Raw genomic sequence first — 116,721 nt, forward strand, 5'->3', positions numbered from 1 at the left:
CTAGAATCCCATGCTTGCAAATTGCAATTTTAAATAATGAAATCACCAATGAACCGGTCATCCTATACCTATCACCACATTCAATATTATTATTCCAATTGCAATGCCTCTGATTATGTCATTATTGATAGACCAAACTTTTAATTAATATATAGTTGTTCTAGACTACAATAAGTTGATTTTAATAAACTATATTAGAATGTAATCACTTATGGATTAAGTATTTAAGTCTTAGTCAAGAGTCAAAATCCTTATAAATATTTATTAATGTCCCATATGTCTGCTACTCCATGAGAAAGCCAAAGGCGTTGACAAATCCAAAGCTTCATGTATTTGTAACGATACAACCAGTAATCTTAATTAGGCAGCAGCCACCGCAGTTATGTACAGAGCTTTTGGTCAAAGTTTTGGCACAAGCAACGACAGTCAAAAAAGTCCTTTGGTTTTGGATGATGAACAAGTAAAGAGAAGAGAAGCTTCTATATATTGGTGGATAAAAATCAACTACTTCGCCTAATTTGTTCTTCTCTCATTATTTTACTCTTGAGTAGTAATTATTTGATATGTTAATTGTTTTATTATTTTTTTTGTTTTTTTACAAGTAGTTGGGATGACACTAAAAATGAAAAATTTGAGAGGTAGGTTCAAGAATTGTTTCATTTCAAATAAAATAAGTGTTTACTCTAAGAACATACTGTGACGCCCCACGTCACTATGGCTGCTTTCTGGAATGACGACTGGCCCTGCAAACCAAGACAAGTATTTCCAGCGTGCTTTGTCCTCCCAGGAGGTCACCCATCCCTAGATTACTCCAGGCCAAGCACGCTTAACCATGGATGCTTTCTGGAATGACGACTGGCCCTACAAACCAAGACAAGTATTTCCAGCGTGCTTTGTCCTCTCAGGAGGTCACCCATCCCTAGATTACTCCAGGCCAAGCACGCTTAACCATGAATATGGAGTTCTCAAGTGATGGACTACCGAAAAGAAGATGCACCTTCCTGATATAGGTAGTACCAATCAATCTATTTAAGCCATCTTCAACTATGTAGTCCCATACCTACACAGTCTTAGAATCATTACACTCGACCTTCCCCAGGCGGTGTGGGATTGCACAGCTTACCCGGTATTTCCCCTTACAGATCACGGGATTCTGATTGTCATAATCACCCCCCCTTACGGGCCCGACGTCCCTGTCGGCCACACTTCTGGCTGGGTCAAGGCTCTGATACCATTATGTGACGCCCTACGTCACTATGGTTGCTTTCTGGAATGACGACTGGCCCTACAAACCAAGACAAGTATTTCCAGCGTGCTTTGTCCTCACTCACACACTTCTTGGGAAAACTTCCCAGGAGGTCACCCATCCCTAGATTACTCCAGGCCAAGCACGCTTAACCATGGAGTTCTCAAGTGATGGGCTACCGAAAAGAAGATGCACCTTCCTGATATAGGTAGTACCCATCAATCTATTTAAGCCCTCTTCAACTGTGTAGTCTCATACCTACACAGTCTTAGAATCATTACACTCGACCTTCCCCAGGCGGTGTGGGATTGTACAGCTTACCCGGTCTTTCCCCTTACAGATCACGGGATTCTGACTGTCACACATACTTAGTTAATTTATAATTCGTTTTTAGTATCATTTACGACTAACATAATTAGAAATATCCATGCAAATAAAAAACCTAACTCATTTTGGTATCTAAAACTACTGAGAGAGAATTTAAAAACACATCTAACAGTTTGAGTATTTGAGCACAATTTAATACTACTAAAAGAGCAAAAGTTTTTGAGTTTATACTTTTTTGGACTTTGTGTTTTGTCTCATTACCTATTTGTACTATGTGTTTTGACAAATTATTTTTTGGACTATGTGTTCTGTAAAATTGTTCAAATAGAACCTTAAACCCGATTTTGGTTAAAATTTTCTCAACTGAAATCACAAATAATCCACCAAACTAACAATTCAAACAAAAATAAAATCATTATGCTTAACAATTGTGTTGTTATATTCAATTTTATCTTTAACAAAATTGAGTTTAGGAGTCTATTTGAACTATTTTACAAAATATAAGATCCAAAAATAAATTTTTTAAAATACAGGGTCCAAACAGATAATAAAAAAATATGGTCTAAAAATGTATAAACCAAATTTTTTTTCCTGAATGACTGATAAACAACCTAAAAAATTGAGAAAGTTCATAAATCTTTAAAGATATGTACTAATTACTAAAGGAGGACCCTTTTGTTTGTTTTTTTTTTAATATTTTTAAGAATGGCACTAATCACATAGAAATCTCTTTGGTTGGTGGAGGTATTGTTTAAGCTTAATGCAACATTAGGTAATGTTAACTTTAATAAGACATTTTAATATGTATCAAATGTTACTAAACAAATCATTACTCTTTTAGTTATTATGTAGGCAGGGTGAAGACAAAGACAATGGAAGTTAGAACGGTGCCCACTAATTTTTGTTATTTGTGATTTTATACTATGTAGCATATAATTCACATGTGAAATAGTTAATAAAAAAATAAAGTATAAAAAGGGCAAGAATATTTAAAATTGATAACACTTTTTGCACCAATAACGAAATAATAGATCAACTCCAAATCTTTTGTAAAAAAAAAAAGATTCGCTTGGAATTATTCTTACTCTTTGTACTTTCCACTTTCTCACATAATTTTTTTAATCTGGGAAAAGTGAAAAAGAAAAACACTTAATAAAGCAACTGAATAATATTCAAGATTTGTTTTCTTTTCAAATAATAAAATGAAGACCGCGTTTTGATTTGTCTTACAATTTATTTATTTTTTACCAAAAAGTAAGGCCTCAAATACTTTTAGTTTAAATGTTATTTTTCTCCGCAGAAAATTAGCTTGCTTGCATTGGGAATGTGCATCTTTATTTTATTTTTTTATTTAATGCACCCAAAATAGAAAACAATATGTATATATATAGATGACAATTATTTTATAGGGACTTCATTTTAAGCTTTATCGGTGGGGTTCTCAGTATTTTTCGACCCGTAAACAGTTTTCAGCGCGATTTTTTTTATGACCGTGTATATTAAAGCTATTTAGAGCATCGACGCGATTTTTAGAAAATTCTGAATAGTTTACAGTACCGAAAACTAGGTTCAAATATGTTATTTTCCATGCACTTAAAAAAAATTAGTCACACGTGCAACAATATGTTTGAACTTAGTTTTCGGTACTGTAAACTATTCAGAATTTTCTAAAAATCACGTCGATGCTCTAAATAGCTCTAATATACTCGGTCATAAAAAAAAATCGCGCCGAAAACTGTTCACGGGTCGAGAACACTGAGAGCCCCACCGGTAAGGCTTAAAGTGAAGCCCCTATAGAAAAATTCTCATATATATATATTATTTTATGAAGCCTTTCAAAAAAAAAAAAAAAAAAAGCTCGATGTAAGGCCATCTTCAATTTAATATGTAAATTTGTGTCAAATTTAGCACAAACGATAAGTTAATGTTATATTTTGTTCATTATTTATAATTGTGCTACAATACCCAAAAAAAAAAAATTAACAAAAAAAATTCATTTAATATTTATTTAAAACATACAAAAATTTATTATTTTTTAGTATTCAAGATACGTATTCTAAAAAAATTTATTAAAAAAAATGATATATATTTAGTTATTAAATATCAACTACTAAATTATAATTAGTAGTAATATGATTAATAAAAAAGTAATATTTATTGATATATCAAACTTAATCAATACTATATTTTATACTAAATTTAACAACTTTTAGCATTCATCAAATTCTTCATATTTTTTTAAACATCTTATACTTTTTATAAAATGGGGTAAATATAAAAATCCACAAACTTTTCCCACTCTATCGTAGATAATCTAATAAGGCAGCAATTGTTTCAAGGAAAAGATTGGGTTGGTTGCTGCTGTGATGTAATCAATGAAAAAGACCATAACAAAAATGACTCATCTATATCTTTAATAATTTTTTTTTATTTTGAGAGAAATTAAAAAATGACTCATCTCTTTGTTTGTTGAACCAAATCTCTTACTCACTACGTGGCAATTACTTGCCGCTCATGTATATTTTTACGTATTAATTTAGGGACAATTGTCACTTTCTGCTCAGTTGAGAGTTTTTCCATTTCTTTTTCTTCCTATCCAAACACATATGGGACAAATTACAACGACAGCAACTGCACTATTAAACGGCGACGGCGATTAATACGGTCGGTGTTATAGGTTGCCTATCAAATAATTATTAATAACATTAATAATAGTAGTAGTATTTATTATATTGTAAAGCTACAATATATATACTCCAATTTTAGATTTCATTCTAATATTTATTGATCATCAAATGTGGAATGTGTCAACATCTGATGTAATAATTTGCTCAATTCAACTTAAATACAATTATACACGAAATTATTATTTATAGTATAAAAAAAACATAATTCTTTATACATTAAATTAATTTGAAAAAAATAGATGTCAATTAAGAATGTCAATTATTCTTCATAAACGAAACTCCACGGGGCCACACCTATTAGACGTGAATTCCCCGTCTAATTAGAAAATGGGTGGGAATGGTAATGATTTTTCGTCTCCAAATATTACTCTATCAAGTTTTATTTTAATTTTTTGTGATTTTTTATTTTTAATTTATTAGGGATAATATTTGTTATTTTAGATTATAAATATTGTATATTATTTTTTGGATTTTAAGTATAAATATTTTCTGAGTTCTTACCAGGTAATTTGGTCAATGAGATTTTTTTTGGTAGTGAGTTTGAAAATAGTAGCATTTAAGATATTTTAGTTAATTTTTAATCAAAATTTAAAGTATTTAATTAATTATTTCTGATAAATTTATATCATTGTCTATTAATTTCAAATAAATAAATATATAATATTATATATAAAAAAATAACATAAATATATTAAATGAAAAATTAAACCAAAATATTGTTTATAATTTTTAAATATATATTATTTAATAATATTTTTAAATATAAATAATAATTTTTTTAATAAAAATTAAAATTATGTATTATATATTAATATAAGTATTAAATATTTAGTTTTGTATTAAATATTATTATAATAATAATATTTTATAACATTTAAATTTATATTAATATAATTATTAAATATCTAATTTTGTATTATATATTATTATAATAATAATATTTTGTAACATTTGAATTTAAATTTATATTAATATAATTAATCAATATATTTTTTTAATTAATTTTAAAAGTGTATTCTATTAAATATTTAAGATATTTCATTAAAATTAATAAATTGTTAAAACTAATATTTTTTATTATTTACAAATTTTTAATATAAAGGAGATATATTTATGTTAATCTTTTTAGTTTATTTTAGATTATAAATATTTATTTATATATTTAAAATAAATAAATAAAACGGATTCACCACCCCGAACAAATATTTGCCGCCCGCTCCAATAAAAAATTAAGCCGTAATGAAATGAGACGGAAATAGAAATGGAATGAGAGGGACAGAATGGAACCAATTTACAACTATCTTATCTTGTTGCTATACTTAAGAACCTCTTATATACTTTAAAGAGACAAATTTTGGCTTTTTCTATGAGGAAGTTTTTGGCAAATACTCAATAAACATGATTACGTTCTCACTTGAGTGATATTTTTACAGGGAAATAGTGTTATATTATTTATAATATAATTTTTAGATTAAATAAGGTGACACACAATTTATAATATATTATATATGAAAGTTATATTTTGGATAGTGTGTATTTTCAAGTATGTAACACAGAGTTACAAAATTAGTTATAAATTTGTAATTTCTAAAAATTACTCAATAATGTGAAGATTATTTGTTACATATTTTGAGTTTGAATTTTAGAAAGTCACAAGTGATATGACTGTTGGAGATACGATTTTAACTCTCATAATGTGTATAGAGGTTACAAAATCATGTGTGAAGAGTATTGAGCCGTTTTGGAAATGCAAGGAGATCCGAAGCTAGCAGTCGCAGCCAAGAACATCCCAGGCCGCGGCCTGGGACGCTGACAGCCAACTCTAACTTCAAATTTTCCAATTGAACAGTTTTTATACCTCTAGTCACTCCCAAAACTCTTTTTTTTTTTTCCATAAATCTAATTAAACATTGGTAACCATCATAGAGGTTGGTGGAATTTGAAATTCAAATGGTGTCTCAAAACTCTATAAATAGGAGTTTATTGTTCATTTGTAAGACACACTATGTCTATCTACTAGAACACTTGACTAGAAATTCACCTAGAGACTTGTTTGTTCCAGATAGCTATTTCCAATTTGTGAGAGTTTCCTTAGTGCTTGAGATAGGAAAAATAAGCTTTTGGATAAATGTTGTAAATTTTGTTTAAGTTGTATATTCACTTTGATTGTGTGAGTGAGAAAGTTTTATCTCTTATTTTTTGTTATTTCTTCTTGTGTTATTTTGTTATCTTTCTTCTATTTCTTCTTTATATGTAGTTGTATCTTTTTGTTATTGAGTTGTATAACTTCTTCTACATTTTTTGTTCTATTAATTATAGTTTATTTGTAACTTTTGTCGACGTTGTTATTTCTTTTATTCTCTTCACTTTCTTATTTCTATATTTACTTGTATTTTTACAACAGAGTTATAAATTTATTTAATCATCATCTTGTCATTTATATTATTTTATTTAGAATTAGTAATAATTTTTTTTATTTTCATTGAAAGTATATATTTATCTCTAACTAATAGTGGTTGAATTTCAATTTTGTGATGCAATCAAATACTTGGAGCTTGACTATGTTAATATTTATGTTCAAAATTCATATGAGAAACACGTAAAAAAATCAAATAATAAAAGTAAAACAAATATATAAAATTAAAAGTTAGTCGTTGATCAGTAGCAATTGATTTTTTTTTTAAAAAAACTCTCCGAAGATTTGGATGGGTTGTAAACTTGTAGTATTAAAAAGGAAAAAAAGAAAAGTTTGTTTGATTTTTCAGATTTTTTATTTTAAAGTCTGGTTAGATAAATTTTATATAAATACTAGTCAAATAAAAAAAATCAGATAATAAGTTTGAGACATTCGTGTATTCTTTTCCTATTTACACTACGGAAGGCCATGGGCTACCATTTCTATAAATTTTTAAAAAGAATTTAATGAGTCAAGATAAGTTGCAATTCACTGGAAAGCATGTTTGTCATTGTTTATTATTTTTTGTTTTTAAAATTATGTTTTCAGAAATTAGAATAGAAAATAATTTTTATAGTTTTCGAAAAATAACATATATTTTATTAATGTTTTCTAAAAATAATTTTTTAGTTTTATTTAAAAAAAATCTTAAATAAAAAAATAATAAATATATTTACCAAGAAAAAACTCTTTTAAACATTTATAATAAATAATGAGATAAAGTAATGTGAAATAAAAAGTTATGAAAAATAAGGAGAGCAAAATTGAGGAGAGAAATTTTGACGAAGAAAAATTTAGAAAAGAGAAATTGATGCAAGAAAAAAAATGAGAGAGAAAATGACAAGATAGAAAAAATGAGGATATATGAAGTGATGACAGAGCAAATAATGAGAGAAAAAGTGATGAGAAATAAAATAAGGAGATCAAAAGTGATGAGAGAGAAAGTGATATTAGAGAAAAAAATGATGAAAGATAAATTAATAAGAGAGAAAGTGATATGAGATAATAATAATTAAAAATGTTATGTAAGAAAAAAATTGACAATTTTTTTTGTTTGAAAACAACTAAAAACAACATTTTGTTGTTCTCAAAATTTTATGTTTTTTATAACTTTGTTTTTAAAAATTATTTTCTGAAAACAATATCAAATACCCCTACATGTTTTCAGAAAACAGTTTTTAGGTTTTAAAAACAAAAAACGGTTTTTTAGTTAAGGAGTCAAACACCCTCTAAGTGATTCAATTGTTAGAGAATATCAAATTTATCCAATGGAAATAAGAAAAACTATTACAACTCTAGGCAAAATAATACAAATGATAAGGTTATTGATTAAATAAGATTACAACTCAATAACAAAAAATACAAGTAAATATAGAAACACGTAGATGCAGATAATAATAGAAAATATTACTCTAGACAATAGATACAAATAAACTAGAAGTAATAGAAGATATTACAACTCTAAAACAAAATATACAAGTAAATATGTAAATAGAAAATAAAGAGAATAAACAATATAAGAACAAGAACAACAGGAAAGCATTCTATTACTTACACAACCAAAGTGAAAAATATTGAGAATCACCAACTTAAACAAGGTTTACAATTACAACCTTTGTCCAAAAGCTTATTTGCCTCTATCTCAAGCACTAAGAGATTCTCACAATATTGGAAATAAGTATCACATTTTGGTGTATTTATAGCCAAGTGCTCTAGTGAATAGAAATAATGTTGTCTTATAAGTGAGCAATATGCTCATATTTATAGAGTTTTGAGACACCCTTTGAATTTCAAATTCCACTAACCATCATGGTTGTTACTAATGTGTTAATTTGATGTTTATGGAATTAAAAATGAGTTTTGGGAGTTACATGAGGTGTTAGAACCGTTCAATATGGAAAAAAGAAGATGAAGTTGGTTGTCGGTGTCCCTGGCCGCGGCCACTGGCCTCGGTCCCCCAGGCTGCGGCCAAGGATAATTAGTGGCCGCGACCACAACCCTAATTTCACAAAACTCAACTTTTGCATTTCCGAACGGTTCTATCATCTTCTCACATGACTTTGTAACCTCCAAACACATTATGAGAGTTGAAATCTTATCTCCAACAACCATATATATCACTTATGACTTTATAAAATCTAAGCTCAAATGTGTGACATACAATCTACACATTATTGTGTAATATTTGAGAGTTACAAATTTGTAACTGACTTTGTAACTCCTAAATATGTCACATTTGGATATACAGACATGTCCAATTTTATAACTCTCAATAATAAGTTACAAAGTGTGACAAATCACATTATTTAATCTAAAATTATATTATTTAAAATAATATAACATCAATTGCTAGCATAAATTTTTCATTTAAAAAAATAAAATAATATATACAGTATCCTAATTAGAATTATAATATGAATATGTATAAATGAAATAAGTATCTATGTTAAAATCTTTATTACCAAATATATGAATCTTATCAATAATAATAATTTTTTATAGCAACCTAGCAAATAGTTCACCACGCACACAGTCACAAAACCCTGAAAATCCTATGAATTTTTTTTAGTCAACTTAATTACAATTATTATTATTATTAATACCTTCACGCAAAGTAAAACCATAGAAATAATAGTGTATTTATATGAGATTTTAAATTTGGTTATGACACGCTAATTCTTAGACAGAAAAAGAAACAAAATAAGAAGAATTTATTTTCATTTTAGTTGATAATAATTAAATAAATAAATTAAAAAAATAATAAAGAAAATGTAAGCATACTTGCAATATTAGATAGCTGACCCAATTATTTTTTGTGTTGACAGTAAATTAAGCATAATTTATAATAGATCAATATTACATAAAAATTGACACCAAAATTCAATAAATAAAAAACAAGAAAGGATGTAATTGGCAATAAAGTAGCGTGTTAGAAGAATTGAGTTAACTGTGTTAATATCACATATATTAAAGCAGTAATAAAAAAAGATTAAAGTAGTATCCATATATACTATAATTAACATAATTCAGTGAACAAAAGTCCTCAGTGTACCAATAAAAGACAAAAAAATTGGGATATAATTGAAAATCCACAAAAAGGTTAGACAATTTTTTTCCCAAAGGCATATAACGTCTTAGAATATAGTAAGGATGTATGCATTTAATATTAAAAGATCAAAGATCTTATATTCAATTTATTTTAAACCTTATTAAATTAAGTATAAAATATATTTCTTGTAGAGCAACTATGAGTAAATAAAATCTTCACTATGAAATGAAATTTTTGCATCTTTATACAAAATTATTGTAATTGTCATATTTACACGAAGTTATTGTATTTAACACAGTTGGTGTTCAAAATCCAAAAGTTAGATTTTACACTATAATTAGGTTAGATCGACAGTTGATAAATACAAAGTTGTCATTTACATCATTTACACCATCCACGCAACCATTAAAAAAAAGGGAAAATTTTATATATACGGCATTTCACTAAAAGAATTCGAAAAATACGGTAATACATACTTCTTACAATATTACGGTAAAAGTGAAGCCCACAATTCACGGAAGACCCAATCCAATACGGAAGACCCAACATTTCCCACCATTATATACCGAAGACCCAACCCAACCATCACAACTCGGCCAAAGTTTTTGTAACATGCTGTACTCAACATTTCCATGGATTTCAGCTTACAAAACCGAGAAAACAGGGAAAAAATGAGAAATTTTCTTCTGCAATCTACTGCAAATTTTTTGAATCGATGGGTCTACAAAACAAATTACACGATATCTGTTTTGTGGTAAGTTTCCTTGAATCGATGGGTCTTCTATTTTGTTATTGGAACATAATTTATAGCTTTCGGAAATCATTAAGATAATTATAGCAAAAACATATATTTTAACACATATCTCCACAGAATCATAAACAAAATTTACCATAGAAACATTTGAAAATCCTGAAAACCTTTTATAAAAAAAAGAAACTGTTACAATATTATAAAGATGTTTCTTAGATTGTCTCATCTTTAAGTTATTTGCTCTTCCTTGTGCAGAATTTGGTCATTTAAAAACCAATAAAGGGACGAGTTTATATGCTAAATTCTCATTTTGTTGGGGGATGTGTTATTGAATAGCTTGTGCTGGATTGGGTAGTTTTTAACCCATAAGGTAGTTTATATCCTATTTTGTTTTATAATGAAAATATAAAATTTCTACATATCAATCTAATTTTTCTTTTTATTCATCTGCAGCCATGAATCCAATAACATCTTTGGTATATTATGATGGTCATTGGAATGAAAATAATGTGTATGAGGATTTCAAAATGCTGGGAGTGTTAATACCATTAGATTGCTCATTTACAACACTAATGAATATCTTGTCTACAGAGTTGTCTACCATTCTGTCAACAGAAAATGCAACAATTGAGTACCAGATTGCAGAAACATTGCCTCCATTGAAGATCAAAAGTGATAGCTCTATACAATTCTACTTGGAGTGCAAAAGAAATGACAAAACACTCACAAAATACCCTTTGATAGTTTCTGTAACAGAGAACAACCAAACAATTACCTGTGGAGCACTTCAAAAGATGAGTTCTACTGTTGCTTCAAGTAGTAATAATATAGAGAATGATATTTCGGACACATCGACATTCTCTATAGATGAACCTCAAGGACTACCAAATTTTATTCAGTTGGCAGATCAAATTACAGATTTGATTTTGGAGAAGGAACGACATGAATCAATTCCTGAACATATTGGAACAGAAACTACAATTATAACTCATGCAATTTCTGATGGAATAAGAGAAAAACAGGTATACAAAAACAAAGAGGTTCTTACAACAACAATTGGTCTCTATGCCATAAAAAACAATTTTCAGTTCAAGGTCCACAAATCTTGCAAAAAAGAATATCAGTTGAAGTGCCTTGATTCAGAATGTACGTGGTCATTTCGTGCTGCAAGATATGGAAAGACAGATATGTTCCAACTTAGGAAGTTCAATCGTGCCCACACATGTTCCTTGGACATTATTCTTGGAGATCACCGACAGGCTTCAAGTAGTATGGTTGGGAATGTTGTGAAGACCAAGTTCACAGATCCAAAAACAAATTATAGACCTAAAGATATAGCTAAAGACATGTTGGACAGATATGGAGTTTCCATGAGTTACCAAAAAGCATGGCGATCTAAGGAAAAAGCAGTTAATTATGTACATGGTTCAAGTCAAGATTCCTACCGAGACATTCCACGATATCTGCACATTTTGAAGCACAAAAATCCAGGTACTGTAACAGATTTGCAAATTGATAGTCTAAACAGATTTAAATATCTTTATATGGCTATGGGACAATCAATTCTAGGTTGGAAACATTGCATTCCAGTAATTGTTGTTGATGGAACATTCCTAAAAGCTGCATTTGGCGGTACACTTCTCACAGCTTCAACACAAGATGCAAATAGACACATCTTCCCATTGGCTTTTGCTATAACAGATTCGGAAAACAATGATTCATGGGAGTGGTTCTTCAGAAAAATAAAAGAATGTTATGGAGAAAGAGAAGAGTTGTGTATAGTTTCAGATAGACACGAAAGCATAGAGAATGCTATAAAAAATGTCTTTCCAAATGTAACTCATGGAGTGTGCTCCTACCATCTTTTCTGCAACATAAAGACCAAGTTTAAAACAGACGCAGAGGCAACCAGTATTGCATTTCATGCTGCTGCAAAAGCTTATAACATGGAAGATTTTGAAAAATACATGAAGGACTTGGACAGTTTACATGAAGGAATCCGTCCTTTTCTGGCCAATGAGGTTAAATATGAAAAGTGGGCAAGAATCCACTCCAAAAGTCGTAGATATGCAGCTATGACTTCAAACATAGCTGAATCCATTAATGCAGCACTAAAAGAAATGAGAGAGCTTCCAGTAACAACATTACTCGAGTGCCTTAGAAACCTGATTCAAAAATGGAGCTACAACAACAAAAAAGAAGCAGAAGCAACATTTACAGAATTGCCAAAGAAACAAGAGGAATACTTAAGAAAGAACTTTGTCAAGTCATTAAGAATGACTGTAAGTACAACTATTTCCTTTATTTATAAATACCTCTGTATTAATATACTTCCTTGTTCATTATTATAATTTCATTGCAGGTAGAACCAGCTAGCACACTCATTTACAGTGTACACAATGGTTTAACAACAAACATTGTTGACATTGCAAATAAATCTTGCTCTTGTAACAAGTTTGATTTGGATGAATTACCTTGTGAACATGCCATGGCAGTCATTAGAAAGATGAACCTTCAGTATAAAAAATATTGCTCATATTATTTCACAAAACAAGCCATGTTGAACACCTATAATGCATCAATACATCCATTGGGAGATCCAAAAACATGGAGAGTTCCGCCTGATGTTGAGGAAATAGAAGTACTACCTCCAAAGGGAAACAGAAAAAGTGGAAGGCCAAGGAAAAAAAGGTTTGTCTCAGCAAGAGAAGGGTCTTATCAGCTTAAATGTGGAAGGTGTGGAGAGCTTGGGCACAACCGAAAAACCTGCACAAACCAGCCTCTATTGAGAACAAAAAAACAAAAAAGCACTCAAAGCTTATAGATTAAAAATACTTTTTATTTGAATTTTGAAACTTTGTATGTTTCAGTACGGTGATTGGAACATTACTTATCACTATTACTTGTGATAAAGAATTATGAAATTTTATTGAATATATGGAATATTATAAAAACTTAGGAAAAAATTTGCATCAATATATCAGAATTAATGTTCAGGGCGTTATCTGTAAATTTTTGTTACATATTTGATACAGATATATCTGAAATGAATATTAATGTAACATTTTGTTACATAATTGTTACAGATATGTTACTAGTTTCTCACAGACACTTCCAACATCAAATAAATGTGAAATAAGTTCTTTTATCAGCTTATGTTACAGTTTTGAAACAAAAATATTTGATTTTCATTTGTAAATTTCCAGTCCATTTAAAAGGATTAACTTCAAAAGTTTGAAACGATTTGATACATATTTGAAACTGAAGTTATCGTGACTATTAATAGACGTTAAGTAATGCTACGCAATTTTGCATGAACTTAGGTTACAAACTTTTAACAGATGTTACCTAAAACATGAAATATAAAAATAAAGTTGTGAACTCAAGTTACAAACTTGAGACACCTCTGTACAACATTCCTCATAAAAAAGGGCTAATATCAAAATTCAATGATATGCCACAGTATTCAAAATATTCAAACATGATACTTGCTTGAAAGTTTGCAAAACAAAGACACAAAAGTTATCTTGCCATAAGTATGTATCTTCTTTACAAGATAAAAGCCAAAATGTTAACTACTTTGATGCTCTCATACTTCCATTGCATTAACATTCAACATCTTCTTGCTCATTCTTCCTCTGAACTCCCCATCAGATAGATAGCCTTCATCTTTCTTTCTTTTAGCATGGACATATAGCTCGACTGCAATTTTGTTTCTCTGGAAACTAACATTCAGAGGATTGGGGATATTTTCAATAAGTCCATGCATAAGAAATTCAGCAAACTTTATGATAAAAATCCCACAATCGCTACAAAAAAAAAACAACAAAATCAGTAACACATAAATGCATATAAACAAAATAATGCAACCAAAAAATAACAATAACTAAAAAAAAACCACTTACTTGTTACTCTGTTGTGGAACCTCATCATCAAACACAATGTCCAACGGGTGACACATATCAATGCCCTTGAATGCTTGTGCATTTAGATCAATATCTTCCCTTGACTCATAAAAATTATTTAAAGAAAGAAACAAGGGCAACAAAGTAGAATATGCTTCAACAACTTTCAACACTTTCTTATCCATAACTCTATTCCTCATTGAGTTGTAGACTTTAAAAAATCTCTGCTTCACGTTGAACTCCCCAAGAATCCAATGATTACAGCCAACAACAGTCATATTAATAGGGAATAAAATGAAATCTACTAGCGACCAAGGGGTGTTACAAAGCATTTTATAACCACAAATATACTAAAAAATAACACTGTTATGCGATATAACAGATCGATCACAGTCACTTGACAGATACACATCATACAGAGCAGTGATAACTTGATCAAAAGAGTTATCTGTAGTAGTAACTCTAACATTTATCAACTCACAATACTTGGCTTTTTTTCTAAGGTAATAAAATGCCACATTAATATGCTGAAAAAACAAGAAGCAAACCATAATAAGAATAATGAAAACAGTAAAACTAAAACAACTTAATAATAATAAGGGAAAAAAATACCTCATTGTCCAAATCCCTCCCATCTTTAACTAAATCATAAAACCAAATTTTTCTCTCAATCTCAGTTACACAAAACTGAAATGGCTCCTTAATGATACTATTATTATCATCAAATTTCTTATACCTATAACAATTATAAACATTTAAAAGTGAATTATGGTGAAACAGAAACTGAAATACAAAATAAATAAAAAAACAATTAAAAAATAGAAGCATACTTATTATTTTTTCTCAGCCCCAGAGAAAACCACTTGTTAAAAGAGTCTTGGTCAATTTGATTAGGCAGATCAAAAAGATTGTCTCCAAAAGCATATCGTCCCACAACCTTCCTTTTAGACTTCACAACCTCCAAATGTTTCATATCCTTAGAAGAAGATGATCCAAATTGGTTAACAAAAGGAGATTGCAAAACTGTAGCAGGCTTTGGATTCCTTTTGCCAACAACAGGAGTAGACACAACTACTGGATTCATCAAAGAACCAGCAATGGGTGTTGCCATAATAACTTCCTAGAAACAAAAATAATATGAAAAACTCAATAATACAACTATTGGAACATATTGCAAAAAGAGAAAACAAAATACAATATCTGCCTTGTTTAGTTACCTTTTTCTTTGCCAAATCACCAACAGCTGCATGAACAACTTTATCAAAAATCTCCACATTCATGTTGTTAAAAATATGAGCCTCTTCTTCTAGATCTTTAACAACATCAGCTACATCATCATGAGGTTTGACAATATTCTATGGAAAAACAAAATTTTATAAATTAATACAGAAATACATGAATACATTACCTTAAAAAAATACAAATCATGAAACCAAAATAACCTGGTCATAGCTCTGGAAAAAAAAGTTGTATATATAATAAAAAATAATAATTGCCAAACAAAAAATTCCAAAATTCATAAGTTTACAAAAACATAACAGAGTTTATACATGCTCTGGAAAAGTCTTGTACAAAACTAACTTAGAAATAAAAAGTTTACAAATTAATAACAAGAGGTTTACAAAACAAGAATTCTAAACTTTCTCTTCCACTTCTCATACTCCAATGGAAACAAAATCAGATTCCTATCAAAAAGGGAAAACAAAAATTAATAAAAAGAAAATATTAATTATATATATTAACAGAAATATAAACATCTATAAAATATAAAATAAAAAATAACAAACCAACCAAGCAATAAAATTAATATTTAGATAAGAATACATACCATTGTTTCTTCAACATCATTCCCAGTAGTCTTCTCATTCTCATTTACTGTATCATTCTTATCATCTGCAATTACCATATCTCCAGCAGCATCTTCTTGCATTGCTTGAATGCATTCATCAAAAACTTGGGTAAAACTTTCATTCTCAAAAAACTTATCCTTTTCCTTTGAAACACCACCACCACCAGAAGTATCACCAACATCAGCTCCCACAAAACCAACATCAACATGATCAATATCATCATTAATACCACATGATTTTGGCCTCAACTCACCTAACATTTCCATAACTGCCTTGTGTTTTAAATCTTGATCGTTTTTCAGATTAACCAACATCTCCATCAATGCCCTATGTCTAGATTCACTAGCAGACTTTAAAAATGCAATTTCCTTAGACATAATGTTACACTTCTTCTGACATTCATCCACAATAATTTTCATATCAGAAAAACCAAATGTCACACAAGGAACATATGATGAGGAAGGAGCCTCACTGGTTGGTTTCTTTGGAGGAGCAACAAAATCATCATCCTCAAAATCAGCAACATTCATATCCTTGTTGCACTGGAAAAAACCTTCAAGCTTGAAGGCATTGTTCTCTTCATCAGTGGGCAAAACTTTAACAATTTTGGTCTGCAAATAACAACACAGAAAAATCAGTTTACAATATTAAAAAAATCAAATAAATTCATATATAAAGAAAAGCAAAAAGAATAAAAATTACCTTATGTAATGAAAACACATTCCTCTCAAGCTCCTTATGAGATGGGATTGCAACAGATGACCAATTTATAATCCTAGGCAGACCACAACTAACCTTCTCACAATAAGTTCCCTCTAAACTAGGAATTGATTCGTAAATGAAAACTTGGAAAACAAATGGCAAACCATTCAACTTATAGGTTGGGTAAGAACCTTGCCGAGTAATAACAACTTCATTTTCCCTTAAAGCATCTCTCAAAGATGAGAGAGTCACATTAAAAATATCCTTTCCCCATGGAAAATGATTAAAACCACCACTATCACAAAGATACAAGTCAGTTTTTTCAATGTTCTTCTCTTTTTGCCAAGCATACAAAAAGTTAGTGATCAGGTAAAGTACAGCCATCCTAACAGCCTCATCATCATTATCAAAATTGGCAGCCTTAAACCTTTCTTCAACAATAATTCTTGAAATGCCCCTTGTATGGTCACCAAAAAATTTCGAATACAATCCAATAGGATTACTATTCTTAATTCCACCTCTATCAATATCACCAAACACATTTAACCCAGACAATAACCCAAATTCACCCAAAGAAAACCTAATCAGCTTTCCACAAACTTTAAACCACATTTCATTTAAGTTTGGTTGGTTAACTTCTCTCAACAAAACATGGTGAACCAATTTAGCTTGATTAGCATAAGATTTAAGGTTTAGAAAATGACCAAAGCAAGTCTTACTAAACAAAACCTTTTGAGAGTCAGTCAATTTTTCTGAGATCACATTGATCTTCTCAAAACCACAGTGAAAATTGACTCTTGCTCTATAATGATCCTCATGTTTGATAAAACATTCCATATGCTGCATAGAATAATAGACAACCAACAAAATTTTAAAATAAGACAAATCAAATGATTAGATGACAAGAAAAACACAAATTGATGAAATGAAATTAAAACAGATACAATCAAAACTTGAAAAAATGAAAACATATTTCAATAATATAAAACCTATTATCTTTAAATACAAAAACTAACAAATTGGAACTTGTAACATATGTTTACAGAAAAAGAAAAACATATTTACAACATCAGAAAGAACATTAACAACCTTGTAACACTTGGTTACAAAAACTAACAATATAGGACCTGTAACATATGTTTACAAAAAAACAAAAACATGGTTACAAGATCAGTAATACCATTAACAAACATGTAACATATAGGTACAAAAACCTAACAAAAATTAACAAAATTAAAAACATAAATCAGATCAGAGCATGAACAACATAGAAAACATATTTCAAGAATATAAAACCTAATATATAAAATACACAAACTACCAAATTAGAACCTGTAACATAAGTTTAAAGAAAAGAAAAACATATTTACAAACATCGGAAAGAACATTAACAAACTTGTAACACTTCGTTACAAAACTACCAAATTATGACTTGTAACATATGTTTACAAAAATGGAAAACAAGGTTACAAACATCAGAAATACCATTAACAAACCTGTAACACTTTGATACAAAAAAATAACAATTGTTAACAGCAACAAGACAAATAGACCCATAAAAAACAGAAAAAAAAGAACAAAACGAATTTAAACGACACAAACATAAATACCTTCGGTTTATCCAGTAAACCAACATTCTTCTTCGCAATTTTTCTGTTAGCCTTGCACTTTACTCGACTAGAACCTCCAATAGATAGTTTCTTAGATTTCTTCGCACTGACTTTGCTCTTTGACAATGCAACATGTTTTCGCTTCAACTTTTTCCCAATTAAGTCAACACTCGCATGCATGTCGCCCTCCTTCAACTCATTTGAACCACCAACATCATCCTCGATCACATTAGGAAGGGGAGAATCCAATGAATACTTCAAAACAGCTTTCCCTTTAGACAAAGGAGAAAGATTACTCTTCAGAAGTTTCCCCTTCGTTTCGGAAGACTCTTGATCGTCGGAATGCTTCGAGGATGCTGGGCCAGAGAACGCAGCACCCGACCGAGCAGGAGATGCAGACCCCGCACGAGTGACAACCATTGTTTAACCAGTCAATGCCAAACGATTTTGAAAAAAAATGAAGAAACTCAGTTAGGTTTTCGGACTCGGCCAAAGAAAAAATGAGAAACGGAGAATGAAACAGATGAAAGAGAAAGAGAATACAAAAAAACTTCGGGGTTTGGAATTTGAAAAAAAGACTTTATAAAAAACCGTATATTTGAAATAAAAAACCGTATAAAAGTAGGCAACCGTATATTTCAAATTTTTTTGCTTTATACGGTGTATTATGTAATTTTCCCTAAAAAAAATTATTAGTTAATTTTATGTATTAGTTTCAACAACAAATTAATGAAGAAAAAAAAATACATGCCTATTATATACTTTCAATAACATAAATAAAGGTTACATGCCTTTTTTTTTTTTTTTTTTGCTAAGAAAAAAAATGATAATCTCAAACCTCTAGACTTGAGGAAAAGAAGAGAGCGTCACTTCTAAAAGTATCTACAATTGGAGCAACATTAAAGGTGGCTTAAACTGTCCCATCATAATTTTTTTAATAAACCTAACCAATAAAAAAAAAATATGAACAACGTTGTCAATTTCCTTTTAAAACAACATTATCTACCTCATCTACTTAGCCCACTACCTATCCCACTACTGATAAGCAATTCTCCAAACAACTCCCATTGAAGTTGCTCTGGCCCAAAGGTTGCTAAACCACAAGCTGTCTTGCAAAAAGGACAGTGGAAGAAAAGAAGCTGGAAAGAATCTTCATTAGCTTTGCAAAGGCTACAAGACATAGAAGTCTGGAAGATACTTGGGAGCCTCTGTTGACCAAAAGGAAGGATATTACGGGCCAGCTTCCACAGGAAGAATCTAACTCTTTCATGAACCGGAATCCTCCAAAGTATTTTCCAAAACGTAGTATCTATCCCTATTTTACTATTTACTATAGCCTTGTACGCCTCCTTAACCTTTAAAGAACTCACTAGTTGAATCTTTCCCAATCAATTTATCCTCAACTTCGAAAGTGAGTCTTTTGAGTACATCTTTGACTCCAGAAAATTTGGGAGTAAACCATAACAAATTCCTCCTCATCCCAAGTTCCATTATGTCGTAACAATGTAGTATGAAGGTGATAACTCTACAAAATAGAATTATTTTACCATATTTTTTATACTAATTGTTGTTTAGTCTTTGAGTTTTTTGAGTTTTTAAGTAATGTATTAAGTTTTTAAGTAGTTTTGAATTTATTAGTTTTATTGTAATTTTATAGATTTTTGTGTAATTTTATAGATATTTTATTATGATATGTTGTAGTTTAATTATTCAAAATTAGTGTTATTAGATTAAAAGTTAAAAATGTGATTTTATTGAACTTAATTGCCAAAGTAAATTAAATTTTAATTAATATTTTCATGATTACGATTTATTCTATAATTGAAAGTATTTGATTATAATTTAACGTGTTATTTATTTTGTAGGATGTACTTTGCATTTTTGTCATGTTTGAAAATAAAGAAGAGAAAAGAAAACTGTTAGTTTTGAAAGAAATGAAAGAAAAAGTGATGATTTTGAAGCAAGGCCCAGGTGCACCTTTCACCCAGGCCCACGCCTGCTCCTTGCCTTCCCAGCCACTTGGGCCTGCACCCAACGACCCAAGCCTAATGCCCCTGCTCAGCCAGTCGAAGCCTCCTGGGCTCGCCAGCCAGCTGCTGCTCCCAGGCCCATCACGCCAGCTGCCCTTCCTCAGCTGCCTGGTTAGGAACCATGATTCTAGGATTAAAGGCAGCTCTATACTGATCCCAACTTAGCCAAGGAACCCACGGGGCATTCCAAATGTCAAACCCCAAGCCATTTCCGATGAGGTAACAACATTCATTCCAGATAAAGGTTGTAGTAGTGAGAATCCCTTTAGCCAATAAGAAGCGTTGGTAGGCAACTTGACTGACCAAAACGCTATTCCAGGCCATAAATATTTTGCTTTGAATACCTCACACCACAGAGAGCTTTTACTAGCTGCTAACTGCCATCCAAGTTTAGTGAGCATAGCAAGATTAAGGTCAGAAAATCTCTTGAACCCTAGGACCCCACCTTCACGAGGGATACAAATTGAGTCCCGGTAAGAAAGAGCCAAGAAACGGGTCTTCTGAGAAACGCCAATCCACCAAAATTTTCGGATTGCCTTATCAAGCTCATCACAAAGGGTTTTAGGGAGTAAAGGAGGAGACATTGTATAGACCGAGAGACTTTGAGTGACGACCTTATAATGAGAGTTGATCGATCAGCCTGAGAAAGAATCTTACATTTCCACCATTCCAGACGAGTAATAATATTATCTTTGATATATTGGAAGTCCTTCCTTGTACTTTTAGAGAAAAACAGGGGATTCTCTAGGAATTTATGGGTTTGGTTCGCTTTGTTTTTTGAAAACGTAAAATAGGTTTGTCACCATAACTAAAAAACTGTTTTTTGTTTTTAAAAGCTAAAAACAGTTTTTTGAAAACAAGTTGGAGTGTTTGTCATTGTTTTCAGAAAACAATTTTTAAAAACAAAGTTACAAAAAACATAAAATTTTGAGAACAACAAAAAGTTGTTTTCTATTGTTCTCAAATTTTATTTACTAACTTTCTCACTTCTTATTTTTCATCATTTTTTCTTTCAAATTATTTTATCTCATTATTTATTACAAATTTTTAAAATATTTTTCTCTTTGCAAATATATTTGTTAATTTTTTATTTAAGATTTTAAAAAAATAAAACTAAAAAAAAATATTTTCAAAAAACATTAACCAAACACCTCTTGTTTTTTGAAAACTACAAAAACAGTTTTCTGTTCTCATTTCTGAGAACAAAATTTTGAAAACAAAAAACAGAAAACAATGCCAAACAGGCCCTATTTTTGTAGTTTTTAGAAAATAAGAGGCGATTGATTAATGTTTTTTAAAAATAATTCTTTTTAGTTTTATTTTTTTAAAATTTTAAATGAAAAATTAATAAATATATTTATAAAGAGAAAAATATTTAAAAAATTTATAATAAATAATGAGATAAAATAATTTGAAAGAAAAAATAATGAAAAATAAGAAGTGAGAAAGTTAGGAAAGAAAATTTGAGAACAACAGAAAACAACTTTTTGTTGTTCTCAAAATTTTCTGTTTTTTGTAACTTTGTTTTTAAAAATTGTTTTCTGAAAACAATGCCAAACACTCCAACTTGTTTTCAAAAAACAGTTTTTAACTTTTAAAAACAAAAAACAATTTTTTAGTTAAGGTGCCAAACACCCTCTATATTGCGTGGTCATTTCTCTGAACTGCAATAACTCATTGACTTCATCACGAATAGTAGGATTGGTATTTAGAGGAGAAAATGACAGCAGACTTGTGGGTATTAAGCTCCTGCCCAGACCAATTGCAGTAAGTGTGTCCCAAAGGGATGGCAAAAAAACTCGGTAGATCGGGGCGGGTTGGAGCCCCGACCCAACTGGGCGACCTATGATCCGAAAATAAGTGGGGCAAAACTGGGGCTAGTCAGATCACGTCCCGACCTGTTTTTTTTAATTATTTAAAAAAAAACTAATTACTACAACTATTTAGAGTGATCTACAATCCAAATATATATTTCTTCTATATAATAAGTGTGTAGATAACGGAAATTATTGGTTTTAACGGTTTTTTATTTTTTTAATATTAACTTTAACATAATATTCTTATATTTAATAGAATATTTTTATATTTAACGATAATTTGTAAATACTTAAACTTAAATAAAATAAAATAAATAGTTAAAAAAAATGATATTTTTTGAATTATTTACAATAATAACTATTTAAAAATAATAAATAATTAAATAAATTAAAATATGATATTTTTGAGATATTTTACAATAATACTTATTTTAAAATAATAAATAATTAAACAAATTAAAATATAATATTTTTGAGATATTTTACAATGATAATTATTTAAAAATAATAAAATCACTTAAATAAAATTTAATTAAACTTAAACTCATTTATTATAATAATATCATATTCAACATATAATATAATATACTATGAATTAACAACAAATTATTTAAAAAAAAAAACTAGTGAGAAACTTAAATTTAAAATTCACATATAATATTTAATGTTACATTAAACATATAATATATAATATCTTATTGTTACTCCCAAATTCAAAAACTAGAACAAACATAAACTTAAACAAAAATAAATATATTATTTAATTAAAATAGGATAATTTGAAATTTATATGGCATTAATATAAATTTAATAAAAATAATTAATAAATTCTATAAATAAAACTAAGCAAACGTGCATATTACACGTTGTTTGTATCTAGTATATATAAATAAAACAAAATATATTTAAGAGAGATAAAGAAAAAAATTGATGTTTTGCTTTGAAGTATGTGAAATTTTATTTTATTTTAATATGCATGGCAATTTATAAAAAAAATTCAGCAACTCATTTATGTCTAGTATGACAGATTTTCTTTTCATTTATTTGTATATCGTAACATTTTTTTAAAAATAGTCTTTTTTTTATTAAAGAAAAAAAAACATTACCGGGTCGGGTCTGACCCGCTCCATCACATTCGGTCGGGTCAGGTCGAGTCAAGGCAGAAGCTTAGCAGGTCGGGACGGATCTTTAACGGGGCGGGGCCAACCTGCCCCATTTACATCCTTAGGTGTGAAGAGCTTGAAGGACCACATCCACTTCCTTCTTCAAGCCCGACAGAAAATGAAAGTGTCATCTACGTACATTAGATGAGAAATCGGAGGGTGAGTTGGACAAATCTTAAACCTATGAAATGAGTCATTTGTTTCTTCTCTGAGAATGAGGCTAAATATGATTTCACTGCATATGATGAAAAGATACAACGTCAATGGATCTCCTTGTCTCAAACCCAGAGATGGGGAGAACTGTTTCAACAGACTAAGAAGACAAAGTAAGTGACTTTGGAAATGCAACGGTGAATCAGACCCCTAAACTTTGCATCAAAACCATAGACCCCTAAACATGCTCGTTTTGTATATCAATTTTAGTATCAATCTTAATTAACAAAATGTTACTATAGTTGATATTTATGTAAGCTTTAGCGACTCAAACCAGTGATAAGGATATTGGTTGTCTTTATAAATCAGTTCTAGTAACAAAATCATGACACAAAGGTTACTCGTTATTATATTCACTAGTTTCAGTAACAGAAATAAGCAACAATGGTTTTTGAGTTGTTTCATACATTAATTTTTTAAAATTTGAATCACTAATTTTGGTTGCTAATGATTATCCCAATGACATTTCCACCAAGTGGACCATTTTTGTGATGACTCATTAGAGTTTATGAAGATAACTTGGAAGTGAGTGGAGAAAAATCACAATTTCTACACTAAAGTTGAAGGAAAAGTGATTTGGAAAAAAAAAAAATATGATCAAAAAAAAAAAAAAAGTGATTTGGAAAAAAAATAGAGGAATTTACATGAAGTATGGGAAAATTCAATAAAATTTGATATATATGGCTTTTTTTTGTGTGTGCATTTTTTATGGTTTTTTTTGTTGTTTTCCTTTTTTATGGGTTTTGTTTTCCCATATTTATCAAAACGTTGCTTTTGTATCCCATATTTTTTTGTATACGTTTTTTTATTCTATAGGGGTATTTTTAGGAGGGAATTTTTGTCTTTTTATTATTATTATTTATTTTTTATTATTTTGGTAAACATTTTTGTAAGAAAATTTTATTTCAGTAGTTTGTTTATTATGCATTTATGTGTATTTTTGTGAGGATTTTTCAGTCATTTTATGTATTTTTTATATTATTTTATTTTATTTTATTTTTTGAATTTTTTTTTGTAAGGAAATCAATTCCCAGTATGCATGCAGGTACTTGAGTACATATGCTCTATCACGTTTTTATCTGCTTCACGTTTTCTCAATTTTATTAGTATATTTTATTAAGTATCACGTTTTCTTCAGTGGTGATTTGTGTTCTTAGTTTTCGTTCTTGTGTTAGGATTTATTTGAGTTTTTTGTTGTCGATTTTGTGCCCTCTGTGCGTGTCTTCGTCTCGGTGAGTACCTGGTTTCAGGTATGTCTTTCTCCGTTTGCTTCAGTATCACGTTTTTTATATATCGTTTGGTTCGAAGTTTTTCTTTCTTTCAGCATTTTGTTTTTTGTGTTGATTTCTTCTTTTTTTTTCTTTTTCTTAGGATTTTTATAAGTTTCTCGTTGTGGATTTGTGCCTCTTTGTGGTGTTTTCGTATCGGTGAGTACCTGGTTTCAGTTTTTTCATTTTTTTTATTTTTTTAATGTAAATTGATTGTTAATTTTGCTTTGTATTATATATTTTTCTGTCGTGGGTGGTTATTTTTTAATCTGTGTTAATGGTGGTTTTTATTTTTGGTGCACGATTTTATCGTTAGTTTTTTAGTGGGGTTTTTGTCAGTTTTTTATCAGTTTATTATTTGGGAAGTTTATGGGTAGTTATTTGTAATTTGTGCTCTATATATATGTATATCTGTTATTCTTTTTTCATTTGTGTTGTTTGTTTTTTTTATGCAGTGCATTGTATATTTCTCTTGCTCGAATTTGTGTGATGGATCACTGTGGTGAATGCGGTGGTGTTTCTGGTTCTGAGAATAAAATTTATGGTATAGTAGAGGATGAATCGAAGAATGTAGGGGATGATATTGGCGAGATTCTTCCTCGAAGGAGTAACATTACACATTTGAAGTCTGTTGCAAGGAAGAAGAGTAAATCCCCTTCCTCTGTTGCAAGGAAGACAAGTAAATCGCCTTCTACTGTTAAACAGACGAATGATTCGTGTGCATCTGGTAGTAAGGATGCTGGAAATGATTCTCATGAGACTAAACATGTTGTGGTATGTGTTTATTTTTTTAATTATTATAATAAAAAATTGTTCATCTGTTTATGTTTCCGTTATTGTGTTTCACATTGGGTGGATTATGTTTGTTTTATTTTTTTATGGTTGTGTATCTGGTTTCTTGAAGTTTTGTAGTTAATTTGCATAATGTTCAATTCTGTTTTGTGTTTGTTTTATTGTTATTGTTGTGTTTTCTTTTGTTGTTAAACTGTTTTTTTTTTTGTACCTGGTTACATGTGGATTCTGTTTTTTTAATTTTTTTATGGTTGTGTATCTTGGTTCTTGTAGATTTGTAGTTAATTTGCATAATTTTAAATTCTGTTTTGTGTTTGTTTTATTGTTATTGTTGTGTTTTTTTTTGTTGTTAAACTATTTTATTATTTTTTTGTACCTGGTTTAATGTGTACCTGGTTACATATGTACCTGGTTACTTTGCAGATAACAGTGAACGATTTTGCTTAATGATTTTTTAACTGGTTACCTTAGTGAATGAATTGTTTTTTTTTTTATATGTATATTTCAACCATACAAAGTTAAATACATATAAGTGGTTTTATAAATGTAAAGTACTTATCAATTTTTCATGTTTATATTTTTTGGAACTGGTTGCATGTTTAATTGTTTTGTTTTTTTTCTGCAGGCTCATTTAAAGATAAACCCCTCCAAGATGTTTGGTAGTAAGGTTCAACATTTTAATGACAAGAGTGTCATTACTGACTTGAAATCTAAGTTAACGAAAAGTCAGAAATCATTGTTTAAGAAGACCCCATTTGGGCACTTTTTAGAAGTATGTGATATTCATTTTCAAACTCAACTTGCCCAGCTTGTGTTATTGAGAGAGGTCTCTCATGAGAGGGAGGAAGAGGAAATGTGGTTTCAGCTTGGTCGTAGAGTGTGTAGGTTTTCTATTGAAGAGTTTGCTCTAGTTACAGGTCTTAGATGTGATGGTGATTTTGATTTAAGTTGTTTTCAAAAAAAGAAAGTTTTGTTTAAGAAAAAAATATTTGGCCGTTTTGTTGGTAAGGTGTCAAAGTCTGAATTACGCAATGCTTTTATTAGTAAGGATCTAGTTGATGATGAGGATGTTGTGAAATTGGGTATAGTTCATATCCTAGTTAACTATTTGTACGGCTATACTAGTGATAAGTTGGTTGATGATTTCTTTTTTGAGATGGTTGATCGAGATTTTTTTGAATTAACAAATATTAGTTTTGGCAAGTTTGTATGGGATAGGAGTTTTCATTATTTGAAAACTGCTTTGAAGGGTGGGAATAAAATTTTTGATGGACTGTTTGTTGATGGGAAGGTTGGCCTTCACCCTTGCAAACTTCTTGGGTTTCCCATTGCTTTTCTTGTATGGATATATGAAAGTATAGCTGAGTTGAGTTCTGAGTTTTGTCAACGGGTTGGGAAAAAATTTCCACGTTTGTTGAATTGGAAGAGTACAGATAATGCCTTCTATGCAAACTTGGTGGGAAATGTTTTCAACAATCAGAAGGTATAATCTTTTTGTTTTGTAACTGGTTTCTTGCTAAATTTGTTTGATTCATTTTTGGATTTTTGTTTGTGTACCTGGTTTCAGTTGATGGTAACCAGTATTCTTGATTTTGTATATATATATTTTTAATTTATTCAGTTGACTATCCTGAATGTCTATCCGTCTTCTGAGGAGAGAAAGAAACTGGCAGTAAAGAAGTTTAAGTTTGAGCCTTTATACTTGTCGAAGGTGTGTGCTGAAGATGGAGACAATAGTCCGGGTTCCCAGGTACTGGTTAGTTTTGTTGTTTGTTTTAGTTAAAAAAAAATATTATTTTGTTTTGAAATTTATAGGTTTCTTTTTATGTTTTTTTTTTTTTGTTTTTTGTTTTGTAAAGTATTTTATTTTGTTTTTTTAGGTTGATAGTGAAAAGTTGAGATTGATTTGTGAATCAATCTCATCAATAAAAGCATGCCAAGAAACTATTATTAGTGACATTGCAGTTATGAGATCTGAGTTCATGGGGAAACTCAGTGATTTATCTGCAATGATTGCAAAATTTGTTGCAAAAAATTCTGAAAAAGTTGCAAATACAAGTGATGAAAATGCTAGTTTTAATGAAGGGGAAAAGCCAGCTGATTTTGATAATGTTTCCAGTCCTATTTCTGATGATTCTAAGGTAACTTGTTTGTTTTTATGCTTTATTGTTTTTTTTAACCATTTTTAGTTGTAACCAGATTGTTTTGTTTTTTTTTTGGCTAGGATTGTGGAAATGATTCAGCTGAAGAGTCTGATGGTAGTAAGGTAACTGGTTTATGTTTCTTAATAGTATGTTGTGTTTTTGTAGTTGTTTAGTGTAACCAGTTTCATTATTTCTTTAAGGGTGTCGAGAATGATTTAAATGAAAATTTTGATGCTGTTTATTCTGGGTTGGAGTTGTCAAATGTTGTGGGTGGAGATAAGGTTTTATAATTTATTTTTGTTTTTGTTTCTTGTATTATTTTATTTAAAATTGAATTTGTTGTAATTGATTTTATTGTTATTCATTATAGGATTTTACAAAGAAGTCTGAGTTCAGTTCAGTTGGTTTAAGTTTTGAAGAAGTTTATGTGGATCCAGAGATTTTGAGTGTTATTGATAAAACTGTTAAGTATGCAGAAGGAGAAAAGATATTTAGTGGGAGTAAGGATGATTGGAAGGTTGTGATGGTTGGTGATGATGATGAGGTTCCTGTTGCTATTGAAAAGAGGGAGCCTAAACCTAGTACTCATGTCAAGTCTCCTTTTGTTACTGAGTTTGGTTCTTCTGAAGTAAAAGAAACTGTGAAGAGGAAGGGAGAGGAAGTGGTGATTGTTAGAGGATTGCTTCCATTTGAAAATGAAATTGGGCAGAATGTTTCAAAGAATGATTGCCTGGATTATATTTCTTGGATTGAGGATAAAATGAATTTTAAGAATAAGTATGTTTTTTTATATTTTGTTTAATATTATTATTCTTGATATTTAATTGTTTGTTAATATATATATATATTTATTTTGAAGGAAGAAGAAATTTTCTGATGTCAATAACATTATCAATCCATCAATGGATTATTCTTTTGTTAAAATTTGTGAGAAAATGTGGTTTTACAAGCTTCAAACTTGTGGGGAGGATCTTATGGACACTGTAAGTAACCAGGTTCTTGTTATAATGTTTATTTAGTAGTATTTGTTTGTTTAGATGTTTTTTTTTTTTTTTGATCATGTTTAAGTCAAGTAACCAGGTTCCTGTTAATAAGTGTGTAAATTATTTTTAAATTTTGGGTAGTAACCAGGTTCTTTAAAACATTGTGTGTAACTTGTTTTTTTTTTATTATATATTGGCTAGTAACCAGGTTCTTGGTATAATGTTTCTTAATTAGTCTTTGTTTGTTTAGATATTTTTGTTTTTGTTGTTGATCATGGTTAAGACAAGTAACCAGGTTCCTTTTACTACTGTCTGTAAATTGTTTTTATTATTTATGGGTAGTAACCAGGTTCTTGTAGCATTGTGTGTAACTTGTTTTTTTTTATTATATATTGGCTAGTATCCAGGTTCGTAACTTTTGTATGTTTATTTATTTTTTGTAGCATATAAATGTATGTTTTTATTACTTGAGGAAGAAGATTAAGCTGATTGATGGTTTGAACAAGAGGGTTACAACTACAGACTCTTGGTTTGATGCAACTATCAAGGGTTTGTATGAAAACTTTGTGGCGGCCAAATGTGATTCAAGCAGCATTCGTTTTGATAGTCTAATTTCAGATTACATTATTGGTGATTATTTGTTTTGTAACACTCCTTGGGTGGATGTGGATCATGTTCTTTTTCCTGTGCATGTGAAGGTTCAGTTGCATTGAGTTTTTATTCACTTTTCCATTAAGAGTAGGATGTTAACTGTCTACAATTCTTTGACGGGGAAGAAGAATGAGAGTATTGCTTTGCCATATGTGAACGCTTATTCTGTTGTTTTACCATATTTCCTAGATTTTCTTGATTTTTATTCTTCTAGGAAAGATTTGGACTTGAATGTTGGTCCATATTCTGTTGGGAAGAAGGATCCAATTGATTTTAACTTTGCCAAAAAATAAACTAGTCAAAATTTATAAAAAAAAAGAGTAAATTTCATCTAAAAATATAATTTGATCTAGTTGATGAAGAAGAGGAATATGAATTTAGATATGGGATTGGAGAAAGACAAAATATTTAGAGAAGATACAGTATTTTCATATTTTTGAGATATTCAATTTCCAATATTTTGTCATTATTTATTTATATTCTTTTATTTATATATATTTTCTATATAAAATGTGTGTAAATAACGGAAATTCTTGAGTTCAACTATTTGTTTTGTTAACTTTAACATAATATTTTAAATATTTAACGAAATATATCTTTAAAACTAACTAAAATAAATATTTATTAATTATATTAATATAAATTCAAATATTATAAAATATCATTATTATAATAATATTTAATATAAAACTATATATAATAATTATATTAACATAAATTTAAATTCAAATGTTATAAAATATTATTATTATAATAATATTTAATACATAATTAGACATTTAATACGTATATTAATATAAATTTAAATATTATAAAATATAATTATAATAATATATAATACATAATCTTAATTTTATTACAAAATTATCATTTATGTTTAAAAAAGTTACCATATTATATATATTTTAAAAAAGTAAACAATATTTTAGTTTAATTTTTTATTTAATGTGTGTATGTCATTCTTTTATATACAATATTATTTATTTATTTATAATTTATATGTCAATGATAAATAATTAATAAATTATATAAATAAAATTAAACATATCTAGTATATATATATAAAATCTTTTTTATTAAAATGTAACTAGAAAAAATGATGCAATGTTATTGAATTAGATTGTATATTAAACGTAAACTGAGTTAGAATAAAAATTAAAGAAAATTACACCATATACTACTTTTGGGAAGAAAAAAAACCATATATACCACATCAATTTTTGTTCCTTTTCATTTTTGAGGTTTTTCCTAGAAAATTAAATATAAGCTATTTTCTAGAATATAGACGGCTACAATTAGGGCTGTGCATAAATTTTTACAACCCGCCCAATCCGAATAATCCGCCCAAACCAATCAGAAAAAACCGCCAAAAAACGCAACCCGAATAAACCGACCAAAATTTAAACCGCCCAATTGTTACATTGGGCGGGTTGAAAAAAATTATCAACCCGCCCAATATAACCCAACCCGCCCAATTAAGAATTTATTATTTTTAATATATTCAAATAAATATATAAATTAATTAAGTTTTATTTTAATTTTTTTACTATAAATTTAAAATATTGTTTTAAGCTTAAAAAGATAAATTTCACACTATTAGTATTAGTATTTAAAAGAAAAAAATTACAAAAATGTAAAAAAAAAAAATACCACAATCCGCCCAAAAAGAATATCATTTCGGTTTGGGCAGGTTAACCCGACCAGCCCGTCTAAATTATTGGACAGGTTAAAATTTTTTTTTCTTAATTGGGCAAGTTACGAGTCACTTTTGCTAACCCGATTATGACATTGAACAGGTAAAAATGCATTGTAACCCGACCAACCCGCCCAATGATCAGCCCTAAGTACAATCAAGAAAACAAAAACATCAATGTAAAAAAGTTACATTTTTTTTCCTAATTGTGGATATATTTAAAATATAAATCCCTCGAAAAAAAATAGAATCGTAGGTTCTATAGTGGGCTTCACCCGTAATGCAGTAAGACAGAAAAGGTGGCCCAATGATCTTGTGTTAGGATGGCAAACCGACATGGGCCCTACTTAGATGAAAATTTAGAGCCCATATAAAAGGTTCATTCTGCTTACTATATATTCTTAATAATGATCTGGACACAGCTAATAATGTCTGGAAAATTCAACTAATACGACTCCTCCAAAAATTAATAAAAACGTTTTATCATTAGTACAACTCTCATTTAGATCCACTGAAAAAAGCCACCACTTATATATAAAATGTGTCAATTCCTGTACTTTGTTTTTGAAGGGTTAATACTGTACTTTGATTGTCTATTTAATAAAAGCTCTAATACTATCAAGAAAGAAACATATTTTCCAATTTTATGAGTTAAAATTGTACAAATTAAAATTATATGGACCAGCCAAAAAATAAGAGAACACTTATAATGCAAACATAGTTGTTTAGATCATATAAACAAAAGTGTAAGTTTAGCAAAAAAAAAATATTCCCACTAAAAAATATTTGTAAGTGTGATTCTTTTCATATGTAATGTGTATAAAGAAACACAAATCACTCCAACCAACCAATTAAAGAACCTTGTACCATTTGAATTTGTAAAAGTTTGAATTCATTTTTGTTCAAATTTCCTGGAAATTATTTGATATGTATTTTTACATTTTATTGGAACACATCTGTGTGTGGCTAATTGCAACTAATACATATTTAATATTTTTGTGGCAAATACACATTTAATATTTATTTCTTGAGGAGTGTTAGAATCATTTTTCTATATAATATTTACAATACGATTACCAGCGCTTTATAAGAAATAATAGTTTTTTTTTTAAAACTGAAATCAGAAATAATAGTTTATAAATATGCACTATCACTTATTTTATATAGACACTATTATTAAAAAAAAATTCAACTACTCATTTTATTTATATATTTATCTTTCTCTTTAAATTTAAATATTAATTATATTCTTAAGATACACTTTTTAAAATGTTAGTTATTCTAAATAAATTTGTTAATAATATAATTTGATCTAACCTAACGTTAGTTTTAACATTGACAAAATTATCCTAAAAAATTTCATACATAAACATTGTGAATAAGTTAGTATACTATTTTATATATTTATTTGAACCATTTGATGTAAAAAAAAAAGTTAAACATCTTTATTTTTTTTCTAAGTGGTGTGAATTAGGGTCGACAATTCATGTTTATGGGTCGTGTTCGTGTCGTGTTAATGCTCCTACATTATAAGAAAATGCTTAATTCAAACCTGACCAATTTATTAATCGTGTTGAAAACTAAAACACAAACTCGACCTGTTTATAAACAGGTTGACCCAACATGATCCGCGTAACCTGTTTATATAAAGATCGTGTTAAATTTGAGTCAACCTATCAACTAATTAACATGTTTATGACACGTTTAACACATTTATAACATATTTATGACTCATTTAACACGTTTAATATAAAACAAATTATCATATTTCTAAACTATGAGCCTATTTTAAATACAAAAATGTGATAAATAAAAGTATGTAATTTTAAATAGGTCATTAACATGTCAATTTCGTGTTAAACATGTCAACTCGAACTCGACTCGTTTATTAAACTGGTTAGACGGGTTAACCAAAAAATGACCAAAACCCGTTTAAGGTAAACCCAAACCTGTTAACTTCATGTGGGTTTCAAGTCGTGTTATCGTGCATGACCCGTAGGGGTGTGAATTGATAATTTTATATTTACTAACTAATAAATTATAAAAAATCATATATTTTTTTCTAAGCTCACAAGTTTTTTTATTATAATTTATTAAAAATTCATCAATTTCATGCTTTATTACTAGTTTTTTTTTAACACACCTAAAATAACTCTTTGTTTTATAAGTTACAAGTAATTTTATTTCTAATGTTGATTGGATTATTAGGTGTGTGAGGTATGTGTGAAGGAGACATTATTTAAGAATAATTTTCAATGTTAAGATTGAAAAGAGACACATTACAAATAGGCGGAGGACCAATAAAATTTATTTCACTAAAGTTCATTATCTAGTTTAAAAGTATGCTTCACTAATTCATGTGTCGTTTTATTATTATTATTACGACCTATACCTGATAGAGAAACCTCCAAAAATTTAGACCATAAAAATTCAATATCTAAATAAAGTACAACCAACTTATTTTGATAATCTAAGTTATTATTGGTAGCCAAAGATATATAAAAAGTAAAAAATATAGCTTAAATGGAAAATCTAATATAATGAGCCCAATTTAATCCCACTATTCGAACATGAGGAGGTTCAACTTGATAGACAAACAAAATACTTAGTAAGTCAAATATAAATAATGAGTAGGTAAGAAATTTAGAAATTAAGTAGATTTAAGGTTGAAATAATATGTACCCAAGTGACATTGCCTTTGGTTAGATATTAATAACACCAAAATTTAATTTATTGTTTTATAAACTAACATAAATGAATTTGGAGCTTAAAAGAAACAAAATATCCAATAAATATCGCATACAATTATTATAGTTTTTATTATTACAAAAATGGGCATATACAAAGGCTTAAACTGTAGTTATACAAACCAATGAACCAGCAAAAAAAATAAAAATAAAAAGGAAACCTAATTAGGATTTGGGGCCAACTGATTAATTGTGGGAGTAACCAAGAAAAATGTGAAAGAGTTGGAGTGGATTCGATTTAGACAGAGATCTACACCTGAAGACTCAGACAAGACAGAACCAGAGCTGTACAAGATTCTTTATTAATGGCAGAATCCTTTGACACAGCCCTCACTGTAACACTTTTCTGCTCCTTCATTTCCCTATTTAATTTCGACTGCAATTTTTATGGTTTTATTTTTAAATAACTGTGCTATTTGGCTTGAATCGATTTCGTTATCATTTCTAATAATTTGAAAGCATATATAAATTTACATGATATTTTTGAGGATTTGAGTTGGTAAGCAGAATATATTTATGTCTTTTTTCAATCGGTGAGAGCTTAACTTAGTCAGGGTTGTATAAATTTATATTCTTTTCGAGATATATGATCATATATTTAGAGAATACACAAATGTCTGAGCAATAAAAGTTTAAACCTGTACTGGGTTGGCTTTAAAAGAATCAAAGAGGTGAAAGAAAGACGCCAATGAATTCAACTTAGTATTTTTTTTGTCAGGAGTATTTTTATTGTTTATTTGTTCTTCATTATTGTTTGTGTTCTCTTTAATTTAATTTATTCATTTTATCGTTGTATTAATGCTTCTTTGTAATAATAGGAGCAATGACGTGTTTTGCTGATATATCATAAGAAAGCAACAATGGAGCATTCTTCAGCTACGAAATTTCCAGTTAATCCTGAAGATTACAAGTTGCATGAAGAAGTGGGTCAAGGTGTTAGTGCCACTGTGTACAGAGCTCTATGTATCCCATTCAATGAGATTGTTGCTATCAAAATTTTGGATTTGGAAAAGTGCAACAGTGACTTGGTATGTACCTAATTTGAGTATATGTGAATCTGTGATTGCTTTGCTTTAGTATTAGCTGTTCTTTACGTTATCTTATTGCTAGTTTTGGGCAGACTTGTAACTATAGTGTTGCCTTTTTAGTGTTTCTAGTTTTCTTGCCAGTTATGCCGTTGCATCTATCAGCTTAACAAATTTAGTTATTTTATAGTTGATAGATTTTTTCTTTTTGAAAACAAAACAACATTTTATAGTTTATTGATTTCAGTATTTTGATCCATAGTTCATCATGACTAAGGTGGTTATAAGTTTATAGTTATACAGTTATCATGATTGTATCTCTTGTTGATTTTGTTTTTACTTGTGTTTGGATTTAATTGTCTAAACAGGATGTCATTCGTCGCGAATCCCAAACTATGAGCTTGCTTGATCATCCGAATCTACTGAAGGCACACTGCTCTTTCACAGCTGGCGCAAGTCTTTGGATTGTGACGCCATACATGGCCAGTGGATCATGTGTTCACATAATGAAATCTGTTCAACCAAATGGTTTTGATCAGCCTATTATCGCCACATTGTTGCTTGGAGTTCTGAAAGCTCTTGTCTATTTACATTCCCATGGACTCATTCATAGAGATGTTAAGGTATTTCATTGTTTTGTTATCTGTAGGAACTTTTGCAGATATCTTTCTCGCCAATTGCATTGCTGTGGTAAAACAGTAAAAGATACTGAGAAATATAACCACAAATGCATACATCTTGTGAGCGTGCTCTTGAGCATATTAGTAAAATGCTCTTGAGTTTAACGTAATCATCCATCTGAACATGTGCTTGGTATTTACACTTGCTTATTGTGAAAATTTCCTAAAATCTTGCCATGTCAAATTTATCCTTGTTTATTTGATAAGTGTCATTGTTGGTCCTTTGTAATGCTTGCATGTAATACATCAACAAGCATCCATTCATTTCTATACCTTTCTACTTTAATATCTGCAGGCTGGAAATATATTGATTGATGCAAAAGGCTCAGTTAAATTAGCAGACTTTGGTGTTTCAGCAAGTTTGTTTGATAATGGTGATAGACGGCATTCAAGAAATACTTTTGTTGGAACTCCATGCTGGTCTGAATTACCACCGATCTACTTAATTGATATATATATATATGTGTGTGTGTGTGTGTGTGTGTGAATATATGTACTGAATTACTGTGCTTAATGCATTGGACTCGACTCCAAATTTTAACCTTTACTCTTCCAATTTTATCTACTTGCATATCATATCGTCAAACATTTTGCACAGGATGGCTCCTGAAGTTATGCAGCAATTGAATGGATATGACTTTAAGTAAGTATGCCATTCTTGTACTGTATCCCCATTGTACACTATTTGGAGAGCAATTACTTTTTACCTGTGCAGGTTAAATGATTTCTTTTGTTTTTAAGAGTAGTTCATTCAGTAGAGTCTTATGCATAAACATATCGTCTCACCAATTTTTGTGACTATAATACACATTCATCTGGTGCTTATATATTTTAATATCCATAAATCAGAAAACTGAAAATCACTGTCAACTTCTTTTTATAAAAATGGTGATCTATTAATTTCAGTGAATGAACACAAATTTTCCTATCATACAAGAGTTTCAGATGATGTGACTATGTTTGGTTTCCTTACTAGGTTTGTCTTGTAGCATTCAAAGTGCCTAAGGTTTGATTTACACATATGAATATCTTTATTTGTTTCATTTATACAGAGCAGACATTTGGTCATTCGGAATAACAGCTCTTGAACTTGCTCATGGTCGTGCTCCACTGTCCAACTATCCACCAATGAAGGTACATTTCATGATTATTTGAAATATTGCATTGTACTTGTTAGTTGTGCATGCCCAAAAAATTGTTTCTGAACAATAATATAATAATGCATACTGTGTGCTTGCAAATTGATAAATTGTTTGGTCTTTTCTTCTACTCTCTATTCACATCCAATCATTCGAAACATTATTCTCTAAGTGTGCTATTGATGCTTTGTTCTATCAAAATCTCTCTGCAGCTACACTTAACAAATAAAATTATTTTGTTGTTGACTCTTTAAACCGTGCATCTATCTTCATATATGTATATTTTGTTTATTCATATTAATAAACATTGTGCTCCAGAGTTTGCAGAAATGATCTAGGCAAAATTTTCATACTTAGTTTGAAATGATGTTTGCTTTTGGATAAAAATGATCTTTTCTGACCGAAATTATGCCTTTTATTTTGCATTGCAGGTTTTACTGATGACCCTACAAAATGGACCACCTGGTCTTGATTATGAAAGGGACAAGAAGTTTTCAAGTGTAAATGCCATTTAATCTGAAACTTTATTGAAATACTGAATTGGTCACTATACTGAGATTACTAATCTTTTGCAGTCCTTTAGAGAGTTGGTAACTGCGTGCTTATTAAAGGATCCAAAGAGGCGTCCAACATCAGAGAAGCTTTTAAATTATCGTTTCTTCAAACATGCACGTTCAAGAGAGTATGTAGTTCAGGCCATTCTCGATGGCCTTCCTCCGCTTGGTGATCGTTTTAGGCTGGTGAAGGTTGATATTGCTATTTTTCAATTTTACTGAGTATTTATGGCACCTTAGTATTGTATTATACATTATCTTGCATGTTTTGACCTGTCTCTGTTGTCCAGGAAAATGAGGCTGCTCTTCTTGCACAAAAAAAGGCTATGGTGGCAGATGAGCAGGTTTTTTCTCTTTCTTTGGGGTATTACAATTCTGCAAGTTGATACTAACTATAAGAATACGTGTCTACACTATTCTATGCGTTAAATACTTCCTTGCTTGAAGCTTGTATTCTTTGCAGCAAGAGTATATACGGGCAATCAGTGCATGGAATTTTGATTTAAATGATATGAAAAAACAGGCCGCTCTTGTAAGTAGGTCAATCCCGTGATCTCTTTTCTCCCCTTAGGATTAACTTGTGAATTAGTTTTGATTGTAAGATTGCCAATCTATTTGCTCACTCATAAAGTTGGCTTTTATTTCCAGCTTGAGGATGATGATTTTATTTCCGGTACCGAAAATCAAGAATGTATAAGCAAACAGAAGGCTGAATATGATAAATTAGTAGTTCAAGAAGAGGCAAAGCTAGAGGAAACTTCAAACCATTTCAATTCTGAAAAATCTGGGCAATTCATTAAGGTAATAATACCAACTCATTTTGAATGAAACTCTTTTCATTTCATTTTATGTGCCAATAATAGATGACATTTAGAGATTATGTTTAATCTACTTGTGCTTTTTTTTAGGATGAGCGCAATGATCTCAGGAATCTTGATGGTTCACCAGCTTCATCTCCTAAGCTATCCTTTCAGGCAAACACGTATGTAAAATGGCTTTGGTTGTTTCATGATCTATTACAAAATGAATATCTATTTTTAGATATATATGAGCGGAGAATCTTTGTTATAACATTCTCGTAGTGTGTGTGCAATTCTCAACATTTCCTTAGCTAATTTAAGTACTAGTTGTTGTATGCATATAAGTACTAGTTAAATTTAAATACTAGATATTGTATGCATTTAAAATTGCAATCTTAGGCTTAGCTTTAAATTAGTAATGTCATAATTTTGACTATACTTTATCAGCATCATTTTTTTTTTTCCTGACACTGGTTCTTGTGGTATGGTATGGAGAAATTGATTCAGATTTATGCTAATTATATTTATGCTAATTCTTATCAACTTCATATTTATGCTAATTATATTTTTTATTCTTGTGGTATGGAGAAATTGATTCAGATTCAAATTGCAAAAAAAATAAAAATATTAAGTCCTATTGAGTGAATATGGCAATAATGTTATTACAATGTCTTAGCTATATAAAATCTTTAATGTATTATTTCATTTGCAGAGGTCGCTTGACACATCATCTTGAGAAAGATTACAGTACGTCTCTATCTCTTATAGATATCTGTCCATATCCTTTTTCACTTTTTCAAATGATTTCTTGTCTATACTTATAACCAGTTCTATGATATTGATGCAGGAGAGAATGCCTCAGATAAAGTGGCCTTCCCACGCAAGGGGCAGTTTGCTGAAAACCTAGGTTCCAGTCCTAAGGTTAGATTGAGAAATTACCATAAGCTCATTTGTGAAACAAGAAAGCTGAGCCTTTAATGTTCTATAGCATACTTAATTGCAATACAAAGTAGATCATGTTTATTAAAATTTAAGTGCATTTATGAGAAGCCATCAATGTTATCAATACATTGATTTACTAGCCAACATTCGCAACCCATTTACATTTTGCTCTTTGAATATAAAAAGAATAATATAACTTTTGTAGGGATCTAAAAGGTGGATTCAAGTGGTGCAATTCGCTTTATGGTTTTATGCGCTAGCATCGACAACCTGGACAAAAAATTATTTATTGACTCGAATTTTAACCTTTTCCATTAATTATGTTTTTTTAGGACATTAATTCGAATAGATTTGTCAGCACATGTTCTGAGCAACCTCTATGTTCTACATCAAATACATCTGCTTCAATTCTTCCCTCTCTACAACACCTCCTGCAGCAGAATGCATTACAAAGAGTGCGTACTGGAGTTTGTATTGTTATTTACTATTTCGGAAATTATGATTCTTTTCTTCTGAATTCTCTCTTTTTTCTTCTTTTTTTACAGGAACTAATAATAAGATCTATTAACTTTGTACAACAACAAATTGCGGGTGTGTTCATATTTCTCGATTCTTTATTTTCATAACATGTTGCTGTCATCTTCTTATCTTCTAAATTATAAGTCTTGTATTTTTCCAATTTGCATAGTGAAAGGTAGATGCAGAGAGTTGGTGGAACCAGTAGGCAACAATGAGCTCAATCAGGTAACCAGATACGTGTGGTTTTGCGACTGCAGAGTTTTGCTTTCTATTTAATATACAGTATGGTGCATTCATATTGATGAGATACTTTAAAGTTTAACAACGGTAGATTAGAATGGAAACCAAATACCTTTTAACACCAAGACACTTTAAAATGGTATAACGAAGTTGAAATTATTAAGTGAAGCCTGTGAAGGAGATTCATATAACCCACTTTTGGTGTATATATGATGGCAGCAAAATTTTCTTCCAGTGAAAAAAGAGTGACTGCTATTTGCTGCTTCTTTTTATGTATACTGGACATGTTTTATCTTCTCAAGTATTGACACTTATGGTTACTTGCATATTTATTCAATTAAGCTGCTGAGCTGAACTTAAATGTTAAACCTTTATCTACTCTAGAATAGAAACTTAAAAACAATGTTTCCATTAAATAGTCCTGGTTAATTTGCTAGACTTTTCACAAGAGCGGTTCAAAAGTATTATTTTTTTTAATCTTTATTTTAGCCCGAAACTTTTATGGTAATAAAGTTATTGAAATGAATTCGTACTTAAGAGTTATCATGTTTTGCAGAGGTTTGTTACTAATAGCAGTAGAGAAAGAGTCCTTGAATCTCAAGTGATGTTACTGGAACAAAAGTAAGTGGGATTTTCCAAATGTAATTTTCAGTAGACATGTTCCATTCATTTATTTACTCTCTTTTAACTGCCACATCTCTGTTTATGAATGTCAGCAATGAGAAGCTTGTTAAAGAGTTGCAGAAGCAAAAAATGGAGAGCCTCAAGGTTTGAATTTTTTTTTCTGGATCATTTCTTGTAAATTAGCACTGCATGAGGATTGAACATATACAAAAACATGACCTGTATTTGGTTAAGGGAAATGTGGTTCAGGAACTGTGAGATGACTGATTCGAAGCCTTGGGTCTAACTGGTTCTAATTTTGTCTCTTAATTTGTTACCAGCTGGAGAGGCAATTAAAGACTTTTGACAAGTAGGAGCTGCAGATATCGGCTTTAATATTTCTTTTTCACTGGGATAAAAAGGTATTACGTAGACCTGCATATATTAACAATTCACTTTTTTGCTTGTGCCATACGTAAATGTGTAGTTCTTGTTATTTGTTTCTTGTAAATAACATTTTGTATCCACATACATTATTTATTCTCTCTAAAAGTTTTTTGCGGGATACAAATCCTTTTGTTTATCTTTTCATATATATATATATATATATATTTATATAATATCTGGACATAATATTTCCAAATTATAAATTGATGATATGCCCGGTTGCAAAATTGGATTGATGCCGGGTTGTATATTTTTGGATGTGCTAAGGCCATATCTTGTGTTTGTAATCTCAAATAATCCCCAAAGAGACACCTTTGTAAGTGTTAATTCCCACGGAAGTTATATCTTTTTTTTTTAACATAGGACTTTTTCTTAGTGAAGAGAAATAGGTTATGTTTATGCTTATCGTATCATCTTGATTTTTGTAGATTCATAGTGTTGTTATAAGCATATTTTGATACCTAACACTACTCCAAGTGTCATTTTATAGGTGGTGTGGACTGTAGTGTGTTCAACATTAGTAAAGTAAATTAAAATTTAATCACCCATAAAATAAAATCTCATATGATGTTAGCACCTTAACTTTTAAGGTGTCTCGTAATATTAATCTTATCTTAGAGCATGCAAATGATGAAACTTGTCTTATCTTGTAATATCATGTAGAGTGAATATATATATATATATATGATATTTGTGGTAAAAGTACCAAATTTATTATATTTGTAGTACTTAAGTACATAAGTTATTTTTTTTAGAGGTGAAAGTACCTTTCGTTTATGTTTTTATGCAGTTTAGTACATCCGTCAATTTTCGCTGTTAAGTTCGATTGTGACATACAAACGAAAGTACCCAATTAAATAAATATTTGTAGTGAAAGTATTTAATTAGAGTGATATTTGTAGCAAAAGTATGCAATTTAAGATATATTTGCGGCAAAAGTATCTAATTTAAGATATATTTGCGGCAAAAATATCCAAATTATAAATAAATTTTACGTCATGTAGCGGACTTAACGACGAAACAAACAGATAAACTAAACTGCTCTAACTACAATTGATTGTATGACCTAATAAATTTAAGAAATATAATTGTAGTATATGCTCTAACTACAATTGATTGTATGACCTAATAAATTTAAGAAATATATTTGTAGGGTAAAGACAAATGTTGTACGGTCCATTGGTAATGATAGATCTGCTTGTTGGCAAGTAAGAGTACTTGTTCGTACATATAGTTCTCTTAATCGTGTGAACATGTTCTTATGATAAAATATTTAAATCATATTTAATTACTACTGCGCTTGGCATCAACTTATTGATTCCCTCATATTTATAGCATTAATTATATTACGTGCATACATGTTTTTGTTTCAGTAACTTAATTAGACTAATTTATTCGTTCTTTTAACATTTTTGTATATAAACTACAACAATATTAATATTTTATTTTATATTAAAAAAATCAATGTCAATAAAAATATAGTGAAACCGTCAAGATTTCTAAGTATGGAAAGTTTATTAGAATACCCTAATACACTTCCAGCACAAAAGCCATATATAGGGATGGCAACGGGTAGGATATGGGTAGGGAATGTCTATTCCACGACCCTACCCTATATAAAAAAAGTTCTACCCATACTCTACCTTATAATTTTTTGTGGGTAGGGTACAGCTATTACTTTAAGGCCGTCTTCAACTCATAACACCATATATAGTGTTGCACCAACACAAAAACTAAAGAATCTTAGTATCATATTTTTTTTCAATTCCAACCACAACACAAAACATGACACTAGAAGGTACATTATTTATTATTTTATTATTTTATCATATATATAAATAATATACATATATATTTATTATTAAATACTAATATAAAAAGCAAAATAGTAAAGAATTTTTTTTGTCGTTGCTATAGTACTCCACCATATTTGGTGGGGTACTGTAGCTTGACAACATAATGGTGGGATAAATGCAGTTGTGTTGGATTTGATTTTGTGCCTTTTTAGCACTATATTTGCTGTTTTGTAGTCCGGTTGGAGCTATCCTAACGAGTATAGGGTACCCATGGGTAACCCTACCCTAAGAAAATTTAAAATTGAAAAAAAAATCAATATATTATACTTATAAAATTAAATAAAATATAACATGATATATTAAGTATTAAAAATAGTAACTACCAATAAGTTATTGTTTATACTTATAAAATTAATAAGAATATAATATAGTGTGATATAGATTGTAAAAGTTAATATGATATATTATCTTTATTTATAGTTGTAAGTTAATTAAAATGTAATATAATGTGTAAAAGATCTTAAATACTAATAGAACAAATTATATTTAGATTATGTACATAGTATATATTAATTGATTTTATAAATTTAGATCATTAAGTATTTAATTTTCAGTGTATAAATTACAATTAAAAATTTAAGTTAATTATTTATAATATATTGTATGGCATGGAATTATATATGTAAGATATACCAATATTTCTACATATCTTTTAATTTAACTTATAAAATTTTATTTTTTATATTTTAAAAATTAAATATATTCATATAAATTTACATATATATATATGCAAATAACTATAAATTAATATACACACACAATCGGGTAGGGTCGGGTAGGGTAATAGGGTTGGGTACACCCATACCCGTACCCTACCCTATACCCACATCAGGTACATATCGTTGTACCCTCACCCTACCCTAAACCCTAATTTATCGGGTAATACCCTCCCTATCAGGGCAGGGTACCCATAGGTAAACGGGTTTTCGGGTAAAATTGTCATCCCTGACCAAGTAGCAGCAACCAACTAATCAATTAGTTAGTATTGTTATTAATATGTATATATATATATCATATTTTGAGTAATTACTTTTTTTTTAGTAATGAATATTTCATTAAAAATAATAATAAGATTGTAATACATCTAGAGATCAAAATAAATAAAAAGTCCTAGTATACAAGTTTTTCATCTACCGTAAGAGCATGTACAACTAATCCACGTGTAAAACAAACATAAATTAGAGACATCGTAGAAAAAATTGGACAACAAACTTGTAACATTCTGTACAGAATTTCCTAACTCAATAAAATACAAGAAACTCTTAGAGTATGTAGGGATTAAATCAAGCTGTCATATTCAACATGAAAAGGGGGCTAATTTAAAGCCAAACTTAAAAGCGTCTTGTTTGGATAACTGAGAAACAACCTACAAAAACAACAAAAATAAAAGGACAAATAGTAATCCCCCCCCCCACCCCGAACTAGGGCTGAGCATTGGGCGGGTTGGTCGGGTTACAAGGTATTTTTACTCGTTCAATGTCATAATCGGGTTAACAAAAGTGATCCCTAACTTGTTCAATTAAGAAATTTTTTTTTTTAACCCGTCCAATAATTTGGGCGGGTTGGTCGGGTTAACCCGCCCAAACCGAAATAGTATTTTTTTTTTTGCGGGTTGGTCGGGTCAACCCGCCCAAACAAAAGTGGTATTTTTTTTTTAACATTTTTGTAATTTTTTTCTTTTAAATACTAGTTCTAATAGTGTGAAGTTTATATTTTTAAGCTTAAAACAATATTTTAAATTTATAGTGAAAAAATTAAAACAAAACTTAATTAATTTATATATTTATTTGAATATATTAAAAATAATAAATTCTTAATTGGGCGGGTTGATAATTATTTTCAACCCACCCAATGTAACAATTGGGCGGTTTAAATTTTGGTTGGTTTATTCGGGTTGCGTTTTTTGACGGTTTTTTCGGGTTGGTTTGGGCGGTTTATTCGGGTTGGGCGGGTTGTAAAATTTTTTGCACAGCCCTACCCCGAACTATAGCCCTTGTAAAATTTCCCTGAACTATTTTTTTGTGGCAAAAATGCCCACTGAACTATCAAAATCATTGCAAACATATCAATTTTGTTATATTATGTTCATTTTTTAAGCAGTTTGCTATGTAGCCATATATCACATGCATAGTTACAACACGATGGTTTATTCAACTAATTGAAGTTAGTCAAAATTCAGATAATTGATGTTAAACGTGCAAAAATTAGTTCTAAGAATGCAAATACAAATTTTCAAAATTTGTCATTATACAACTATATGAGGAAATTACACCAAATATGAGATTTTTTTATAAACTTTGAAAAATATGGCATTTTTTTTTAAAAGTTTTTTATGGCATATTTTTTTTATTTACATTTTTATGGGAGCTTTTTTCCCATATATTTGTAAAACTTTATTTGTAGACCATATTTTATCTTTTATACTTTTTTTAGTACCTATTTTTTATTATTTTGAGATTATTTTTTATAATTTTAATTTATTTGTGTTAATTTTTATCTATTTTTTATTATTTTGAGATTATTTTTTTATAATTTTAATTTATTTGTGTTAATTTTTATCATTTATATTTGATAAAATATTTTACCACCAAATATCTAGATAAGGACTAGCAGCATATAACCCAAGACTGAAGGCATTCCACAAGGCGAAAGTCTCAGGACCACAAAAAAAAAAGATAATTTGAAACTCTTGACGAATCAAAAGAAATAAAAGACTAGTCATTTGTTCGAGAAGAAGAAGAAGTACTTGCAGAGGAAAGGATTTAAGATCATCGCCGTGTGGAATGCAGTGCTGTAGTAGTGGCGTTACCAACAAAGTTGGCTTGAATTTCTTGAGGCAGCAGCCGGTATTTTATGCCAAGTTTTTCAAATATTCTCTTCAATTCTAATACTAGATCGGATCTTCGGCTGCTCTTGTCCCCATAGTTCTGAAAGTTTATGGTATGAGTAACGTACAGAGCTACTGTCATCTTGTTCACATCTTGAATATCCTTAACCACCACACTATGACTAGGACGCCAGTGCTGATGTTTTCTCTCCAGGTACCTTAGGCATTCAAAGATTCAATTTCAATATTTTTTCAGTGGAAAATGGTATGTTATGTCTGTTGTTTTAGCTATTTAATCAAGTGGTATGCTAATCCTATTTCTGTGCATAGCGATTATGATAGAACAAGTTGTTCATTTTTTTTAATGATGTGTGGTAATCGGTTACAACTATAAAAATCAGTTTTATTATTTGAGAGGTGTTGTAGTAACTGGTTACAACTATAAAAATAATTTTTATTTTTTTAAGTAATGTACCATTATCAAAATATCAATTGAATTGTAATCGGTTACTTAGTGAGATTTGGAAGAAAAAAAAATTATATGAAAAAAAAAAACTAAATTGATGGTGAAGGTAACTGGTTACAGTTAGGTCTGAAAAAAAAATAAAAAAAATCAGAGACAATTGCGATGGTAACCGATTATTTAGCCAGACTTGGAAAAAAATAAGATTCAAACAAAAAATCTAAACTAATCATAATCGTAACTGGTTACAGCGAGGTTTGAACAAAAAAATCAAATCTAAAAAAAAAAACCAATTGCTATGGTACCTGGTTGCTTAGTCAAGTGTGAAAACAAAATTAAATCTAAACAAAAGAATCTAAATTAATCGCTATTGTAACTGGTTACACCTAGGTCTAAAAAAAATCTGATATGAATAAAATGAATCAGGCCTCATGGTACCTGGTTACTTAAACAGATTTGAAAAAAAAAACCCAGAAAAATCAAAAGTTTTGTTTGCTTGTTTTTTTATTTCTTGTACTTGTATTCTAAATAAATTTTGTAAACCTATCGATACATTTTTTTAGCAAACGTTCTAGTTCTATTTCTTTAAATAATTAATAAACACATAAATATTTATGTTAGAACCTTATTTGATGAACGTTTGACTGCTAAACCTATATCCAATTGATCTTAACATCACATGGAAGAACCTTTTGACAACTTTTGTCATTTTCAACCAAAAAAACTAATCATCTAACCTAAGCTTTCATATGTTAAAAGTACCATAAAATATTCAACTACCTAGCTTCTTATATTACCCTAGCCTACACTAAATAATAGCAATCAACTTTTCTTAAGTACATTTCTTAAATCAAATCAAATATGAAGTCAAGTACTTGGTTACTTACCAGTTCGTCGTCGTCGTCGGCAGCGGCGGAGGTAGCATCGCTAATCTGAGATGGACACTGAATGGGGGAGAGAAAGAAAGAAATGAGAAGAGAGAGAGATCGTGAGGAGAGAAGAGAAAATAAGAGAATTAAGTTTATGGTAATTTATTTACCATATTTAAATTTTTTTTTCAAAACTTACCATATTTTGTACAATTATTATTTTTTCCATAAATTTAGAAACTATATATATTTTTCCCATATTTATGTAAACTTCTTCAACTATATATATATATATATATGTAGTTGCTTGTTAGGACTGTTGAATCTCGTTATATTAGCGCAACATCAGTGTTATATGAGTAAATTGTTTCAATAAAAATGAATGATATGCAATATAAGATGACACATTTACAATAATTGCTATAGTTATGGGGAAAATTTCCTATTTACCCAAAATAAAATTTGTGTGAGTATTAAACTTTGTGTGAGTAATTACTTTTGATTAATAACAAATCTTCTATTTTTTCAGACTTTCAGCCCATTGGGCCTAGCCCATTACCAAAATTAGAATTGCGCGGTAACCCGAAATCAAAGGAGAGAAAAATCATGGTATTAATTAAAATAAGGTCAGACAGTTGGAGAATTTAAACCAATTCAATGAAGATCGTGCACCCAAGTAGCCATATTACATGATTAGATTCAGCCAATATACTCTCGTAACAATCATAACATTATAATTTTTTTAAAGAAAATATTTGTTCAATTTATTTATTTTTAAACTAAAAAAAGTGAGAATTTTTAGTTGTCGTTTGTTTAATGTTGGTGATCATGGTGGTGGCAGTCATGAATTTTGGTTTTCTATTCTAATACAACACAGGACCACTTCTTTGTCTCTTTCTCTCTCTCTCTCTCAATCAATACGCGTTTTTTTATTTTTAACTTCCTTTGATTCAATTTCAAAGGCAGCCATAGCCATTGATGTTATAGTTATTAGCAGATTTTTACGTGTACGACCTTTTGCATGGTTTTTTGTTTTTGATTTTACGTACTTTTTTGTTTTTGGGTTATCTATAATTATAATAGAGCTTTGTAATGGAAAAAAAATTATAGAAACAAAAACAAGAAAAATTTAAGAAGAAGACCATTACCAGAGAGGTAAGAGATGTCGGGTTTGAATGACATTCTTCCTCCTGTAAATCCTAACTCGCCGCCTCCTTCCGATACTTCTTCTTCATCACCTCCGCCGGAATCCTCCACGTCATCACCGCCGGCCACCACAACCGAAGACACCCAAAGTCCTCCACTTCCATCACCCACTACTCCCTCTGAAGCCTCTCCCCCTCCACCTGAAGTAGTTTCGTCACCACCGCCGTCGTCTATTTCTGATTCTCCGCCACCTTCGCCGCCGCCGTCTGCACCCTCACCTCCATCGGATTCGGGTTCGAGCTCTCCTCCGCCTTCTGACCCGCCACCTTCAAGCACAACCCCATCACCACCTTCGCCGGCGTTGACGCCTGTTGTAAATCCGCCTCCATCGAATCCGACTGTCTCACCTTCTCCGCCTCCTCCTCAAAACCACTCAAAAAACCCACCACCATCGCCAATCTCGGAAACCCCACCTTCTCCTCCGTCACCGTCGAGGGATTCGTCTACTCCTCCTGGTTCCGAGCAGAAATCTCCGCCACCTCCGGAGGTGTCTGGATCCCCTCCTACCTCTACCCCTGTTTCACCACCCGTCGACACCACAGTCCCGACCCCAAGTTCACCAAATAATGTATTCACCCCACCAACGGTTCCCAGCTCAAATGCTCCACCAACTCCCACTTTGTCGAATAATGATCATAACAATGGTGGACAAAGTCCCACATCTGGTTCAAAAACAGGGTCTTCTTCTTCTTCTTCGTCTGCCTCGTCTTCTGGAACCTCAAAATCATCATCACAATCAAATGGAAATCATGGAACTGTTGTGGGGGTAGCCGTAGCTGGAGTCGTCCTCGTTACCTTAATAGCCCTCCTCTTCCTCAGCTCAAGGAGAAAAAGAAGACGAAAAGATCAGCTTTATGCTTCCCAACATTACATGCCCGCAGGTCCTCTTTCTGTAAAATCAGGTGTGTACGTATCTATATTACTATATATGAATATGATGTAAGTAATGATTTTTAGTTCATGTTTCAATCAATGGTTTTTGGGTGTTATCTGAATCAGAAGGATATTATGGGGGTCAAGTACAACAACAACAACAACAACAACAACACAGTAATTTCGTCAACAACCACTCTGGGCCAGCGGACAGCTTCTATGGCTCACAAGGCCCCAATTCATACATTTCCAATAGCCATGGGAGTCAGAGAGGCAATGCAGCAAGCCATGGTGGGGGTTTGGAGATAGGTGGTCCTAATCCATATTTCAGCTACGAAGATTTGATGGAGATAACAAATTCATTTTCGCGTCAAAATGTGCTTGGTGAAGGTGGGTTTGGGTGTGTTTACAAGGGCTGGTTGCCTGATGGGAGAATAGTGGCTGTGAAGGAGCTCAAGGCTGGTAGTGGACAAGGGGAAAGGGAGTTCAAGGCCGAAGTTGAGATCATCAGCAGAGTTCACCATCGTCATTTGGTGTCTTTAGTGGGATACTGCATAGATGAGGATCACAGATTGCTCGTCTATGAATTTGTTCCTAATCAAACTCTAGAGCATCATTTGCATGGTATTGTTAATTCAACACTTTTTTGTTATTGGGTTCTTTTAGTTTGTTATGTCTCTTCTTTTGGTGCTCACTGCTATGCTAAATTATGCTATCAGCTCCTGGACTGCCGGTATTGGATTGGGCCAAAAGACTGAGGGTTGCTTTGGGGGCTGCGAAGGGTTTGGCATATTTACATGAAGATTGTATGCATCTCTTTGAGCACTCTCATCTCGTTGTACTGTGTGTGTACTTAAATTTACTATAGCTTTTAATGCCTTCTCACATTTGTTTATCTGATCCATTGACAGGCCATCCAAAAATTATCCATAGAGATATAAAGTCTGCTAACATCTTAATTGATGATGCTTTTGAGGCACAGGCATGTATTTCATAGTCTCTTTGTTGCTCAGTTTTTCACTACTCAAAATAATATTTCTCTTGTACTAAGATTTGATTTTTGTTGGAGTACAGGTTGCTGACTTTGGCCTAGCCAAGCCATCAAACGACACTCACACCCATGTATCCACACGAGTTATGGGGACATTTGGGTAAGTTACAAATTTTGTGCAATATCATCATATAATATTTAATCCTCAAGATTGTTTCTTGATAGTTCATTATCATAGTAGTGATTCCATATCAGTCACAACTCATATCAGGTTTCAACTTGGCCAGTTTCTTATGTTCAAATTGGGCTTTGCAGGTACATGGCACCAGAGTATGCATCAAGTGGAAAATTAACAGATAAGTCAGATGTGTTCTCATTTGGAGTGGTGCTTTTAGAGCTTATAACTGGGCGTAAACCTGTTGACCCTACTCAACCCCTCGGGGATGAGAGTTTGGTGGAATGGGTACGTAATAAGATGATGATCCATGATCCTTGTTTGTATTCATTGTCATATAGAGTTAACATGTTATACATTGTCAAAATATTTGACAGGCTCGTCCACTGCTCATCGAAGCCCTTCAAACTGGTGACTTGAGTGAATTAGTGGATCCACGGCTTGAAAATCACTATGTTGAGAGCGAAATGATCAGAATGGTAGAGGCAGCCGCTGCCTGTGTTCGCCATTCTGCCCCAAAACGACCTCGTATGGCACAGGTACGTGATCTTCTTATTCATTCTTCGTATTATCAATATGTACACACACACACACATATATATACACATATATATGTACTTACTTGCATATATTCAGGTGGCGAGAGCATTGGACTGCGAAGGAGAAATGTCTGATCTGTCCAATGGAGTAAAGTATGGACAGAGCACTATATACGAGTCTGGGCAATACAACCAAGACATTATGAGGTTTAGAAAAATGGCACTAGGCGGAGACAGTTCGGAATATGACACATACAGTGGAGAGTTCAACTCTAAAGAGGTTTCTGGTCAACAAAAGTCAACATGGAGAGATGGTTGTTCCAGTGGAGAGTCTGAAACTCGAGCCTTTACAATACGTAATAATAATATCAATAATGGTGGTGAACAAAGATACGGCGGCCCACAATCCAACTTTGGCAACCGTCAGTTCTAAATAGTTTTTGAAATATACCACATTATTTTTCATGGTTTGATTTATATCCTTTATCACTTTTTTTGGGTACTCTTTTCACGTTTGGTTGCCCATAAAATATTATACATGCTTGATGTATATTTGTGAGAAAGTATTGCCACATATGGACTAATTTGACCTATTAATTGTAAAGTTTTTGTTTTGTTTTTTTTTGATGTCCATCAATTCTTTCCATTTTTCTATTCTGTCATCTTGTTATTTTCCTAGTTCTTTTGAATTAATTACCGGGAGTCTAACTGTTAGAGAAGCTTGTAAATGCGAATGCTCAACAAGATAAGCCAGTCTTATATATATTGTTGACTTTGTATTTTGTCTCGTTACTTGTATGTTTGAATATTTAGATAAATTATTTTTTCGACCTTATATTTTATATAATTGTTCGAATATAACTCTAAACCTTATTTTGGTCAAAGTTTTCTCAGCTGAAATCACAAATAATTTACCAAATTAACAATTCAAAATATAAATAAAATCATTTTGCTTAAAAACTGTATTGTTATATTCAATTTTTTCTTTATCAAAATTGAGTTTAGGGATCTATTTAAATAATTTTATAAAATATAAAATCCAAAAATAATTTTTTTAAAATACAAGGTCCAAATTTATAATCAGAAAAAGCAAGGGTGAAAAAAAAGTTTTTTTTTTTTTTTATGCTCAAAATTGTTATTATAACAATGATTTACTTTCATTCACTTTGGAGAATCCTCAAATTGCTCATCCTACTAAGTCTCACATTTAATTTCATATATGTACGCTAACTTATACGAGGAAATAATAATGTCTTAGTGCTAGTAAAGTAATAATAATAATTATAAAAATACAATGAAAAATCATGAACATATATGATATATTCATAAAGGTAATTAGAAAATTAGATGGTGTCAAAATTGATATTTGTAACCACAATAAAAAAAATTATATTATAATGTCATATATATATATATATATAGAGAGAGAAAGAATATGTTCTCTTTTTAGGACCCATCTCGCTGCACACCGCAAACAATATATATAGTATTATGTAACATAATATTACGCTAACAATGTGTGCAGTGTACAACAACAAGACCCGTTCCAAAATGGTAATAATTGTGAGAATTGGTGAACATAAAATAAGGGCTGTGCAAAAAATCCAAAATACTGAATAAACTGTTCAAACTGACTGCTCGAACACCGAAAAAATCAAAACCTACGGAACCGAAAATAAGTAAAACCATTTTGACGAAAATGATATTAAGTCGATCGATTTTATAAGTTAGTTGCAAACCGACTGTACAAACCGAAACCGACCGAATATGCTTAGGTTTCAAATTTGTGGATGTAATATTGTAACCATGTGTTTAGGTTTTCAAATCTTAAAATTAACAAATTAAATGAACCATTTTCATATTACAAAAAAACTCAAAAATGGATTCCAATAATCTACATTTTTTAACTTAACTTTTTTTTTTTTTTTTTTTAAAATAAGTTCGATTTGGACGGTTTTAACCGACCAAAATGCAATCTAAATCGGTCGATTTTTTTAGGTATTGTAAATAGGTCAATCAATTTTTAAATCACACCAAACCGAACCGAAAACCAAAATCTAAATTTTAGAATAAAAAAACTGTCCAAATCAACCGATGCTCAACCCTAAATAAAAGCGCACAAGTGGTAGGGAGTTTGCTCTTGTAGTTTCTTGAATAAACTAGTGCAGTGTAAGAGTTTAAGAAGAAAGCAATGAATAAAAATCCTTTTAGATCAGTTTCTTTATGGACTTCGTTCAAGTACTCTGTCTAAATTGTTAGCTAGCTAAATCAATCAACCTCCTTTCCTGTCTTCAAATGTTTTAAATTGCGTACCGATATATATGCCAACTATATCCAATTTTCATGGAATTTACTAAAAGTATTCCTAGGCACGTTATTTCGCTTTAGTGTTTGAAGACAGACATATTTTATTCAAGGGGCCTACAATTATGAGTCCCATCTTGCTAAAGCCAACTTTTAGTTTTGAATTAATCAATTATATACTTACACCATAATGCATGCCATGATTCAACTTCTAGTTCCTCCCCACATCAATTTTGAAATTCATAATAATTATTTTTAAATATAAAAAAATATGTTCAAATTAATGAGATAAAATGGCAACAAAATTTTTATATTTCTATTTTTTTCTTCAATTAGAATAAAATAAGAATTCTCAGATTCTTATTAGGTATCGAAGAAAACTTGTAAGCCAAATCACCCATAAAAAACACAAATGCACCTAGTTTTAGAGAATCACTATTGTAGATCTTTAGTTCAGTAAAATCACATTAACATTTATAATAATGTCTTTTTACTAAACATTTATGTTATTTCAATATCTTTGTGGTTCACGGAAACATATCGTTAACAATTGATACTTACATAGCACGTTTAGTTTCAATCTAAAAACACAGAAATGAACTTCTTTTGGCCACATAAAGAAAATTAAAAGTAATAATAAAGAATAAAAGACAGGGATTTTGAGATATTAATCCAGCCAACTAATCCTAAAGAGTTGATCAATGTGGAGCATATATATATATTTATGGGTCCATATGCCCTCCATCACCATGGCCATGGTGCTTCTTATCCCCATGTTCGTACGGCTTGTGGCCTCTGCCACTGTCTCTGTTCCCATTTGGTTTTCCATGGCTCGGAGTTCTCTTATCGAACCCAAACTCGAAATCCCCATCTTTGGGCCGGGAGCTACGGTTCCCGAACGTTTCAACATAGCCTTCTCTGGACCCTGGCCTAGGCCCAGGCCCAGGACCAGGCCCATAGCTATTCTTACCAAACTCAGGATCTCCATGTTTGGGCTGAAAATGTGGATTCCCAAACTCGGTATCTCTGTCCCCATCTTTGGACCGAAAGCTACGGTTTCCGAACGTTTCAACGAACCCTTCTTTGGGCCCAAAGCTACTTTTACCAAACTCAATATCACCTTGTTTGGACTGAAAATGTGGATTCCCGAACTCTATGTCTCCTTCTTTGGGCCGAAAGCTCCGATTTCGGGGATCAGGCTCGCCTCCTTTGGGTCGAGATTTTTGAGACTTACTGGGCTTTTGGGTATGGCTATGACTATGGGCTTTACGATTGCAAAGCCTGCCAAGACAGCAAGCAATAGCTGATATGACCACAATCACGGCCAAGACAATGAAGACTGTCCCAAATGACCCACTTGAATGGTGGGTGGACTCATGCGTCGGCTGATTTGTGACTGGATAAACCAAAACGGGTTGTTGCTGCTGTTGTTGAGGCTGAGGAACTTGCTGTACTTGGGGTTGCATAGTGGCCATCTTTGGAAGATTTGGGATTTGGAGAAGAGAGGATGAGATTTTGGTTTAGTACAAATGGTTTTTGGGGTTGGTTCTTTGAGTGAGAACAAAGGGAGACTTGGGTTTACTCATGGAACAAGCAAGGTTTATTGCCTTGTTAGAAGTGGTTATGTATAATGGAATGGTGGTGTTTAAATTATTTGGGGTATTTGTGAAAATAAAAAAAAAAGGGAGTAACTTTAGTTATGTTTCTTTATTAAAGAGAGACAACTAAAGATATTCCTTGTGTTTTCTTCACTGCGGAAGGAGCTTGCTTAGATTGCTTTGTATGAAGAGAAAGTGACATTTTGGAGCCTTTAGACCACACTAATATTCTCTAAAAGCCATCAAAGAGTGGCATTTTGTTGACAGATAATCTCATTATAATAAGTGCATTATACTAGTGTACACTAATGCATATACGAAATTATGGATTAGTATTATCTGGTGGCCAATATCTTGGCAGACTATTATTGGTGAGAATCGAATCCATTTGATTTCTTATTAGAACCCATTGAGGAGAAATATAAATAAATAATTTTTTTGTATAGCAATATGTGATAGAATCTTTTAAAGCCTAATAAACGAAAAGAGCAAAGTTTTGGGAAGTCCTCCAAGCAAACGATTACTTCGCTTAATCCGTTGATAGCGAATTATCCCTTGGTTTCAACTTTGAATAGTGTAACTTTAATTAAAATTTGAAGTGTGTACAAGTCCCTTAAGGCATTCAAAGATGTTTATTACTACCCCACAAAAGAAAATGTTTATTACTAGAAAAGTAGAATGTGAAAGCAAACAGAAGTTTATTAATAATGAGAGACCAAATTTGCTTTTTGGGTTTTTTCTGGTCTAAAGATTTACTAACTTCAAGATATTTTTAGTGACAGAGATTATGAGGTTCAACTTAGGGATCTGTGCAATGATAACCTTTAGCAATTTTTCATATACATGGTTATCAACTTAATGGGCTGATTGTCTTCTTTATTCCTTTTCCTTTCTCAAAAGAATAATTCTGCTAGAGTGGACTGAGCTTGAATTTTCTAATCTCTTTTGATATGATTAGCACAATCATGGAGGAAAATTATATCAATATATTAATCGAAACAGGTTGGTACTTAAGCACAAGTACTAGCTTTGGGCCCCGGAGTTTACAGGAAATGCAAAGAGTGTGAATTAGATGCTCGATCTTACAACTTTATGCTTCTGCAAGTGATCCTTGTTAAGTGGCGCCGTTTATTTGGACGGTCTATTTTGCCTTTTTTAATTAAGTCTTTTGCACAATAGAAACTTGTTCACTAATAGCGTACAACGTTAGAATGTACATGAGTTAGATTCATAGATAACATTGCTACTTTAATCCAAAGTAAGTAAAGATTTGAAATTCTTATCAGATTTTAAATAAGTGTTAAAATTGTTCATAAATCGCTAATGAGAGTTGCTATTGTTAGAATTTTTATATTTTAGTTCACGCATTGCCTATATTAGCATATAAGGATAATTGTATATTTATATGCATGATATAATGTCTATTGTTTAATTAAGACCATAATGAGATAATCTAGTTAACTAACTATATTTGAGGCACATAAATGCATTAAATTTGATTGCTAATCTTAAGGGGTGTTTGATATGGGATAAAGTAAAAGTGTGAATGAGAATTTAAATTTGATTCAAATTTTAAAGGGTAAAGTTAATAATTTGTGTGGACCCCATATGTATTTTAAATGTAAAGTGAACCCTTTTATACACAAGAGTTTAATATTACTTCTATCCTAAGTTTCTCTACACTATTCAAGACAACTCAACTAGTCAAAACAAATAACCCTGGTAGGTTTAGGATTTACACTTAGACCAAAATACTATTTTGGTGCTCATATTAATGAGAGTATATGAGACCTATATATACAAGGGAATATACTCATTTGGTACCCTGTGTTTTTGCAAACTATTATTTTGGTATCCTCTGTCATCAATTATATGTAATTATGTAATTATAAATTTAAATTTGTAACTTACATAATTGACAATAGTTTGATTAAATTGACAAAATTTTATCTATCAAATCTGAGTTTAAGGTATCAAATATGTACGATTTTAAAATACAGGGTACCATATGAGCATTATTGAAAACAGAAAGTACCAAAATGATACTTTGCAAAAACATAGGGTACCAAATGAGTATATTCTCTATATACAATAAGGATAAATAAGTGAAAGTGTATGCAGTAGGTTAACATCCATGTATCCCTCCTCTTGCTTCCTTTTTTTGTTTTGCAAGTTATTATAGAGATTCAAAATTTCCCCCTATATTTATGATTTAAGAAGCATGTTTTCTAAAATAAAATTATATTATATACTCTAATATTTAATAAGAATTATTTGTTTTGTGTTTGATGTTGATGTTGATGTGTATGAGTATGGTTTTATATGATTTTGTACTCATCAGCCCATAATAAATCTAACAGCTATATTACATCATAGAAGGATCACATATTCGCGTTTATATTAGCAAAATCCAACCTCTACCAAACCAAATATCAATCTATTTTTTGAAATCCAACGTTGAAAACCACACGAGTAGTAGATGCATGCAAATGCATAATATTTTATACCAAAAACCAAAGCACATGCAAATTGCTTTAAACCAACCATAACTAAAACTTGACTCAAAACTTATCTACCATAGCCATGTTAGCACCAAATCCCATACAAAATGATGGTATTTCTCTTCCGAAATACGATCGTGGAGTTGAACAATGCCAGGAAGACAAGCATTTCCCCTCTTGATACCCCAACTCTCACTACTATTCCTTCTTCAGCTTTGTTTGCTTCTCTCACCTGCAGGTGACATTATTTATTCATTGGTTTATTTTGTGCAAAGAGATAAAATTTTAACCAAATAAGACGTGTATATTTTACGTAGTGATATTTGATTTCAACAAAATATTTTTTAAAAAAAAGGCTATTATTATTTATTTAATGCAGTTTCTGCTCCAATCGGAATATGCTACGGCCGCGTGGCCAATAATCTCCCACCAACAAACGACGTCGTCAAACTCCTCCAATCAAATGGCGTAACTAACGTCCGCCTCTTTAACACCGACTCCGCCGTACTCCGATCCTTTACCGGCACCGGAATTAAACTAATGATCGGCGTCCCCAACGAAATCCTCCCCTTCCTCGCAACATCTCCGCAGTCCGCCGCCATGGACTGGCTCCGGTCCAACATCTTCAACCACATTTCCGCCGATCAAGTGCGATACATCGCCGTAGGCAACGAGGTTTTCTTAAAAGACTCCTTCTACGCCCCTCATCTCATCCCCACCATTCTCAATCTCCACCAAGCTCTCCAAACCCTTGGTTTTGCCGATTCCATCAAGCTATCCTCGCCGCAAGCTGCGTCTGTACTCTCCAAATCGTATCCGCCGTCCTCCGCTTCCTTCGACCCCTCCCTCCGTTTCGCCATAGTTCCTCTCCTCCAGTTCCTGACCGATACCGGGTCGCCGTTCATGGTCAATCTCTACCCCTACTTCAGCTATATCAACAGTAAACCGGAGGAGGTTTCGTTGGATTACGCTCTGTTCAGACCTGAACCTGGCCGTACGGTTCGAGACGGTGCGTATGAGTACAGTAATGTGTATGATGCGAGTATCGATGCGTTGGTGTATGCGATGGAGAAGGAAGGGTTTGGAGGAGTGACGGTGGCGGTGACGGAGACCGGGTGGCCGACGAGTGGAGGTGAAGCGGCGAATGTCGATAACGCGGCGGTGTATAATGGGAACGTGGTGGCGCGTGCGATGAGAAACGCCGGAACTCCTAGGAGACCTGGCGTGGGAGTGGAGGTTTACTTGTTTGATCTATTTGACGAGAATGGAAAAGTTGGGGAGGAGTTTGAGAAACATTTTGGGATTTTTGGGCTTGATGGGGTTAAGGCTTATGGGCTGGATTTCAACTGAGGAAAGCCCAAGCCTAAGCCCAAGCCCAAACATTAAGAGAAATGTGGTTCGCTTTTTAGAATACAACTTATTTTGGATTAAAAGAAGGGATAAAAAAAATGTTAGTTTGTGTATGATTTTTCTTTAGCTTACAAGTGCAATTTAGGGTCAGCTTTATAAAATTGCTTTGCGTTAGAGATTGGGTGGAATTATAGTAGAGTGATTTCAATTTTATTAAATAAATGATTGAAATTTATATATTAATTGGGAAATACTTTTTTTTTATTATTATTGAAGTTCATAGGAGAGACTATTACAATAAGAATTTGTTATTATCAATACCATTAGAGAAATTAATGATAATCTTATGATCATATTATATATTATTTTTGTTAATATATTGTCAATTTTAATAATATTAAATATAATTTTTTTAGTAGAAAATGATTCAACCAGCTTTGCCACATAATTTGATCAACTTGTTCAATAGCATTTAGTGCACCTTGTATAAGGTCATCATCACTAAATACATAATAATTGCAGAATATGATCATCACTCTATTACATAATAATTGTACACTGGCATAATCACTCTATTGCATAACAATTGAACAGATTGTATATTCACTATAGAACATCACTTCAAAATTGTTTTGGTAGGTAGGAGAGGTGGAATTTATCTTCTGCTTGTGAAACCAAGAAAACAAATACTAATATGGATATAGTGTATCTTACATGTTACTTGGTAGCTCTTTGATTTAATGGGAATTCAAACAAGCCCAACCTGATCACAACTTGCCGCTTTTGAGAAAAATACAATAAAGTAATTGTGCCAACCACAATTACATATATTCTTGTGTGAATATATGTAAGCTATTAAAATTCCTTCAAAAGCTATGGAAAGACTTGTTCTATTTCTATCACTATAAGCTCTCACAAGCCTACAACAATTGGGAAATTTGAGTTTTTATGCTTAATGGGGTGGTGTAATTCAAAATAATGCTAGGCATTTTTATCATTTTAAAATGATGCCATAAGTTTTGACAGTACCCAAAATGCCCCTGTCACAATTCTCCCAAATTCCTTTTGATTCTCCTTTCTCTGTCTCACTCTCTCGGTTCATCCCCCGCCATCTCCGATTCGTATTCTTCTTCGTTTTCACGTTCTTCTTCTTCTTCTTCTTTTTTACGTTCTTTTGTATTTTTGTTGTTGTTTCAGATCAGTTTTTTCTTTTCTTTTCAGATCTGGTTTTCTTTTACAAATCTGGTTTTTTTTTTATAAACCTGTTTAAGTAACCAGTTACTATTATGATTCTGTTTTATTTTCAGATATGAGTTTTTTGTAGACTTAGTTGTAACTAGTTACCTTATTTAATTTCCTTCTTCATGGTTGTTTTTAAATTTGATTTTGTTTTTTAGATCTCGTTTTCTTTATAAAACTACCTAAGTAACCAGTTACTGTCACGATTTTATAATATTTTTCAAATCTGAGTTTTTTTATGGACCTAGTTGTAACCATTGCCTTATTTAATCTCCTTCTTCATGTGTTATTTTTAAATCTGATTTTATTTTTCAGATTTGGTTTTCTTTATAAAACTACCTAAGTAACCAGTTACCTTCTTTGATCTTCTTCTTCTTCTTGGTTATTTGCATATCTGATTTTGTTTTTCAGATGTAGTTGTTTTTTTTTTAAAGATTTGGCTAAGTAACTAGTTACAAATTAATTGTTATTTTGATAGGGGTAACCAGTTACCACCTTCTTCTTCTTCTACTACTACTTCTCACATTAATTTTTTTTTAAGTTTTTTTTCTAGGTTTGGCTCAGTAACTAGTTATCAAATCAGTTATTTTAATAGGAGTAATCAGTTACCTTCTTCTTATTTACTAGATGTATTCTGATCTGTTTTTTTTTCTTCCAAATCTGTCAGTAACCAGTTACAATTCCTTGAGTACTTGCCATGACAGTTAAAATTGATAGTAGTAACCGATTACTGCCACATTACTAAAAAATCTAAATTTATTTTTATAGTGGTAATCAGTTATTATTAAAAATGAAATTAAATGACATATATACATCTCCAACAAATAATCTAAAACATACATATGTATAATGACATAACTAGACATCATCATCACAATTAGTGAAAGTCATTCTCATCACCTCATATTTGAATGTATATATAAAATTAATATAATAACAATAATAATACATCCATATATATATAAATGTGTACTATTTTATAATCTTATATATATGTATATACATATAAAAATAATAATAGCAATAATATATGTATATATATAATGGAAAAAATTATATGGTTTTATGTATGTAATTAATTGTATATATATGTATATATATTATTAACTTAAATATGATTAAAAAAATATAGTAATAAAAATATTCCGTAATTAAAAAAATCAATATTGAAATTATATAGTATATTTTAATAAAATTACAAAAATATGGAAAAAAAATCCCATAAAAATATAAATAAATAAAATATGCCATACAAAACTTAGGGGAAAAACATGCCATATTTATCAAAGTTTTAAAAAAAATCACATATTTCATGTAATTTTCCCATTAGGATATGAGTGACTATGAGACCACAAAAGAAGTAAAACCAGAAAGAAAGAAAAATATGAAAAATATTAAAAAAAAAAAAAAGTTTGGACCTTTTTTAAATATGTATTTTATTTAATTATGAGTTTGGATTTTATGTTTTAAAAAATAATTTTTTGGTTCTGTTTTTTATAGATTAGTTCAAATAAAACTTTAAATTAGAGTTTGATCAAAATTTTCTAAACTAAAATTATAAATAATTTATCAAATTAATAATTCAAAATAAAAACAAAATTATTTTATTATATTGTTATATTAAATTTTTTTTTTATAATAATTTGTCAAAACATAAATTTAAAGATAACAAAAAAAAAAAAAAAAAAAAAGCATAAATCGTTTAGGAAGAATAAATGACGATTTTTATACAATCAATAAATAAAAGAATAAACATAGGAAAGAGAAGAGACTCGTAGACCTTGCTCTTGACTTGTGTGACATCTTTCTTAACTTTTTTTTATTGTTAAACATTTCAAATTATTAAATGGTTAACGGAATCTTTTTCCCGTTAGATAGCTGAAAAAATCAAGCACGTGATAATAAAATGAATTGATGAGGTGTCATAATTTAATTCGGTAGACAGAGAAGAAGACAGGAAATGTTGACAGAGGATCCCCAAGCATATAATTTCATCGTGTATTAAGATAGATATCTATCCATTTATTCTATACCGTTACATTGATTCTATATTTCATGGATGGCCTATAATTTTTTGCACCTCTTGATTTTTTTTATTACTTGTTTGGGTTTTGTATTTTGATAAATTATTTATTTAGACTTCATGTTTTATAAAATAATTAAAAAAGAATTCTAAATCCAATTTTAATTAATATTTTCTCAACTAAAATCATAGATAATTTATCAAACTAATAATTCATAATAAAAATAAAATCATTCTACTTAAAAACTGTGTTATTATATTCAATTTTTTCTTCATCAAAATTAAGTTTAAGATTCTATTTTAACAATTTTATAAAATATAGAGTCCAAAAAATAATTTATGCAAATACAAAATCCAAATAAATAATTAAACCACAATCTACACAAAAAAGTATAAATACTCTCTAAGATTCATTTATTATTCGCCTTATGTGACTGGTCATATTGTTTTCATGCTTTGTTTTCATAAACTATTCAGAGGTGGGGCCTGGTGGGGGATCGAGTTGCTTTTATGTTCTAATTGATTTGTTTTTAGTAAGATGCTCTTTGGTAATATTTAAAAAAATAGATTTTTATTTAATAAATTAAAATTTTAACAATTAAATATAAAACAGTATTTAGTAATTTTATTTTTGTAAAATAATTTAATTAAAATTCATTAAATTTTGAAAATAAAATTTTTTCACTTTTGATTTTTTTTTAAACCGCATTCGACTTTTTGTATTTTTTTTTCTTCTTCAAATCAATACCTTATTATCATACACATTTTTATTTTTTATTTTTAACAACAAAAACAAAAATAGTCACTAAATATATTTTTATTTTTATAAAATAAAAAAACATAAAAAATATATATTCTATTTTTGTGTATAAAAAATTCAAAATAAATTTTTTTACCACGACCTAAATAATTATCAATTGTTTGGCTAAAAGGGTAAAAAATGCAACAATAAAAATATAGGAAATTGAGGTCCCTAAAAATGGGTTTCTTTTGAAAACATCCATAACGTAATATAACGACATTGATTAGAACAAAGAAAATAAAGTTCTTTATATAATGATGAAAAACGACAATAATGTCCGAAAGCGACCACGAATTATATCAACAACATAATGATAAAAAATGTCATTTAAAATGAAGTGACTACATGTGGATAAAGAAGCAATGTGAACAATGTCGTTTTTTGAAACGACGTGGACACTCGTGATAATCAATTGATTTATGAAGCTTTTTAAAAATTAAGGGGGTACAATTTGCATAGGGTAAGTTCATAGATTAACTTTTTTTAACCATATATTTATAATCATAATCTTTGATTAATGTTTCTAACATCTTTTTAATTTATTTTTCTAATTTAAAATATATATTTTTTAAAAATAAATATAAAATAGGCTAATTATATAATAACAAATGTCTGCCTAATTCAATGTGTAAATATTAGATATTAATACCACAAATTCCCGTTTAAAAATGAAGGTTACAATTTGCATAAAACCTCTTATATTTTTTTGTTTTTTTAATTTGGACAAACTAGACCTTTTATATTTTAAGGTTAAGAAAAAGAGTAACTCAGATCAGAAGGGGCCAACTCTTTTTTTTCTTTCTTAAACATGATTTCAACTCTTTTTTCTTTTTGCTTAAGAAAAAGAAGTATAAAGTTCCACGGGATAAGATCTGTAAATGTAGTTGGCCATGTGTCGACATTTGATTAGATAAGGGAAACAAAATTCTACTGTCCATATGTAAGAGCCTGCATAAAACAAATAAATTATTACACGTGCTTCCAGCGAAGGTGAAGAAAAAAGAATAATTACGTCGCATTGTGACGTCATAAACGACGTTATGAGGCGATTGACTTCGAGGTCTTCGTTACTTCGTGCCAAAGCTTCGACGAAAGTACAGATAATCTCTCGTCAATGTCAATGAAGTTATTTAAACGAAGAAATTTCTAGAAAGCTCATCCAGAATTTATTCATATATATATATATATTTATATAACACTCGAGTCGAACCCTATAGAGACAAAGTTATCCCAAGACAAGAAAATCGTGAGTTGAGAGAAATCATCATGGCTACCGAAGATGTTAATGGCGTTACTCACGACTTATCGGCTCTTTTTTCCTCTGGTGAGAGGGACTTTCTCGTCCGCAACAATGGTGACCAGGTTTGATTTTTCGCTCTACTCTTCGATGTTTTAAAGCAATTTTATTTCTTTATTTGTTTCGATTTTTTGTTTGTAATGTTCATCGGTAATAAAATTGGAATAAACCCATTTGATAAGATGATGTTTTTCTTTTTCCCCTGTTGTTCAAGGGGTTTTAGTAGAAATTCTTGTTTGAGTGTATTGATGAAACATGATATTGGGAGAAACCCCTTTACTCGGATGGTGTTGATATTAAAGTTTAAGATAAGTTGGGTTTTTGTTGATTTTTATGTTTATAGGTTAACATTAGTAGCTTGAATGGGAAGATTATTGGATTGTATTTTTCTGGATCATGGTGTGGTCCGTGCCGCCGTTTTACCCCCAAATTAGTAGAACTCTACAACGAGATTGCTTCGAAAGGAGACTTTGAAGTGGTGTTTGTGTCTTCTGATCGAGATGATGATTCATTCAATGACTACTTCTCTGAAATGCCATGGCTTGCCATCCCCTTTTCTGATCCTGACACCATAAAACCCTTGAAGGAGTTGTTTAATGTCAGGGGGATTCCTAAGCTTGTCATTATTGACTCAAATGGGAAGGTTTCCACGGAGAATGGGACCTCGGTTGTGACGGAATATGGTGTTGATGGCTATCCCTTCTCTCGTGAAAGAATTGATTTCTTGAAAGAGCAAGAAGAAGAAGCTAAGAGAAACCAAACCTTGAGTTCTATTCTGGTTTCTAGCTCCCGGGATTATCTGCTTTCGAAAGATGGGAATCAGGTCAATTTTCCTAGTTACATTCTTGTGCTAGCTTTACTTTGGTGTTTCATATTCATACAAACGAGGGACGTTAACAATGATTCTAATTTATGTATTGACAGGTTCCTGTCTCTGAGCTTGAAGGTAAAACGGTTGGTCTCTACTTTTCAGTGAGTTCTCATGAACCATGTGTTGAATTTACTACTACACTTGTCGAGGTTTACAATAAGCTCAAGGAGAAAAGCGAGAAGTTTGAAATTGTCTTGATATCTTTGAACTATGAAGAGGAAGAGTTCAAGAAAGGATTGGAAACAATTCCATGGTTGGCCTTGCCATTTAAGGATAAGATCATTGAAAAACTTGTGCGTTACTTTGAACTTTCAACCATTCCTACGCTAGTTATAATAGGTCCGGATGGGAAGACTGTGAGTTCCAATGTTGCTGAAATAGTTGAAGATCATGGCATTGATGCCTACCCTTTTACACCAGAGAAGCTTGCTTCGCTTGCTGAGATTGAGAAAGCAAAACAGGAATCACAAACACTGGAGTCGTTGTTGGTTTCTGGAGATAATGATTTTGTAATTGGCAAAAATGGTTCTAAGGTACTATTATTCTTATATTTTTTTTTGGTTCTAAATACTAAATCTGTGAATTTTTCTAGTTTTCTTAGTTTATATGAGTCGCGTGTACTTATTATCTCTCATTTTGTTTTGGTTTTTAGGTGCCAGTTTCTGAACTAGTTGGAAAGAACATTGTTCTCTATTTCTCTGCTCACTGGTGTCCACCATGCCGTGGATTCACGCCTAAGCTTATCAAGGCATATCAGGAAATCAAAGAGAAAGATGATGCGTTTGAAGTAATCTTCATCTCAAGTGACTCTGACCAGTCCTCCTTCGATGAATACTTCTCCATCATGCCTTGGCTAGCCCTTCCATACGGAGATTCAAGGAAGAAACTTCTGAACCGGAGATTTAAAGTTGAAGGCATTCCAACAGCCATAGCCATTGGCCCTTCTGGTCGAACTGTGACAAAGGAAGTTGTAGAATTCGTAATCGAACATGGGGCTAAAGCTTATCCATTTACTGAAGAGCAGTTGAAGCATTTGGAGGAACAGGAAGAAGAAGTGGCAAAGGGGTGGCCTGAGAAATTGAAACATGACCTTCATGCTGAACATGAGCTTAAGCGGACTCGTCGCAAAGGATATTGCTGCGATGCTTGTGATGAAATGGGAAAGGGATGGTCTTTCTACTGTGAGGAATGTGACTTTGATCTCCATCCAAAATGTGCTTTGGAGAAGGTAAAAGAAGAGGGTCAAAATGGTGTTGATGTTCAGAATGGAAAGGCGGGGATTGTATGTGAAGGTGATGTGTGCCGCAGGGTTTGAGAAACCGTTTAAATAAAACTAAGCTACGTATGTGTGTATTTCTATGGTTTGCAGCTCCGCTCCCATGGTGTGTTGTCATCTGATTGTTATACATTACAAATGTTGCTTGTTGTTTGACTATGTATGCAAATAATTCTGCTGGGCAGATGTTATATGATGAGTATGTTTCATGATGATCAGGTCTCTTGTAAGCTAAAATGTTGTAGTTTTAGAAAAATACTAGAATCAAGTTTAATTATGAAATGAATTTGAGAAACAATTTTAAGTCAAGGATTTGGTAGCATCATCACGACCACCATTTTTTTATAAAATTGGGCTATATAATTAGTATTAAAAGGCCGACTGCTTAATCAAAACTCAAAAGAGTACACAGACCGCAAGCAAATCATGATTTCAGACCATTCCTCGTAACCACTTCAACTAGAAGAAGAGCTAAAGGTCCTAGCGTCCATAAGAGCCTTGTGAAAGGATTTCATAGTGAAACAGTTAGAAAACTTAAAAGTGCTAAGTCAATTGATTAGAGCTAAGCTTAGAATAAGATCTCTCTCATTATCCCAAAACACTTGAGTGACGAAATCAACATTCCACTACCTAGGCTCTTCAAGTAAGAGATCTGCCACTGCCACTTATTAGTAGAGATAACATTACTAGGCGTGATAGGACCGAAAAAGTGGGGTTGAAGGAGCTAAGTATAGTAGTTTATCCTACACAATTAAAGGCAGATTTGCAGTTTTCTATAATAAAAACTTAATTCAATGAAGTTTTCAAATTTTCATATAATTTATGTGTACAGTATTTCTCAAGGAAATTTTACTTGTACCAACAACATTGTTTTTAGTGACAATTTCATTAACAATTTTTTTTGGAAATATAATAACACTCTTTACATGAAATATAGCATCAATAAATGATTTCATCACTTGATTATATGTAATCCTAATCCTTACTGATAACAGATCTAATCCATGGGTTGGGAAATGGGAACTATCTCAAACAAACTTTGAGGGCTCCATTGTGGTTTGTGGGTACTCATGCCCTGCATCATTCTACTTACTCCTGCCAACATTTTATCCGTTGGGAGTACCTAATAACCTATAACAGTATATATAGTACTAATAAATTAAGCTAGCTAATTCACAAAGCAATGAGAGTCGCAAGCTCAGCTGCATATGCAAATTATATGAACGCATGCATGTTGTTAAAGTATGGAGCAAAGTCCAATAAGATCAAAATGAGAGTGAGTCCATATTATTGATTACCAAACAAAAATGCAAGCAACAAACCACATATCTACTGCAGTGAGTAATGAGTAGCCCCCAGGACTCGGGAGGACTTCAGGTGCTCTGTACCACAGGGTCACTGTTTGCAGCTTTAAATTCAAACAAACATATAATACACTACTATTAAGTATTAACTCCTCAAATTATATATATCCAGCAAAACATATTTTTTATTACTGTAATAAATTTAATTTAATTGAATTATATCTATAAAATGTTGGAAATAAAATATATAAATTTAAATTTAAATTAAATAAAAAATTGATAAAATATGTCAAATTTGATGTTAAACATTAATAAAAGAAAATGACATAAAAATATGGTTACAATATACATATTTATATAATATTAGAAATATACAAAGTTATTTTAACAATTTAAATTGATAATTAATTTTATTATGAAATTTTAGTAAGTAAAAGATAGTCTATTGTTTACTAAAAAAAGATTCACTTAATGACGTGTCAAGATTAGTACGCACGTGAGATGTGCATGACAATTTAAGTGGTTATGTTCTGGTCGACCATTTACCAGAGGAGAATTCACACGGCAAATGGGATATTTCATAGGCGACCAGGACTGGTCGCAATATGTCAGATATTTTCTAGAGATATTTGACCTTGTATTTATGTAAAAAGTGTAATTTCCATTATTATTCAGATATGCATTTATTAAATGTAATCAAGGCTCATCGTCCTATATAATGAGATCATTGAGCCTATAAATAAGACTCAAAGAGCTCATGAGAAAGATCTTTAGAGACTGGGAGAGAAAATTGTTGTTCTTATGCAATTCTTTGTATCTATTATTGAGCTTGTGAAACTTGGTAAACCCGTGTTTTACTGATCGCAGGTTTTCATTACATTAATAAGAACAATAAATGGATGTAGGTGATTACCATCACTTGGGGTCGAACCACTATAAATCCTTGTGTCATTTATCTTCTTGAATTGAATTCATCTAATTTCTATCGTTTTATTTGACTCCGTGTCAATGACCAAATCGAGGGTCAACACCTATATATAAATATATTTAATATTGAGTCAATTATTACTATGTGGAGGTATATTTTTTATAGCCGGACCAAAAAATATTATAACTTATTATAATGTGGAATTTATTTCTATTTATAACTGGTACTAAATTGTGACTAAAATTTTGTATGACTGGACGAGAGTTATTCTAATATAGAGTGACACTTTTATGGAGTTTTTAGTAGGGGTGTTCATAAAATCGCTCACATCGCACTGCACCACACCGCACCGTAATTTGCGGTTTAGAATCCTTCGCGGTGCAGTTGCTGCTTGTATTTTTGTCAAACCGCACGGTACAGTGCATTTTACAATTTTAAATTTTATAAATGCAGTTCAAACCACACCGCACCGCATCATTATATATATTAACTTTTTATATTTTTTTCTTTTTTTATCATATTTAAAATTAATGCATAAATATTTATATAGTAAAATACACACAATATCTAGAAAAAATATATAATATTTTATAGGATGTTAACACATATTTTACTTTAATCTAAAAATATTCATCATTAACTAAAATCTTTACTTGTATATTACATTTTTTCTTTATTATTAGTTTGTTATATTTTTATTATTTTGCTAAAAATTTATTAATTTGTTGTACATTTAATTATTTTATTAAATACTTTATGATTATGAGATGTATTATGAATGTTTATTAATTATAATGTTTGATTGTTAAATTATTTGGTGATAAGTATAAACCGCTCACACCACACATTTATGCGGTTTGAGATCTATGCGGTGCAGATTACAGTTTAAAAAATTGCTCAAACTGCATATGCGGTGCGGTCTAAAAAATTAGAGAAAAAGCTCAACAGCGGTACCAGTAACTCCCCTAGTTTTTAGTATATATATATACAATTACTACACCACAAATTTGAGTTCCATCACTATAAAGATGAATTATAACCTGTGCAAGATCCCGTGACCATGGCAAAAGGCCACACCTTTGCAAAGTTGGTACATCAGACCCTGCAAAATGCACAATTAAGTTTAATATTTCTCAATAATTACTTATTACTGGCTGATCACAAAGAATAAAATGAAGTTGTAATTGAATATTATTTATTGATTACCTTAACGATATGAAGAGGGGTGTTCTGTCCAGTTTCGCGGATGAATTTCTTGAGGTCAGTCTCCAAACACCAAATACAGAACTGTCTTCCTCTCCCTATTCACTTCTTGTTTCACATCCAGTAGCCTAAATCGATCAGCTCAAACAAAATATGATGATCATCATCATATATCAAGACTTGATTTTTACACAGAAGAATGAAAATGAAAGACCATATATGATGAACTTAACATGACGACATAAGGATCCCCGGAGAGCATTCGCAAGATGTGGTCGAAGACGAGTCTTTTTAAGGGCGACGATGTTGCCGGTGGCCTTCTCTCTGGCTCTGTACACCTTCCCGAAACTGCCTTCTCCAACCTCTCGAAAGCCTCCATCGCCAATTCTACTACTGTCGACGCTGCCCCTTATTCCATCTGCAGATCGTACAACTGACTTTATCAATATCACTATATATTTATATATGGCGGGATTTTTGATCGTTGAACGGTACTTTCTTGTTTAATTTCAAATATACGAAGGAAGTAGCCTCCTATTTCTTTGCAAGAAATGGCAGTATTTGACCTTTTTTAGCTGATACGATATATTTTCATATAATTTAACTAATGTTCCTATTAAATTTATAAAGCAAATGAGAGAATCATCCAAAGCCATAATTGTGGAAGGTGGAGCTCAAATTAAAAGTACTTCTGTCGAAGTCTAATGTTAATGGCATCAGGGCTGCTCCGAAGTAAGGTCAATTAGACAAAAGCTTAAGCCCCAATTTTTTTTACGAGAAATAAAACCCAAAAATTAAAATAAAAATACTTAAAATTGTATGGTTATAAGATCCTTAAAAAAAACTCTTCTGAAAATAGGGCCCAAATTTTTTTTTCTCAAACTAATGGCGAATTTGTTTGTGAGAAATTATAGGAAATGACCAAAAATAAAGCCATCAAGAAGTTAATGTCCTTATTTTTAAAATTGTACATAAATGACCATTTTATATTGTTGATTACCTAAATTATCATTTTTTATAATTTATTTATTTATTTAGGACTGTATGACTTTAATATAGTGGTATATGTATATTAGTTTTGTTTAATTAGTTTTTATTTTAAAGTTATATTAATTTTGTAAGTTTTTTATAGGTTGTTGGTATATTATTTTCCAATTAGTGTATATATTTTTTGTAGTATGGTATATACTTTTTTTTTGTGATATTTAATTTCTATTTTATTATACATAATTGTAGTATATAATTTTGTATTATGGGATATACATTTTAATAGTAGTATATAACTTTGTTAGCATAGTATATACATTTTTTAATAATAATTTTGTAAGTTTTGATGGTATATTATTTTTCAACTCAGTATATATATTTTGTGGTATGACATATTATTCAACAACTCATAAAAAATGAAAAAAATCAAAATAACTTTAAAATAAAAACTAATTAAACAAAACTAATATACATATACCATAATATTAAAATATTTAGAATAAAATAGTAATTTGTTAAATGGTGTATTTTGTAATATGTGATACTAAATAGATGATTATGCTATTTTACTACAAAACTAAAAACATGGACATTTACTTACTTTCACACAACATTAATAATCATTTTGCACTATGCCCATTTCTTTTTCTTCTTCTAAATATAGCGCCTCAATTTTTTTTTTTTTTTTTTAGCTTAAGGCCTCATTAAGGGTTGAGCTTAATGGCATCCCATGGTGTACACTGTTAATGAAAAATAAAATCAATGGCGATGATCCAGGTGGACTGATCTGCGTCAACAATTTCCATTTTATAAATCAATAGCTCAGCACCAGAAGGTGACAGAAGTATATAACCTGTAGTTTCATGTAGGAGAGAATGCAACTACACGTATAGAAAAAAAAGCTAGGAATATTTGTTACAATAATATTAAATCTTTGTTTTTTTGAATAAAAGTATTGGACTTTATTGAATACTTTCTTCCCGGACAATAGCCAATACACTAGAGGATAGACCCTCAATAGTCAAAACACGGTCAGCTATTACAGAGGCAGCCCTTGCAATTGCATGAGCAGCTCTATTAGCAGAGCGCTTTACAAATGAAATTGAAACCGAACCCAGCTCCTCACAGAGAAGCTTACAATCATCAATAATCCCACCAAAGTATGATTCCATAGCAATAGAACTTCGAAGAGCTTGCACACACAGAAGACTATCTGTTTCGATCATCCCATTCGGCCATTTCTTTCGCTTAACCCAGCTCAATACCTCTCGTATCCCGATCGCCTCTGCTATCTCCGGCGAAACCACTCCCGATCGGCACGAAGAAATTGCTTCCACCACCTTCCCATCTTCGTCCCTGGCAACGCCTGCGAAGCTAAAACACTGAGAATCAATAAACATTGCTGCATCTGTATTTATTTTTAGCTTTCCAACAGGCGGCTTCTTCCAAGACGAAACTCCATCTTCACCAGATAGGAACGAAGGCATAGGGGTCAGCTCCTTTTCTTGAGCTTGTATCCAGTTCTGAAGAGTGCAATCGGCCACATAGAGAATCTCTTGGACAGACCCTTTTTTCTTCCTCCATACCCACTCATTCCGACGCCTCCATATGGCCCAACATAGCATAAAAAAGCGGCATCTCTGATCATCATTCAGTTGAAAGATAAAACCCCTAACCCATGCCTGAAATGAATCTGAACTTGGAGCTAATATATCGAAACCCAGCTGCTGCCAACAGGGCCAAACTAAGCGGCACCCAGCAAGGCAATGGGTCACCGGCTCATTCTGTTCTAGGCAAAGGGGGCAGACCATTTCTACAGGGACATGCCTGATACGGAGTTGAACATTAGTGGGCAAACAACCAGATAGAGCTCTCCACATAAAATCCCTTACTTTGGGCGGAACCCGAGTCTTCCACATACTATTCCAGAAATTACGATCTAGTTCCGATGCTTCACCATGCTTGATTCTCTGCAGAGCTTTATAACAACTTCTAACTGTAAATCTTCCTGAGGTTTCAAACGACCAATACCAAGTATCTACTGTTCGATTTGGGCTAAGAGGAATACTAAGAATACATCCGGCATCTCTCTCATTGAAAACGTCCTTTACCAGCTCCTCATCCCATGCGAGGGAATCAACATGCAACAAGGAAGAAACTCTGGCTGAATTAAGCGAGGGATGAATTGTCGTGACCCATGGATTGTTTGGATCAGGCAACCAAGGTGCAGAACAAATATCAATATCACATCCATTACCCACACGACACCTAACTCCCGACCGAACAGTTGCTTGAGCCTCAAATAGACTTCTCCAGATAAAACTTGGGTTAGATCCCAGATTCGCACTCAGAAAATTACTGTCTTTATAATACCTCGCCTGGAACACACGGCCCACCAAAGAATTGGGTCGACTAAGTAACCTCCACCCCTGTTTACTCAACATGGATAAATTGAACTTATGCAAATCCCTAAAACCCATTCCTCCCTGAACTTTATGTGCAGTCAAACGACCCCATTTCCTCCAATGAACCCCCCTGCCTCCAGATGAACTCGACTGCCACCAATATCTCGCCATAAGTTTCTCCATATCCTGACAAACGTTGAGAGGGAGTAGAAAGACATTCATCGCATAAGAGGGCAAAGATTGAGCCACCGATTTAATCAAGATCTCTTTGCCAGCCCTCGACAAAAAACGACCCTCCCATTGTTGTATCCTCTTCTTCATCTTGTCCTTGAGATACCCAAGTAAAGCAGATTTATTTCTCCCCATGGTATTAGGCAAACCCAGATAAAGACTAGTAGGCCCTGCTTCAGGAATGTCGAGAGTTGAACATATTGTTTCTCTCATCTCAGCTTTAGTGTTGGTGCTAAAATAAATTGAAGACTTTGAGCGATTTATTTGTTGTCCTGACGCTAGTTCAAATAGATGAAGCAAATCCTTTATTTGGGACGCTTCCTCCCCAGTGGCTTTACAAAACAAATAGCTATCGTCTGCAAATAACATATGTGATATAACTGGAGCACCTCGCGCTACACTACAGCCCGTAATCCGCCCTTCCTGAACATATTTGGAGATCAATGCTGAGAATCCTTCTGCACAGAGAATAAACAGATACGGAGATAGAGGATCCCCTTGAGGCAAGCCTCTAGATGGAATAAACGCCTCCAACTTCTGACCTGTAACCGTGATTTTGTAAGAGACCTTGCGAACACACTGCATAACCAGATGTATCCAATACTCGCCAAACCCCATTCGTCTCATCATGGCTTCAAGAAAGTTCCATTCAATCCTATCATAGGCCTTACTCATATCGAGCTTTATTGCCATAAAGCCATCCTTCCCCGAACTCTTCCTTTTCAAATAGTGCATAATCTCAAAAGCAACCATGATATTGTCAGTTATAAGCCTTCCAGGGACAAACGCACTTTGGGTTTCTGAGATGACCATATCAAGTACCTTTTTTAATCTGTTAGCCATAACTTTTGAAATAATCTTGTATGCTACATTACATAACGCAATAGGTCTCAAATCCCCCATGGACTCGGGGGAATTCTTCTTAGGAATCAAGACGATTTTTGTGTCAGAAAGGTAATCTGGGAGAACACCACTTGTAACGAAATCTTGAACCATTCTGATAATATCCTGACCAACGATGTCCCAGAATTTTTGATAAAAACCAGGAGAGAAACCATCTGGCCCAGGAGCCTTGTCAGGATGCATCTGAAACAAAGCCTGCTTAACTTCTTCCCCATCAACGCCAGCCACAAGACCACAATTTACCTCTTCAGATATAGACGGCTGTATACACTCCGTAACCACCTCCCAACTCGTCTGAGAGGCCGAAAAGATCCTCTTAAAATATTCTACCATCACCGAGCCCAAACCAGTCTCCCAGTCACGAAGGACTCCATCGTCATCCCTGAGTGCAACAATCTGATTCCGCCTCCTTCTCTTGTTAGCAGAAGCATGAAAATACTTTGTGTTTAGATCGCCCGCATTAAGCCACAGTTGCTTAGACCATTGGCGCCAGTAAATTTCCTGTTGAGACAACACCTCAAAAAGCCGCTCCTGAGTCTCTTTATGTTTCTGAACCGAGATCACATCTCGCCGCCCCTGTGTGTTCTTCAAAATAGCTTTACACCGAGAAATCCTATGTTTGAAGCGACCTGTAATATTCCAACCCCACTTCGCAAGAGAAGAACTACAACACTTGATCTTCTGAAGTAGTGGATTCGAAAGAGGAGCTCCCCAAGTTTCCTTCACGATTTGACGGCATAAAGGGTCCCGAGCCCAAGCATTCTCATATCTAAATTGGTACATATACGGGGTTACCTTCCTACAACCCAAGTCCAACCAAATTGGGCTATGATCCGACGTCGAAGAGCCCATGTTATACAGGCGAGCTCTATCAAATAACGAAAACCAACTGTGAGAGACCAAAGCTCTATCCAATCTGACCTCCACCCAACTATCCGTCCCACGACCACGCTCCCATGTGAATTGATGACCCACAAGGGCCATATCTACCAGATTACATTCCTCAACCACCTCTTGGAAGCCATTAATCAACCAAGATGGATACGGTCGTCCACCTTTCTTGTCCCGATTAGAGAGAACATTATTGAGATCTCCCATTACACACCAAGGCAAAGGAGACATGTCCGCCAGATTTCTAATCTTCTCCCAAGTATTTCTTCTCAAATTGCGACTTGGCTCCCCATAAAACCCAGTGAGACGAAACTTGGGGTGCCCGCCTAATTGGACCTCCACATCAATAAGAGTAGCATCAAATCTAAGTAACGAGGCCTCATCTTGGAACTTCCATAAGAGTGAAACACCTCCACTATGCCCAGTACAATCCACCGAAAAACACCCCTCAAAACCAATAGCTCGTTTGAGCGCCTCCACTTTGTCCCTCTTACACAAAGTTTCACAAAGGAACACAATTTCGGGTTTCTTTTGACCAATTAAGTCTTTAAGGAATTGAATTACCCGTGGGTTCCCAAGCCCCCGGCAATTCCAGCTTACAATACTCATAATGCTCGGCGGGTCCCACTGGTGGAACCCGCCCCATGAACGTTTTTTGGAGATGCACCATCATTCACACTTGTCTCGCAGCCTTGAAGCTATGTACCACCTTCAGCATGAGTAGCTTCTGTAGTTAGACGCCGAAAATGGACTAAACCCGGTGGGCCCACTTGAGTAACAACGGCCATATTCCCTTCTAACTGATCAGAGTGTGCACAGTCCATCACAGCAACAGTAGTGCCCATATTTTCATTGGGCCTCCAGCCCAAAGCACCCTCGGATCCACAACTTTGCACATAAGCCCATCACCTTGGCCCAAGTCCATGCTATTCTCTTGGTCCACTCCTTCCAACTCAGCCATCCTACGCCGTTTTGGGTCCACGAAAGTATACCCCATGGTCAACTCTTCTCTCTCTCCAATCACATCATTATTGGCAGCATATCCAACATTAACTTCAGAAAATTCTTGCCTATTTACATCCACTCCATGCACACGATCTCCCCTCATAACGTCCATAATTATTTCCATATTAGCACCACAATCTCCCCTCATAACTTCCATAGCTCTTTCCATATTAGCACCACGATCTCCACTCTTTAATGCCATATCCTGCTCCATAACTGGTCCCTAATTTACTTCATGATTAACGGAATCACGTGATCCCAGAGCAGCCCCTTCTCTCCGCAGACTCCCGGTATGGCGCTCTATACTGACCGGAATATTCCGATCCAATGGTTGATCAAGAGGACGGGCCATGTTGTCCCGTAACCATCGAGCACCGATCTGTTTTTGACCCCTACGTTCCGGAGCTCGCATGAACAGCCCATACGGTCTAGCCATATTCTCATCGCCTTCATCAAACATCTTGTGACAGAAATTCTCCGAGTGCCCCAATATGCCGCAAATGAAGCAAAACGTGGGTAGACGTTCATACTTAAAGTTGGCCCAGAAAAAATCAGTTTGGGACGTGAAAACCTTCATACGGCGCTTCAATGGTAACTCAACATTAATCCGGACCCGAACTCGAAGATACTCACGCCATATACCCGTATAGTTTTTTGGACAAGATTCTACAAATTGCCCCATATAAGCTCCACACGCCTTGAGTACCCGATCCGACATAAACCCCGGCTTAAGATCATAGACCTGCACCCATATTTCAAGCATATTGAGTTCAACCGTGCGGGGGTTTCCCCCCAAACTCAGCCTCTCCAATATCAGCGGCGTTCTATTGAAAGTCCACGGCGAGCCTGCCATCACCCTCTTAACATCCAGCTCATGGAAAAACTGGAAGAGATATCTGTTTTGCTCGAGCTCCTTGACAAACATACCTTTCACCGGGCGCCAGAGAGACGCCATAACGTTTCTGAAAGAGTCATAATCCGTTGAGCGTTCATACAACAATCTTCCCACCAAACACCATCTCGTATCAATATCATCATCATTGTCCACGAAACCATCAAAAGCTAAGCCCCTCTCATTCTCATCACCAATCTGCAACTCATCCCACCTTGCCCCGAGAGAATCCATGTTCGAACTAGATGAAGCCATAACAAAAACCCACACTCTTCGCAAAGACGAAAGACCGACAAAACAAAACACTCTCAAAACATGTCATACGACAAGACTCAAAAAATAATATTAAATCTTTGTTAATAATTATAGTAAATACTATTTTTTTTATCTTGACCAGAAAAAGAAATCATACTGCACATAATTTTCACAATTAAGAGTGTTTGGCTAAAGACACAAAATTGCAACGAGAACAAAGGCAAAGTATAGAAAAGTGAGGTGCCTATTTGTAGGGATATCAATTTGACTTGCGCTAGGATCAGCATGGGGATCCTCTCCTAAAGAAGCAAGAGTGCGAGACAGAATGTTTGTCCGAACCGCCCTATTTATATTGTAATTTTATTTTAATTTATTTTTTAATATAAATATTATTAAAAATATATAATATAATAATTTATATAAACATTTATATATATATACTAATAGTAAAATTTAATATTTTTTTTTATCAATTTTAGAAAAAAAAATAAACTTTTTTATTGAATGGATACCCAATGGGCTCCATCCCGAGAAAGAGCAAGGATGGGAAGTGTAACGACCCAAATTTGCTAATAAGGCTTAGGGCCTTAATTAGTGTGACTAGAGAGCAATAAGTGAATTATGGATATAATATGTGAACTTATGTGAATATGTGATAGAAATGCATGTTTAATTGAATTAAATATGCATGCGGGCCCCGTTTGAATATTATGGGTATGTTTGTAATTTTAGCTCGTTGATGGCATAAATGTGATAAATGCAATATACATATGATATATCTGTGTAGCACGATCCGAGACAGTCCTAAGGAGCCGTTAGCCAGGAAGTCACAACGGGGTTGAGAATCCGACTTGGGGCGAGTCGAGGGGTATTTCAGGTATTAGATATTTTATGGGGTTATCAGGTTATGGAAATAAATATTTGGAGATACATTTGAGGTTAGAATATCTAGGAGGGAATATTGGGGAAATTTACCATTTTTCCCTCGGGGATGTTTTGGTACCCTGAGCCTTGAGGTAACCTTAAAGTTTAAGTTAAATAAAACAAAACCTAGGAAGTCTTCAGAAAATCAGAAACCGACTCTTTCTTTCCCTCTCTCTTGAAGTTGCCTTCTCTTCTCTCTCTCCATTTTCTCTAAGGCATTTCAAAGGAAAATCTTGGTGAAAGCTCTGAATTTAAGCTGAGAGTTGGGGAAATCAAGGCTTGGGGCAGATTATAATCATCTGGGGGTTGAAACCATTCTTGAGGTAAGGATCTAAGCTTGAACTCTGTCTGATTTTCTTCTATTTTTGTTGAAGTTTGAGGGGTTAAATTTTAGATAATTGAACTTGAGTTATAGTAGGATTTTTGTTGGTTTTTCTGGGCTTATGTGCTGCTTAAGGTATATTAGAATGATTATGGGACTCAATTCTGTCATTGGGATGCGTTTGGGATGATTTCCAGGGGAGTTAGCTTGTGAAAATTGCATGGAATTTCTAGGTTTCGGGCTCACGCCGCGGCCCTGTTCTTCAGCGCCGCAACCTACTTGAGTTTATAGGCTAGTGGGGCTTCGGGAGATTTCCCAGGCGCCACACCACAAGGTTTGGGCGCCACGGCCCTAGGCTGGCAGAGGTGAGGCAATTTTGTCTCTGTCTAGGGGTGCGCCGCGGCGCTTAAGGGAGGCTGAGCCGCGGCCCAAATGTGGATTTTTGGCAAAATGAGGGTTTTTAGCTCGGGAACTTGAACGTTAAGGCTCAGGAAGGTTCCCACTATCCAGTTTGGTAGAAACCAAGGTCTCAGAGGTTAGAATAATGACTCGAAACTATTTAATGGATTAGGACGTGAAGGTTGATTACGGTTCATGTGTTGTGACTAGGATTTCTTCAAGGCTCGGGTTAGAGGACTGTGCTCGTGATCGTGGTGCTTGGGAAGCTCGGGACACATGTAAGAAAACCACTGTTCCCATAGAGATTGTGTGCAGGGCAGGGCAGGGCAGGGCCCTATGTGATTGTGTTGCAGGGCATAGCCCTTTGATTGAATTTGTTCAGGTTTAGTATTTGCTTTATTATGCTATGTATGCATATGTGTAAATGTTCGGCAAGAGCTGGGAACGGCGCAGGCCGAGGTCGGCAAGGCCAGGAACGGCAAGGGGCCGGGAACGGCGTTAGGCACGTAGAGTGCAAGGCCGAGTGCGGCAAGGGACCGGGAGCAGCGTTTAGCACGCGGAGTGCGAGTTTCCAGGGCAAGACCCTAAAGGATACCTGGGATATCCTCATGGTATGGACCGCAAACCCAGGGCCTGGTAAAGCGCCTGGGACGGCATGGCCATATGTGTATAGCCTATTGATGGCCTGATTATATGCTAAGTGTTTGATATGCATATGTTATCTGCTTGTGAGGGTTTTCTTGCTGGGCTTCTGCTCACAGGTGCTCTGTGGTGCAGGTAAGGGCAAGGGGAAGGTCGACCAACCATGAGTACGGAGAGCATGAAGCGGAGCGTACATGTTTGGCCTGCCTGGCAGCCACAACCAGGGGTATTGTATGCCCTGATTTTCCCACGGGCTGATTAGCGAGCTGAGCTGCGGCCTAATCATGATTATCTCGTGGTTATCCCCAAAACCGGAGCTGCCATCATTAGATCGTACCTCCTTAGCTCAAGGTAACCCAGATGTTCGCCTCGGGTTGCTTAAGGACTGAGCCTAAGCTCTGAAGGTCAAAGGTTGAGTCAAGTCTCCAGCTCGTGGTACGGGCTAGATTTGGAGGCTATGACCCTTTATAAAGTCAACCACGCAAGGTAAACGTGCATATATCAGACATCACGTGTCTGATATATCCCTGACTTCTCGGACACGCAGCGTGAACGTGCGTATTCAAATACCCACGGCTGGGTTGGGCCGTGCGGCTCATTATCCCCTTACCTGTTGATTTGACCACACTTATGTGTCAGGTTTAGGAATTAATCATGAATGTCACAGAGTTGATATGATAGGTAAGAAGGTCACGGGATGACCTTCTTACCAACTCCCAGGTGCCTTCTCCTATAAATATGGAGACCTTGGGAGTTAATAGGGTTTGGATCCTCTCTTGTAAGAAATACCCTGTAATCAAATATCTAGTATATAGCAATAATACTGACTAGTGGAGTAGAAGGATTTTAACTTTTGAACCACTTAAAAACCGTGTCTTGAGTCACCTTTTCATTTTCTAAGATCATATATCTGTTTCGGTTCATCATTAGCACTAATCCCTTTCTCTTCTTTTCTTAATTACTTGTTGGCGAAGAACCGCGTCAACAGTTTGGTGCTTTCATTGAGAGCAAGTTCGATTCAGTGCTATCGCAAACATCCAACTATGGTGACAACTCGATCCAGGCACGGTAACGAGACAGAGCAACATGATGGGCAGGAGGCTCATCATACTGCCGTCCCTGGCGAACAAATTCCTGAAGTCCAATAGCGGCCCGAAAGTAGCCGGCGGGACAAGACGACACCGGAAGTTCGGCGTCTCGACCACCTAATCCGAACCCATGTTATTACACTACGGTGGAAATGGAGAATGTTCAATTGAGGAGCCAACTAGCAATAGCTAATCAACAGATCAAGGATGTACTGGCCCGACTACCCCCTCTCACAACCGACATTAACGTCGGAGAGAGGCAAGGCGAGGCTCCTAAGTCTCGCCGGGGTAATCGGTCCAGGCGTAGCCGTTCAGACAGACTTCCGACAGTCAACTCCACTCCTTCATCACACCATCGAGAGGCAAACTTCGAAGAAGTGCCTAGGGCCGAACAACAGCAATACAGCCGTTCGGTCAGAACGTCGACTCCTAGCTCCCAACCATCCTCGAGCGCGCCCAGGAGAGCTCGAGGAAATTCCCGAAGGAGATCCGGGGAGGGCTCACAGCATCAGCCCGTCCCCAACAACCGTCCTGCGCCTCGTCCAAATCGCCAGGTGTGGGACCGGCAGGTTGGTAGGGCTGAAAGGCCCCCACCGAATTTAATCCGACTTGACGGGACCAGGATCGCCTCTCTGGTCAGGCATCCTCCGTCTCCAGTCAGGTATCCATCTCCTCCTCGGCCAGTCCGAGATATTCCAGCCTACGGAAGTTTCAGAAGAGACCCGCCATCAGCTGGACCTTCCCGGCGTAGCGGGGCGCCAAGGGAAAGCCCAGGTCCTCACCACCAAAGGCGGACTCCAAGCCTATCTAGCAGGAGCCACTGGACCGGCAGTCGCCAGAGTGATCTCTCTGGGGGAGACCTACGTCAACGTTTGAGTTCGGCACAAAGTCCACAAGCCACCCAGGGGGGCGACCTGCGGGACCGCCTTAACTCCCATAGAGGGGAGTAGGTAGGAGGAGACAGCCATGCTCGCTCAGGGGGGGCCCTATCCGAAGTATGTAACGGAGGGAATGCCCCAAATAACCTATCTCAAGATAGGAGGGGCAATAACCCACCAAATATGTACAATGGATCCGGAGCTGTTGAACAGCCCCGGAATAACCAAGGACATCAGGACCAAACCCTCGAGCGCCTAACTCAGATGGAGGAGCTGATGAGGAAGCTCCTGACGGAGAAAGAAAAGATGAGTATGATTCAGGGGACGAGATGGAACTCTTCGCTTCCAGCATAGCGGCAACGGCGTACCCACCTGGCTTCCGTATGCCGCACCTGTCAAAGTTCAATGGAGACGGAGACCCGTCAGATCATCTAGGGATGTTCAACACCTTGATGATGGCTCACAACATCGGCCCCGAGCTGAGATGTTTAATCTTTCCTTCCACACTGACTGGACCTGCCAGGCAGTGGTTCAAGCAAGGTAAAAAACAGTTAATCAGCTCCTGGAAGACTTTCTCGGCAGATTTCAAAAGAGCATTCCGAGCCTCCCAGGCTGCCCGCGTTCAGGCCGATTCTCTGGCTAACGTGAGATAGCAGCCCGGTGAAACTCTGAAGGCCTACCTGAGCAGATTTGCGAATGTCGCTGCTCGAGCCAGAGACGCGGATGATAGCTCCAAACTCATGGCCATGAGAACTGGAATCCTCGTCGGGGGGGATCTCTGGAAAGACATACAAAGAAAGGGAGTCAGCTCGGTTAACGAATTCCTTAACAGAGCCCAAGAATGGATCAACTTGGAGGAAGCCGAAGCCTCAGCCGCAGGAACCAGCCAAGTCCCTGATCAGCCCGCTGGAGTGGGGACGGAGGTCGTGGCAGTGACCCAAAATGTCACACAGAACAACCAGCTCGGTGGAGGTAAGAGAAAGGGAAATGGTGAAGGCAGCCAGCACGGCCAGAAGAAGAATAAGTCTGTGGACAAGTTCAAGCCCATCTTCACAACTTATACAGAGCTCACCCAGTCTAGGGAGAATATCTTCCTAGCCAACTCTACTCGAGTCCCCTGGAAGAGGCCGGAGCCATTAAAGCACCACAAGGGGAAGAGAGACACCTCCAAGTTTTGCCGTTTTTATAACGATGTTGGCCACAATACCGACGATTGTAGGCATTTAAAAGATGAGATCGAGACCCTCATCCGAGTCGGCCCCTTGGCTCAATACACACAAACAGGGTTCCCGCAAGTCGACCTGCTCCAGAAGTCCCGACCAATCAGCCTGGGTCTCGGATAGATCAGGATGTACCTCCTCCGGTAGTAGGAGGAGAGATATCCACCATCTCTGGAGGTCCGCATATGGCCAGCACGAGCAGAGGTGCCCAGAAGAGATATGTGAACGAACTAAAGGCTCACAACAGAGTAGAGTTCGTCCCGGAGCAGCGCCTGCCCAAGCAGCAGCGTTTGGAGAGGCAACCGATCATTTTTGCAGAGGAAGATGCGGGCCATGTCCAGTTCCCTCACAATGACCCTTTGGTTGTGGCAGTTCAGCTCGCCAATCGGAGGGTTAGGAAGGTGCTGATCGACAATGGGAGCTCTGTTAACCTCCTATTCCGGTCCACCTTAGAGTAGATGGGCTTGACCGTCGCCGAGCTGAAGGCTACCTCCATGATGTTGTATGGTTTTTCAGGAGAAGGATCAGCAGCAATAGGGACGGTCGAGCTGGTGATCACCCTAGGAGAAGGATCTCGGACAGTCTCCAAACTCCTCGAGTTCGTGGTCATTGACTGCTCCGCTGCCTACAACGCCATTTTGGGACGACCTACGCTCATAACTTTTGAGGCCGTCACTTCCATTCGCCACCTCGCGATGAAATTCCCTACCTCCACGGGAATATGCACTGTCCATGGCGATCAACTTGTTGCCAGGGAATGCTACAACATTTCCATGAAGGGAAAATCTAAACCCGGGCAGCTGGTAATGGCCATTCAAGATGGTGAAGAAGAATCTCAGGAACCCTTAGCTGATCCTGAGATTGAAAAACCTCAAAGCGCCGAAGGGGAAAATGTTGTCTTAAGTGAGGATATTGACCCCCGGATAGGCGAGGACAGATTGAGCTCCAGGCTATTGAGGAGCTCGAGGAGGTGAACATCGATCCGCAGAACCCTTCGCGGAAGGTCAAGCTCGGAAAAAACCTCTGTAGCAAGAGGAAGGTGGAGCTGACTGGGTTTCTGCGAGATAACTTGGACGTGTTTGCATGGTCACACGAGGATATGGTGGGACTTAGCCCGAGTGTCATCATGCACACACTTCATCTGGATAAAAGCGTTCCTGCCAAGTCCCAGAAGCAAAGGCGATTAGGAACAACCCGGGCTGAAGCCCTAGAAGAAGAAGTAGCCCGGCTCAAAAAATGTGGCTTTATCCGTGAAGCCAAGTTTCCGATCTGGGTCGCCAACCCCGTGCTAGTTCCAAAGCCTAACGGGAAATGGTGGACCTGCATCGACTTCTCCGACCTGAATAAAGCCTGCCCAAGGATTGCTTTCCATTGCCAAGGATTGATCAGTTGGTGGATGCCACGGCAGGGCACGAGCTCATGTCCTTTATGGACGCGTACTCAGGCTACAATCATATCGCGATGAATCCGGCGGACCAGGAACACACCAGCGTCATGACCCCGACTAACGTCTATTGTTACAAGGTCATGCCGTTCGGGCTGAAGAACGCCGGAGCTACCTACCAAGGGTTAGTCAATAGAATGTTCGCAGACCAGATCGGAAAAAACATGGAAGTGTACGTTGATGACATGCTAGTCAAGTCGAAGTTTGCCGATAACCACGTTTTCGACCTGGGAGAATGTTTTAAGATACTACGGGAATATGGCATGAGGCTCAATCCACATAAATGCACTTTTGGAGTCGCGTCAGGGAAATTCCTGGGGTTCATAGTCAATACCCGAGGAATCGAGGCAAACCCCGACAAGATCAGATCATTGCTCGAGCTTCCCTCACCCAGGTCGCGCAAGGACATCCAAGGCCTGACAGGTAGGGTGGCAGCCCTCAACCGGTTTATTTCGAAATCTACCGATAAATGCTTGCCATTCTACAACCTGCTCCGAGGGAACAAGAAGTTCGAATGGACAGAAAAGTGCGAAAGCGCTTTCCTTGACCTGAAGGCACATTTGGCAGAGCCGCCCGTACTATCCAAACCAAAGGCACGAAAGCCTCTTTTTCTCTACCTAGCTGTCACGGAAGATGCAGCTAGTGCCGTGTTAGTCCGAGAAGAAGATCAAGTTCAGAAGCCAGTCTACTACATCAGCAAGAGACTTCTCGGGGCTGAATCCCGGTACCCGTTGATGGAGAAATTGGCGTTTTTCCTCATCACGGCCTCGCAAAAACTCAAGCCGTATTTCCAGTCCCACTCGATACACGTCATGACCGATCAGCCTTTAAGGCAGGTTTTGCAAAAACCTGAAGCATCGGGACATCTGTTAAAATGGGCAATCGAACTCAGTCAGTTCGAAATTTTTTACACTCCGCGAACTGCTATAAAAAGTCATGCCCTGGCCGATTTCGTAGCAGAATGCACAGGATTCCGGGAGGATCCCGCAAAAGAATCACCCTAGGTCACCTCGTCCCAGGCGTCGTGGAGGATCTTCGTGGATGGTTCATCCAACAAGAACGGCTCCGGAGCTTGAATCATTTTGATATCCCCCGAGGGACATAGATTCCACTCGGCGCTGAGATTCGGATTCAAGGCCTCCAACAACGAGGCCGAATACAAAGCTTTGCTGGCCGGGCTAAGGATATCCTAGGAGCTGAAGGCGGGCTCCGTCCAGTGTTTCAGTGACTCTCAGCTCGTGGTAAACCAGGTGTTGGGCGAATATCAGGCACGAGGACCCAAAATGGCTGCTTATCTAGCAAAGGTGAAAGTCGAGCTGTCCGCGTTCGGGCGAGGCTCGATCGAGCAGATACCTCGGGAGCAGAACACCAACGCAGATGCTCTTTCCAAGCTCGCCACCTCTGGGGAGACGGAGACCTTGGGGTTAGTACCAGTAGAATTCTTGGAAAAACCAAGTATAGAAGAAGTCAGGACGGAGGTCGAGATGATCGACACCAGGCTGACCTGGATGACCCCCATCCTTGAGTATCTCGTCGAGGGCAAGCTTCCTGAAGGATGTAACGATGCACGACGAGTCCTGTATCAAGCTCCTAGGTATACGATAGTCGATGGGGTGTTGTACTGGCATGGGCATTCCCTACCTCTCCTCTGGTGTGTTCTTCCAGGCGAAGCAAAGGCCATCCTGCAGGAAGTGCACGAAGGGTTTTGCGGAGACCACACTGGGGGGCAAAGCTTGGCCTTAAAGGTCCTAAGGCAAGGATATTACTGGCCAACTCTGTCCAAAGACTCGATCTCATACGTGAAGAAGTGCGACAAGTGCCAGCGGTTCGCCACGGTTGCCCGAGCTCCCCCAGTCGAGCTGAAGATGATCTCGTCCCCTTGGCCGTTTGCAGTTTGGGGGATCGACTTGGTGGGAACCCTCCCTACTGGAAAGGGCGGGGTCCGTTACGCCGTGGTAGCCATCGACTACTTTACGAAGTAGGCTGAGGCAGAACCTTTGGCGACGATAACGTCCAAAAAAGTGCTTGACTTCGTGGTTAAAAGCATTATCTGTCGATTCGGCCTACCCAAGAAGATCATTTCCGATAATGGCACCCAGTTCGACAGCGATCTGTTCACCGAGTTTTGCGAAAGGTACAGAATTGTGAAAAGTTTCTCCTCCGTGGCCTATCCTCAGGCGAATGGCCAGGTCGAAGCTATCAACAAAACTCTAAAGGCGAGCCTCAAGAAGAGATTAGATGAAGCGAAGGGGGTCTGGCCAGAACAACTCCCCTAGGTCCTATGGGCATACCGGACCTTGCATCGGACTCCTATGGGTCATACTCCTTTTTCCTTGACCTTTGGAAGTGAGGCAGTCCTCCCCGTGGAAATTAAGGTGCTTTCGCATAGGGTCCAGTCTTACGACCAGGACCGCAACCACGAGCTACTGTGCAATTCCCTCGACCTAGTTGATGAGAGGCGAGAAGATTCACAACTCCAGCTCGCCCACTATCAGCAAAAGATCACTCGCTATTTCAACTCCAAAGTCAAAAAGTGCGCCTTTAGCATTGGCGACCTGGTCCTAAGGAGAGTCTTCTTAGCCAGTAAGGATCCCAAAGAAGGAGTCTTAGTACCAAACTGGGAAGGACCATATCAAGTCATCGAGGTCATTAAGGAGGGAACTTATAAGTTAGCTCGGCTTGATGGAGGGGCAGTCCCGCGGACTTGGAACACCATCCATTTAAAGAAATATTATCAATGATTCACTTGTAAGGCCTGGAAAGCCATTTTTTATGTATTAAGCAATGAGAATCAGCTTTTTGTACATGTTTTCAAGTGTAATCTAAAGTAACCACGAAAGACCCTTTCCCAGTTACTTGGGGGGCATATGGTACCTATATATAACCAGATCTCCTTAATGACTTAGAGGTTGATTCATATCGATTGACCGTAGTTTTTCTTAAAAAATGCGAGATATTGATACGGATTAACACTAACTAAGTCCTATCCTGGATATAACCGGGTCATAAAACTTAGAAGTTGATTTAAATCTATTGATCATTGTTCTTCCTAAAGAGCTCGAGATATGGATAAAAATTAACACGAACTAAGTTTTCAAATTAAGTTCCTGGATATAACCGGGTCATAAAACTTAGAAGTTGATTTAAATCTATTGATCGTTGTTCTTCCTAAAGAGCTCGAGATATGGATAAAAATTAACACGAACTAAGTTTTCAAATTAAGTTCCTGGATATAACTAGGTCATAAAACTTAGAAGTTGATTTAAATCTATTGATCGTTGTTCTTCCTAAAGAGCTCGAGATACGGATAAAAATTAACACAAACTAAGTTTTCAAATTAAGTTCCTGGATATAACTAGGTCATAAAACTTAGAAGTTGATTTAAATCTATTGATCGTTGTTCTTCCTAAAGAGCACGAGATATTGATAAAAATTAACGCAAACTAAGTTTTTCAAAAGCTGTAACTAAAATGCGTAGAGGCAAAGGAGAATAAATCGATTAGAAATAAAATTGTTAAAATTGTCTCGAGGTGGAAGCACCTCATGCAAAGGTTACACAAAAAACAAAAAAAAATATTGAAGGAAAGGGCACAAGAGAAGAAAGCCCTAGGCTCCGCCAGGTGGCCCCTTGGAGGTCGCCGTCTCACCTTGCTCAGCTGCGCCAGAACCTTCCCCGGCCTCGGAGGGCGCTTCTTGATCGAGGCGAGCTTGGTACTTCACCAGCAAGCGCCCCCAGAGGCTCACTGTAACGCCCTGGCTACCCCAGAACAGTTACGGTGAACGGTGGACCAGAAATTTGACTCACTACCTGAGTCCTTTAGTCAAAAACGTGCTCTAAGCGTAATTAACAGGTTAAGGCATAAAACCAATAAAAAGGAAATGGAGATTTTTATTACAAACTGCTCTGCAGAGCTAAACAAAATGTTTACAAGCTGTTCTCAGTACAAAAAGGTCACTACTGTTGTAAAGTTACAATCCCGCCGACCTAAGCGGCAAAAATAGGGTAAACCCCCTAGTTCCTCCGAGAACACCTTGACCGTGGTGGTCAAGCGGCTGCATATGTACACACCACCACATCAGCTCTCCACTCAAGGCTAGGTGAGCTTTTCTTTTCCTTTACCTGCACCACATAGCACCCATGAGCCAAGGCCCAGCAAGAAAACATAACACTTTATATAAACATTATCAAATGATTATCATTATAACCACACTGAGCTTAAAGCTTCAAACAAATGAGTGAACACCACATGAGGTTCTGGTAAACCACACTGAGTGACTGACGAGCAAGTCACTAAATCAAATGGAAGAGTGGCTGATGGGTAAGCCACTAGCCTTCAACGGGTTCTGGTAAACCGCACTGAGTGACTGCCATGCATGCCACTAATTCAGATGGGAGAGTGGCTGCTGAGTAAGCCACTAGCCTCCAAGCGCTTATTTCATTCATCGACCCTCGGGGTCGATCTGGCATTAATGCTCTTCGAGTCATTCAATGCTAGTAATCGATTAGATCTAATCTTGCTGGCTTGCGTGACACACACCAAGGCCGTCCTGACTAATAAGTCAGCTCAACGTGTTCAATGCCCAATACCACTGCGAACCTGACTAATAAGTCACAGCTTCACAATGATACTAGCACCCTTGCCAAACCTGACTAATAAGTCAGTACCATGCACAAATGAGCAACATATGCTAAGCATTCCATATACAATCCATGTCCATATTCTCACATTCAACATGCCTCAGGAATATCCATGCATGTCACACTTGGGGTGCAGTTTTCTTACCTCTGGTTCGAGCAAGAACGAACAAAAGAACAACCCTGAGAACGATCGACTTTTTGGTCCTTTAGCGGTTACCTGGTCATAACCAAAATATGGGATTCCATCAATAAAATGACTAATAAAAGGTTCCCAAACCAAAACCTAACCTCCGGGACATCAAACACTACTCAACCGGGTAGTAGGTTCAACCCCGAGGCCTTAGGCTTGAATCCCCATGCTAAAAACACTATTTTGGCAAAAATGCCCTGTTGGGCCGCGGCCCGCCCCAGCCGCGCTGCGGCACGCCTCCAAACAGAGGCGGCCACACTCCTGACAGGCACCATGGGCCGCGGCACGCCTATGCCAGGCCGCGGCTCATTAAGCTAAAATGCCCAGAATTCAGCACGCACCAGCAAGCACCCTCCTGCGTTTTTCCTTGGAACCAGCCCTTCAAATCAACTTTAAACCTCTTCCAAACACCCATTTAAACCCCCAAACATTACCCACAATTTCCCCTCATCAAAACCCAAGCAAGACTTCACATAAACTCCCCTTAATTCCAACTTCCCACACTAAAATCTAGAATTGAAAACTCAAAACGAAAACAGGGTATAACCTGAAATTCAAAGACAATTCCTTACCTCCAACTGGTTTTGAACCCTCTTAAGATGATGAACTAAGACCACAACCTCCAAGCTTTGATTCCCTAACTTGCCACCTCAACTTGGGACCAAAAACCTCAAAGAATGATAGAGAGGAAATGATGTACGGGAAGGTGAAGAAGCTGCTCTGTTTTTTTTTTTTGTTCTACAACTTTCTACAGCCCTTTGAAACATATATATAACCCAAGCAAAATGACATTAATACCCCTAGGTCATCAAAAGCTTCTAATATCTCCCCAAGGGTAAAATCGTCATCTTTCACCTATTTCGTTAATCATAATTAACGCTTCCCAATTCCCACTAATCTCATTATCCTCAAACCTCAATATTTCACAAACGGTTACCCTTTAATACCCGGTAACACTCTAATCATTAAAACACCCCGAGACTCACCCCGAGCCCCGAGCTCAAGCCTGTTATGACCAAACCGACATTTAACATTTCCTTGATCGTCTCATATCAAATGGCTCAAACAAACCCACATCATAATGTGGTCCCAATTTATATCACCAACATGCGAGCAAATAATCAATTTACCCTTAACGGGCCAAATTACCATCACACCCCTGTATAAAGAAATATGGACTCACATGCATGCATTTCACGTCATATCATAATATAATCAACATATACATGCATTTTATCAATTAATAACATAATTAAGCAAGTATGACCCTCCCGGCCTACTGTTCACGCCGATAAATACATCGGATAATTTAGGGCATTACACTCACTGAGAGGAAGGAGAAGTCAGCGTCTGGATTGTAAGCCCAGCAGTGGTAGAACAGGTCTTCCAAGGCCTTGTCCGAAGTTGTCCGTTCGGCCTCTAGGGCGGCCTTGGCCTCGGCCTTCACGACATCTAGGTCTGTCTGCGCAGTGGTGAGGGCGGCCTCGAGCTCTTGTACCTTTGGACGGAGTTTCTCCAACTCGGCCTGCGTGGCCGCCAAGGCATCCTTGGCCGCCTGCAGAGAAGTCTGGTGCTCGCTCTTCATCTCCTCGAGCTGAGCCCCGGCCCGGGCAATGCTCCGGGGAAGGGCAACGACGCCCTGCGAGAGATGAGGGACTATTGCCTTAGAAAAAAAAAGAGACAAGGCATGATAACAAAAAGCCATAAAAGGGTAAAGTCAGCTTACCGTTAGGGTCATGCCCATTGAAGACTCCATCACGCCCAAAGAGTTCATCGTCTCGATGGCCCTGAGCTCCTTCTCGGTAAACTTGTAGATGTGGCTGACGGCGTAGTTCGCCGATTCGTACAGCGTTCCCCGGAAGGCATCCGTAATCTTCTCCAGGTCTCGGGTGTCGACTAGGATGCGCACATCGGTACGTACAATCGCCGAAGACCCGGGCTCCGCCCCTGCATCCTGGACGAGGGCCGGAGCTCGCGGAGGAGGCGGGGGCATGTCGCTCCCCCCTGCAGCAGAAGGAACCACTCCCACAACCTGGGTGGCTGGGGGCTGCTCTTTCTCCTTTGCAGGAGACTTGGTGGGGAACCCAGCGGCGTGCCTGGACGTCCGGAGCCTCTTCATTCTTGGCCAGCGGCCCCGGCTGAGGGGTTCCCCGCGGCGAACGCACCTCGCAAGCTCTCCTCGGGCTGAGACATATCTTCTGTCAAAGTAAAGACATGGTTAGTACAAGAGTTGGCAATCATACAAAAACAAAAACAAAGGGGGAAAAAGAGAAATTCAAGTATGTATACTAAAGGGAATCCTACCCCCCCGAGCTAGAAGAAGAATCTAAGTCAATTACTTCCCGAGCTGGCGCAAGTTCTGGGTCCGAGGCTGATTCAGGGCTAGATTCTCCTACATATTGCCTAAGCCCCGGAGCTACGACACCCCTCCGGAGTGATGGCCATATCCGAAGGTTGGTCCCATACTCCTCGAATAGGATCAACCTAAAGGCTAGGGTGTTATCTACTACTACGTGTTGACGGTGAAATCTCGTCAACGAAATTAGATCGGAAAACTCAAAGGTAAGTTAGGTGATGTTTATATAAGAACTGAGAATAAACTTTAAGGAAAAGTAAACACAGATAAATGATGGAGCAAGTCTTGGTATATTTCTCAATAGCCTCTGCTTACAATGAATTTTCCAACCCCCCTCAGGTGGTGCAAGAGTTCATCTTATAGTAGGCTCTAATGGCCTTAGGTACATGGTGGTCCAGGAGACCAAGTGGTACATAAGTACTATGTCAGGGGAGTGGCTTCAGAGGTTGTGGTCGTACATCCAGTACAAGAGCAAATGTCAGGAGGATGTCTCCACTACTTGTCTGTACCCATGTCTGATGAGTGGTGGCAGGCATAGTGGCGCAGGTGATAGTGGTGTCGACTCTGACCTTTGGCCGTAGACGTACGGGCCATAACTCTTATCCCAGCAGTCCCACTGGTACTGGTGTCCGTACTCAGTACTAGGTCGTACAAGTATGTCCCATTCGACTCGTACGGGAGCCTCTAAGCATAGGGGTCTCAAGGTGTAGGGAATGGGACCTTCGGTGCATGACTCTACTCACGTGGCCACTAGGTGACGTAGCTCTCATTCCTTCGCGTGGCCCCCTTGGAAGGCTTATTGATGGCGTGGCTCTGTTGGCTGTTCAAGAGGCCGAGTGTGCTGCGGATGTGACCCCCATGAGGCCACTCCGTGGGCATGGACGAGGCCACCACGGGGCCTAGATGACGAGGCCACCACGTGGGCATGGGGCACCACGGGGCCTAGATGGCGAGGCCACTTGGTGCACGCGGGCGTGGCCGGGCGAGGCCGTCAGGGGTGCGCGGGCGTGGCCGGGCGAGGCCGCCAGGGGTGCGCGGGCGTGGCCGGGCGAGGCCGCCAGGTGCGCGCGGGCGTGGCCGGGCGAGGCCGCCAGGTGCGCGCGGGCGTGGCCGGGCGAGGCCGCCAGGTGCGCGCGGGCGTGGCCGGGCGAGGCCGCCAGGTGCACGCGGGCGTGGCCGGGCGAGGCCAATAGTTTCCATGCCTGACTGGCCGAGCGAGGCCATGGCTTCCATGCCATGTAAATGGGGGCTTCATGGCGTTGATCTCATATTTTCCCTTGGTGAGATTTTGAGCCTTCTCATGAGACAATCTCCTGTATTCAAAAAGGGCCTACAGGTTCGAGTCCAATTGCATGAGTAAGTGGCCTTTATCCCTCTGTTCTAATCAGGGACTAGAGATTTCTTATTTGGTGGATTTTTGGCATCCACACTACGGTACCCCTAGGCCGGCTATCTTGGTAGTCCAACACAAGCCGGTCGACACAGTGGAGCAGGGTTGTGTTCAGGTCTGGATCACTTCGGTGACGATGGACGAGCTGCCTAGGATTGAACCTAGCTAGCCGAGGGTCTGCTGTGGCCCTATCTAAACTCCTAAACAAGTAAGGGTTACTTTGGCCAGAAGGACCCGCGGCTGCCTCGGACAGAATCCGCTCCTCGCCCGATGTCTGGGCGACCTCCAATGCCCGCTTCTTGTTTCTCACGAGGGGAACCTCGTCCTCCTCATCTTCATTCCCCGCGACCTCCTCCGCGATGGTGGGCCTGGTGTCGCGGGCTGGGGGAGGCCCCCGGGGCCTCTTTAGGTTCAAAGTCTGATTTGGGAAAATCAGCTTACAGGCCACCATCGTCTCGTCTGTCATGAGCACGCGGTAGTCCTTTTCACTGGGGGGCAAGCCCGCCAGTGTCTCGTATTGGGCCTCGAGGGTCACAGATTTCTCTGTCCTCGCAAAGATAGCTGCAAGATTAATCTAAATCAGAAAGGGATACAGGAGGAGCTGTATGATACTTAACTTACGAGCTAAGGATGAAGAAAACTTATGAGGGTGATTGAAGTAGTGGAACTCACAGTTCCGGAACCCCGTTGACATAAAGAATTGATCTTTGAAGTCATTGGGGTGGCTGGGCAGCTCGATAACCGCAGCCCTATTTGGAAACCGGGTTAAGTAATAAAACCAGTCGCCTTGCCCCCGCTGATCCGGGCTGGCCTTAAGGCAGAAAAAGTATAAAATATCCGCAGGAGTGGGGACCTCCCACTCGTGTTTCTGAAACAAGTATCTCAACCCCGCCAACAAACGGTAGGAGTTGGGGGGGAGCTGAAGGAGTTTTCTTGGGAAGTTGGGGCCTCTTTACAAGTGGCCCGGATGGCCCGGAGGAGGGATTCCCCTCTTGGAAGATGGAGCCCAGGTCGTTGTCCCCGGGTTGTGCCATCTCCTCGCCTGGAACAAGAGGAAAATGACGTTATTACACATGTAAAGTTATTATATTACAAAAGAAATCTAAAGGTGTATTGAAAAAGTCCTACCCTCTGAGCTAGATGAGGAGTCTATTGCCACGACCTCCGGCCTCGAAACTTCTATAGGGGGGGGGGGGGGAGTCTAAGTCTGCCACTTCATGAATCAAAGGGGGTTCTGGGTCCTGAAACTTTGCTAGGAATTCCTGAAACTTTGAAAATGTTTCTGATTTCCTATGCATTAGGTAAAGACATGAGTATCTAGAGTAATCATCAATGAAAGTGACGAAATACTCAAAACCACCCCTGGCTTGTATATTCAAAGGTCCACAAACATCTGAATGCACAAGACCAAGTGGTTCTTTGGCCCTATTACCCTTTGCAGAGAATGGACGCTTGGTCAGTTTGCCTTCTAGACAAGATTCACAGATAGGTAATTCACCTAAGGTGAGTTTCCTCAAAGGTCTGTCATTTGTAAGTCTTTGAATCCTATCATAGCCAATGTGACCTAGTCTCAAGTGCCATAAATACGTCATATTATTGTTATCGATCTTTTGACGTTTATTGGTTCTAGGTTTAGCTACTTTGAATAAATCATTGTTAAGAGCGAGGGGTTCGTTAGGTCGCAGAATATAAAGCCCGTTTTCCAAACATGCAATACACAATTGTGATCCATTAAAAGAAATAGATATATTAAAACTTGTGAAAGTCATAACAAATCGTTCTAATTGCAACATGCAAACTGAAATTAAATTTCTACTAAAATCCGGAATAAAAAATACATCTTTTAAAATTAAAAATTTATTTCCGAACATCAGACGAGCTCTTCCTCTAGCTTGGACCACAACGAACGCTCCGTTTCCAACTCTAAGCTTTAAGCCGCCTTCGTTCACTTCCTCCCACGATTCAAGAAGCTGTAAAGAGTTACAGACATGGTTAGTAGATCTAGAATCAATAATCCAAACAGAGTTATCATTCTCTAAAACACATGTTTCTAAGATAAATGAACTATAATCATTACCTTTGTTTTTATCTGCTAGAAACTTGGGGCAATCTTGTTTCCAATGCCCCTTTTCTTTGCAGTGAAAACATTTACCTTTACCTTTCTTGTTTTTCTTATTTTTCCCCTTAGGCATCTGTGCACTTGGTTGTGCACTCGCCTTTGCAGCTTTTGCAGGCTTGGGGTTATTGTTTTGCCCACCTTTCCTCTTGTTTCCAGCTTTTGAAGATGAAGCTTGGTTAGCTTCAGCCTTAGTTGGATCAGCAGCAGTAGTAGTAGTTGTCTTCTTTTCTCCTCCCTTACTAGGTCCACCCATAATAGACTCAAAAGTTTGAAGCTCATTCATGAGCTGCGTCAGACCATAGTTGAGTTTATTCAACACATAGTTGGTGGTGAATGGAAGGAAAGCTGGAGAAAGACTGTTGAGGATTAAGCCAACTTGAGTTTCCTCATCTATTATGGCTCCGTGCAGTTCAGCTTCCTGAAAGTAGTTTGTCATCTTGATCAGGTGATCACGAACATGTTGAGAAGGTGCCATTCGAGCATTGGCATATTTCTTGGTGGCCTCAAAACGAGTCTGCGCTGACTTGGCACCAAACATATCTTGGAGCTGATCCATGATTTCGTAGGTTGTCTCGACATTCTCCATCTTTGTCTTGAGAGTGTCGACCATACTAGTCAACATGTAGTACCGCGCCTTGTTGTTAGTCGCCTGCCAACGCTCATACTTGTCCCTCACAGACTTGGTAGCTCCTTCAGCTGGAACTTCCGGGGATTCCTCAGTCATGACGAACTTGGAGTTGTCACCTATCAACACAATGTTGATGTTTTGCTTCCATTTAAGGAAGTTTTCTCCAGTGAGTTTCTCCATCGAAAGTTGAGAAAGGATGGGAGTAGACACAGCCATAACTCAAAACTACAAAGTACCAATAAAATAGAAATCAATCACATTTGCTCAATAAAACTTCTATTCACACAAATTTCAAGAAATAGCACAACATATACAAAAAATATGTAAGATATGAGAAAAAAATACCAAAAACAATCATATCTCTATTTCTTTAGGTTTTTAACTAATCTATGATATCCTTGTCCCGGTTGGCGAGAGTCAAAAATACAACTAGTTAAATAGAGTTGTAAACTCATTTAATAATGGTCACCATTATTAACAACCTACTATTCGATCAAAATAAGAAAACAAAATCTCTTATTTTATGAGCTAGACCCACGGTTTCAATAATCATAGATTTAGTCCTAGTAGTCACCGTAGGGGTGAGTCTAGTAGAATTTGACCTATAATTATCTATCTTTCGAAATCTAACCTTGTCAAAATAACTAATGAACACCTTCCGTAGGGGGACGAATCAAAGCGCCTCGAGGCCCCATTAAACTATTGACTATGTTAAACCAACGGTGGAGATCGAATAAAATTCTTAAAATCAGCTCATTATAAAATTAAAAATAGTATTTTTATTATTTATTTTTAGAAAATTAATGACTATGGTTTTCCAAAAAAAATTAAACAGATTAAAATTTTTAAAACGAAAGTCCTATAATTTCTTATTAATTCTAAAGTGTCACATTGAAACAAATTCAATTAATTTAGAATTAATTTGTTGCTAATCAATATTTAGGTTTAACTAATATAATGAACATATACAATTAAGTCCAACTCAGGTAAATGGGCCTTAACAATTGGGCTTGTATGGAGGAGGGCTGGGTCCAGTATGTCGTTCCCACTACAAAAACCCCCTATCTTCCATACAAGGTCCAAAAGACAGAAATTTAAACATTCGTTTTATTAATTGTTATTAATTGATTAGGCCCACTATAGTCATGCAAAGCAAATGGGCCTTCACAAGTGGAATCACCCACAAGAGAGGAATTTAAACTTTATATTTTCTAATGGGCCCAAATAAAAACTTATCATTTTTATGAATATTTTATTTGGCAAAATACCATATATCTAACAAACATATGGGCCACTATATGCATCTAAGCCCAATTGCAAAAATACCACATATAGTGCAAACAGACATGTTATAATTGGATGGCCTAATCATGTTACTATATGAGCAATTCTATGAATTTATGCAAAAATACCACAATTTATATCATTTGCAAAAATACCACAATTAATTATCTAGAATTTATCGAAAAAATTCAAATTAATTAAATTTTTACAAAAAATAAGTCAATTTAAATGAAATTTATCAACAATTAACAATAGTTAATTTAAATTTCATTTATCAACAATAACTTGGTTTTAGGTTAATTTGAAAAAAAAATATTAATTTAATTTAAATAGGATTTATCAACAATTAACCAAAGTTAATTTAAATCCCATTTATTAAAAAAATATTTTATTAATTGGCTGAAAAAAATGATATTTTTCAAAATTTAACCAATTTTAAATTTTAAAATCAATATCTTAACTATTTTCCAAAAATATCTTGTGTTGTTACAACTATTATCTAATATTTTAACCATTTAAAAATAATAAAATACAAATAGTTATAACAACCCTATCTCAAATAGTTAAACAAATTCAAATATCCATAAAAATATCTAACTAACAATGTTCAAATTTCAAATAATTTAAATATTAAAAACTATAGAATAAAAAGATATTTATATTTTCAAATAAAGATTTAATAAAAATTTCAAGAATTTAAATGAAAATATCTTAAATATCTGATATCATAATTCTAATATTTTAATATATTAAAATATTTAAAATTAAGTTGTTAGTCTAATTTTAAATTTGAATTTGAATCTTTGTAGAAAATATCTAATTATTCAAATCTTAACTAACCAAAATATCTTATTTTAAAAAAAAATTAAATGATAAAACAAAAAAGATATTTTAGGTTTTGATTATAAATAATTTATTTCAACAAATTTTAATTTTATTTATTTTTCAAAAAAAAAAAAAAAAATTCTGGATGAACAGTACCCCGTATCGGGTACTGTTCACCGTAGGGGTGCACTGGCTGCTGGTGGCGCGCGCGCGGGGCTGGGGTGCGCGCATGAGGCGCGCGCGCGCGGATGGGTGGTGGCGCTTTGGGCGCACGCGTGGGCAGCCAGGCCAAAAATTTTCGAAAATTTTTTTTGTGCAATTTTTTCAACCAAAATCATTTTCTAATTAATTTTTACCATGTTTTACACAAAATAAAGCATATTTAAAAATTAATAGCATAGAAAACACAACAAAATAACCTAAAAATTGCTAAAATTCACATAAAATCAATATGTTCATAAAAACATGAAAAACCATCCAATTAATCAAACATATCAAATAATCCAATTTTAAACATGTTCATGCATGAAAATAAAGATTACCAAAGTCTCTGAGGCCAGTTGTTGGGAAAAGCTTATACATGATCTTTATTTATTTTCATGTATATCTAATATTAAACAAATTAATACGAGATAGCCTAAAACATGTTTCTAAAATTGAATTCAAAGAGAAACAAAAAAATATAATACTTACAGTATACGCAGCGGAATTAAAGAGTCCTTCCTTCAGTTTCTCTAACTCTTGTATCCTCTCTGTCGCAGAGTATTATCAAGAAACTGAACCGATCTTCTATTTTCTTCACGATCTTCCAATGTATCCTTAGAACCACCTAGACTAGTGTGGGCAATTCTCAACACATGAGATAGATATAGAGAGAAGAAGAGAAAATAACAAAGTGGCTTAGAAAAGGACTTGTGTTTAGAGAGAATATAAAACTATCAGAAAATCTGACTTGTCAAAAACCCTTGTTTTGACTTCTCTATAAGCACTCCTTTTATAGACTCAATTAGGCCATTTAATTTAATTAAAAAATCAATAAAATAACAGCCATTTTGAAGCCCTAGGTCAAAATTATCATGGGCTATAGGCCCGTGAAATTTCCCATTTGATTATAAGCCCATTGGACTTAAAATCAAGGCCTGTATTATTTTCTATTGATTTAATTAATTAAATAATTATTTAAATCCTTTATCAAATTAATTATTTATAATTTGAACCTTGATTTAAACTTATTTATTAATTTAGATACTAATTTATCTTAATTAATAAATCTGCCATAATTTCTCTTTTCTTCTCAAAATTACACAACTCTGTGAAACTATCCAAAATTGACCTGGTCAACTTTGATAATTCTAATTGATGATTAAATCAATTAATTGAGACTATCTAGATGATTTTATCCAAGGTACAATGGGGACCATGGGCCTATGAAATCAAGCTCCAATAAGTTATCATAAATCTAACAAATAAATTTACTAACTTATTAATTCCTCGTGACTCCACTATAGACTTGGAATTGCACTCTTGAATTCATAGAACGCTCCATAACAAATATAGATACGCTATTAATTATCCATTGTTACAACCATAATTGTTACTCAATCCTCTATAGACGGTCTACAATGAGATAGGACTAAAATACTGTTTTACCCCTCATTGTATTTTATCCTTAAAACACTTAGTTCATTGTAAATGATATTTCAGTAAACTAATTTAATTACTGAAATGAGATCTCTATCATTTAACACCTTGAACCAAACTAAAAGGAAACCATCATTTCACTTCTTCATCAGAAGCTATAGATGTTCATATCTATGATTAACACTCCCACTCAATTGTACTACCGAGTTCCCAAGATGTAAGTATGGGCTAGTTCGTAGGGTAAGCTGGTAACGAACAAGTCAAAGAACTCAAATAATACAATCAGTTAGAATACTAACCACTCAGAATTGAGATTGAATTGACCTATGGTCAACTATATGATATGACTAGAATAGATAATAACGGTATGTTTACTTATCTTATCAACTGTCAATATCGGTCATGTCCGATGTAACAAATACATTCGATCTTATCTACTTTGCTAATGTTCTGGAAAGAACATAACACTGTAATGTGTAAGTAGATCATATCGTAGATTGGCAAGTCAGTGTAAATCCGATGCACTGACTAATCTTAGGACTAACTTATTTTGAACATATAATCATATTTATATTCCACTGTGATTACGTCACTATAAATAAGATTAGCTATATGCTCGGGATTTAATAGAAGTTTATATTAAACAAATAATCATGAAAATAAAACATGTGAGCAAAGTGATTGACCAAGTCAAAAAAATGATTTCTATTCTTTTATTGATAATAAAATGAGATTACAAAGAATTTGGGTTTTAATTAGGGCATAAACCCCAACAAAAATATCATTATACCCCTAGGTCAATTAAAGGTTTCCAAAGGCTCCCAAGGTCAAATTTGTCCTTTCCAACCTATCTCGTTAATCATAATTAATGCTCTCCAAATTCCGCTATTCTCAATAACCCCAAACACCAATAATTTGTATCTCGTTTCCCTTTAATTTACGGTAACGCTCTAATCATTAAAATCACCCCGAGACTCAACCCAAGCCCCGAACTTAAACCTGTTATGACTAGGCTGCTAATCAATAATCAAAGATCGTCTCATGCCGAATAGCTCGAACAAACCCACATTATAATGTGGTCTTAACAACATATCATAGACATGCAAACCATTATACAATTATACCCTCAACGGGCCAAATTACAATCACACCCCTGTAGTTAAAATGTGGATCCACATGCATGCATTTAACATCATATTATAATATAATTCATATAAACATGCATATTATCATTTAATGGCATAATTAAACAAGTATGGCCCTTCCGGCCTACTAATCCCGCCATTAAACCAAATCGGAGAATTCGGGGCATTACAAAAACCACCTAGGAAGCGTGACCCCTAAGCTACCAAGTTTTATACCCTAAAATCCTCTCGTCTTCCATATCCCGTGTGGGTATTTCCTAAATTTACCCATAAATTACCTAGTCATGAACATCACAATCTTAGACATGTTTTAGGATTTACTCAATACGCCTAAAATAGAAACCTATGCACCAAAGTTATTCAGGAACAACCTACTGTTTATGACTATGAAATGTAGATTTGCATGACAAAGAAAAAGGAAGGAAATTGAAACACACGAAAAACAGAAAACTTACAGTATGTTTTCCAAACGAAAGTTGTAGGCAACGTAGAAGTAGGAGTCCTGGAGAAATACTTAAGACTAGACTTCTGAAGGGTTTTTGTGGCGAGAGTATGGGGATTTATGGGATTTTAATCAGAAGAAGAAGAGCTTTTGAAACTCAGAAGAGAGAAAATAAAGAAATTTTTTGAATGAAAGGTGATGAGTACTGAAAATTGCCAGCCCTATTTATACGTAAAAGGCATGAGGAAACGAGCACCGTTCGATCAAATTAATGCGAGATACGAGGGTCATAATTCGAAAGATGAAACGGCGGCAAAAAGGTGGCCAGGCCATTTAATACGATCCTCGAAACTCAAATAGACGCCAATCACGACGTTCCACGTGTCCAGTACTCAAATGGTGGGCAGGGTTTGGATAATAAAAAAGGAAGTATAAAAGTCCCTACCGTGAAAGTCAGAAGTGACGTCATAAAACACGAGTAGGGACTTAGGGAGCAAATGTACGTCCTGAATATCAGCACGTACCTTGTTGAGGCAGCTCGGGTACAGAGAACTAGCTAAAAGCCATAATCAACATTCCACGTGTCCACCTTTCATCCGAGGAAATTCGGTACGATCCCTTAGACAAATAGCTCGAGCTGATGAGTCATTTAGTAACTTACCACCTGGAACCATTGTGTAATATGGCATCAAAAGGCACGAGCTAACATTACGTTAAGCTCGTGGTACGCCAGAGGACTGACGTACCCCGAGATCTATATAAAGTTGACCACGCAATATAAATGTGCATAAACAGACATCACGTGTCTGTTTTATTCCCGAATTCCCGGATACGCGATATAAACGTGTGTGATCAAACATCACATGCCTGATTTAGGCCATGCGGCCCATTATCTATTTTACCTATTGATTAGACCACACTTCAATGTAAAATTTAGATATTAATCATCAATGTCACAGAGATGATGCGAAGGATCAAGAGATCACGGGATGACCCCAATACCTACCCAGAGATCATTCTCTTATAAATACCAAGACCCTGGGTAGTGCAAGGGATTGGATTCTTTTTGGAATGAAAATACTCTATAAAAATAGAAAGAAGTATACAAAATAATATTGACTCGTGGACTAGGGGGATTTTAACCTCCGAACCACGTAAAAAGGAGTGATCATTTTCTTTGCAGTTGATTTCCAACATCCTTGAGCATTATCCCTTTCTTAGTACAGTTTATAATTAAGCACTAATCCATCCTAGTTATTCATATAATTCACTGTTGACGAAAAACCGTGTCAACACGGTTCCAACAACATTTGAATTTAAAAACAAACTAAATTGATTATTTCCAAAAGAACAACAATATCCAAATTTTTCCAACAAAGAAACAGAAACTAAATTCTGTCTAAAAGATAGTACAACAATAGTGTCTTTCAAATCCAAATAAAAACCAATTCCTAACAACAACCTAAAATGCCCAATTGCTTCCACTTCCACTGATTTTCCATCACCCACGAAGATGTGTCTTTCACCATCACTTGGCTTTCGGTAGCTCAGACAACCCTGCATAGAAACACTTATGTGAGTAGTAGCATCAGAATCAATCCACCAAGTGTTCCTAGGTACTGAAGCTAAATTAACCTCAGAACAGACCAAAGTAAGAATCATATCTTTCTTTACATGCCATGCATGATACTTGGTACAATCTTTTTTCACATGTCCAGACTTGTTGCAAAAGAAACAACCATCTGAATTCATCTGTTGTTTCTTTTTGGGATGGACCCTTAGCAGCTTCATTCTCAGATTTCCTTTTCTTGCCCTTATCTTTAGGAGCAGTGGCCAAGTGAGCACTTTCACTTTTGTCCTATTTCAACCTTTCTTCCTCTTGCACACAATGAGAAATGGGCTCATTGAGAGTCCATTTCTCCTTTTGACAGTTGTAACTAATTTTAAATTGGTTAAACTATATAGGAAGTGTTAACAAAACCAAAAGCACAAGCACATCATCAAAAAGCTCAATCTTAAGTGTCTTAAGTCTTGAGACAATATGATGCATTTCCATAATGTACTCCCTTACATTTCCTTGACTCTTATACTTCATTTTAACGCCCTAGATAGCCAAGACCGTTATACTATGTGTTTATAAAGGTGCAAGACTTGCTAATCAAGTCATTTAATTAGAAATGTGTTACTGAAACTATAGTTGAACTAGGGTTAAAATATTTTGGTCTCAAAAGCTTCATTTCTTATAAACAAACATTGTTTTTTACATGGGATCCCAGAAACAATAAAGTTAAAGACTATTTACAAAAGATTCAGGATTAAAATACAGTTACTAGCCACTCTAAGGCAAAACAGACAAATAGGCTTTACTCGTCCTGTATCACTCCTCGGCCGTGGCGGCCAATCAGTTGACTATGTACATTCAGCCTCGAAGCTCTCCATCTCAGGACTGGTCCAACTTGCCCTTGCCTTTACCTACACGTCGTAGCACCCGTGAGCCAAGGCCCAGCAAGAAAACACCATAACAGAGCATAATCTTTAAGCAAACAACCAGATAACTCATACAGTATAAACATGTACTCAACAGTCCAAATATTCATGTTATTCAAGTATTCAGCATACTAAGTACATCATTTCATATCAATATTCAATTCACATATGATAACCAGGGTCAACGCCCTTAGGCTGCACCCTCTATTTATCCCGCTGACTTCGGCCTGCTTAAACCGAGCTCAGTGAATATTAAGCTGTCCTCAACTACCAATGGCCGAGCCGCGCCCTGTGCGCAAGTATCATTTATGGCACCCTTAGGCCGTTTATCACATGTCCCATGGCATAATACCATCTATGACATCATACAGATATAGGGAGCTCTTAGTCCCATCACAAATACATAACCGGGTGCAGTTTTCTTACCTTTAGATTTCGATAGCTTTGTTCAATTCAACCCTCAAGCATGATCCCGTCTGAGACCTAGCATCACCTAGTCACAGTCACAAGTTAGAACCAACTCCAAACCTTAATTCCAAAACCTAGCCTCGGGACCAATCCTGAGCCCTCGGGAAGCCCTAATTCCATCAAACGGGGTGGTGGAATCAAACCCCGAGCCCCTGGGCAAAAACCCTAAGAAATAACTAAAAAACCCCTTTCTGGGAACAGGGTAGCGCTACAGTGCCCTGAAGTGGGCGCTACTAACAGAGCCTACAGGCTCCCAGACGCCCAAGCCTAGCGCTGTAGCGCTCTAAGGCTAGCGCTACAGTGCCCTGAAGTGGGCGCTACTAACAGAGCCTACAGGCTCCCAGACGCCCAAGCCTAGCGCTGTAGCGCTCTAAGGCTAGCGCTACAGCGCTAGTCACAGCCAGACACTACAAAATTTTCTCCTCTTCGAATTTCCTCGAGCCAAACCTTTCCAAAACTCAATCAAACATCAACCAAACTTCAAAACAAGACTCCCAACATCCTCAACTCATCCCATAAGTCCATACCACAAAAAAATTCAATCACATGCACCCCAAATCAAGGAAATCATCATAGCTGAACCTAGAGCCCAAAAACTCAACAAGAAAGACAACTGAAACCATAGAATTCAAGTGACCAAGTTCAAAACTTCTTACCTTCAGCAGAGAGATCCAACCTTAGGCTATCCTCCACTCTTCCTTAGCTTTCACTCCTCAAAGCTTCAGCCTCAACTCCCTAGAATTCCCACCAAAACTCATCTCAAAATCCATATTTACTTTAAGAACCAGAAACTAAAAAAGCAACCTTAATCCTTACCTCAAATGGATGGACTACTCTTGCTAACTCCTCAAGACGAACCAAGGACCCTAGCCTCAAGCTCCTGCCCAGACTCTCTTTATGAGTTTCAGCTCCAAATTCCTTCAGGAAATGTGGAAGAAACTTAAACCGAAAGAGAGAAGAAATGACTCCTGTTTTCCTTCTTTCTTTTTCTTCTTCTTCTCTTTCAGCTTCCTTCAAATTCTAGACTTTTCACTAAGGCATAAAGCAAACTTAACACTTATCCCTTATAAGCCAAATGACCATAATACCCTCCCATTAAATTTAAGCCCTTAATCCTTCCAAGGGCATTCTGGTCATTTATTCTCAATTCCCGCTAATTCCTCGAGTGTCTCTAATATTTACCGCTTACTTCCCGACACCTAAATAATCACCAACTATATTCCTCAATATCAAAATAAACTCCAATATATTCTCTAAATTCTCATAAATACCCCCAAGCTCGCCCCGAGTCGGGTATAAATCCCCGCCGTGACTTTTTCGCTGAACCGCCCACCAGGATCGCCTCGAGTCACAGATCACAAATATATCCACATAATAATGTGGTCTCAACAATTTATTACAATTATTTACATTTGCGCCCTCAACGAGCTAAAATTACGAATATGCCCTTCTAACCTAGTCAGGGCCTACATGCATACTAATACACATAGTCATGCGTCACAGATATTATCACTTGCAAATATCCTGATTGTGGGTGGAGATTGAGGGGGAAGAGAATTCCTAAATCTGATATGTTCAAGATGACTCGTTTCACCAACAAACACACTTGCTCACTTGACCTCCGACATAAAGGCCATCGCCAAGCTGCACCTTGGGCTATTGGTCATTGCATAAAGAAAAAATATCAGACTGGATCGAATGCGTACATGGCAAACAACATAAGAGAGGACATTAAGAATGATTATGGCATTGAGTTTTCATATGGAAAAGCTTGAAGATGCCGAGAGAAGGCTCTTTCTTATGTCAGAGGGACACTGGAAGCATTCTACCAGAAGTTACCATCGTACATGTTCATGCTTCAACAGAAAAATCCCGGAACGTTGACAGATTTTGTCACTGAGGAAGATCGATTCAAATATTGCTTTTTCTCACTCGGAGTTAGTAGAAGAGGGTTTCGTACATGTCGTCCTGTGTTATGTGTGGACGGCACTTTTTTAAAGACAAAATACGATGGATAGATGTAATGTGCAGTCGCACTAGATGCAAATAACCATCTATATCCAGTTGCATTTGGTATTGTGGATAGTGAGAATCATGATTCTTGGAAGTATTTCATGTCAAAGCTAAAGGAAGCGATTGGGGAAGTCGAGGACCTGGCATTTGTATCTGACAGGCATGCAAGTATTACACATGCCTTGGAAACTATTTTCCCCGATGCCTACCACCGTGCTTGCTACCACCACATTAGTATGAATGTGGTTGCTAAATTCAAGACTGATCATTGACATGTGTTGAAGTATAATGCGGCATATGCTTTTAGGAAATCCGAGTTCCACGCTAACTTCGAAAAAATCAAATCAAAAGACCCAGCCATTGCTCAATACCTAGAAGGCATGGGTTTTGATAAGTGGTCCCGTGCTTACTTTCCTGGAAATAGGTATGTCATTGTGAATTGTATTTTAATTTATGAAATCTATAAATGTATGTTACTATTAAATGTTAGTTTTCCTGGATACTAGGTATAATATAATGACAAGCAATTACGCTGAAAGTTTCAACAATAAGACCCGGGATGCTAGGAGCTTTCCGATAACTACATTCGTCGAATTTATTCGCTTCACACTACAGTCTTGGTTCTGTGATAGGAGAGAAACTAGTGAGAAGACAACTACAACTCTTGCACCAACCTATGAGAAAATTTTGGTGGATATGGCTGAGAAAGCTCGATTCTTGATTCCTTATGCAATAGGGAGGCATGAGTTCCATGTGTTAGATGGTGAGCTGAATGGTGAAGTCGACCTCCTGAATAAGACATGCACATGTGGCGTGTTTCAAATTATTGGTATCCCATGTGCTCATGCACTATCTGGATCCTTTAAGCGAGGGGTAAACTTTTATTCGTTATGTTCATAATTTACTATAAAATTGAGACATGGAGGTCCTCTTACACAGAATCTATATATCCTATTGGATTCGTTGTGTTCAGATTACTATAAAATTGAGACATGGAGGTCTTCTTACACAGAATCTATATATCCTATTGGTAACGAGGAAGAGTGGATTGTTCCACATGACATTATGACAATAAAAGTGAGAACGCCTGCGCAGAAAAATCCGGTTGGTCGTCCAAAGAAGAAACAAGGTAGGCCTAAGATGAAACGCCATCCTTCCAATGGAGAGAAATGTGTTGTACAACGCAAGTGCAGCACTTGTGGAGGTCTAGGCCATAATAGGGCAACTTGTAAAGTTCGTGTTTGAAATTTATGGCATCAATGTTAAACTTTTTATTTGGGTACTAATGGTCTTTGTTACTCTTTTTATTTGTGTATTGATGGACTTTGTTACTCTTTTTATTTGTGTATTAATGGACTTTGTTACTCTTTTTATTTGTGTATTAATGGACTTTGTTACTCGAAACGACATTTTTTATATACAATACTAAGGAGAAATATACTATTGTGTGTCATCAAAATCAAAATAAATGTTCTAACATAAAGGGTACACATTCTCATAAAAAATGTCGATATATAATTTATCCCTGAAGTACTGAATGTTGTCCTCGATGGCATATGATAAGGGAATGTCTCCAAGAATAAACTCCAAGTGTTTGATGGCGAATACGCCGCAATCTCCGCTGAAACCAAGAAATCTTAAATTATGAATGTATTGAAAATTAAAGGAGAACAGTATTGAAAATCTGAATTTAGTACGTCTACCTGGTTCTAGACTGTGGGACAATATCAGTGGACATGCGCCACCAATCAAAGTTTGGAATGGTGATCTTCGGTCTAGCTATTTTCAACTTGGGGTGTCCTTTAAACATACCAGAAGTGTTGAGTAAAGATGGAAGCATCCTAGTCCAAGGCTCGATCAACTCAGACAACTTATTATGGCTAAAGTTGGAATGATTTGAGTCAAATATAGTGATCATCCAATCAGCAAAATTTATTTCGCAAAGGACCCAGTGCCGATTTTCCATGCACCAGTGGAAGTAAACCTCGTTGCAATCACCCTAAGGCTTCTTGTAATTTTTGGCATCTCCTTTCAGGAAATCAAGAATGTCCGAGTCCCATTGGTAAGTCCTGCCATTTTTCTTAAATTCCTCATATCTAGCAGGAATATATTGTGCAAATGATGAATCAAGTACGGTGGCTTTCACGGGGTACATCTTCGGCAACTCAAAAAGATGTCTCCATATAAGATAATTTGCAGCGTCGAGATGCTGCAAATAAATAGAGTAACGTTAAGGAAGAGTGGATTGTTAAAATGAGATAAATGTTCTAACAAACATAAGAGACTTACAGTTTCTGTCAACCATTCTTTTGCCACCTTCAACTTCAAGAACCAAACAGGGGTCCCATCACAACATTCGAACTTCCTCGGTCTGCTGTTGTCAATCTTACTGAGTACCCATCGGTTAAAAGTTGTCAACATATCTTGATCCAACACCTTTAAAGGAAGGATCGTAACTGGGTCCTTGAACTTTGGTTTCTTGGCTGCTGGAGTATAGTCCCCGTACCTTACTGATCTCTGTCTAGTGCGCTTACCTGTAAAGGAGCAATTAGTATCTAATCTCTTTAAAACAAAAAAAAAAAACTCATGGATTAGTGGTACCTAAGACCGTCTGCACTGGCTGAGAAGGTGTGGCTTCTCTAACAGAAGGCTCATAACAGGAGGGGAGAATGTCGTACTCTACATCCTCTGTTGGAGTAGGTGCATGAGTATGTGCAGGAGTAGGTATACCACCTAGTGTTGCCAGCTTCTCTAATATGAATTCTTGATTTTTAAGGACAATACCTAGAGTGACCTTAACCACTGCACCTAATAGTCTGGCCATCTCACCCAACACCTCCTCATAAGCCCCAGGAACAGGAGCAGAAGTCGGTTCTGTACTAGTATCTGGAGCAGTCTCTGTCGGGGCATCCTCCATAAATATGCCAGCCTCAACGGCTATCTCAGCCACCGAAGCAGCCTCTGCCTCAGGATCGTAAGGTCTTCCATCCTCTGGTACAGGCTGGATCATATTCTGCAACATCGTATATCTAGGAGCATCCCCCTCTGTCCTCTGATATATGGCATCGAAGAAGTCTCGCTCATTTGGTCGAGGCCTTAGGATAGAAATGCATGACAACTGTAATGGAAACAAAACAATCGAATTAGAAATGACATAAGTTGATTAGTATAATTCAAAAGTTCTTGAATTATTTAAATGTAATATAACTTACATGTCTCCTCGCAAGTACATCCTTCAAATGCAAATGCTTCGGCTGGCCTATGCTCTCCCACTGTAGCATACTAGGGAACTTGAATCCACAGGGCTTGGCGTGTTCCTTCTGTAAATCAAGAATCATCTCGTATGCCCAATATTGCAAGGCTGGCGGATACCCCTTGCAAGTGTACTTTGCCTCCACCTTAACACCCTTAGAAGACTCCACCTCAGTGATCTTCTTCGCCTTCTTACCTGGTATTGTAGCACCAATTGCTTTCATATCTCTATTGAATTGTTTCACAGTTGTATCAAATGAAAGGGATCCCCATGGATACTTCTCAAAATAATCTAAATCCTCGACCATCGACAATGACTCTCGCCAAATAGCATTGTCGTTCTCAGCGCCCAATAGTATCCCCTACACAAAGTAAACCAAACCGAGCTTGTACAAATCATCAGGTACATCGCACATACTAAAAGCTCGTTCCAACATACTGAATCGAACGTCTTTCTCGGGTTCCACACTGAAATATGTATCAACTAGGCGGGAGGAAGTAATGTGAGGTTCAATGTCAACGGCAAGTGGTGGATAGGAGCAGCTCAGGCCGGTGATAATGGCAAACGCGTGCACCCCAAACTTACATAAGTTTGGGCCCATCAAGAAGTGCACCTCATCGCCACGCGGAGACTTGACCTTCCACAAAATCAGTGTGTGCACCAATGCCCCAGAGAACGAAAAGGGAGGGGCTGTGAAGAATGGTCCAAATACAGACTCATTCACCCTCCCCAATAATCCATGCTCCTCAAATCTTTTCTTCAATTTTATTAACCTCCCAGAACCCCTATAGGTCATACGACCGACACAATGACCCTCCATAGGGATCTCAAGCGGTGGGATACGTTTGGGTGGCATCTGCAAAATATCCAAAAAAAAAGAGAATTAGTTGAATTTACAAAAAATACTCAATCTGTTGTTGTCATCGAAATACTATCAATATACCATCGAAATAGTATCGATGGAGCATGGAATCGATGCCATATATGTTGATTTGGTTAGCATTGATATGGCATCGAAATGGACTCGATATACCATCGAAATGGAATCGCGTACAGATGGCAACCATCAGCATCGATGATACATCGATGGCATTTCGATGGTACATCGATGGAATTTCGATGGTACATTGATGCCATTTTGATGGTACATTGATGCCATTTCAATAGTACATTGATGGAATGTCGATGCTGAGGTGAACATCTAATTTAGATGTTATTTTCGATGTAATATCGATGTTGAATCGATGCCATATATGTTGATTTGGTTCAGCATCAATATGGCATCGATGTGGCATCGATATACCATCAATTTCGCATCGATTATGCATCAGCATCAATATAGCATCGATTATGCAAGAATCAACATGGCATCGATATACCATCGATTGTGCATCGATGGACTATTGCCTTCATTTACTAGTCCATCGAAATACTATCGATGGAGCATCGATTGCGCATCGATGAAAAACTTTTCAATATTTTAAAAATCTGCACATGCACTGTATGTCATCGAATTACCATCGATGAAGCATCGAAATGGCATCGATGTGGAACCGAATGAACATCGACCCACAAAATTTTTGCAGAATTTAAATGTAATCTTCCAAAATGATGCACATAGAATCAAACCCATTTTAAGCTACATTTTTTGCAAATAAAGATTAACAATCAAACCCATTTCATCGATTTATACATTACGATTCAATTTTTTTTTTTTTTGTAAAACCACATGGCAACTGTCTTACCTTACTGTGGCCGACAATGGAGAAGAAGGTGGCGACGGCGGCTGTGAGGAGAGAGAGAGCTTCGCCTGAGAGAGATGGTGAGAATGTGAGCTCGGTTGAGAGAAAAATGAGAGAGTTTGGCTGGGAAGAGTTTGGCTGGTAAGAGAGAATGTGAGGGGTATGCTCGGTTAGTGGTAGGGGTGTTTTTGTCCAAAAATTTAAAAATGGCATATGTTTGGGAGAGTATGTTATGTTGGCATTTAAAAAAAATTATGTTATTGAGCATACAGTCTAAAATTTCCCTTTATAATTTGGCCCCTCATCAAATTATAAATATGACTTATGGTTTCTACACATTTATCTCATAACATTTAAATACCCTGCAATACTAATAACATAATTGGTTACATTATTTTGTATCAAATTTTATAATAGCATCATAGTATATATGTGCCCATACTAGCATTTTAATCCAACAGTTGGGGTATGATGCCATTTCTGTGGAGTTTGATTGTTTAAGGGTGTGTCAAGCAATTAACTCAAAGGCTCATATTCCTCAGCGTTGGGAATGATTGTTGATGATGTCCTTCATGTTAGTGCAGAGTTTTCTCTGTCTTTAATTAACCACTGCCCCAGGACCATCAACACCATAGGTCACTCCATGGCAAAGCTTGCCTCTTAACTTTGAAGAGTGCGAAGGTTTGGTGGCCTGGTGTGCCCACTTGTGTATGGTCATAGATGCCTCTTTTGTTTTGTTTTGCTTATTGGCTAGAGTTGTTTTCCTTCAATAAAGTTTACTCTTATTAAAAAAAAAGTCTTTTTAAAACAACCATAGCATAACATAACGACATTGATTAAAACAAAGACAAACGACTACGAATTATATAATCGACATAATGATGGAAAATCTCGTTTAAAAAGGAAGTGACTACTATAATCTTAAAATCGCGCGCATCAGGTGGGTGAAAATGTCAAAAAGAATTTGAAGAAAATAGGAAAAGAAAAATAATGTTTTTTCTTTTTTTAAAACGATGTGTAAAGCCCCAAAATTATCAATTGATTATGAAGCATTTTAAAAAAAGAAGGGGTCGAAATCCAATTCGCATAGAGCTTTTATATTTTAAAGTTAAAGAAAAACAACTAATTAGGTATACAAGGTCTGTGTTGAAATTTTTTTTTATAAGGGGAAATCCACGAATGAAGCCGACATAAAACTAATAAATTATTCTTAGTATTAAGTTGTGTATTGCCCAGTAGTCGGTTGTTTTGTTTTTTAGTTTTATTGTTACCACATTTTGTGGTCTGTTGGTTTTTTTCTGTTTCTTTTTTGTTTGTTTCCCTTTCCAGCTATATAAGAGCTGTTTTTGTACGTTCTTGACAGAACAATTATAATAAAGAAGGAAAAGTCTCTGTTTCACTTCTTCCAAAAGATAGTCCTTTTCCTAATATGGTATCAGAGAAATACTAACTTTTTTTTCATCAAGCTTCCTCTCTTCCATGGCTAGACCCAGAACTCGCAGCTCCTTTCCTCTTGGCATCAACACAGACCAAGAACCTCCTTCTTCTGCTGTTCCTACTGCCCAAGAATCGCATCCCCTTTCTTGTTCCCCTGTTCGAACTTCAGGTATCCCTCCCACCCCTCAATCGCGTGTTCTTCCCTCCCATGATGCTCATTTTCATGGTGATTCTGCTGCACCTCAGTCTCAAGCTGTGCATCCCGGTGATCGACCTGCCCATGACGACTCTTCCAGTCCTTTCTTTCTGGGCACCGGAGATCACCCAGGTCAGCTAATAACCTCCTCCATTCTTGCTGGTCCGAACTACCAATCTTGGAAACGTGGGATCTTACTAGCTCTTCAAGCCAAGAACAAATGGTTCTTCATTGATGGCTCTCTGATTCGTCCTTCTCCTGAAAGCTCCCTCTTCTCAGCTTGGTCACGCTGCAACAGTATGGTCATGTCATGGATCCTCCACTCCGTTTCTAAACCTATTGCTGAAAGCATCATGTACCGTGATACTGCCGCCGCAATGTGGAGAGATCTGAGTGAACGTTTCAATCGTGGCAATGGTCAACGAATCCTTCAAAATCGACAGCATATTACTGCTCATCATCAAGGTGTTAATGATGTTACAACATATTTCACCACCCTCAAGGCTCTTTGGGATGAATTGAACGAATTTCAACAACTCACTGAATGTACTTGTGGAGCTACTGAAAAGAACATGGATTACCATAACCGTGAGCAAGTCCTACAATTTCTCACTGGCCTAAATGAATCTTTTCACCCCATTAGAGCACAAATTCTCATTATTGAACCTCTACCTTCCCTCAACACTGTTTTTTCTATGGTTATCCAAGAAGAAAGTCAAAGAACCTTAGGCACTTCCTCTACCACTGCCATCAATATCACCACTCCTTCCACTTCCAAGATTGATGCTCTGTCCACTCCTACTGTTTTGCCTACCACACAACCATCAAGAAACAAAAGGCCTCGTCCCACTTGCTCACATTGTCTCAAACCTGGACATTCAGTTGACAAATGTTTTTTCTTAAATGGTTTTCCACCAGGCTATGGAGACAAGAAAAAGACTCAGTCTTCTTCTAAACCAGCTATTCACCATGCTGTGACATCCAAAGAAACCTCCACTAGCATTGAATCTGATCCATCTACCTCCTTCACAACTCGGTGTGAAGAATTGATGTCACTCCTTTCTCAACAACTTCACAGAGGAGCTCCTTCCATTACTCCTACACAGCCAGCTGCCTCCAATTTTTCTGGTAACAAAGTTCCCTCACCATCGATCCTTTGGATCCTTGATAGTGGAGCAACACACCATGTTTGTTTCAACAAACTTTGTTTTACTTTTTTTTTATTCAAAGCCCTTTCCTAAATATGTCAATCTCCCTAATAGTACTTCTGTAAAAGTTGAGAGTATAGGAACTGTTAAATTCAATACTTACATTACTTTGCATAATGTTTTATATGTTCCCCAGTTTAACTACAATCTATTTTCTATAAATTCATTTATTCAAAACAGCTCTATTACTTTCACTTTTAACATTAACTCTTGCATTATTCACGAGCAGACTTTGCAGATTGGGACTGCTGAAAGGCATGGCAATCTTTACTACATCAAGCAAGATATTGGTCCCATTTCTAATTCTTCTACACCAATTACTTGTACTACTTTTTTTGATGTTAGCCAGTGGCACTCACGGCTAGGACATCCATCAATGTCAATTTCAAAAAGTATCAATAAAACTCTTGATTTTTCAGATTCTATTCCTTACGATAAACACTGCCATATCTGTCATCTTGCTAAACAAAAGCGACTCCCATTTATATCTCATAATAATGTTTCTACTAATCCTTTTGATCTCATGCATTTAGATATTTGGGGACCTTTTCACATTATTAGCATTGAAGGTTGCAAATATTTCTTAACTATTGTTGATGATTGTACCCACTTTACCTGGATTTTTTTAAAAAAAAATCAAAATCTGATGTTGGTACTATCATACCAATTTTTTTTGCTTTAGTTACAAATCAATTTTCTACTAACATAAAGGCAGTGCGGTCTGACAATGCAAAAGAACTTAACATAACTTCATTCTATGCTACTAAAGGTATCACACACTATCACTCTTGTGTTGACACTCCTCAACAAAATGCTGTTGTGGAACGAAAACACCAACATATTTTAAATGTTGCTAGATCTCTTTCTTTGCAATCTAATCTTCCTTTGGATTTATGGAGTTACTTTGTTAAGACAGCTGTTTATTTACTCAATCGCACACCTTCTAAGTTGCTAAAAAACAAGAGTTCTTTTGAACTACTTTACCAAAAATTACCATCTTATGACCACTTAAATTTTTTTGGTTGTTTAGCATATGCATCAACCTTAACTGGTCAAAGACACAAATTTACACCACGTTCTCGTGCTTGTGTATTCATTGGATATCCTGAAGTCATGAAGGCTTATACCTTACTTGACCTTCACACAAATCAGATTTTTCAATCTCGTGATGTAATATTCCGCGAAAATATTTTTCCTTTCAAGAATCATAATCAGTCCAATATGACTGATGACATTTTTCCTAACACTATATTGCCTTGTTTTCAACCTTTGACAGATTTACAAGTATCTTCAGGCAATACTAACACTTCAGCTGTACCTCTGTCTCCAAATCAACCATCACAAGCTCCGATTCTTGACTCTCGGCCTATTCACAATCAGCCTACCACCAGGACAGGTCGCTCCATCCATCGCCCTTCTCATTTAACTGATTATGTTTGTACATATACCCTGGTAAGCTCTTCCACTGCTCATCCCATTGCTAATTATCTATCATATCAGCAATGCACACCATCTTTTCGAGCTGCTATTCTTGCTGCTAATATCATTTTGGAACCCACAAGTTTTTCCAAAGCTTGCAAAATACCTGAATGGCAGCAAGCCATGTCAGAAGAACTCCATGCTCTCAACTTCAATCATACTTGGGACATTGTCTCCCTACCTCCTGGTTGTCATAAAGTTGGTAGCAAATGGATATACAAATAAAGTATCATTCTAATGGTACTATTAATCGCTACAAAGCTCGTTTAGTGGCTAAGGGTTATACTCAAATTCCTGGTATAGACTATTTAGACACTTATGCACCTGTTGCCAAGTTCAATACTTTCAAACTAATGCTTGCTCTTGTAGCCACACATAATTGGACCGTACATCAATTGGATATCAACAATGCCTTCTTGCATGGTGACTTGGATGAAACTGTGTACATGCAAATTCCTTAAGGATACACCTACAAAGGGCCCTTACCCCTTAATGCAGTTTGCAAATTGCGAAAAAGTCTATATGGTTTAAAGCAAGCTTCGCGACAATGGTATGCAAAACTCAGCCATACTCTCATTGAAGAAGGTCGCACTCTGACAATACTTTGTTCACACGATCAAAATCAGGTGTTTTATTAGCCATACTTATCTATGTTGATGATATTGTCATCACAAGTAATAATGATCAAGCTGTCCAAAATTTTAAAATATTCTTAGATAGCAAGTTCAAATTAAAAGGCATTGGTCCCATTAGCTTTTTTTTAGGCCTTGAAATAGGAAGAAACAAACATGGCATTTTTGTTTCCCAACGCCCTTTTATATTACAACTTCTTTCTGATACAGGTTATTTAGGTGCCAAAGTTGCAACTACACCTATGGAACCAAATGTCAAATTAAGCAAAGACGTGGGTGACCCACTTGAAGATCCTACTGCCTATTGCAGTCTCATCGGCAAGCTCATTTATCTCACGATAACTAGGCCTGATATTTGCTATGCTGTCAACCATCTTAGCCAGTTTCTCTCATCTCCAAGGACACCTCATCTTCAAGTTGCTTATCGTATTCTACAATACCTCAAAGCTACACCAGGACAAGGCCTTTTCTTCGCCTCCTCCACTCCTGGCCATATATCTAAAGCACTCCAAGTGACTGCCTTTGCTGATGCAGATTGGGGGAGTTGCATAGACACTCGCAGGTCCATCTCCGGCTATTGCGTCTTCTTAGGATCTTCTTTAATCTCTTGGAAGTCTAAGAAGCAAACTACTGTCTCTAGATCATCAGCTGAAGCTGAATATCGTGCCATGGCCAACACTACATGTGAAGTCACTTGGTTGCTTGCTTTACTCAAAGACTTTGGTATCAATCACAACAATCCAGCGACTCTTTTTAGTGACAACAATGCAGCTATTCACATCTCTGAAAACCTTGTATTTCATGAACGCACTAAGCACGTCGACATTGACTGCCATATTGTCTGTGAGAAGGTTCAGAATGGTACATTGAAGATGATACATGTTGATTCCAAAAACAACTTGGCTGATATATTAACTAAAGCTCTCTTTCCCACTGTTTTCCATACACTTCTCTCTAAGATGGGTGTTAAAAACTTATACACTCCATCTTGAGGGGGAGTATTAAGTTGTGTATTGCCCAATAGTCGGGTATTTTGTTTTTTAGTTTTATTGTTACCACATTTTGTGGTCGGTTAGTTTTTTTCTGTTTTTTTTTTAATTTGTTTCCCTTTCCAGCTATATAAGAGCTGTTTTC

At 35.3% G+C, this 116,721-nt stretch overlaps 9 protein-coding genes across 10 annotated transcripts; 5 read left to right on the forward strand and 4 right to left on the reverse strand.

Moving 5' to 3' along the window:
- Positions 1-10,970: 10,970 nt before the first annotated feature.
- LOC133823641 (uncharacterized) lies at positions 10,971-13,437 on the forward strand. The gene is made up of 3 exons (XM_062256497.1): positions 10,971-12,797; positions 12,878-13,251; positions 13,386-13,437. Exons 1-3 carry the CDS (start codon positions 10,971-10,973, stop codon positions 13,435-13,437), a joined length of 2,253 nt encoding a protein of 750 aa, XP_062112481.1.
- A 440-nt stretch (positions 13,438-13,877) lies between these two features.
- Positions 13,878-14,758, reverse strand: LOC133820930 (uncharacterized). Its single transcript, XM_062253491.1, has 2 exons — positions 14,421-14,758; positions 13,878-14,324 (listed from the first exon to the last, which is right to left on the reverse strand). Exons 1-2 carry the CDS (start codon positions 14,750-14,752, stop codon positions 14,105-14,107), a joined length of 552 nt encoding a protein of 183 aa, XP_062109475.1. The 5' UTR covers positions 14,753-14,758; the 3' UTR covers positions 13,878-14,104.
- A 12-nt stretch (positions 14,759-14,770) lies between these two features.
- Positions 14,771-19,138, reverse strand: LOC133823642 (uncharacterized). The gene is made up of 7 exons (XM_062256498.1): positions 18,583-19,138; positions 16,973-17,812; positions 16,249-16,881; positions 15,638-15,775; positions 15,251-15,540; positions 15,033-15,156; positions 14,771-14,947 (listed from the first exon to the last, which is right to left on the reverse strand). The coding sequence occupies exons 1-7, from the start codon at positions 19,000-19,002 to the stop codon at positions 14,771-14,773; spliced, it is 2,622 nt and encodes an 873-aa protein (XP_062112482.1). The 5' UTR covers positions 19,003-19,138.
- A 15,044-nt stretch (positions 19,139-34,182) lies between these two features.
- On the forward strand, positions 34,183-41,168 carry LOC133822105 (serine/threonine-protein kinase BLUS1-like). Of its 2 annotated transcripts, none has more exons than XM_062254332.1 (20): positions 34,183-34,391; positions 34,902-35,111; positions 35,477-35,731; positions 36,084-36,208; positions 36,387-36,431; positions 36,841-36,922; positions 37,359-37,427; positions 37,503-37,673; positions 37,772-37,825; positions 37,945-38,013; positions 38,130-38,282; positions 38,390-38,463; positions 38,994-39,028; positions 39,129-39,202; positions 39,556-39,678; positions 39,769-39,814; positions 39,912-39,967; positions 40,539-40,603; positions 40,699-40,750; positions 40,927-41,168. In XM_062254332.1, the coding sequence occupies exons 2-20, from the start codon at positions 34,944-34,946 to the stop codon at positions 40,957-40,959; spliced, it is 1,749 nt and encodes a 582-aa protein (XP_062110316.1). In that variant the 5' UTR covers positions 34,183-34,391; positions 34,902-34,943; the 3' UTR covers positions 40,960-41,168. The 2 variants fall into 2 exon arrangements, with proteins under 2 accessions (XP_062110316.1, XP_062110315.1); XM_062254331.1 differs by having other exon boundaries at positions 34,184-34,418.
- Positions 41,169-47,949: 6,781 nt separating this feature from the next.
- On the forward strand, positions 47,950-51,610 carry LOC133822106 (proline-rich receptor-like protein kinase PERK12). Its single transcript, XM_062254333.1, has 8 exons — positions 47,950-49,155; positions 49,253-49,750; positions 49,846-49,932; positions 50,038-50,108; positions 50,201-50,277; positions 50,433-50,580; positions 50,670-50,831; positions 50,929-51,610. Exons 1-8 carry the CDS (start codon positions 48,210-48,212, stop codon positions 51,262-51,264), a joined length of 2,325 nt encoding a protein of 774 aa, XP_062110317.1. The 5' UTR covers positions 47,950-48,209; the 3' UTR covers positions 51,265-51,610.
- A 1,998-nt stretch (positions 51,611-53,608) lies between these two features.
- LOC133822107 (uncharacterized) lies at positions 53,609-54,761 on the reverse strand. The gene has a single exon (XM_062254334.1). It carries the CDS (start codon positions 54,608-54,610, stop codon positions 53,858-53,860), a length of 753 nt encoding a protein of 250 aa, XP_062110318.1. The 5' UTR covers positions 54,611-54,761; the 3' UTR covers positions 53,609-53,857.
- A 2,360-nt stretch (positions 54,762-57,121) lies between these two features.
- LOC133820931 (glucan endo-1,3-beta-glucosidase-like) lies at positions 57,122-58,828 on the forward strand. Its single transcript, XM_062253492.1, has 2 exons — positions 57,122-57,472; positions 57,614-58,828. The coding sequence occupies exons 1-2, from the start codon at positions 57,385-57,387 to the stop codon at positions 58,582-58,584; spliced, it is 1,059 nt and encodes a 352-aa protein (XP_062109476.1). The 5' UTR covers positions 57,122-57,384; the 3' UTR covers positions 58,585-58,828.
- A 4,940-nt stretch (positions 58,829-63,768) lies between these two features.
- LOC133822108 (probable nucleoredoxin 1) lies at positions 63,769-66,304 on the forward strand. Its single transcript, XM_062254335.1, has 4 exons — positions 63,769-64,010; positions 64,289-64,768; positions 64,870-65,349; positions 65,469-66,304. Exons 1-4 carry the CDS (start codon positions 63,915-63,917, stop codon positions 66,129-66,131), a joined length of 1,719 nt encoding a protein of 572 aa, XP_062110319.1. The 5' UTR covers positions 63,769-63,914; the 3' UTR covers positions 66,132-66,304.
- A 9,868-nt stretch (positions 66,305-76,172) lies between these two features.
- LOC133823643 (uncharacterized) lies at positions 76,173-77,075 on the reverse strand. Its single transcript, XM_062256499.1, has one exon. It carries the CDS (start codon positions 77,073-77,075, stop codon positions 76,173-76,175), a length of 903 nt encoding a protein of 300 aa, XP_062112483.1.
- Positions 77,076-116,721: the final 39,646 nt, after the last annotated feature.

Source organism: Humulus lupulus, chromosome 3, assembly GCF_963169125.1.
Source record: "Humulus lupulus chromosome 3, drHumLupu1.1, whole genome shotgun sequence".
Lineage (NCBI taxonomy): Eukaryota > Viridiplantae > Streptophyta > Magnoliopsida > Rosales > Cannabaceae > Humulus > Humulus lupulus.

Bases quoted from the DNA above. Each gene is read 5' to 3' on its own strand.
- LOC133822105 (XM_062254332.1), top strand. From the start codon at position 34,944: ATGGAGCATTCTTCAGCTACGAAATTTCCAGTTAATCCTGAAGATTAC. The intron at 36,432-36,840 runs GTAAGTATGCCA...TCATTTATACAG, and splicing joins TTGAATGGATATGACTTTAA to AGCAGACATTTGGTCATTCG. The intron at 37,428-37,502 runs GTAAATGCCATT...AATCTTTTGCAG, and splicing joins GGGACAAGAAGTTTTCAAGT to TCCTTTAGAGAGTTGGTAAC.
- LOC133820931 (XM_062253492.1), top strand. From the start codon at position 57,385: ATGCCAGGAAGACAAGCATTTCCCCTCTTGATACCCCAACTCTCACTA. The intron at 57,473-57,613 runs GTGACATTATTT...TATTTAATGCAG, and splicing joins TTTGCTTCTCTCACCTGCAG to TTTCTGCTCCAATCGGAATA.
- LOC133822106 (XM_062254333.1), top strand. From the start codon at position 48,210: ATGTCGGGTTTGAATGACATTCTTCCTCCTGTAAATCCTAACTCGCCG. The intron at 49,156-49,252 runs GTGTGTACGTAT...TATCTGAATCAG, and splicing joins TCCTCTTTCTGTAAAATCAG to AAGGATATTATGGGGGTCAA. The intron at 50,832-50,928 runs GTACGTGATCTT...GCATATATTCAG, and splicing joins AACGACCTCGTATGGCACAG to GTGGCGAGAGCATTGGACTG.
- LOC133823643 (XM_062256499.1), bottom strand. From the start codon at position 77,075: ATGGATTCTCTCGGGGCAAGGTGGGATGAGTTGCAGATTGGTGATGAG.
- LOC133822108 (XM_062254335.1), top strand. From the start codon at position 63,915: ATGGCTACCGAAGATGTTAATGGCGTTACTCACGACTTATCGGCTCTT. The intron at 64,011-64,288 runs GTTTGATTTTTC...TTATGTTTATAG, and splicing joins TCCGCAACAATGGTGACCAG to GTTAACATTAGTAGCTTGAA. The intron at 65,350-65,468 runs GTACTATTATTC...TTTGGTTTTTAG, and splicing joins TTGGCAAAAATGGTTCTAAG to GTGCCAGTTTCTGAACTAGT.
- LOC133823641 (XM_062256497.1), top strand. From the start codon at position 10,971: ATGAATCCAATAACATCTTTGGTATATTATGATGGTCATTGGAATGAA. The intron at 12,798-12,877 runs GTAAGTACAACT...ATTTCATTGCAG, and splicing joins TCAAGTCATTAAGAATGACT to GTAGAACCAGCTAGCACACT. The intron at 13,252-13,385 runs GTGTGGAGAGCT...TGTATGTTTCAG, and splicing joins TATCAGCTTAAATGTGGAAG to TACGGTGATTGGAACATTAC.
- LOC133822107 (XM_062254334.1), bottom strand. From the start codon at position 54,610: ATGGCCACTATGCAACCCCAAGTACAGCAAGTTCCTCAGCCTCAACAA.
- LOC133823642 (XM_062256498.1), bottom strand. From the start codon at position 19,002: ATGGTTGTCACTCGTGCGGGGTCTGCATCTCCTGCTCGGTCGGGTGCT. The intron at 16,882-16,972 runs GTAATTTTTATT...TGTTATTTGCAG, and splicing joins ATGTGTTTTCATTACATAAG to ACCAAAATTGTTAAAGTTTT. The intron at 15,541-15,637 runs GTAACTAAACAA...TTTTGTTTCTAG, and splicing joins GTGATTTGGCAAAGAAAAAG to GAAGTTATTATGGCAACACC.
- LOC133820930 (XM_062253491.1), bottom strand. From the start codon at position 14,752: ATGCTTTGTAACACCCCTTGGTCGCTAGTAGATTTCATTTTATTCCCT. The intron at 14,325-14,420 runs GTAAGTGGTTTT...TTTTTTTTGTAG, and splicing joins GTTCCACAACAGAGTAACAA to CGATTGTGGGATTTTTATCA.